General features: G+C 38.4%; 2 pseudogenes across 1 annotated transcript; both read right to left on the reverse strand.

The window, feature by feature from the left end:
- Positions 1 to 26,258: 26,258 nt before the first annotated feature.
- Positions 26,259 to 32,998, reverse strand: LOC123839128 (endonuclease III-like protein 1; annotated as a pseudogene).
- A 2,160-nt stretch (positions 32,999 to 35,158) lies between these two features.
- LOC123839127 (calcium uptake protein 2, mitochondrial-like) lies at positions 35,159 to 120,267 on the reverse strand (annotated as a pseudogene). The gene is made up of 3 exons (XR_010409854.1): positions 120,225 to 120,267; positions 119,368 to 119,525; positions 35,159 to 36,328 (listed from the first exon to the last, which is right to left on the reverse strand). The product of XR_010409854.1 is annotated as a calcium uptake protein 2, mitochondrial-like (transcript).
- Between the last annotated feature and the right edge of the window lie 23,912 nt (positions 120,268 to 144,179).

The following is a 144,179-nucleotide window of genomic DNA, read 5'->3' on the forward strand; positions in this document are numbered from 1 at the left end:
CTACATAATTTTTGATACCAAGTACAAAATGAAAATATGGGGTTCCTTGTTTAAAACCTTTATTAAGAATTTCAAGATGATGACAAAAGAGCATCAAACCAAGTATGGGGACCTTCTAAGTCAGGAACTTCTGCAACTGCATGTTACCTGATTATGAAGCCAGCTCGGCTTCCACCCCACCCCAATAGAATCTGGTGAGGTCAAGTACCCAAAAATGCCATTTCCAGCTATTACCTGGCGGGTCCTCCACATTCAGTTAAACGGGTTCTACACTGCACAACAAAAGGGCATTCACGTCAGAGGCTGGGGGAACTGCATTCTCTGGAATTGTGTGGCATACCATCTGCATATTCTCATGTGCCAGCCCTAAACACCAGTTACACAAACTATACTTTTCTCTATTTTAGCAAAAAAGGTCATAATACATAACTACTACCTTTTTCATCCCCCCCAAATGAGGAAGGATTCAGGTGATCTTTAAATTCAGTGACTCTTCAGTCTTTCCCCTTGTGATTAGTCACTACAGAGGGTGTTTTCCATTTATTAAACTGTAGTTCAAAGACCATAAGAAAATTCCTTGTATTTTTCTCATAAACAGGAATATAGTTGTTTTTCCGAAAGGTTTGAAACATTAATTTTATGGGATTTCCATGACACTATCACCCATTTATAGACTGTAGTTCTGTCATGATTTACATATTACTTGAGGAAGCACTAGGGTCAATGGAAGATTTCCCCATGTAGGTCAGAGGGAGTGCCCCATGAACACTGAGACAGCACAGATTTAGAGAAATAGTAGAGCTGAAAGTGATCTAAGAAATGATCTTTTCTCATCCTCTCCCTAGATAGATAAGGAACTGAAAACTGGGCTTGCCACGGGTCCCATAGGTAGATATTGGAAGGCTAAAGACTAGATCCCAGATCCCAGGGATCTTGATTTCCAGTATAATCAGACTATAATGTATATGCTTAAATCAGACCCATCCTGAGAGAAACATGATAAATGCTTCTGTCAACAAGAGAAAAATCAATGTCTTATGAATAATGTTAGCTGTGACTCAGATTTGACAGATGACATGTTAGCAGTTACCCTAGTCAGATCCTGGGAACTCATACTATCACTACAGCACCACTGCTAGGAATTGATGCCGTTTGTCACTGCAGTATATTAGCACCTTTGTTAAGATTCCTATGTGTTGTCACTGTAAACCCTCTCTCTTCAGGTGTTTACAACAAGCTCATAAGCATTCTGTTCACGTTCAGACATCTAAAGCATTAAAAACTCTCAACAATAAAAAGAATTCAGAAATATTTGCTAATGGTTCAAAAACATCTCAGGCACTTACAACATTTTATCAAACAAGAAAGGGAATGTTTACCGGTCTTAAATTATTTTGCAATATATTTAAATTTGAAAATCATCACTAAATCCTGAAAGAAACATTTTATTCTTTCTGCATATACAACAACCTGTCAGAATTACTGCCCTCTGAAGTGATTTCACTTTGTCATTGTCTTTCTTTGTCACTTGGAGTGAATATTCCTCTCTCCCATGGTAACAGAGGAGGATGCTTCTTATCACCAGAACCAGGCTGTGTGAGTTCTAAATATAAGGAGACAAAGCTTCCTTAGAAGCTCATGCTGCCCATCGCCTTAATAATACAGAGCTGATGGTTGTCCTGCCAATTCACTACTTCCTGATATTCTTTGCCCCAAATGAACTATAAGAGTCTTTCTTCTGTAAGTATTAAAACTGAATCTCTCACAAAATTTGGCCATCGAATCAATATCAGATACCAAGTAATCTGATACCTCCTAGTTCTAAGAAAGACATTCATGATTTCTATAAAGGCTAGTCCCTCTCTTAAGGTGACATAAATGTAACTTGGTGAGCCAACACTATTTTCAAAAAGCACTGCTAAAATAAATAAAATCTTTAAAAAAAAATCAAAAAGCACTGCTATAAGATAATATGCACAACAGAAACAGTTTCTAAAGCAGTATATCAGATATTTCCTCATGCTAGTATAGGCTGTATTATTGTTCCAATTCATCATCCCTCCTATATCCATACTCTGTCATGTAATTTTGCAATTCTGTCCCTTGACCTTGGACTTGACCATGTGACTTATTTTGGCCAAAGTGATATGAGTAGAGACAGTTTTCCAGTTGCTCTTTCCCACTTTTTCCATTGTCACGAGAAGGGCTTGCTCTGACTAGCCCATGTGAGGAAGATGAGGGACAGTTGGGAAGAACAGAACCTCCCCAGCTGACCCACAGAGGAATATTGAGAAGCAGTGTGGCCCCAGGCTCTGCTTCTGCAATCTGAACCTGAGCTGCCCAGCCAAGCCCAGCCTAGATCAGCCAAACTCCCAAAGTCCTAGAGACACATGAGTGATAATGATTCTTGTTTAAAGCCAATTTTGAAGTAGGTTCTTATTCAACAATAGTTAGCTGATTCATTGGCCTTTCATTGTGAAAACCAGGAACAAGACAAGCTTGTTTAAAGCCAATTTTGAAGTAGGTTCTTATTCAACAATAGTTAGCTGATTCATTGGCCTTTCATTGTGAAAACCAGGAACAAGACAAGCTAAAAGTATATGTGTTGGACTTCTCCTGGAGTCCAAAATAAGGCCAAAAAAAAAAAAAACCAAAAAAAAAACCCCTGTCTTAATTTACTATGTTTAGCATCCTCAGATGCAGAGGAAAAAGCTTCTGTTGGAACAGTAGATGAAAATGGTCCATATTTGTTGAGTTTGCTGAGAAAAACATGGCTTCCCATCTCTGCCGAAGTAGTAATTTCCAAACTTTAGATACTCTGGAAATGTTTTTCTAGAGACCAGAAGTTCCTTCCCATTCTGAAAATACCTCACTTTAGCTAATCTGCATTTGTCACTTAGAATCACAATGCTATTTCCCAAAAATAAGATGTTTGATTCTTATTTAACAAGATGGACAAGGCAGTCAATAGATAACTACTATACTTTCAATTTACTAAATAATGGATATTTTTTATTTTGTTTTGTTTTAATGCATAGAACAGAGGCTAGCAAATTCAAGTTGGGGAAACAGAGACCTTGGATGCTGAATAGTTCTCATGAATACTGTAAACTTTTGACTCAAATATCAAAGTAATTTCAATTGTACTAATATTTAAATGAATGAAAGAAAAATAAATGGGTTAGGACAATACATTCTTACATCATGTTTGTTGGTTTCCTAAAGCATTTTCTAACTAAAATATAGAAGCTTCCCCACAAGCATAATCTCCCTAATGATTTACAACAGAATCTTGGTCTGAGACTTGCTTTGAGAATGAACTCAGGATGTTTACTCAAAAAGGCAATGGTGCAGAGTAAACAAATAGTTAATGAAGATAGAAATATTATAAATAATTTTAAATATTAAATTAAGTATCTAAAATGGATTGTGCTCTTGGAAACAAATAACTATTTTTCATTTACTTCCCATACAGTAAGCAAAATGGCTGTAGAGGTTTAAAAAAAAAAATCAATGTTTCATTACCTGAAGACCTTGCTGAGGATTGAGAATATTTTTCTGCTGTTGACATCTCATTAAGATTATTTAACAACTAAGCAATCCATTTGCCTCCTTGGTGCTAAAATTGATATATTTTTCAAAATACAGTCCAGAGTTTTCAGAGAAAAACCCATAGATTTTTGACCCAATGTCAATATCTATCACTGAAAGGTGTGAATAAAATGAAACAATAAATGTGTTGAGTCAAGAAAATAGAAAATGTAGTAAGCAATAAATAAAGTTTTTCCTTAATGATGCTATTAGAAGTGGCAAAGATATAACATGAATACTCTTTTATAATGAGATTATTTTTTAAAACCCCACTTTGCATTAATTGGATATTGATAATATATGCATCTTATTTTATAAGCATGAATAGAAAGCATGAGTATTTTCTTTGTTGTTATCTTATTTTCACATACAGAGAATAGAGGTATTTCCCAGATTCTTTGAAACAGAAAACAAGATTTCTCTTTGTTCATTTTTGATATAAATTAAGGCTCACAGAAAAGTTGTTAAGAATAGTACCCAGGGGGCGCCTGGGTGGCTCAGTCGTTAAGCATCTGCCTTTGGCTCAGGTCATGATCCCAGGGTCCTGGGATCGAGCCCCGCATCGGGCTCCCTGCTCGGCGGGAGGCCTGCTTCTTCCTCTTCTACTACCCCTGCTTGTGTTCCCTCTCTCGCTGTGTCTCTCTCTGTCAAATAAATAAATAAAATCTTTAAAAAAAAAAAAAAAGAAGAAGAAGAGTACCCAGAATTAGAATTCCTATATACTCTTCATCCAGATAGTATAAATGTTAACATTTTACCATATCTGCTTTATCACCCCAACTCTTTTTTTTTTTTAAGATTTTGTTTATTTATTTGACAGAGAGATAGAGAGAGAGCACAAGTAGGCTTCTTTGATGGAGAGGGAGAAGCAGGCTCCCCGCAGAGCAGGGAGCCCGATGCGGGACTTGATCCCAGGACCCTGGGATCATGACCTGAGCCGAAGGCAGCCGCTTAACCGACTGAGCCACCCAGGCACCCTATCACCCCAACTCTTAATCTAGGTATTAGAACTGCTCCAGGGCAGACAAGATATTGTATATACCCTGAAATATTTCAATGTGTATGTCCTAAAACCAGACTGTTGTCTTACATTGTCACAGTACAATTATCAATGTCAGGACATTAACATCAATAAAATATTATCAGATAATCTATAGAACTCATTCAATTTCACCAATTATCTCAACAATGTTGCTTACAACAAAAGAAAATCTCAGTTTATGTGTTATATTTTGTTGTAATATTTATTTCATTTCATGGATATTTTTAAAAAGTACAGTCTCATGATTTTGTTGAATGCCCCTAAAATTGGGTTTGTCTAATGGTTCCCTATAATTAGATTCAAAACATGCATTTTGGGGCCAGAATATCATAGAAGTGATGTTTTGTTCTTTTAAGTACAACATATAAAGATGCACATGATGTCAACTTGTCTCACTGCTGGTGATGTTAATTTTGCTCATTTGCTTCAGGTAGTATCTGTTGAGTTCCTCACTGTAAAGTTACTATTTTTGGCCTTTTAATTAATAAGTATCTTGAGTGGGGGTGGTGCCTGGGTGGCTCAGTTGGTGAAGTGTCTGACTCTTGATTTCAGCTCAGGTCATGATCTCAGGGTCCTGAGATTGAGCCCCACTGAGTGTGGAGCCTGCTTGAGATACTTTTTCTCTCTCTCCCTCTGTCCCTTCCCTCTTGCTCACACAAATGCATGCGAGGTCTCTAAAAAAAACATAAAAAATAAGTATCTTGTGGGAACATAGGTTGAGGCTCGGTAAATATCCTAGTACTTTTCACACTTTTAACCACTAGTTAGTAACAATTGATTTTTTTTTAAGATTTTATTTATTTATTTTGAGAGGGAGAATGCTTGCAAGCAGGGGGAGGGGCAGAGGCAGAGGAAGAAAGAGAATCTCAAGCAGACTGCACTGAGTGCAGAGCCCCATGTGGGGCTCAATCTCACAACTCTGAGATCATGACCTGAGCTGAAACCAAGAGTTAGCTGCTCAATGACTGAACCACCCAGGGACCCTAGTATCAACTGATTTTTGACTGAATCAGATATTATTATGAAGATTGACAAATGGTGACTTTTGAAATTCCATCCCACTCATTGGCTGGCTTTCTACTGTTAGAAGATCTTTTCCTTCTTCTCCATGTATGTGTATGTATGTGTGTGTGTGTGTGTGTTTCTTTGTGGGAGTCATGAATTCTTATTTTATTCAGTGGGTTATAATGCTTACCTATCATTATTTAGATGACCAGATGGTCCCAGATTGGCCTTACTGAGCCACTTCGTGTTGGTTCCCCTATCCTTATTTCTCGAGAACTTTATTTTACGGCACACACACAAAAATGTCCCTTCCCTAGAACTAGCCATTTCTCTAAGGAGCCCTGATTCCTATCAGTGTAGTATTTAGAAAGCAAGATTTGGCCTTTAGGTGGGTCATTACTTTTAGGCACTCTCAGCAGACAGAGCTAAGAAAAAACTTAAACACCCATGCACACCCACATCCACATCTATTTCTCTATCCTTTTATCTCAGCATTTCTCATCCTCAAGATATTGACATTTTGAATCCGATAATTCTTTGCTGGGAGAAGTGGGGGGAGCCATGCTGTCCTCTGCATTGTAGGATGTTTAACAGCACCCCTAGCTCTTCACTAGATGCCAGTGGCATATCTCGCCTCCCAGATGTGAAAACCAAAATGGCTGGAGGTTGGTAGAGGGAATTGATTTCAAAGGACACAAGAGAAATTTTTAAGATTATATCTTGATTGTGGTGGTAGCTCTAAAGTTCTCAGAAGCTGACAAACTATACTTTTGGAGGGTAGACTTTTCCATCTCAAAATTATACAACCATAAACATGAGTTAAAACAAATCTCCGTAAGATAAAAAGAGCTACTGCTTTAATATCTAGACAAGTAAATTGAGGCTAAAAAAGTCTAAATGATCTGTTAGAAACCACCCCGGGGGGGAATGGCAGTGGCAAGGCTTCAGTCGAGATCACTGAACCCTCATCTGAAGCTTGTTCATGTTGTTACATGTTTTTAATCTGATACAAGCACATTTATGACCTTTCTTCACAAACAATGTAATATGAAGAGGATTTAGCCTTGAACGGTGTCCTTCCACTGGAGTCATATTAGGTTCATTAGACCAATAGGTAGAAGTTGTAGCAAATCAGACTTTTAGCTCAACATAAAAACTACTTGAACAATGAGGCCTTCCTGAAACAGGCTGCTTATTGGTAGTGACCAAGTAAAGGCCAACAGGCCAGAGAAAGTAGAACAGGGGAGGCGACGGAGGAGCTAGATTAGGCGTACAGTGGCAGAAGCTTGTCTCTAAGTGTCCAGCCATCACACCTGCTTTATAAAGAGGTAGAAGACATGTATTGCCCCTGATAATGTGAAGTACAGCCCTAAGGCCTGTGAATGTTGCAAAGATGAAAAAGACATAACCACCACCTTGAAGTTGATTATGATAAAATGTTAGAGTCTATACCTGCAGAAAGTGGTTGTACATGTGATGTTCTAAAAGCAAATACACAGCATAATAGAGTTAAATACACTTCTTTATATAGCCCAGATAAGGAAAAATTAAAGATTACTACCATCTTAATCAACAATATAAAACACTTGGTGCAAACTGTGATCGACATTAAGAAAAATCTACAAATAATGTGTACTGATTAAAATTAAGCTAATTTAATTAATCAGATGGAATATAAAGCTTTTTCTCACTATTTATGGATTTCAATTTAAATCATTATGTTAGGGTGGTGGGAGTAGATGGTTTGAGCCTTTTTGGTATGACAAGAAAGTATTTTAATTTTAAAGCCTTTTTGGTATGACAAGAAAGTATTTTAATTTTAAAGCCTGTAGGATAAAAATTAGCCTGCAGCTAATTACTGTATATACAAGGGTAGGCTAAACATCCACTGGGGACTCAATTAAAGCCCCTGAACTCAAGGACAGAATTTAGTCCAGATCATTTGAAAATAACAGCATCCTCCCTCATAATTATAAGATCAATGACTGACAAGATAATTAGTATATCTGGTAATCAAGGTAACAGCTTTTACAGACCTAATTAGAGTATATTCTGTTGCTTGGAATACATGCCAAAGGTGTTAAACTAATCTTCTGTACTTAAAGATGATAGCTGAGTCTTAGGAAACTAATATGTATAAGCTGTATTCCTCACTTCATAAACAGTAGTAGGCAATGAATAAATCAATACTAATTATGATTATAGTTTTAGAGCACGGTAAGGGCAAAGCAGCTATCCTTTCAGGAAGAGCATCAGTTTGAATACCTAAAACCCAATTAACTATCTGACTCTGTGTCACTAATATACTTTCTATGTAACTTTTAGATGTGTATTAGAGACAAGCTCAGGATACTTATAAATCACAAAGCTAGTCTGTCACCAACTGAAACATCTGTCTATGGCAGCTTGGTCTCAGAATTGTACAGGCCTAGTTTGAAGTCTGTGCTATGAGATGTAGACCTTTGACAACTTTTACAGTAAGTATCTTGCTTTGCCTGCACACCTTGTCTTTGGGTCATAGTGCCTTCCTTTTCTTTGGAGAGTCCTCCAACCCTGATAGCATACAGTCTGGGTGGGACTGTAGAATTTATATTCCAACCTTGCCTGTCACAGACTGAGTTCAAGGCCAAGATGGTCAATACCTATACGCCATTCCTTGCAAAGTAGTAACATGTCTAAGAATGAGAATGTGAGCCAGATAAGGACAAGAAGAGTACTCTCCATGGTTGATATAATTGCTAAGTCAATGGTGGTCATTTTTGTTACTGAGGCAGCCTACACATGAGAGTTAAGCCACCAAAAGAAAGCAGAGATGAGGCTCTACATGTAGAGAGATACATAGAGAGCTCTAATAACATTGCTTAAATTTTGAAACTGTGTGTGCCAAAAAAACAGATTCACCCATCAAAACTCCTAGTAAAAAAATCAAAATACTCATTTGCTTAAGTAAGCAACAAGAGAATCTTGACTGATACAACCTGCCTAGTATTTCTAGGCCTTGGTTTCCTAGTTTGTAAAAGTGAAAATGAAAGTCACTGTTTCACAGAATTATTGAAATTAAAACAATTGTTGTTTTACTGCTTTTAATATTTGTGGTGACCCTATGAGATAAGTATTAATTTTATCTCCATTTTACAGATGTGGAAAGTTAAGCTTGGAGAAGTTAAGGAATTTGCCCAAGGTCACTTATTAGGGTAATCAGCATTAATTAATGTAAAAATACCTCTAAACGTCCTATAATGAAGGTGCTTTTCTTTCCTATACAAGAAGAAATAGATAATCTAAACAGACCCACATTTATTAAAGAGATTTAATCAATAATTAATAACTTTCAACACATTAGAAATCATCAGAACCAAATGGTTTCAAAGGTGAATGCTACCAAACATTTAAGGAAGAAATTATATCTATTCCCTATAATCTCTTTGAAAAGATGGAAACAGAAAGAATATTTCCTAACTCATTCTATAAGGGCAGATTACCTTAATATCAAACCAGAAAAAAATTACAAGAAAACTCAGACCAATATTTCTCATGAAAACAGATGCAAAAATCCTCAATAAAATATTAGAAAACTGAATAAAAGAAGGTATAAAGAGAATTATACACCACGACCAATTGGGATTTATCCCAGGGATGCAGGCAGGTACAATGTTCAAAAATCAATTAACATAATCCATTATCTCAACAGCCTAAATAAGAAAAATCACATTATTATATCAACAGATGCAAAAACAGCATCTGACAAAATACAATACCTATTCATGATAAAAACACTTGGCACACTAGAATAGAAACTTGCTCAATTTGATAAAGAATATCTACAAAAAATCTACAGCTAACATTACACTTAATGGTGAGAACCTAGAAGTTTTCCTTCTATGACAGTTAGAAGAAAGGAAGGATGTTCTCTCTTGCCACTCTTTTTCAACATTGTGTTGGAAGTCCTAGCTAATGAAATAAGACAAGAAAGGGAAATAAAAGGTATACAGACTGGGAAAGAAGAAATAAAACTGTCTTTGTTCACAAATGACATGATTGCCTAAATAGAAAATCCAAAAGAATCAATAAAAAAGCCTCTTGGAACTAATAAGAAATTAGTTGCAAGGTTGCAGGATACAAAGTTAATATATAAAAATCAACTGCTTTCCTATATACCAGCAATGAACAAATGACATTTAAAATTTAAAACAATTCCATTTGCATTAGCACCCCCAAAAGAAAATACTTAGGTATAAGTCTAACAAAATACAAGATCTATATGAGGAAAACTACAAAACTCTGATAAATGAGAGAGGGGAGGAGAAAGATGGCGGAAGAGTAGGGGACCTCGTTTCATCTGGTCCCTTGAATTTAGCAAGATAACTATCAAATCATTCTGAACACCCATGAATTCAACCTGAGATGTAAGAAAAGAATATCTGGAACTTCACAAGTAGAAAAGCAAACACTTTCTGCAAGACAGGAGGTGCAGAGAAGTGAATCTGAGGGGATATGGGGGAGGGAGCCTAAGTAAGCAGTTACCTGAAAGTAATATAGCCCTAGAGGGCAAAATCAGAACTTTTAGAAATCTGCTCTAGTGAGAGAAATCCCTGCCTGAAAGGTGCTCAGGTGGTGAAAACGGGCAGAATTCTAGGTGGGACATTGTGATCCCCAGAGTCACAGAAATAATGGGGCTGACTGAGCCAATAAAGTTCCCAAGCATTGAAGTGGGGAAACTGGTTACAGTCAGCAAGCCCAGGAGGGGGCTCTCAGCTCGGTTTCCCATAAAACTTGATCAGGTGACTGTTCTCTGTGTGGGGACCATGCAAAGGACAGGAATGCAGGGCCTCTCCGCCTTCCCCTGGGAGGAACGGAGTGGGTACGAACAGGACCAGGAAACAGCTCTCAGGGCAGTAAAGGACAGTAATGGTTGATCCTCTGCCTTCCCCCAGGAGGGACGGAGTGGGTGCACGCACTGTTCCACCACCGCTCTTCCCACCAGGGCCCTACAAAGTGCAGTAACTCAGGACTTTCCGCCTTCTGCCAGGAAAATCAGTGAGGGTGCACACTGCAGGAGTCTGCAGAGTCTGGCACACACAAAAGCATAGACTGTTTATCCCTGAGGGTTTACCGAAGAGAGACAACCACAAACTTTTGGCTCTGGAGCTAGAGATCGAGGCATGGCCATTTTAATTTTGATCCTCTAAAAAGGGACAGAAAGCCTTCAGGGACAAAAGCCACACAGAGGACAACCTAACACTGAGCCCGGTCCTCGGGAAAGGGGCAGTGCAACTTTGCCCAGGCAAAGACACCTGAGAAGCAGTACAGCAGGCCCCTCCCCAAGAAGACCAACTGGAAGAATAGGTGCACAGCAAGTTTATGGACCATATAAGACTGTAAAACTCCAGCGCTGGGGGAAAATAGTATATAGAATTCATAGAATTCGAGTTTTTTTTCTCATGATTCGTTTATCTTTCAGTTTAAAATTGTCCATTTCTTTTTTCTTTTTTCCCTTTTCAACTAGTTTCTTATTTTATCAATTCTTTGTTTTTAAGTCTTTTTTTAACTTTCATTTTTTACATTTACATTTTATAGATATATTCTTCATTTTTGGCTTCCTTTCACTCTATTCAATTTTATATATATATATATATATATATATATATATATATATATATACACACACACACACACACAATATATTAATATGTATATATATAAGTATTCCTTTCTTTACAATTTTAGGATTTAGTGTCTTCTAATACAAAGACAAAAATACACTCAGGAACAAGTGGATCGCCCTGTTTTGTCCAGGGTGATCCACTTTTTTTCTTTTTTTCTTTTGCTTTTTCCTTTGCTTTTCTTTTTTGGTTTCTGACCTCTTTGGATTTATCTAGTGTGTATTTTGCTTGGGTTGTGGTTGATATTTTTGATTCTGTTCACTCATTCATCCATTCTTCTCTGGGCAAAATGACCAGAAGGAAGAATTCAGAACAAAAGAAAGAACCAGAGGTAATACTCTCTGCCACAGATCTAATCGATATGGATATAAGAAAAATGTTGGAGATAGAATTCAGGATAACAATTAAAGTTATTAGTTGGGCTTGAAAAAAGCATAAAAGACATTAGAGAATATCTTAGTACAGAAATGAGATCTAATCAGGCTGAAATTAAAAATGCTCTAACTGAGATGCAGTCTAAATTGGATGTTTTAATAATGAGGATAAATGAGGCAAAAGAGAGAGTGACACAGAAGACAAGATGATGGAAAGGAAGGAAGCTGAGAAAAAGAGAGAAAAAAAAAAACTAATAGACCATGAGGGGAGGCTTCAAGAAGTCAGCAATGCCATAAAATGAAACAATATCAGAATTATTGGGGTTCCCAAGGGATATGAAAAAGAGAGAGGGCCAGAAGGTATATTTGAGCAATCATAGCTAAGAACTTCCCTAATCTGGAGAAGGAAACAGGCATTCCTGTCCAAGAGGTAGAGACAACCCCTCCCCAAATCAATAAAAATAGATCAACACCCCGACATATAATAATGAAGCTTGCAAATTTCAGAGATAAAGAGAAAATCCTGAAAGCAGCTCGAGACAAGAGGTCCCTTACCTACAGGGTAAGAACACTGAATTGGCAGCAGACCTATCCAAAGAGACCTGGAAAGCCAGAAAGGGATGGCAGGATATATTCAGGGTACTAAATAAAAATATGCAGCCAAGAATACTTTATCCAGCAAGGCTGTCATTCAAAATGGAAGGAGAGATGAAGAGCTTCCAGGACGACAGAAATTGAAAGAATATGTGACCACCAAGCCAGCCCTGCAAGAAATATTAAGGGGGATCCTGTAAGTGAAGAGAAAGCCCAAGAGTAACATAGAACAGAAAGAAACAGAGACAATCTACAGAAACAGGGACTTTACAGGTAATACAATGGCACTAAATTTGTATCTTTCAATAGTTATTCTGAATGTAAATGGGCTAAATGCTCCAATCAAAAGACACTGGGTATCAGATTGGATAAAAAAGCAAAACCCATCCATAAGTTGTCTACAAGAGACGCATTTTAGACCTAAAGTCCCCTCCAGACTGAAAGTGAGGGGGTGGAGAATGATTTACCATGCTAATGGAACTCAAAAGAAAGCTGGGGTAGCAATCTTCATATCAGATAAATTAGATTTTAAACCAAAGACTGTAATAAGAGATGAAGAGGGACACTATATCATACTTAAAGGGTCTACCCAACAAGAAGATCTAACAATTATTAATATTTATGCTCCTAATTTGGGAGCAGCCAATTATATCAACCAATTAATAACTGAAGTAAAGAAACACATTGATAATAATACATTAATAGTAGAGGACTTCAACACCCCACTCACAGCAATGGACAGATAATCTAAGCAGAAGATCAACGAGGAAACAAGGGCTTTCCAACAAGGAAACACTGGACCAGATGGACTTCACAAATATATACAGAGAGCATTCCATCCTAAAGCAAGAGAATGCAAATTCTTCTGGAATGCACATGAAACTTTCTCCAGAATAGATTACATGCTGGGTCACAAATTAGGTCCCAACTGATACCAAAAAATTGGGATTATTCCTTGCATATTTTCAGACCGCAATGCTTTGAAACTTCAATCACAAGAGGAAATTTGGAAAGAACTCAAACACTTGGAGGTTAAAGTGCATCCTACTAAAGAATGAGTGGGGGGCGCCTGGGTGGCTCAGATGGTTAAGCGTCTGCCTTCAGCTCAGGTCATGATCCCAGGGTCCTGGGATCGAGCCCCACATCGGGCTCCTGGCTCAGCGGGGAGCCTGCTTCTCCCTCTCCCTCTGCCTCTCTCCCTGCTCATGCTGTCTCTCTCTCTCTCTCTCTCTCTGTATCTCTGTGTCTCAAATGAATAAATAAAATCTTTAAAAAAAAAAAAGAATGAGTGGGTCAATCAGGAAATTAAAGAAGAATTTTAAAAATTCATGGAAACTAATGAAACTGAAAACACAACTATTCAAAACCTTTGGAATACAGCAAAGGCGGTCCTAAGAGGGAAGTACATTGCAATATAAGCCTCTCTCAAAAAATTAGAAAAATCTCAAATACACAAGCTAACCTTACACCTAAAGGAACTGGAGAAAGAACAGCAAATAAAGCCTAAACCAAGCAGGAAAAGAGAAATAATAAAGGTTAGAGCAGAAATCAATGAACAATAAACCAGAAGAACAGTAGAACAGGTCAATGAAACTAGAAGCTGGTTCTTTGAAAGAATTAGTAAGATCAATAACCCTCTGGAGAGACTTATCCAAAAGAAAAGAGAAAAGACCCAAATTAATAAAATCATGAATGAAAGGGGAGAGATCATGACCAACATCAAGGAAATATAGACACTTTTAAGAACATATTATGAGCAACTATATGCCAACAAATTAGGCAATCTGGAAGAAATGAATGCATTCCTGGAAACTTATAAACTACCAAGACTGAAAAAGGAAGAGGTAGAAAATAGGAGCAGACCAATAACCAGCAAGGAAATTGAAGCAGCAATCAAAACCTCCCCAAAAAACGAGAGTCCAGGACCAGATGGCTTCCCAGATGAATGCTACCAAACATTTAAAGAAGAAGAAATAATACCTATTCTACTGAAGATGTTTCAAAAGTAGAAATGGAAGGAAAACTTTCAAACTCATTCCATGAGGTCAGCATTACCTTGATCCCAAAACCAAAGACTCCATCAAAAAGGACAATTATAGACCAATATCCCTGATGAGCATGGATGTCAAAATACAAGATACTAGCCAATAGGACTCAACAGTACATTAAAAGGATTATTCACCACGACCAAGTGGAATTTATTCCTGGGCTGCAAGGGTGGTTCAACATTCACAATCAATCAATGTGATAGATCCATTAATAAAAGAAAAGACAAGAACCATATGATCCTCTCAATTGATGCAGAAAAAACATTTGACAAAGTACAGCATCCTTTCTTGATTAAAACTCTCCACAGTGTAGGGATAGGGGGAACATACCTCAATATCATAAAACCCTACAAAAATAAATAAATAAAATCTACAAAAAGCCCACAGTGAATATCATTCTCAATGCGGAAAAACTGAGAGCTTTTCCCCTAAGTTCACACGACAGGGATGCCCACTCTCACTACTGTTGTTCAACATAGTACTAGAAGTCCTAGCACCAGCAATCAGACAGCAAAAAGAAATAAAAGGCATCCAAACTGGCAACAAGGTTGGAGAACTAACACTACCTGACTTTAAGACTTAGTATATAAGTTATAATAATCAGTACAAAACAGTATTAGTGAAAGAATAGACAAATAGATGAATGGAGAACAAATGATTCACATAAAGATAGTAAACTGAGGGGTTGCCTAGGTGGCTCAGTCGATAAGCGTCTGCCTTCGGCTCAGGTCATGATCCCAGGGTCCTGGGATGGAGCCCCACATCGGGCTCCCTGCTCCACAGGAAGCCTGCTTCTCCCTCTCCCACTCCCCCTGCTTGTGTTCCCTCTCTCACTGTGTCTCTCTCTCTGTTGAATAAATAAATAAAATCTTAAAAAAAAAGATAGTAAACTGACTTTGACAATAGAGCAAAGACAAGACAATGGAACAAAGATAATCTTTCCAACAAGTGGTGCTGGAACAACTGGACATGCACATACAAAAACAACAACAACAAGAACAACAACACAAACCTTAAACCTTTAACCAAAATTAGCTCAAAATGAATCACTTACCTAAATGTAGAACACAAAACTATAAAACTCCTAGAATATAACATAGGAGAAAATCTAGATGACTTGGGGTTTGACAATGACCTTATTACATATAACATCAAAGATATAATCCATGAACAAAAGAATTGATCAGCGGAACTTTATTAAAATTAAAAATTTCTTCTCTGTGAAAGGCACAGACATAAAGAAAACATGACCCAAAGATTGGGAAAATATTTGCAAAATACATACCTAATACATATCTAATAGCCAAAATACACAAAGAATTCTTAAAACTGAACAATAAGAAAACCAACAACCCGGGGTGCCTGGGTGGCTCAGTTGTTAAGCGTCTGCCTTCGGCTCAGATCATGATCCCAGGGTCCTGGGATCGAGCCCTGCATCGGGCTCCCTGCTCAGTGGGAAGCCTGCTTCTCCCTCTCCCACTCCCCCTGCTTGTATTCCCTCTCTCACTGTCTCTGTCAAGTAAATAAATAAAATCTTTTAAAAAAGAAAAAAGAAAAGAAAAGAAAACCAACAACCTGACTGAAAAATGAGCTAAAAACCTTAATAGATACTTCACCAAAGAATATATACAGATGGAAAACAAGATATTCTGTAACAAAGGTCATCAGGGAAATGCAAATTAAAACAACAATGAGATATCATTGCATATCTATGAGAATGACCAAAATCCATAACACTGACACTATCAAATTCTGGTGACGATGTAGTGCAACAGAAATTCTCATTCATTGCTGGTAGGGATGCAAAATGGTACAGCCACTTTAGAAGATAGTTTGGCAGTTTCTTACAAAACTAAACATATTCTTACCATATAATCCAGCAATCACACTTTTTGGTATTTACCCAAGGAGGTGAAAACTTACATTCAAACAAAAACATGCACATAGATGTTTATAACATCTTTATTCATAATTGCCAAAACCTGGAAGTAACCAAGATGTCCTTCAGTAGGTGAATGAATAAGCTGTAGTACATTCAGACAATGAGATATTATTCAATATGAAATGAGCCATCAAGCCTTGAAAAGATATGGTAGAATCTTAAATGCATATTATTAAATGAAAGACACCAATCTGAAAAGACTACATACTGTATGATTCCAATTATATTACAGCCTGAAAAGGGCAAAACTATGGAGATAATAAAAAGATCAGTGGTTGCCAGGGGTTCGAGGGAGGGATAGATGAACAGGCAGAGCATGGAGAAATTTTAGGGCAATAAAAATAATCTGTCTGATACTATAATGGTGGATACATATTATAATATATTTGTCCAAATCAATAAAATGTACTAAACCAAGAGCAGATCCTAATGTGTGAATTATGAACTTCAGGTGACAATGATATGTTAATGTAGATTCATCAACTGTAACAAAATGTATACTCCTGTGAGAGATGTTGATAATGGGGGAGACTATGCATGTGTGGGGGCAGGGAGAATATGAGAACTCTATACTTCCTGCCTAATTTTTTTATAAACTTAAAACTTCTCTAAAAAAAAATAAGTTCTTTCTTTTTTAAAAGGGACACAGTCAGATTATATTTATTTCAAGTTTTCTGCAATCCTTAAAATTCTCCAATTCTTCACAGAGACCTTGCTTGTTACTTTGAGTGTTACCATATTTTAGTAAAAAGTGAGCCAATGATGAGTGAACAGTCACATAAAAAGACTAGAAATTACTATACAACTCCAATATCTTACAAACCCAGTCCAAAAAAATCTTTTAATATCACCATTTTAGGATACCATTATAATCCTTCTTATATTCAATTTATTCCAAGTAAGGTATTCACATTTCTAATCCATGACATTCCTACAAATACACACACACACACACACACACACACGCTTCAACTTCCCAGTGCCTGCTCAATTTTTGCCACATTTTCCCACCAAAAGCAGTCCTTGAGGAGACATCCCATAGACCAAGAAGAGAAAACATTCCACGGATGTTTTTCTGCAATAAGTAACACTGACTTTCAAGTAAGTATTACTTGTGATTAATAAAAGTTCTTTTCTTTAAAAAAAAAAAAGATTTTATTTATTTTTGAGAGTGAGTGAAAGAGAGAGCATGAGCAGGGGGAGGGTCAGAAGGAGAGAGAGAAGCAGACTCCCCTGCTGAGCAGGGGGCCTGAAGCAGGGCTTGATCCCAGGACCCCAGGATCATGACCTGAGCTGAAGGCAGATGCTTAACCGACAGAGCCACCCAAGTGCCCCAATAAAAGTTATTTTCTTGACTGATGTTTCGAATCTAGAAATACAATTGATTTTTGGTCTGTAATTTTATTTTGTGGTTATGTCTTTTTCATAATGATTATATCAAGTTTATGCTGGTTTCCTAAAGTAAGTTAAAAAATATTTCCTCCTCCCATGGTTTCTGAGAGGATCTGGGTAAGATTTCTATTATTTCTTCCTTAAATGTTTGATAGAATTCTTATGAAGGCATCTGGGTCTGGAGGTTTCTTTGTGGGTAATTTTTAAATTATAAATTTCACCTCTTTAACAAATACAGGGCTGTCAATATTTTGTTTTCTTCTGTGTCAACTTTTAAGTTGTGGTTTTCAAGGAATTCAACATTTGCATAAACTTGTTCATAATATTTCATTATTAAGCTTTTCCTTCTTATAGGATTATTCATTTCTGATATTGTTAATTTGTCTCTGTCATCTTTCCTCTCCTCTACCTCGCCTTTCTCTTTTCTTCCTCTCTCTGATCACCTTTGCAAGGATTTATCAATTTCATTATTCTATTTAAATAATTAACTTGGCTTTATTGATTTTTCTTATTTTATCTTTTTCTTCCATTGGTTTCTTACTCACCTGTCCCTTCTTTTTACTTATTTGTGTTTAATTTACTCTTTTATTAATTAAGAAGCTAATAAAATTTTCTTTTATAATATAGGCATTTAAAGGTAGAAATTTCTTTCAAAGTTCTGTTTTAAATGTAGCCACTCTGCCAAACTGTGGAAAGAGCCAAGATGCCCTTCAACAGATGAATGAATAAAGAAGATGTGGTCCATACATACAATGGAATATTACTCAGCCATCAGAAAGGATGAATACCCAACTTTTACATCAACATGGATGGGACCGGAGATTATGCTAAGTGAAATAACAAGCAGAGAAAGTCAATTATCATATGGTTTCACTTATTTGTGGAACATAAGGAATAACATGGAGGACATTAGGAGAAGGAAGGGAAAAATGAAGGGAGAGAAATCAGAGGGAGAGATGAACCATGAAAGACTATGGACTCTGAGAAACAAACAGGGTTTTAGAAGGGAGGGGGGAGAGGGGATTGGTTAGTCCAGTGATGGGTATTAAGGAGGGCATGTACTGCATGGAGCACTGGGTGTTATACGAAAACAATGGATCGTGGATCACCACATCAAAAACTAATGATGTGTTGTATGGCGCCTAACATAATAAAATTAAAAATAAATAAATAAATAAATGTAGCCACTCTGGAAAACAGTATGGAGTTTCCTCAAAAAGTTAAAAATAGAACTACCTTATGACCCAGCAATTGCAATACTAGGTATCTACCAAAAGGACACAAAAATACTGATTTGAAGGGACACATGCACCCTGATGTGTACAGCAGCATTATCAACAATAGCCAAATTATGGAAAGAGCCCAAATGTCCATCAGTTGATGAATGGATAAAGAAGATGAGGTGTATATATATACAATGGAATATTACACGGCCATCAAAAAGAATGAAATCTTGCCATCTGTGATGATGTGGATAGAGCTAGAGTGTATTATGCTCAGCAAAATTAGTCAGTAGGAGAAAGACAAATACCATATGATTTCACTCATATGTGGAATTTAAGAAACAAAACAGATGAACATAGGGGAAGGGAAAAAAAGAGAGAGGGAAGCAAATCATAAGAGACTCCTAACTATAGAGAACTGAGGTTTTCTGGAGGGAAGGTGGGTGGGGCATGCACTAAATAGGTGATGGGTATTAAGGAGGGCACTTGTTGTGATGAGCGCTGGGTGTTATATGTGAGTGATGAATCACTAAATTCTACTCCTGAAACCAATATTACACTATATGTTAACCAACTAAAATTTAAATAAAAACTAGAAACAAAAAATAAATAAATAAATAAAATCTGATATATAATGAGTAGATAAAACTTATACCAATCAGTTCAAATAAATTGTAGCCTACACACACATATACAAAAAAGAATGACTTAACATTATTTGGGGGAATAATCCTACATAGGATAAAATTATGCATATTTTATCCAGTCTTGTATTTATACATAGTTTATATGAAAATTTGTAACAAAAAGTAAGGATAATTATATATAAGCAATTTATATTATTACTTATAAACAAAATCAAATGTAAAAAAATATACATCTCACACATTTTGATATTTTGTGTTTTTATTAACATGCCATTTAAAATATTTTCTTATTTCACTTGTAATTTTTTTTAAAGATTTTATTTATTTATTTGACAGAGAGAGACACGCGAGAGAGGGAACACAAGCAGAGGGAGTGGGAGAGGGAGAAGCAGGCTTCCTGTGGAGCACAGAGCCCGATGTGGGGCTCGATCCCAGGACCCTGGGATCATGACCTGAGCTGAAGACAGACGCTTAACGACTGAGCCACCCAGGCACCCCTTCACTTGTGATTTCTTCAATTCATGATTATTTTGCAGTGTTTTACTTAATTTGCAAATATTTTGGGACTTTCTAATATCTTAGTGTTAGTGATCTCAAATTTAATTCCTTCCTGGTCATAGAACATCTTTTGTATTATTTCAATTATTTTAATTATTAAGACTTACTATGTGGTTCAGTATATGGTCTGTATAGGTGAATATTCCACATGAACATACAAAAATATATATTCTGCAGTTGTTGGGAATAGTGTTCTATGAATAGCAATTATATTAAATTTGTTGAGTATATTGTTTAAATCTTCATTCTTACTGTGTTCTCATCTACTTGTCCCAATATTTGTTTATCCTTTCAATTCTGCCAATTTTAGCTTCATGTAGTTTAAAGCTCTGTTATTATTAGACAGACAATTAAGATTGTTATATCTTCTTGATGAATTGACTCTTTCATTATGCAATGTTCTACTTAATCTTTTGTAATGATCTTTGTAGTAATACCTAATTTGTCTGATATTGATACCCCCAAAAGCTTTCTTGTGACTAGTATACACATGAAATATGTTTTCTCCATCTTTTTAACTTACCTGCGTCTTTATATTTAAAGTGATCACTTGTAAGCAGCATATGATTGAGTTTTTCTTTTAATACTAATCATTTGTGCCTTTTAAGTTTTTAACATTTATATGGAATATGATTATTGATTCTTAGATTGTAAATTATTGGTTCTTAGTTGTAATATTTTAAGTTGTGCTTAAGACTACCATTATGATATTGGTTTTCTATACCTTCTAGTTTGTTCTTTCTTTTTCCTTTCTTTTACTTCTTTTGGATCAACTTTTTGTTAATCAGTTTTATCACCCCATTGGCTCTTTAGCTAGATCTCATTGTCTTAATTTTTTAATGGATGCTCTTATGATGACACTATGCATCCTTAACTCATAATAATCTAACTTTATTTAATATTATACCACTCAAAAAGTATGGTGTGAAAAACTTGCTATATTACAATTCAACTACCTCCTTCCTTTGGTGCTGTTGCTGCCATATATAGTACTTGTACATCAATCATATACCCCCCCAAATTATAATTATTTTTGCTTTAAGAAATTGCCTTAATTTTGAACTTTAAGTTTAATTTTTTAAAAAATATTTATGCACACATTTACCATTTCCACCACTCTATTCCTTCTACAGATCCAAGTTTCTTGATCTACAGGATCCTTTAGCCTGAAGAGCTTCCTTTAATATGTCTGTAGCGGTCTTTTACTGATGAGTTTCTCAAACTTTTGCTTATCTGAAAACATGCCTTCAAATTTCAACTATGCACATAATTATCATCACAACAACTTGATTTTTCATCAAATGCTTTAAAAATATCACTCCAGGGCGCCTGGGTGGCTCAGTTGGTTAAGCGACTGCCTTCGCCTCAGGTCATGATCCTGGAGTCCCGGGATCAAGTCCCACATCGGGCTCCCTGCTCAGCAGGGAGTCTGCTTCTCCCTCTAACCCTACCCCCTCTTGGGCTCTCTCTCTCTCTCAAATAAGTAAATTCTTAAAAAAAAAAAATCACTCCATTGTCTTCTGGCTTTCATTTTGTTTCTGATGAGAAATCAGACATAATTTGTATCCTTGCTCCCCTGTATTAATGTGTTCTCATTCTCTTGCTGATTTTAATATTTTTCTCTTTGGTTTGGATTTCAGCCAATTGATAATTATGTACCCCAGTGTGTGTGTGTGTGTGTGTGTGTGTGTGTGTGTGTGTGTGGTGTGATGTGGTATGGGAGTTCATTATATGAGAAGCATTCAATGAACTTCTGAGAACTATGGGTTCATTATTTTAATTAAATTTAGAAAAATTTGCAGGCACCTAGGTGGGTTGGTTGGTTGAGCGTCTGTTGATTTTAGCTCAGATTATGATTTCAGGGTCATGGGATCAAGCCCTGCATCATCAGGCTGCACACTCAGTGAGGAGTCTGCTTGAGATTCTCTCTCCCTCTCCCTTCTGCCCTTGCTCCCCTCTTTCTAAAATAAAAATAAATAAATTGTTAAACATTTAGAAAATTTTGGGCACCTGTGTGGCTCAGTCATTAAGCATTTGCCTTCAGCTCAGGTCATGATCCCAGGGTCCTGGGATCAAGTCCCACTTCGTGCTCCCTGCTCAGAGGGAAGCCCGCTTCTCCCTCTCCTACTCCCCCTGCTTGTGTTCCTGCTCTCATTATCTCTGTCTCTGTCAAATAAATAAATAAATAAATAAATAAATAAATAAATAACCTTAAAAAATAAAAAATAAAAATTTAGAAAATTTTTTATTTTTTTTGAAATATTCTTTACAGGACTTTTTTTTCTGGGACTCCAATTGTTCGTGAGTCTGCTCTTATTCACTACTTTTTCTTTTGATTATGGGTCATATTTTCCTGCTTTCTTGAATGTTTCATATGTTTTACTTGAGTTCCAGGCATTGTGTTTAAAGGAATAGAGGCTGAAAGATGATTATTTTTTGCTTTTATTTTCTAGATAATTTAAGCCTTTTTCTCTGCTTGGCAATTAGAACAAGTGGATAAGGATTTAGATTTTTTCAAAGTCTGGTTGAGCTGAGGCTGAGCCATATAGCATCAGCTAGATTGAGTTCACCTTTGGTTAACCCTTTCTGCACTCTCCTATTCCACTGTCATTAAGGCCTGACCATTTTGTTCCTGACAGCATTTGAGCTAGATGGGGTGGACCAAGCAGCTTTGGCCTATGTTTAGATTCAATATCCCATTGGTTCTATTTCTCTAGAGAACTCTAATACAATGGCAAAAGGGATTTTCGCAGATGTAATTAAGTTTATAATCAGTTGACTTTGGCTAATCAAAAGGGAAATCCACCTAGGTGAGCCTGACCTAATTACATGAGCCCTTTAAAAGCAGAGTTTTCTCTAGTGAGCAGTGGAGGAGGAAGTCAGATTTCTGGCATAAGAAGGAGTTGAAATAAGGTTCTTGGCTTGAAGATAGAAGGGGCCTCATGGAAAGGACCTGAGAGAAGCCTCTAGATGCTGTGAATAGTTCCCAGCTGACAATCAGCAAGGACATAGGGACCTCAGTCCAATAGCTGCAGGAAATGTAATCCTGCCAACAAGAATAAGCTTGGAAGCAGATTCTCCCCCCGTAGCTTCAGAACAAGAACTCAGCTCTGCCAACATTTTGATTTTGATCTTACAAGACCCTGGGCAGAGGATTCAGCCTTGCTGCCCTGGGCTACTCACATAAAAGACTGTAAGCTAATGAATGGATGTTGTTTTAAGCCACTAAGTGTGTGACAATTTGTTATACAGCAATAGAAAACTAATATAGCCAAGACATAAAAATGAACTACACTACCAAGGATAAAGGTGGTTTGGGTAACGGCCACCTGCTTGATCTGAATACATATAGTACTACAAATTCCACATTTCAAAAAATACTAATCTCTCTTGTTTACTATTCAAAAGTCACTTGATGGGATGATCTAAAAAGGTATCTTGACCACATGCAGTCTAAAAAATGCTCCTCACAAATCTCTACATGTCTTTTTTTATTCTCACACATATACATTTAAATTTATAATCAGCAGCATAAAATGTCAAGAATCTAGAGTGACAATGGCTGTCTAAGGGGTATTGAAACCAGGGTAGTGGGAATTGCCCCTCAGGAGCTGAAGATGAAAAAGTAAACCTGTTGGTACATGATGGTAACTTATTTGAAGTTCACTCACAGAAACTGTGAATCTCTTTTATAAAGATTAAAAGAATCTGGTTCTTCGGGACAAAGTATGACATCTGACATATGTATTTTGCACAGGCATCAGAGTATTGTAAATTCGACATCTGCCTTCACTTGTATTGAACAACCTGGTTTTAGCTAAATTGTTTTAGAAGAAGATCCTTATTGAAAACCCAGGAGCACAGAGTCATTTTTCTTTAACATTTTAAAAGCAGGTTTCCTTCTTAACATCAGGCTGTAGCTGTAAACAGCGGTCTAAAAAAAACAAATGCCCTCCTCAGAGCTCTTTTTCACATAACTCTGTTTACCTAACTGTTCTCAACCTGCCACCAAGACAGTCTGCTGATTATGGATGGGGACAAGAACAAAGATTTTGGAGTCTGCAACATATAAGTATAAATGCCACCTTTACCACTTATCAGTTGAATAAATAACACCTCTGCACCTCAGTTTTCTCATTTAAGAAGTTCCTTTTAGAGCCAAGATGAGGATTAAAATCAGTCCAGAGTTTCACTGTTCTAATCTAATTCTAGTACCTATTTTTGTTAGTATTTTTTTCCTGAAATCAAATTGTTTCTTTTTTTTTTAAGATTTTATTTATTTATTTTGACAGAGAGAGAGAGACAGCGAGAGAGGGAACACAAGTAGGAGGGAATGGAAGAGGGAGAAGCAGGCTTCCCTCCGAGCAGGGAACCCGATGCGGGGCTTGATCCCAGGACTCTGGCATCATGACCTGCGCCGAAGGCAGATGCCCAACGACTGAGCCACCCAGGCGCCCCTGAAATCAAATTGTTTTGATCTCTCCAGCTCATTCCAGGTTTCACCAAAAAATTCTTCAATTGCACTTACAAAATTTTTTCTCTTGCTGTTATTTATTCAGAACCTGTTGCTTTTGTCAATAGTTCTTTTTACTCATTATCAAGGAATGAATACTAAATTCACCAGTATGAGTTAAGGACACTTTCTATAAGGAAGACCTAGTAGCTTAAAGTAAATTTGAAAAGGTATTTTAAATTTAATCCTCTAGTTGTAATGGGGATATTTAGCATTTTCAGTAAAGGTTTTATTGGTCCAGACCAGAGGAACCATATTATAACTTTTCTGTATTTTAGTTGCTGTAACCATTCTATGCCAAATTCTGTTCAATGGTAATCACTATTATAATGATATGGTAGTATTTATTTTCCAGGTTTTACTATGTCCAGCAAATGTCCTTTTTACGCATGAAAACCATACTCACCAAGCTCTACTTAAATGAGTCTAAACTAGGCCATTCAGTATTTTATAAATTCAAGGCAAGACTCTATTATTTATTCCAAATGTGACAGCACAGCTTTAGAGGTGGGCAGCCTCCACACAAGTAATCTGCTGATTAGTAAGAGAATGCATATCAGAAGCCAGCAAACTCCAGTTTGCATTGAATGCCAGCCGCATAACAACTTATCAGAGAAGACCAGATAGAAGGGTAAAGAAATATCCCTCCCGTAATTATGAGCATGTGTATGCCAGTGCGAACCTGCATTACTATGACCGCGCATTCTAGGATAATAAGTTAATGCTATTAAGATTCATTACATATTCCTAATATGCATACCAATGCTTCTTAGCGGTAATATGTCAGATCCCAAGCTCCAAGTCTGTGCTGACGAACTCTGGTGAGAATGGAAAGAGGTCCAGCCGGGAATGCCAGTAGATGTCCTAATAAGGTTTTGCAACATTTTGGGAAAGATACTTTTGGTGATTGTACATACTACTAATTCAGTATTAACATCAGGTAATCTTAATTTTCATTAAAAAAAAATAACTTTCCTGTTTTGGATGTAGACATCTAAGTTATTTGTAAGAATATAAGGACAATTGATGTTAAGTGAAGAGCTAATTGGAGAGGGCCTCCTTTGGCTTCAGACCTATTTTATTTGGCTAAAATTTAAATTTGAATGACATTAGGTGGCACTTGCACTGCCCGAGGCCTATTGATTTTTTTAAAGATTTTATTTATTTATTTGAGAGAGAGAAACAGAAAGCGACAGAAATAGTGAGAGAGAGCACAAGTAGGGAGGAGGGGGAGAAGCAGACGCCCTGCTGAGCAGCGCCCTGCTGAGCAGAGAGCCCGATGCGGGGCTCGATCCCAGGGTCCTGGCATCATGACCAAAGCCAAAGGCAGACGCTTAATTGACTGAGCCACCCAGGCGCCCCTGGCCTATTGCTTTTATACCGGATTTATTCATTTACATTTTCTGACTGGTCGCTGAAGGCCGTTGAGCTTGATGCTCCAGTTCTAAATGAAGATCTATTTGAGAAGCCAAACGTTTTCTTAAGAGACAGACCAGGCAAGTAAATGGGACTCTGGATCTTTTGCTTACTTGTTTATGTCAGACTCTGAAAAAACACAAATATGGGATCCTTTTGACATGGGAAACTACAACAAAATGGGAAGTGTCTTGATTTGGGAGATAGGAAGTCGTGTTTCATTCATCTACTCATTTAATCATTCAGTAATTCAGATGACCAACATGTATGACCCCGCCCTTGTTTTTTGCAAACAACTCCCAAGCTTTATTATAAACAGGCTGTAGCTCCCCAGCAAAGGCACGCCACAGACGGGCGAGAGTGGTGGCTGGGCCGAAGCTTCACGCCCGCAGAGGCTCCGGGCGGCGGGGCACAGGCTTCGGCTGAGGCAGGCCTGGCATCATGGGTGGACGGGCAGACACGTCTGCTGGCCGAGACCCACCAACAGTCTGTTGATCCCCCTCCACAGCTCCCTGTGAAGGTGAGAGGTCAGAGGAGACAGCAGAAGCCCCGCCAGCCCCCACCCTGTCGCACCAGGGCAGCCACTCTTCCAGGGCAGCACGAGTCTTCTCCGGGCACTTGGTTGCTGTCTTGGTCCACCCGAGTCTGTCGGCAATTCTGTGCACGTGCGTGTCCACCGCGATGCCGCACACGGCGCCCCAGGCCACCGCCATGGCCAAGTGTGCCATCTTGGGCCCAACGCCCCTCCCTGCCATAGCGCTGCTGCAACATAGCACTGGTCTGCTTGATGTACTTTACCCTGTTCCTCCAGAAGCCTACGGGGTACATGAGCGTGCCCAGCGTGCTGTCATCTGCCTGCAGGATGCTGTCCACTGTCAGGACCCGAGCTGGTCTTCGGTTTGCCTGGAGAGTATCAGTGACAGCAGCACCTGGTACCTCCACACCTTTGGGGGGCGCACTGGGATCATAGCGGTGCTCAGTCCCCAGCTGGTCCACAGGTGCGTCCTTCCCACTCCTCATGGTGCGAGTGTTCACCCGCTGCTGCCGCCAGTCCAGGGTCCCCGGACTGCCCACAAGGTACCATTATTGGGATACAACAATGAACAGGATAATAATACTGATCTCCTAAGACTGTTATAAGGATTCAATGTGATAATGCGTCTGTACTGGGTGCAAATCTTTTCAGATGCCCTTGACTGCCTCCGTTTGTCTTTCTCTTGGTCAGCACCTCACTGAGCCGCACAGCCTCTTTATGGTTGGGTGAAATCCATACCCTAGGGATCTGGCTTGCTGAATGGACGCCAGACTGCTGGTTAAGCCCACCTGGAAGTGTGAGAACCTGAGCATCCTGTAGAGTAAATTTCACCACTGAGAAATGGTACGTGAAATGAGACGAGGCAGATAAATTCCCCCTCTTTCTCTCTTCATGGACTGCTTCTGGCCCCCAAAGCCTATTTTGTATCTCCACATTAAAAGGAATTGCAATAGGTAATTTCTATATGAGCCAAACATCTCTAAAATTCTATAATTTTATGATTCCATTTGGACAATCTCGTGTCTGAACAGGCTTCTTTAGAGGGGAGAAAGGAATTACCATTTGTTGTGTCAAAAGTATAGTGCCAGGCCCTGAGCAATTTACTCACTATACATTATTTAGTTTTTATAAATGCCCTGGAAGGCAGGAATTATTTTCTCTAAAACTGAAGAAATTAAGGCACAAGAGAGTAATAAATTGTCAAGTACGCACAGCTACTAGGAGGCAAGCAAAGGTGAAAAGCCATCTGCCCCGTCCAAAGCCCAAGATCTCCCACTGAGCATGTTGTTTCACTTTTTAAATTTTAATCTCCTTCCCCTACTCTTCTTTCCTCCAAAAAAAAAAAAAATCTATTATTCAGAAATCACCTGTTGACCCACAGCTACACAAATTTAATACCCTCTTAATTATTTACTTTTTGCCCCCATGGTAAAACATCTGGTAATTTAGAGCTATAATATCTTGTTTAAATAGTACGTGTATCTGTGTCAAGGGTAACTGACAAGTTTAAAAATTCTTTGACTTAGTACCTCACAATATGTACTACAGTTCACTTCCTGGATACATTTCAACTAGTTCAATATTTCATTCATTGTAGTAATAGCATCCAGCAGTGTTTATTAACCAGCATATCCGTGCTTTGCCAGTACGACTATAAAAGAGTTCACAAGGTAATTCTCACATTTAAGAAAGACAAAGGGTCTTTTTCCATTGTCAAAGAAGGCTTTGGTTATATTCAATTTTACTCTAAGCATAAGTTTATTTTATTATATTTAAATAATTTAAAACCGGTAATGCATACATGTACTAAGGTAAATCTATCTAACCAAAATATGAAATTATACCAGTATATCACTCACTAACTTTAGGAAGCATGACATGAAATAGAAAATTAAATCTAGTTTTTTCTGACACAAATTGAGCTCAGTTTTTTTAATCACTAAATTATCAGTATAATCAGACATTAAAAACTTCTCCATGATACGGCTAAACACATCAGTGAGAAAAAATGTTTACATTAAGTATTAAACATAATGAAATGCTATCCTCAGAGCATAGCTTAAATAAATGTCTCAAAAGTAAAATAATCTTATATATCTGTGCCTGGTTCCTCCACACTGATTTAATAATTAGGATTCTGATTTAAAACTTGATCTAAGTGTTGACTGGTTAGAATACTCTGAATATCCTAGTTAAAACATTTGGTTATTGGAAACCTTTATAGTGTTGCATTTTTTATTTATTCCAATCGTCTAAAAAATCTCAGAGTCAAAAACTGTAAGATGGCATGGAAGGACAGAATGTAGATAAGACAGAAACATGGGTAACACATCTACGGTGCTTCACTTGTAATATAAAGCAAGGAGCCTCATTACTAAACCAAAAAGCTTCCAAATGACCCCATGTGGTCCACAGAAGCTCAGCCAAGACTTCTGGCTCCATCACCTATGATGATAGAGTTTCTACGGAAAGGACTCCCAAATGGCTGGGTAGCCAGATACCAAGACTCCAGATCAAGACAGAACCCAAATTTAGTCTTTCAGGTGGTGGGGGAAATAACACAATTATTTTTAAAGTGTTTTGTTTTACCCAAGGCCTTCTCACTACTGTTCTAGCCATGGTGTAATAAATGTGTCAATCAACATTTGCAGATTTTTAGCAGCCAAAGTCAAAAACAAGAAGGAAAGTCCAAAGCAGATGAGGTTGTCATCAGGCTCACACCTCCCTCCTGCATATTCTCCCCAACCTCCCGCATTCCGGAGTCCTTTGGCTTCCTGCCAGCTTTATAAGAATGTCTTATTTCAGCCTTCAGCCTAAGTAGTCATTCCCAGATCAAGCTGTTGTATGACACATTATTAGAGGTTATTTATTCATACACAAATAGATATAATGATTCATTTATTCATTCAGTTATTCAACAAACATGTGCGGGGTGTCTCTTTAGCATCAGGCACCATGCTAGTCACTAGAAAAATACTACCATCACCAACTTGGTGAACACAGTAGTAAGAAAGAGCGATCCTTACTCTGTTATCCACAATCCCACTCTGCTGCATTTTTCAAGAAGTACTTTGTAGATTGTTAACCCAAAGACGTAGACACTGGCTAAAGAATTCTAAGCAGAAATATACATGTTTTACATAAAAATGACTCTCCTAGAATTCTCAAATCCCAGGGTATACATCCATTCTCTCTGTTTAGAAAATCATCCTTGAACTTAACATACAAATTGTTCAACAACATGTTAAATGGAACTTGTCCTGTTACCTTGGAATTTGAGATTAAGTCCTAAACAGGACAAAAACCAGTAAACTGCCTTATATTATAAAAAGCTGCCAAATAGGGGTGCCTAGGTGGCTCAGTCACTTAAGTGATTGACTCTTGATTTCGGTTCAGGTCATGATCTCAAGGTTGTGGGATCAAACCCCGTGTCGGCTCTGTGTTCAGTGTGGAGTCTCCTCGAGATTTTCTCACTCCCTCTCCCTCTGCCCTTCCCCGACTTGTGTGCACTTGCTAAATAAATAAATAAAATCTTACCCAAAAAAGCTGCCAAATACATCCATGTGAATTATTAAGAGTTGACAAAAATCAGTCCTCACCTCCAAACACCCCAAAGAGCCTATATAAATAACTGACTAGCAATTCCCTGGGGGAACCATAGAAATTAAGTAGTTACCAGGTCTTGGACACATTTTGACTTTTCTTTTCTCAATGTGATGAAGTAGAGAGGACTCTTCCCTTTTAAAGAAAGTAGGGAAGGTTCTGCAGACTACTCATGATAATTAGAAGGGCAAGGAAAAGAGATGCCCATTTCCCTTCACTGTGAGTAGTCATAAGCTGCAGTTCAAATCCACTGTGAAAATATTCTGGGGAGAGTTTGACATGCTTCCCTTGGGTTTGGGAGGCAACGGGGCACCTTGAAACTGGTGCCTGTCTCTGCCTTCAGGATTCTGAAGATGGAGATCGACCAGAGCCGTTGTACCGGGGTGAGGAGGGGGAGCAGCTGTGGGAGTAGTCTGTGCTCTGATCATTTGGCAAGGCCAGCTCAAAAGGACGTCATGCAAAACCCAAGCCATCTGGAAAGTACCTGTATTGGCTTCCCTTTACTACTGCAAGGAATTCCACCAATTTCATGGTATAAAACAATGCAAATTTATTCTCTTGGAGTTCTGCAGGTCAGAAGGCTAAAATGGGTCTGCAGGGCCACTTTCATTCTAGAGCTCTAGGGGAGAATCTGTGTCCTTGTCTTTTCCAACTCCTAGAAACTGCTTACATTCCTTGGCTCATGTTCCCTTCCTACATCTTCAAAGCCAGCAGCGTAGCATCTTCTGTCCTCTCTGACCTCTCCTTCTGTCTTTACATGTTCTCAATATGACTCCAACCCTCCACCCCCCTCTCACAAGGACCCTTGTAATTACATTGGATCCACCTGGAAAATCGAGGCGAATCTCCCCATCTCAAGATCCTTAACTTAATCACATCTACAAAATCCCATTTACCATTAACATTCAGATTCCAGGGATTAGGAAGTGGATATATCCTGCCCAAGGAAGCAGCTTGTTGGGTCGAAGGGACTCCAGCATTAAGAAGCTTAGAGGTGCATCTCAAATGATGAGGACAAATGGCCCAAGTCAGAGCTCTCAGAGGACTTCCAAAATACCACATAAATATGTCCCATGAAGGATCCAACATCTGAACCTCTGCCCTACAGAGACAACAACGTTGAATCCCAACAAGTCAAGGCTTCCTTCAGTCAGCCTTCTCCTTCCCCTTGGAAGACCCAGGGGTGATATTTGGGGTTGAAGTGAAGAATGAAGAGAAGTGAGAGAACACAAGCCCGGCCCTCTGGTCAGACCTAAGACAACAGGAAGTGAGAGGCTGTGAACTAAACGTGAGATTGATTTAGACAACACTGAAACTTTTACTACCCCAATATGAGTCCCTATTAATAAGATGTGACTCTGCTAATATTGGAAAAGCATGAATTATGCCAGCAAGGCAACCAAGGGATAGGGAAACAGAAATCCAACAGAGCGCGTTGGAAGAGTAAGGTTGGAAAATAATTAAGCCCTTTCCTATTTGTAGAAAACAGATTTCAGCCTATTCAACAGAGTGGTTCTAATGGGTTTTTTGCATATGTAGCCAAGTCTGTGGCTTTTGATTTTTTTTTTTTTTAATATTTTTCTGCCTCTGATTTCCTACATGCACCTGCCTAGAAGCGCTCTTTATGTTAGCTGCTGTGCAGTCTGCCACTCCCATACTTCGCAGCAACCTGCCCATTCTAGATCCGCCTATGCTCATAATTATTCAGAGCCTGCCTAATTCTCTAAATGTATTAACTGGCACTGGATTGACACCTTGTATGTTGTTCAGCAGTTGTTACACTGGCTTTGAAATTATTACAGCTTGGCATTACAGAGATAATCTGTCACCAATGCAAACTTGTGTATTTACAATATTAGAATCGCTGTCTTGTTATTTTTTCATTACTACTGTATTTTCTGAGTCTCCCTCATTACCATGTGTATTGTTTCATTATTTACATTTTGAATGCTATTATCTCTAAGGCTGTCAGCAGAAGCATTGAGATAATGATGCTGTGGGAAGAGAATTATCTAAATATGGATCTTCCTTCTTATGCTCAAATAAATTATTGTCTAACTCTTCAGATGCTTCTTCCCTGGGTCCTCATTAAGACACTCATGGCCTCGGGGAATTATGGAGCATCAGCTGCCTTTGTCTGAGGGTCTGAAGGTACAGAAACAAAACTAGAGATAGAGAAACCGATCAAGACTTGAAGTGAAGGACGTTCCTGATAGTAAGTCACAGGGAATGTGAAAACATCCAATGAAATATGTATTTAACAGCAACAGCCTTGAAAGAGAATGGTATTTGAAAGTCTGAAGGTAAAACAATGACCGAAATGAAACGTTGCAGGTGTTTTGTTTCATTTTGATTTAGATATTGCCTGTTAAAGAAAAAAAAAGCAGACAAATCTCCATGGGACTTTACCAAGTGCCATGGTTTTAAAAACCAACTACACATCCATGCCTCCCAAATTTCTATTTTTATCTCTGACCTCCCCACTGAGCTTCAAATTCAAATCTCTAATTGCAAATCTGACATTTACACTTGCCTGTCCACTGTCATCTCAAATGTAATATGGCTAATTCAAAACCTTTTCTCCCCCAAAAGTCTTTTTCTTCTTGTCCCCAGTCCTCAGTCTCAGTTCATGGCGTCACCATGTACTGTACAAAATCCAAGAGATTTCCTTCGACTCCCTTCTTCTCTTCCTACCTGCATGGAGTTGGTCGAGTCCTGTAGGTCCATCTGCAGGGTGCACCCTGAGCCCCCTGAGGGCTCTCTGCCTCCACGGAGACCACCCTTGCCCAAGACATCCTCATCTCTTAATGCACACGGCCTCTCACCGGAGGGGCCAGCATGCCTTCTTGCATCTCCGCCCACGGCAGCTAAAGTGAACTGTACAAGATGTGCATCATGTTATGTCTCCCTTCTGCTCCAAGCTCTGTGGCTTCTCATCCCACTTAGAATAAAATCTACACCCTGTGCCATGGCCTACAGAGCTCCAAGTGACCTGCTCCTGCCCATCTCTTAGATCACATCTCCTCTCATTCTCTCCATCAACAGTGGTGTTCTTCTAGGTCACTCCTGCTTCATACTCTCTGCACAAACTGACCCTTCTGTCTAGAATATTCTGCTCCAGATCTACACATGCATGGGTGACTGCTTCTCCTCATTTAAGTCTCTCCCAGATTCCTCAAGGAGAACTTTCAACTCCTCAGACACTCTCCCTCCTATCCGGTATGCCTTCATGGTACCTATCACTCTCTACAGCATCCAGTCCATTAGTTTGTTCTCTTATTACCTGTTTTATCCCACCAGAAGATAAGTTCCATGAGGGCAGCAATCTTGTCTCTTTTGTTCTCTCCACTGTATATCTAGGGTCAAGTTTGGTACCTAGCTTGTAGCAGTCCCTCAGTAAATATTCATGAATAAATGAATGACTGGAATCCAAATTACTTGTGACTCAGTGTCAGAGGCCCACACTGCCAGTCTTCTTAGTTATACTAAATAGGCTCATCTCTGACTATCTTCCTACATGTATGAAAGGATCCAAGTTGGAGACTCAGTTTCCAGGTATAGGGGTGGATGCTCACTGCCTTTTGCAAAGCCAGCACCTCAGGCTCTGCCCAGTCACTTCACCACTCCCCTGTTACCATCATAGTGAGAGACCTGTGTCCCATCTCCTGTTCTAGTGTGGGGAAGTCCTCTCCATTCTCTTGGCTACTAGAGCCCAGAACCTTCCTTTCTGGAATGCTTCTCTTTGGTAATATTATCTCTCCTGACCTCTTTCTTTACAGATTTCCCAGTCATAGACAAATTAGATTTACTCTCCTCAGGTCCCAATAAGAATGCCAGGTTTACTGGAAAGACAGAAATTTGTTTTAATACTATTGTTTCAATCCTTTCTGACATCCTGCTGTGGTGATTCAGCATAGAATTTAGCTATAGGTTTTTGTTTATTTTTGAGAGGGGTTATATAAAGGAAGGAGAGTGAGTGGCAGAATTTGTCTCAAAAAAATGTTTCTTGAACCCCTATATTCTTTACCATTTTAATGCCAAAAACAAACCAAAAAAGTGTGTCCTTAGTTCCTAAGACAAGTATCACCCACATACAACCCAACTGTTTCTCCACGGATAAAACAAAATGTAAAAAGTAAATAATCAATGCCACATTCTTTTTTTTTTAATCTGTGTAAATACTTTATTCTTTTTCTACATAGGATATTGAAATTTACACATTATTTTTAAGACAACTAATATACAACTAACTGAAATAAAATACACAAGAAGCTTATGAGTTACGAAATACAGATGAGAAAACCTGAGAAGTTTTTAATTTAATTTGCCCTACTGGGAACATCAGGACTCCTGGACTTGATATTGGCCTTGTGTATCAAACACTTTTTTCTGTAAGTACTAGCTGACACCCTTCCAAAGAGCACGTTGTACTACTGTGTCTAAGAAATCAATGAATAACTAGGTTTTCCATCTTATCAAAGTACAAAGCATTACTTCAATTCTAGGCCCTCTGACAGAATGTATCTATTTTTACTAAGTTCTTTTATGAAATTTTATTAAGAAATTATTGATTCAGAAAGTAAATACAAGGCATCTTTATATTACAAAGAAAATCAAGAAGACAAAAATCTAGTATTTTAAACAAATTCCAAATTCTGACATTTGGAGCTATGATTCCCAGATTATCTTTTTCTAAAAGAGATTTCTTCCAGCTTGTTTCCAGACTTCTTTTACTCCTTTAATGCTTTCTCTTTTCACACATTTCCAGTATTCCTCTACACTTTGTTGTTGTGGTACCCATAAACCTCGATGCATCCTGTTTTTTAAAATCCTGAGAGGGTGCCTGGGTGGCTCAGTTGGTTAGGCGACTGCCTTCGGCTCAGGTCATGATCCTGGAGTCCTGGGATCGAGTCCCGCATCGGGCTCCTTGCTCAGCGAGGAGTCTGCTTCTCCCTCTGACCCTCCCCACCTCATGCTTTCTCTCTCTCTCTCAAATAAATAAATAAAATCTTTTAAAAAAATAAAATAAAATAAAATAAAATCCTGAGAAACTCTCCATGACTAAGACATTCATCACCATACACATCAAAGATCTTGAAGACGGTGTCCAAAATATAGTTTGAGAGTTCCTGTCCTGTTGCTACTTTCACGGCCCTCTTAAGCTCCGCCAGTCTGACGATGAGCTAAACCTCACATTTGCATAGCAATAGCAAAGTCTCCCAAGTGGGTCGTAAAATGACAAAATGACTTGAACTCATCCAAACTAATGCTCTCTTCTGCTGACAACTTCTCTCTTACATTTTTCCAATAGATGTCTTTATTTTCAGTGTTAGTGAAGAAAAGTAGCCACTCTGCAAAGTCTTCTTTTCTCATGAAACTCAAACCTTTAGAAAACTGAAGGAATTCCATTTCTTGTACCCCCGTTTGTAAATTCTCCATAAATCTTCGAAATTCCCTATAATGAAGTTTTCTTTCTCCTCTTTTTCCAAAAATATGTATCTGAAGGGTTGTGGTAATTTCAGGTTCTTTCACTGTTGATTCCTGGCATTCTGTTTCATTAGCTATTGTTGTCTTCAAGTCATCTTGTTTACTTACGATCTTCTGTAGCTTAAAAAATTCCTTTTTCTCAACCATCTCATTACCATCTGCATCCAGCATTTTAAAAGCAACATGAAACCCAGTAAGAGGTTTAGTGAGCACTATAAGCAAGAAAAGATACTCAGTATATGAAATTAGGCCTTTATCGCCAAGGTCTCTAAAAAAGGTTGATCCACAATGAGCTGGTTGGATTCCTTTTTTGTCAGCTTCTTCACTGAAGTTTTACGTTCCATTTTATCAAACATTCCTGAAAAGTGTTAAGTCTCGTGGTGTCATACAATATTCTCCTTCATTTCCAGTGAAGAAAACTGCATGAAGCGCTGTTTACGAAGGGACAATTTTTCTCCCATCTCTCCAGAGTCAACATTTTCCTGTGCTAAGACGGTGAGGCTGCCCTCAGGTGCCACGACATTCATGCGGCCATGGTACCATGCCACTCCTGTGCCTGCCAGGGCCACACCGGCCACGCCGCGGTCAAGGGGCTGGGGACCGGCAAACCTCGCTGGCCGGCAGCGATCCCACGCCGCAGTCTCCCTTCCGCCCCAGGCCGCCAGCCGAGTGCCTCTTGCCGCAGCGGCCGCCGTCTTTGCAGAAGCGCCCCATCACCTCAATGCCACCTTCTACAACTCACCAAGATCCCCAGAGAGAGAAGATAATGAAGAGTTATTGAACCGTTTTCTTGAAAAAATGTAATGCAGATCATATTTCTGAAGGTCAAAAAGGTCAGTAAATGGTTCAGTGTTTTATGGTTAATGTTTGCAGAACAATTAATACAGAATAATATAGAATCTGACTATTCAAAAGATACAAATGAAATTAGTTTCACAACTTAGACATCTGTAAACTACCAAGACAATTATTTTATCTAAACGTGTCAATTTAATGGAAAAGTACGATAATTCTGTGCTTTGGGGGCAGATGTGAATTGTTTGCAATAGAATTACTGCTGTTAAGAGTTCATACTTGGTTTAGTGCTTACTATGGGCCAGACAGTATTGCATGTGCTTTCTGGATGCTCATGCCTGTACTCCTCACAAGCCCCTCTGACACGGCCAACAATGCATGTCTAGTTATAGCAAAGAAACTGAAGCATAGAAGGATAAGCCATTGCAGACTGGTAGATGGCTCTCAGTAACAAGCTGGGTTTCAAACCCAGCTATACTCGATTTAATGACCAAACTAAGCTACCTGTACCCTCCTACTGGGGTAGTAATTGGTGACATATACTGAGCCCTCCCACTTTGCCATGCACTACGGAGACCATGTTGCAGGTTTTCTATCACCCAATCTTCCCAACAATCCTGAGGTGGAGGAACTATTATTATAACCATGATTTAAAACGGATGATGGTACAATTTTGCAGAAAGTTTCTCCCATATTGCTCACTGCTAGAAACAACTTAAGTTTTATTCAATTTTGCAAAGCTGGCCACTTAGATCACCCTGTTTTCTTCAGTAGCCCCACACAAGGCCCAAGAATTGCCAAGTATGTGTCATTTCCACTTCTTTAATGTAACCTCTGTTTTTTGCATCTAGAAAAAAATCTTAACCGTTTTTTAATAAAGATTTTATTTATTTGGTTACTTGTCAGAGAGAGAAAGAGAGAGCACAAGCAGGGGGAGCGGCAGGCAGAGGGAGAGGGAGAAGCAGATTCCCCGCTGAGCAGGGTCTCTATCCCAGGACCCTGGGATCATGACCTGAGTCAAAGGCAGACACTTAAATGACTGAGCCACCCAGGAATCCCAAATCTTAACCCTTTTATTCTTAACTGAGGCAGGCATATTTTTAAGGTGATGCTTCTAAGTTTTCTAGCTGAACAGGCCTGTCTCATTCCAACCCAGCATTAGGGCTGAACACTCCAAGAGAAAGCTTATCCCCACCAAGGAGGCTCCATAATACCCCAGTCTAAGAGGGCTGCAAGTCATAAAATATGAGTCCTTTCTTCAGCTTAATTAATTGGACCATATAACAGAAACACTAACAAAGGACTTTTATAGACTCCAGCCAGTGAATCTTTTTCAAAGTGAAGCCTATAATATTATTTTATTAGTCCACAAGTAACAAATGTAATGCGGACATCAATCTCATTGGAATAGTAAAGAAATCTCTGGAGCCAACAGAAGAGAACTGGGAGCTCCATCAAACAGCGATAACAGGGTGATTTAGCAACAATCACCATTGATGGCAAAACATGCGTGCATAATAAGGGAGGTAAACTAATACTAAAATTGGGACTTATTACTTACAATCAAGAGTTAACAGGGACGCCTGGGTGGCTCAGTCGTTAAGCCTTCGGCTCAGGTCATGGTCCCAGGGTCCTGGGATCGAGCCCCGCATTGGGCTCCCTGCTCAGCGGGAAGCCTGCTTCTCCCTCTCCCACTCCCCCTGCTTGTGTTCCCTCTCTCCCTGTGTCTCTCTCTGTCAAATAAATAAATAAAAATCTTTAAAAAAAAAAAAGTTAACACCTATTCCTTATGATCTGACAGGCACTGTTCTGAACACTTCAAATGAATGATTTCAAAATAACACACATGGGGAGGTACAATTATCGTGTTACAGATTGGAAAACTGAGGCTTAGACAACTCAAGTAAATTGTGCAGGGTTATTCAGCCTGGAAGCAGCAGAGCCAAATCATGATCCCACATGCTGGACCTTACATATTTTTAGTTTGTTGTGTTTTGTCAGCCTTTAAGTGATTAGAGTTGTTAACAGCGTGGGCTGGCCACACTGAACTGCATGCAGTTCCCACAGCTCGGCAAGCACCTTTGCCCCTGCGGGTCTCCCTGCCCAGACCACCTACCTCAGCCAACTCACTTTCTTTTTTTAAGATTTATTTATTTTAGAGAGAGAACACGAGCGAGTGAGGGAGAAGGACAGAGGGAGAGGAAGAGAATCTCAAGCAGACTCCATGCTGAGCGCTAGACCGAGGGGGGGGGCTCCATCCCGTGAACTGGAAATCATGACCTGAGCCAAAACCAAGAGTTGGATGCTTAACAGACTGCGCCACCCAGGTGCCTCTCTGCCAACTCACTTTTTCCTAAGATTCAGCTTAAGTGTCACTTTGGAAAGATTTCTATTATGCCAACCACTCCTGTTCCAGTCTTCTGCCAGTGGCATGCTAAGACATCCTTTCTCTGGCTTAACATACATGATCCATTGTGTGCAAAAAAAGAAAAAATGGAATTAAATAGGCAACCTGGAGTGAGAAAGAAAACACTGATATCCAGAACTACCACGGTCTTATACAGAAAAAAAGAAAGCTACATTCACCTAACTGTGGCTAAATACCTTTGATTTTTTCAGTCACTGACTATCAGGTAATGTTTACACTATTTGTCTATTTTACAAATGCTTAGGGGTGAAGCTATAATGAAATATGCATCCATTATTTATTTGAGCCTTTTGACAGTCCATGGTTCTTCCTTATTTCAGTCCAATTTAATTTCAGTAAGCAAAAAATAAAAATCATATTATAAAGATAAGCTAAACGATTTTTTCCTTTCCTGGTGTAGGAGGAAATCAACTATATGGAGGTCTCTAGATGATAAATACTTCTCCACCTCTTGCTTTTCTTGGCAGGCTTGTGAAATATTTATTACATTTCTTTCTAACAGCTTAAAAGTATCTTTCTCCTCCAGAGAATATTATCCTATGACCCAACGCATGTCCCACTGTTGCCTGCTTCAGCCATGCTTGCATCTCCTGCCCCCTCGCCTGACCCCTGTCTTTCAATGCTGCCTTTGGGTTAACTTCTTCTGACAATTTCTGTTGCCTTTCGTTTAAGCTGTTACACTCCATATGGCTTCTCTTTCTTTGATGTGGCCCAAAACATATTATAAACCACAGAACACAAGCTCCACGATGTAACAGTTCACCTAAGAATCTGTGCAGTATTCTAACGAGGGCAGAGCTTAGAACAACTCTAAAGAAATGGAGAACACCTAGACAATGAGGGAGAAATCCCCATCTGTGTATCAACTCAATGTGTCAAGGAAACTATCCTTCAGAACCATATGGCTACTTTTTACCTGTGGGCAAATGTTAGCGCAAACCAACCACTGGGATATACCCAGCGATGAAAACCAGACAGGTTGACCACTGATAATCAGTTAGTGAGCCTGACTGGAGATTCAGATTTGAGATTCAATGGCAAATTGATCCAAAACAGATTTTTTTAAAAATCCCAGAACTAAAAGCAAACAGATTTAGAAAATGTTTTTAAAAATTATTCACCCATTCCCCCCAGCCAACAAATGTACAAAAGGAGTTAAGCAGCTTCAAGAGAAACTGTTTATTGAGTCAAGCTAATAGGACAATAGAGAAGAGAATAAAAAATTGTCTGTCTTTATGACAAATATTGGTGAATGTTGAAAATGAAATGGATTCCTCAACTGAAGATTAAAGATTCTCCCAGCATTTATAGACTTAGTTTTGTATATAGTTAAGTGAGATAGAAAGAAAGAGAGAGAGAAGGGGGAAACAGGGAGGGAGGAACTAAGCTATAGGGTATCAAGAGACTGTGTTCAATTCAGATTGTACAGCTGAGCTGCAGAATATCCTCGAGCAAGAGTCCCAACCCTTGTGACCAAATGGACTCATCAGCTGGGCAAGGCTAATTAGGACCATCCCCCTTCCCCACCTAAAAAGCAGAGTTCATGTTAATTAACTTGGACATTTTGAACAACCTGAGCTCCACACACAAAAGGTGAAAAGGGTATTTCATGGTTTTTAGCAATTACCTGTGAAATTATTTAAGTTGTCAGAAGGACAGAGACAGATCTGCCCCTGGGAGAGATCTCCCATGCCACCGCACTGACCACACATTATGTGTTTTTAAAGAAAAGTATCCCTCCCACTCCACTCTCATTTCTTCTTCTGTCCCTCTTTCTCTTGACTCTTTCACTTAAGTATTCTTATTCTCTAAGACTGTCACTATCTTTTACGATTTTATATTTTCTTCTAAAAGCTAAGAAGCCACTTATAGTAAAATTTGATGTACCTTCCTCCACATTTCCCCCATCCATCCAAAACCCCAACAGATACCTTATATTTCTTCTATTATATCAAACTGTATTCTCTAGTCATGTTATATCAGTAAACAAAATTATCTGCTCTTCTCTACTAATCCCATGAAACAGATTAATATGGATGCACTTTTACATAGCATTGGCATCCAATTCTGGACAACTGAAAAGAAGAAAACTTGAGGACTGACTTTAATGTCTTGTTTTGTGTTTTAATACCTACACACACACACACACACACACAGAGGATGCTAAAGAGTTAGCTTTATTCTAAAGTAAATACATCATGAACTATCTCACTGGATGTAAGTCCTTCTGTTGCCTCCGGACACTATTGCTTTCTTTCCCCTGAAGTGCTTGTGAAGAGCAGTTCCACTGTGATTTGCAAACACACTTCACCTTTTCTGACTTTTGGAAAGTTCCTAGAGTCTTGTGTTTTAAAAGGTTAGGTTATATATCAAAAGTGTACTGCAAAGTTATTAGCTTGATCTTTGAACCAGAATGGGTTATCTGGTATCCAATTCATAATTTGTCAGTAATATATAAAACAAGTCGAGGGGAAAAGGGAAAACAAGGAAGAAAAAAGAAAACTTTTTAGAGTACTATTTAAATAACTATTTTTTATATAAAACCTTTAAATATCACTAACTGAAGATGTTTTAGGATAGACCAAACTAGAAATCATAACTGTATCTACACCACAGCATGTGGCCTTAGAAATTAAGTTTGAGGAACTCTGAAAATTATCTTATAGGAATTCCTTTAAAATGTCACCATTATCCATTCACCAGGTTTATTCTGTTATAGAAATAATAATAAATTTACCTGTTAGTTAAACTTTAATTATGGATTTGGCTACTTTGTTCCAGGTACTATAGCAGCTTCTGGGAATAAATAGATGAAAATGTGGCCTTTTATCACAAGTCCTTATAGTTTAGCCAGGGTGAAAGACAAGTACGTGAACAATTTCAGTCATGTAGAAGGAGTACACAGGAAGCATGCTTATCTTTGTTGATCTATCCAAGCCACAATTAGAAAGGGTACAGGGGTAAGAAAGGGAAATGCAGGGGGGAAAAAGTCTGCGATGCCAAATGTCAATGAAACAATGAGTATTTTAGTACACTTAAAGCATGAGTGTGACAGCTCCCAAGCACAGAGCTGCAGAAGAAAGCACAGAACAGAACACAGGAGCCCTGAATGACATGAGAAGTAATTTTTACTGCAGATAATGGTAGGCTATGGTAATATCTAAGCAGTGAAATGATAAAATCTTGTTAGAGTTGCACTTTAGAAAGATCGCTCTGAAGACAGTATGAAAGATCTATGTGAGAGATTGTTCCTTGAACACAAAAGATCCAAATATATGGGTTTTTATTGACTCCTCCCTGAAACTGACAAAAAGGAAAAATGTAATAAAAATGGTGTGAAGCCAAGAGGACAAAAAAAAAAAAAAAAGAAGGAAATAGATTTTTGCATGAAGGCAAGTCAATGGAAGAGTATTTATGCAGTGCAGAGAAAACTGAAGTCTAAATGCCTACAGGGAGGGACAGGAATGAGCATCAGAATGATTCACAGGAGAAGGCTTGACTTAGCAAATAGAGACTCAAGGTGTCTGAGATGGAGGGGGGTGGAGAATGACATGGCTTAAAATAGGATTGATTTCAAGCTTTTATGAGGAATAACTAGATCTCAAGTCTCCACTCCAGCTCACAAAACTAGGCGACTCTGTTCCCAACCTGGAGGAAGAGCAGCTATTTATTCTGTAGAGAAATGGAAGTGGAAAAGCTCTAAAATCAGCACCGCAAGATTTAGTAAAGGGTAGGCATGAGATCCATTTAGAAAACAAGAAAAAAAAAATCAGTGAAATTCCACATCCTAAAGAGATGAGAATTCTCTTTGATTCACAGAATACTGACTTCTTTTGGGAGAAATTAGCTAGCCTAGAGAAAAGAAATACAGACATCGATAGTTAGGACTTTCCAATAAATTGGTCAAATTTCCTTTAATCATCCTACCATAAAGCCAACTCAATGACAGTCATCTCTCTCCATAAGACACACATACACACCACATAAACACACTCATGACACAGAGCTTCCATATAACTTTTACTGCTTCAATCTTATGTATGAACAGAGAGGCAAGAAAATTACACATCCAGACATATGACAGAACCCTTCTGCAAGAAAGGCAGAGGAAAAAAAAAGAAAGAAAAAGGAACAAAAGAAAACAGAATTAATGGAGGAAATATAAGAAAATACTTCGAAATGGGATTCTATAATTTATATTCTAAAATAAAAGGTGTTACATCCATGAAATAAGAACAAGAGGTTATAAAAATGGAACAGTATGAGAACATCAGATTAAAAAACCTGAGAATCAAATAGAATAGAAGTGTTTAAAGATAAAGCTAGAGAACTGTCCCAAATAAGAAAACAAGAATATAGACGGAAAAAAAGAGAAAAGAAGAGGATAAATCCAGTAGGTCCTACATTTGAATTATATGAGTACTGTGGAATACTGAGAGTTTTATATTAGAGATACAATAGCATTTCCCAGAACTGAAGAACATGCATTTCTCAACTAAAAGTACTGTTTGAATGCTCAGGAAAATATCTGAAAAAGACCCACACCAAGTTACACTATTGTAAAATTTCAAAATGCAAGGGATATAGAAAAAATATTTACAACTTTCAGAGGAGGAAAAATAAGTAACAGAGAATGAAGAAGAGCAATGCTGTGATCTCACTTATATGTAGAATCTAAAAAAGTTGAACACATAGAAACAGAGTAGAATGGTGGCTGCCAGGGACTGGGTGTGGAGAAAATGAGATGTTGTACAAAGGGTACAAAGCTGCAGTTATGCAGGATAAATAGGTTATGGGAATCTAATGTACAGCCTGATGACTATAGTTAATAATACTGTATTGTGTACTTGAAATTTGCTAAAAGAATAGATCTTTAAGTGTTCTCACAAGAAAAATAAGAGGTGATAGATACGTTAATTAGCTTGATCATTTCACAATATATACATATATCAAAAATGTCACTTCATTGTACATCTTAAAAGTATACCATTTTTATTTGACATTATATCTCAATAAAGCTGGAGTTGGGGGGAAAAAGAGCAATATTGAAAGCAGACGAAAAGGAATCAAGATTGGAGCCAAATTCAGTAAAGTTGAAAACAGAAAAATAATAGAGAATATCAATCAACTCAAAAAGAGATTCTCTAAAAGGATTAAACAATTGATAAAACTCTATCTATTTTGGTCAAGGAAAACAGAGAAGACACAAATTACCAATATCAGGAGTGACATCACTACAGATAATACAGATATTCAAAGAATAAGGGAATATTATGAACAGCTTTACCCTAATAAATTCAACGACATAGTTGACATGGACAAATTCCTTGAAAGATACAAATTACCAAAGCTCACTCAAGAAGAAATAGATAACCTGAAGAACCCCACATCTACTAAAAAAATTAGTAAATATCTTCTTACAAACAAAACTCCAGGCCCAGATGGCTATACTGGGGAATTCTACCAAACATTTAAGAAAGAAATAATATCAGTTCTGCAGAAACTCTACCAGACAACAGAAGAGAAAACAACTTTTAAACTCATTCTGTGAAGCCAGTGGTATTCTGATATCAAAACCACATAAATACATTTCAAGGAAAGAAAACTATCTACCAGTATCTCTCATGAACATAAATACGAAAAAAAATTTTTTTTAAGATTTTATTTATTTATTTGAGACAGAGAGAATGAGAGAGAGAGAGCACATGAGAGAGGGGAGGGTCAGACGGAGAAGCAGGCTCCCTGCCAAGCAGGGAGCCCGATGTGAGACTCGATCCAGGGACTCCAGGATCATGACCTGAGCTGAAAGCAGTCGCTTAACCAACAGAGCCACCCAGGCGCCCCATCCATAAATATGAAAAATTTTAACAAAAAATTTAGTAAACTGAATATTATATTAGCAATAATATATAAAAGGTATAACACATCACAACTGAGTGAGGTTTATCCCTGGGATGCAAAGCTGATTTAACATTCAAAAAAAAAATCAATGAAATTTACTATATTAATAAGCAAAAAAGAAAAAAAAAAGAAACATGATCATGTCAATAGATGCAACAAAAGCAATGGACAAAATCCAACACCTTTCTGATATAAATTCTCAGCAAATTAGAAATAAAAGAGAACTTCCTTGATCTGATAAAGAGCATCTATGAAAAATCTACAGCTAATATCATAAGTAGTAATGAAAGATTAAAACTTTCCTCATTAAGATTATAAACAAAGCAAGGAAGTCTGCTCTCCCTATTTCTATCCAACTTTGTTCTAGAGGTTGTAGCCAGTGCAGTAAGATAAGTAACAGAAATAAAAGACATCCAGATTAGAAAAGAGTAATAAAAGCTGTTTTTATTTAGAAATGGCATGGTCATATGTGGACCTACATAAAAGCTACTAGAATGAATAAATTAGTTTAGCAGGCTTTCATGACATGAAATCAAAATGTCAAAAAATCAACTGTATTTCTAACCACTAAAATACTCAGAAATTGAATTTTAAAAAATACTATTTATAAAATATCAAAAATATGAAATAATACAGATAAATATATTTAAATATGTGCAAGACCTTTACACTGAAAAGCATAAAACAATGCTGAGAGATATTAAGGAAAACTTAAATAAATGGAGAGGTAAACTGTGTTCATGGATCACATGACTCAGTATTGTTAAGTTGGCAAACTCTGAAAATTGATCTATAGATCCAATGCAATTCCATCAAAATTGCAAAGTGTATTTTTTTGTAGAAATGAAAAGCTGATTCAAAAATTTATAAGGAAATGCAAATGACTTAGTATAATCAAAGCAACTCTAAAAGGATGAACAAATTCTTAGGACCTGTACCACCTGAATTCAAGATTTATTGTAAAGCTACAGTCATAATTACAGTTTGGGCTTGGCATAAAGATAGAACAGAATAGAGTTCAGAAATACAACCACAGATATGGACAACTGATATGAAACAAAGGTTCAAAGGAAATTTAGTGGAGAAAGAATAGTCTTTTCAACAAATGATTCTAGAGAAAACTGGTTTTTGACAATGTTCAAAGGATAAAGGAGAAATAGACAAAGGACAGTGTTTTCAATAAATAGTGTTGGACAATAGCCAAACTGTGGAAAGAGCCAAGATGTCCACTGACAAATGAATGGATAAAGAAGATGTGGTATATAGATACAATGGAATATTATGCAGCCATCAAAAGGAATGAGATCTTGCAATTTGCAACGACATGGATGGAACAGGAGGGTGTTATGCTGAGCGAAATAAGTCAATCAGAGAAAGACATGTATCATATGACCTCACTGATATGAGGAATTCTTAATCTCAGGAAACAAACTGAGGGTTGCTGGAGTGGGGGTTGGGTGAGAGGGATGGGATGGCTGAGTGATAGACACTGGGGAGGGTATGTGCTATGGTGAGTGCTGTGAATTGTGCAAGACTGTTGAATCACAGATCTGTACGTCTGAAACAAATAATACAATATATGTTAAAAAAAAAAAGAAGAAGATAGCAGGAGGGGAAGAATGAAGGGGGGTAAATCGGAGGGGGAGACGAACCATGAGAGACAATGGACTCTGAAAAACAAACTGAGGGTTCTAGAGGGGAGGGGGGTGGGAGAATGGATTAGCCTGGTGATGGGTATTAAAGAGGGCACATTCTGCATGAAGCACTGGGTGTTATACGCAAACAGTGAATCATGGAAGATTACATCAAAACTAATGATGTATGGTGATTAACGTAACAATAAAAAGTTAAAAAATAAATAGTGTTGGAAAATTAGATATTCATATGCAAATAAAAATGAACTTAATCCATAGTTTGCAACATATTTAACAATAAAGTCAAAGTGGACCACTAATTTCAATATAACACAAAACTATAAGCCTTCTAGAAGACATAGAAAAGTTTTGCGACTTTATGTTAGGCAAAGTGTTCTTATATACTACACAAAACATGATTCATTAAAATATACACACACACATATATTCCTCATCAAAACAGACCTCTGCTCTTCGAGAGAAACTGTTAGTAAAATGGTAACGCAATGCACCAAATTAAAAAAAATATTTGAAAATTAAATATCTCCTGAAGCATTTATATCCAGAATATATAAATAACTTTCAACACTCAATAAGAAAGCAAACAAAAAAACTAATAGAAAGTGGACAAAAAATCTAGAGACACTTCACCAAAGAATGTACCACTGATAAGCACATAAAAAAGCATTCAACAGCAATAGCCATCAAGGAAATACAATCTAAAACCACAATGTGATAACACTAATACCTAAAATTAAAAGAACTTCCCATGCCAAGTGTTGGTGAGAATATGAATTGACTGCTAAGAAGCAATTTCGCAGTTTCATAACAAATTAAATATATATTTACCTTATGACCCAGTAATCCTATTCCTAGGTATTTACCCAAGAGAGATGAAAGCAAATACCCCAAGACTTGTATGTGAATGTTCACAGCAGCTTTTTTTGGTAATAGTATAAAACTAGAAACAACCAAAATGTTCATCAATAGGTGAATAGCTAAACTGTAGTATATCCTTACAATGGAATATTGCTCAGCAACAAAAAAGAACGAGTTACTGACACAACAACATAGATGAATCTCAAAATAACTAGGACTGAAAAAGAACCCAGAGCATTTATAGTGTATGATTTCATGTATATAAAATTCTAGAAAATGCAAACTAATCTATAGTAACCTAGGCAGATCAGTGGTTGCCTGGGTACTGGTAAGGTAGATGGGGCAGAAGGGAGGGATTAAGAAGGAACTCAGGAAAAGTTTTGTGGATAATTAATATATTTACTTTCTTGATTGTAGTGATGGTTTCACAGGTGTATAAATATGTCAAAATTTATCAAGCTGTATACTCCAAAACTCTGCATTTTACTGTATCTCAATTTATCTTTAAAAAGTTTTAAAAGACCTTAAAAGTAGAAAAAGAAAATTGAGTGAAAAAAATTTTATTTTTATTTATTTTATTTTATTTTATTATGTTATGTTAGTCACCATACAATACATCATTACTTTTGTTTTTTTTTATTTTATTTTATTATGTTATGTTAATCACCATACATTACATCATTAGTTTTTGATGTAGTCTTCCATGATTCATTGTTTGCGTATAACACCCAGTGCTCCATTCACTATGTGCCCTCTTTAATATCCATCACAGGGCCAACCCATCGCCCCACCCGCCTCTAGAACCCTCATTTTGTTTCTCAGAGTCCATCCATAGTCTCTCATGGTTTGTCTCCCCCTCCGATTTCCCCCCCTTCATTTCTTCCTTCCTACAAGCTCCCTTTTTCTTTTTTAAAAACATATATTGTATTATTTGTTTCAGAGGTACAGGTCTGTGATTCATCAGTCTTACACAATTCACAGAGCTCACCATAGCACATACCTCCCCAATGTCTATCACCCAGCCACCCCATCCCTCCCACCCCCCCACCACTCCAGCAACCCTCAGTTTGTTTCCTGAGATTAAGAATTCCTCATATCAGTGAGACCATATGATACATATCTTTCTCTGATTGACTTATTTCGCTTAGCATAATACCCTCTACTTCCATCCACATGGTTGCAAATGGCAAGATACCAGGGGTTTTTTGATGGCTGCATAATATTCCATTGTATCTATATACCACATCTTCTTTATCCATTCATCTGTTGATGTACACCTTGGCTCTTTCCATAGTTTGGCTATTGTGGACACTGCTGCTATAAACATCGGGGTGCACATACCCCTTCAGATCACTACATTTGTATCTTTGGGGTAAATACCCAAGTGCAATTGCTGGGTTGAACAGTAGCTCTATTTTCAACTTTTTGAGGAACCTCCATACTGTTTTCCAGGGTGGCTACACCAGCTTGCATTCCCACCAAGAGTGTAGGAGGGTTCCCCTTTCTCTGCATCCCCGCCAACATCTGTCATTTCCTGACTTGTTAATTTTAGCCATTCTGACTGGTGTGAGGTGGTATCTCATTGAGGTTTTGACTTGCATCTCCCTGATGCCGAGTGATCTTGAGCACTTTTTCATGTGTCTGTTGGCCATTTGGATGTCTTCTTTGGAAAAATGTCTGTTCATGTCTTCTGCCCATTTCTTGCTCAGATTATTTGTTCTTTGGGCATTGAGTTTAAGAACTTCTTTATAGATATTGGATACTAGCCCTTTATCTGATATGTCATTTGCAAATATCTTCTCCCATTCTGTCAGTTTTCTTTTGGTTTTATTGACTATTTCCTTTGCTGTGCAAAAACTTATCTTTTTTTTTTTTTATTCATGAGAGACAGAGAGTGAGAGAGGGGCAGAGGGAGAAGCAGGCTCCCAAGGAGCAAGGAGCCCGATGCGGGACTCGATCCCAGGACCCTGAGATCATGACCTGAGCCGAAGGCAGTCGCTTAACCAACTGAGCCACCCAGGTGCCCCAAAAACTTTTTATCTTGATGAGGTCTGAATAGTTCATTTTTGCCCTTGCTTCCCTTGCCTTTGGCGATGTTTCTAGGAAGAAGTTGCTGTGCCTGAGGTTGAAGAGGTTGCTGCCTGTGTTCTCCTCTAGAATTTTGATGTACTCCTGTCTCACATTTAGGTCTTTCAGCCATTTTGAGTCTACTCTTGTGTGTGGTGTAAGGAAATGGTCCAGTTTCATTCTTCTGCATATAGCTGTCCAATTTTCCCAACACCATTTGTTGAAAAGACTGGTTTTTTTCCATTGGACATTCTTCCCTGCTTTGTCGAAGATTAGTTGACCATACAGTTGAGGATCCATTTCTGGGCTCTCTATTCTGTTCCACTGATCTATGTGTCTGTTTTTGTGCCAGTACCATACTGTCTTGATGATGACAGCTTTGTAATAGAGCTTGAAGTCCAGAATTGTGATGCCACCAACTTTGCTTTTCTTTTTCAACATTCTTCTGGCTATTCGGGGTCTTTTCTTGTTCCATACAAATTTTAGGATTACTTACTCCATTTCTTTGAAAAAAGTGGATGGTATTTTGATAGGGATTGCATTAAATGTGTAGATTGCTCTAGGTAGCATTGACATCTTCACAATATTCTTCCAATCCATGAGCATGGAACGTTTTTCCATTTCTTTGTGTCTTCCTCAATTTCTTTCATGAGTATTTTATAGTTTTCTGAGTACAGATTCTTTGCCTCTTTGGTTAGATTTATGCCTAGGTATCTTATGGTTTTGGGTGCAATTGTAAATGGGATCGACTCCTTAATTTCTCTTTCTTCTGTCTTGTTGGTGTATGTAAATGCCACTGATTTCTGTGCATTGATTTTATATCCTGCCACTTTACTGAATTGCTGTATGAGTTCTAGCAGTTTTGGGGTGGAGTCTTTTGGGTTTTCCACATAAAGTATCATATCATCTGCAAAGCGTAAGAGATTGACTTCTTCTTTGCTGATTTGGATGCCTTTTATTTCTTTTTGTTGTCTGATTGCAATCGCATCCCTGTGTGTTCCTGACCTTAGGGGAAAGCTCTCAGTTTTTCCCCATTGAGAATGATATTTCCTGTGGGTTTTTCATAGATGGCTTTTAGGATATTGAGGTATGTACCCTCCATCCATACACTGTGAAGAGTTTTAATCAAGAAAGGATGTTGTACTTTGTCAAATGTTTTTTCTGCATCTATTTAGAGGATCATATGGTTCTTTTCCTTTCTTTTATTAATGTAGTGTATCACATTGATTGATTTGCAGATGTTGGACCAACCTTACAGCCCAGGAATAAATCCCACTTGGTCATGGTGAATAATCCTTTTAATGTACTGTTGGATTCTATTGGCTGGTATTTTGGTGAGAATTTTTGCATCCATGTTAATCAGGGATATTGGTCTGTAATTCTTTTTTAATGGGGTCTTTGTCTGATTTGGGGATCAAGGTAATGCTGGCCTCATAAAATGAGTTTGGAAGTTTTCCTTCCATTTCTATTTTTTGGAACAGTTTCAGAAGAATAGGTATTAGTTCTTCTTTAAATGTTTGGCAGAATTCCCCCGGGAAGCCATCTGGCCCTGGGCTCTTGTTCGTTGGCAGATTTTTGATGACTGCTTCAATTTCCTTAGTGGTTATAGGACTGTTCAGGTTTTCTATTTCTTCCTGGTTCAGTTTTGGTAGTTGACACATCTCTAAGAATGCATCCATTTCTTCCAGATTATCTAATTTGCTGGCATAGAGTTGCTCATAATATGTTCTTATAATTGTATTTTTTTGGTGTTGGTTGTGATCTCTCCTCTTTCATTCATGATTTTGTTGATTTGGGTCATTTCTCTTTTCTTTTTGGTAAGTCTGGCCAGGGGTTTATCAATCTTGTTAATTCTTTCAAAGAACCAGCTCCTAGTTTCATTGATCTGTTCTACTGTACTTTTGGTCCCTATTTCATTGATTTCTGCTCTGATCTTTATTATTTCTCTTCTCCTGCTGGGTTTAGGCTTTATTTGCTGTTCTTTCTCCAGCTCCTTTAGGTGTAGGGTTAGGTTGTGTATTTGAGACCTTTCTTGCTTCTTGAGAAAGGCTTGTATTGCTATATACTTTCCTCTTAGGACTGCCTTTGCTGCATCCCAAAGATTTTGAACAGTTGTGTTTTCATTTTCATTTGTTTCCATGAATTTTTAAAATTCTTTAATTTCCTGGTTGACCCATTCATTCTTTAGTAGGACACTCTTTAGCCTCCATGTATTTGAGTTCTTTCTGACTTTCTTCTTGTGATTGAGTTCTAGTTTCAAAGCATTGTGGTCTGAAAATATGCAGGGAATGATCCCAATCTTTGGTACTGGTTGAGACCTGATTTGTGACCTAGGATGTGATCTATTCTGGAGAATGTTCCATGGGCACTAGAGAAGAATGTATTCTGTTGCTTTGGGATGGAATGTTCTGAATATATCTGTGAAGTCCATTTGGTCCAGTGTGTCATTTAAAGTCTTTATTTCTTTGTTGATCTTTTGCTTAGATGATCTGTCCATTTCAGCAACAGGGGTGTTAAAGTCCCCTACTATTACTGTATTGTTGTCGATGTGTTTCTTTGATTTTGTTATTAATTGCCTTATATAATTGGCTCCTCCCATGTTAGGGACATAAATATTTACAATTGTTAGATCTTCTTGTTGGATCGACCCTTTAAGTAGGATATAGTGTCCTTCCTCATCTCTTATTATAGTCTTTGGTTTAAAATCTAATTTGTCTGGTATAAGGATTGCCACCCCAGCTTTCTTTTGATGTTCATTAGCATGGTAAATGGTTTTCCACCCCCTCACTTTCAGTCTGGGGGTGTCTTTGGGTCTAAAATGAGTCCCTTGTAGACAGCATATTGATGGGTCTTGTTTTTTTATCCAATCTGATAGCTTGTCTTTTGATTGGGGCATTTAGCCCATTTACATTCAGAGTAACTATTTAAAGATATGAATTTAGTGTCATTGTATTGCCTATAAGGTGACTGTTACTGTATATTGTCTCTGTTCCTTTCTGGTCTATGTTACTTTTAGGCTCTCTCTTTGCTTAGAGGACCCCTTTCAATATTTCTTGTAGGGCTGGTTTTGTGTTTGCAAGTTCTTTTATTTTTTGTTTGTCCTGGAAGGTTTTTATCTCTCCTTCTATTTTCAATGACAACCTAGCTGGATATAGTATTCTTGGCTGCATATTTTTCTCGTGTAGTGCTCTGAATATATCATGCCAGTCCTTTCTGGCCTGCCAGGTCTCTGTGGATAGGTCTGTTGCCAATCTAATGTTTCTACCATTGTAGGTTACAGACCTCTTGTCCTGAGCTGCTTTCAGCATTTTCTCTTTATCTCTGAGACTCATAAGTTTTACTATTAGACATCGGGGTGTTGACCTATTTTTATTGATTTTGAGGGGGGTTCTCTGTACCTCCTGGATTTTGATGCCTATTTCCTTCCCCAAATTAGGGAAGTTCTCTGCTATAATTTGCTCCAATATACCTTCTGTCCCTCTTTCTTTTTCTTCTGGGATCCCAATTATTCTAATAATATCTAACAATATCCAATATTGTTTTGTCTTATGGTATCACTTATCTCTCAAATTCTGCTCTCATGATCCAGTAGTTTTTTATCTCTCTTTTTCTCAGCTTCTTTATTCTCCATCATTTGGTCTTCTATATCACTAATTCTCTCTTCTGCCTCATTTATCCTAGCAGTTAGCACCCCCATTTTTGATTGCACCTCATTAATAGCCTTTTTGATTTTGACTTGGTTAGATTTTAGTTCTTTTATTTCTCCAGAAAGGGTTTCTCTAATAACTTCCGTGCTTTTTTCAAGCCCAGCTAGTATCTTTATAATCGTCATTCTGAACTCTAGTTCCGATATCTTACTAATGTCTGTATTGATTAAGTCCCTGGCCGTCAGTACTGCCTCTTGTTCTTTTTGTTGAGGTGATTTTTTCCATCTTGCCATTTTGTCCTGAGGAGAATAGATGAATGAGAGGACAAAATGCTAACAGGGTAACAACGTCCCCAGAAAATATACACTAAACAAATCAGAAGAGACCTTCCAGAAAGTGGTCACTTTTCTGTTCAGAGGGTTGCTGCTATTCTTTTCTTCGATCTCCTGTTTATTTCGTAGGTGTTCAGAATGGTTTGATACCTATCTAGCTGAATTCCTGGGACCAGATGAAATTTAGGACTCCTATTCCTCCTCCATCTTGCTCCTCCCCCCACCTACATCATTAGTTTTTGATGTAGTGATCCACGATTCATTAGAAAAATAGAAGTCTCAAAATGAAGAGAACAGGAAGCTGTGACAATATTCAAATTAAAGGTAATGTCCTGTACTAAGGATTTAGCAAATGGAATGGAGAGCAGTAGACAAATTTTCAAACATTTATTGAATTTTAGTAATCAGGACTTGGTATTTTCTTGGTAAGGTGGTAGTGTGAAAAGATCAGTAAAGAATGATTTCAGATTTGGGACCTGGATTCTAATTGGCTGGAACACCAGTGTAGGGGCAAGACTTGGCATGAAAACATTAGGAGTTTAATTTTCAATGTATTGAATTTGAAATACACATATAAAAGAAATGCCCAAAAGGTAGTTGTGTAATGGGTCTGAAACTCCAAAGGGTGAGGTAGGATTTTAAGTCCTCACCAGGCAGTTGATAACTGAAGCAAAGTATTAATTGGTGAGATCACCTAAGAAAAGTTAAGATATGATTTAAGTGCTGAGGCTAAAACCCTGAGAAGTACTAATATTTATGGTTGGGCAGAGCAGAGGATCTCACTATGTCAACAGAAATTTATTTTGGCAATTCAACTTTCAAAACATGTACTTAGACATTAAAATTCATCAAAGTCAGAGGACTTTCAAATCCAAAAAAATGTCTACAGTGGCTCGCTATGAACTGGTAGACATTATCAACTGAATAGGCATTCTTCTATTAGTTGGGAGAAGCAATAGTTCTTAGTTATTATTTGGGAAAACTCTATGATGGACATTTGGTCATGCATACAATTCAACAACCCCCCCCAACACACACAAAATAACATCTGTACTTAGAATAATTCTCACAAAATGGCTCTCATTTAGACTTTTCACTAATTATGGCAGTTACAATCATGTGATTAAGAAGAAAAATTAGCAGAATTCCACACGGCATTTTTAGTCTCATAAATTTGAAATGAGAGAATTTTTCAACCACATTGCTGCTAATATTTAACCTGCCCACACCTGGTATAATATTCCACGTTAAGTAACGTACTTGGAGTTATTAATACCAGCTTTGACTGGACCAATATAATGACTTAAGATTGTTCATATTTGCTGAAATAGAAAAAAAATTAAAGTGACAGACATATAAGTGTGCTATTATGTTTCCATGAAAGATATTTCCATGGATATTATAAATATTGAATAGAAAAGCTATTCTTTTGGGCTTATGTCTAAAGCTAAATATGAAATCCTAAGTAAAAATGCAAATAAATGATTAGTGATCCATTATATATTAACTTCCAAGAAATACATCCATTAAAGCTCATACATTTCATTCCTAGGAAAGTCCTAATCAGATTTAATTAACTCCTATTTTAGAAATTTCTAACAAGCTTGGTTAACTGGTTTACTGCCTAAAAGTAAATTAGAAGTAATAAGCTGGTTGCAGACAGGACCTCATTTTGAGACATGAACATTAACGGCAGCAAGCTGTGATGACAGATAAAAAAGAATGTGAAAGAAAAAAGGCTTTAGAAAGCAGAAATCAGAGCTCCAAAAGTAGACCAGTCTGTGGCCATTTAGTGTGGAGTAAGCAACCTTCTATAGTTCACTAGCCTCTGATGGTAGCACTAGCCTCTGATGATTATAATAGTCACCAAAAGGTTAAATATAGTAATATTATATGAAATTCATTTAAAAGATATTTTAATAGAGTTAAAATTGGTTAATAGTTACGATCCATTGTTTACAAATCTTGCTTATGCAGTTTGTTTTCTAATAATGAATGTTCTCCCTTAAAAATAAAACCCATTCATAAGTAATAATGTATCTCTTTAAAGACTATTCATGATTTCAAATACAAAGTACTTGTTAACTGACCCTCAGATGATCTCTTTGTGTTATTCAGAACTCCTTAACTTCTACCTAGCAGCACAGTTATTTGTGTAGAATTGTTTTAGCTTGTTAGATTATTAGCTACTTGAAATTAGAGAATAAAAATCAGACAGTCTAGGGGCACCTGGGTGACAGTCAGTAAAGCAACCGACTCTTAAATTCAGCTCTCGTCATGATCTCAGGGTGGTGGGGTCCAGCCCCACACCCGGTTCCGTGCTCATTGCAAGTCTATTTGAGATTCTCTCTCTCTCTCTCTCAAATAAATAAATAAATCTTAAAAAAATCAGACCCTCTAATTAATCTTTGTATCATGTGTCCCCCAACACATTCTGCAGTGCCTAAGATGCAGAAAGTGCTCAATAAAAAAAAAGACACACTTACATCCCTTATTCTTTTAGTGACAATAGATAGTGTCAAAACCTACATTTGGATAACACTGTAAAAAGTAAATTCACGTAAAGAAATTAATATATGTAATCTCGAATTCAAGTTAACTGGGAGAAAAGTCAGTTCAAATGGGTGAATGAAGAACAATATAAATTATTGAACATCCTTAAGGACTTATAGTGTAGACAGTGCTGTTGTTGCTTATTAATAAATTTTCAGAATGTACAGATTGAAATTTTTTGTTAATATCATACATCATAGTAATTTTACGGTCTCATGTAGATTGCAGTTTGCATCTCATGTTGAGAAAAGGCTTTAAAACAAAGTTTTATGGTAATATGCTCTCTTATTAAATATTTTTAAATTTCTAATTAATGGGGTTCAAAATAAATGATTTTGCCCTATATATATCAAAAAGTCATGAGTCTTTGTTCTCTAAGGCAATTTCTATTTAATTTATTTTATATTCAAGAAATTGTTAAACAGAATATTTAAACCTTTGAGAGACATTTATACAAATGTGTTCATAACTCCTATCTTACAACATTTTTATTTTGAAGAATATTTTCATTATCTCTATGTTATATTCATGCTCATGTTTAAGGCTCAATCACAATATATTTGGTACAACTTAGGATTTATTCAGAAATAAATTAACAGTTAAACATCCTAAATTTCATAAAGATAACATTTCTGATAAATTATCAAGCATTTTTTGATGCTTATAGTAAAATGCTAAAAAGAGGGAGAGACTAGATTTTAGTTAATAAGAGAATGCCATTTGACTGTAGTGTGCAACTTTGCTATCTAGGTTTGGGTTACAGAAAACGAGATGATTTCTGAACAACAGACAAATCCTCAGGATTCAATCACACTAGAAGATTAGAGGTTTCCTGTGTATAACAGAAAGTTTTCTCATATCTGAAGCAGGGACAATTGGTAAACATAATAAACATTCTAGTGTAACTCATGGAGGAAAGTAGATAGCAAGCTGTACAAATGTCAGAGCTGAATCAGCTTGATAAGCAAATAGCCAATCACTTGTTATTACTCTTTTTGCTTGTTAAATCCATTAAGCTCTTTTATTAATATAACAATGTAGGTGATCCTGTTTTGAAAAGATAACTATTTGAACAAGGCATTCACTCACTCATTCAATACTCAGTGCCTAAAATGTGCCAGTCAACTGTGCCAGAAGCAGAAGATATAAATACGAATATGACATTTTTCCCTTACAAACTGAATTGTCATCCATGAAAAAAATAGTTGAAAAGCTGGACTTTATTAAAATTCGCAGTTTCTGCTCTGCAAAAGATAATGTCAAGAGAAGGAGAATACAAGCCACAGACTTGGAGAAAATATTTGCAAAAGATACATCTGATAAGGGATTATTATCTAAAATATACAAAGAATTCTTAAAAGTCAACAATAAAAAAATGAACAATCTGATTAAAAAATGAACAGAAGACTGAACAGATACCTCACCAAAGAAATATGCAGATGGCAAATAAACATATGAAAAGATGCTCAACATAATATGTCATTAGGAAGATGCAAATTTAAACAACACTGAACTACCACCACATACCTATTAAAATGGCTGCAATCCAAAACACTGACAACACCAAATGCTAGCGAGGATGTGGAGCAATAGCGTTACCCAAACCCAAGTCGGCTGCCTGTCACTCGAAAGGCCAATCCTCAAAAGATGAGTTTTGACTGGAAAGGAAAAGGAGCTTTATTCAGGAGGCCGGCCACCTGTGGAGGAGACAGACTTGTCCAAAGGCCAACTCCAAGGTTTCTGCCTGGTGCAGAGATTTTTAAAGAGGTTTAATCAGTTAAGGAGTGCAGTGGTCTGTGACATTTCTTGATTATGTGCAGACTTGATGATGCCAGCTCCAGATTTATCTCAGTGCTTGGAAGTTGTGTAAGAAGTTCTAGTTCCTTGGTACCCAAGGGCTGTGCAAGAGTACTCTGCTATTTCTGCAAAGGAGAGAAAGGTCTACAGATGCGCAAAGGGAGGTCAGTAAAGTCACTTGTGTGACCTTAAAAAAGAAAAACATTTTGCTAAAAGATTGCTGGGCTAATCAGAAAGCTAAAGGGGCTTCTAACAGACCTACTGGCCTCTGTGGCCTAGAAATGTTCTAGTCCTTCATTCCCCAAGGCCAGTTGTCTACAAATCTCAAAGAAAGTAAATTAGTTCTGTTACAGATCAAGGGCCTTAAGTCAGCAAGCAAGGAGTGTGTTAACTTGAAGCAAGTTAACCCTTAAGACCAGTTGGAGTGCTCTTACAAAAAGAATTCTCATTCATTGCAGGTAGAAATGCAAAATGGTACAGACTGTTTGGCAATTTCTTGCAAAACTGAGCATATTCTTACCATGTGACCCAGCAATTATACTCCTTGGTCTTTATGCAGATGAATTGAAAACTCACGTCCGCACAAAAACCTGCACACAGATTTAGAGAGTTTTATTCATAATTGCCAACACTTGAAAGCAACTGAGCTATCCTTCAGTAGGTAAATGGATAAATTGTGATACATCCAGACAATAGAATATTATTCAATACTAAAAATAAAGGAGGTACCAAGCCATGAAAAGACATAGAGGAAACTTAAATGCATATTACTAAGTGAAAGATTCAAACTGGAAATCTATATACTGCATGATTCCAACTCTGTGACATTCTGGAAAAGGCAAAACCATGGAGACCGTGAAAAGATCAGTGGTCGCCAAGGGCTGGGTGGGAGAGAAGGATGAACAGGCAGAGCAGACCTTTAGGGCAGTAAACCTATCCTGTATATTACAGTGCTGGATATTTGACACTATAGACCTGTCAAGACACATAGAATATACAACACCAAGAGTGAACTCTAAGATAAACCATGGACATTGGGGATAATAATCTGTTAGTCTAGATTTATGGATTATAAGAAATGTGCCCCTCTGGTGGGGGGAGGGGTGTTGACAGTGATGGAGTTCAAGGTTTTAAAAATATCATGCTTACACTAATCAAAAGAAAGATGGAGTGACAATATTAGAATTAGACAAGATAGGATTTTAGAGAAAAGGAGTTTAGCAGGGCTAAAGAAAAAGTCATTTCATAATGATAAAGGGGCCAATTAATCAAAAGGAGGTAAGAATGTTAAACATTTGTACACCTAGAAGCAGAGCCTCAAAATATATGAGGCAAAAACTGATAGAACCACAAAAAGAAACAAATCCAACATTTTAGTTAGACATCTTACCACCCCTCTTCAATCACTAACTGAACAAGTAAACCAAAAAAGGGTAAAGACGTAGATTTGAACAATACTGTTAAACTTGATCTCATTGCCATATATAAAGCACTCCATTCAACATCGACAGAATATATGCTCTTTTCAAGTGTATACAGTATATGGGCCAAGAGAAAATACACTCAAGTTTGAGGAGCGTTGCACTTTTCTGCATGTGAAAGTGAGATGGTTGTTTGTGCCGTTGGGACAGAAGGTGAGGTAAAGAGAGGGTTACAGCAGAGAGAAGTCAGAGGTCAGAGCTTGATTTGGAAACAATGGCCAAGGAACTTTATGAGGCCAGCAAAATTTAATATCCAATTTCAAGTTATCTGTGTTGTATATGCCCCTTCCCTACACTATAAAACCCCAAATCTCAGTGAATTTTTTGTATTCACAGCTGCCTCTTGTGAGCAGTAGGAGGACAAGCAGGACATAAAATAGAGGAGAAGGAAATGCTCCCACATCTGACTTGAAACCAGGGCAAAGATAAAGCAGCCTCAAGACTCAGAGTAATGAGAATTCAACAAAAGCAGGAAACTGGAGTCAGAAGTGACTAGCACAAATAGATGTGCAGAAATCCTGAAGGCATTGGACTTGCCATAAAACATAGTTGCAGAGTTTGACCTGACCCTATCCTATCCTGACACTGAGGAGTGGGGTGACCCCAATGAACATCTGTGCTACATTTTTTTCTCCCCCCACTGGTCATCATAAGAGAAAAGAAACAGTATAAATTTAACTTCTGTTATGAATGATTCCAAAGCCCTCCACCTAGAAGGCAAAAGTGGCTACGAATAGTTTTTAAATAACCATTCCATTATATACCCACCATCCAGTTTAATTTGAGCATAGTATCTCAAGAACTACAGCAACAAGTTGGCGCCAGCAGTAAGATAAGATAAACAACGTAGGATGTGTGCAGGGAGGGAAGCAGAGATGTAGACAAGGACTTACTTTTCAAGAGTGTGCCTGAAAGCTAAACCCCAGGTGTTTATGTCTCTCTGCCCCCACATATTTAACATGTTTCAAATGATAGTATATAGGAGCAGAGAAATGCTAATCAAACTTTTTGGCTGATATAGGGAGGAGATAAAAGAAAAGATGAGTTTTAGGATAGTCAGAGCGAATTCGAACTGTTTTAAAACATCTTCAACATGGGCTTGGGGGCTCAGTCACCTAGAGAGTTCAAGGAGGATTTTTGACCAAAATTCTCTACATTTGAATTTTTGAGAAACACCAAATCTTAGTAACACTTGTCACTTCTTACGAATAAATTTTCTTGGTGCAAACTAAAAAGTTCCATGGCCCCATTACTTGGACCATAAGGCTGCCATGCAAAGAACATCTGCATCATCCAAGACCTCCATGATCAGCAGCTCTGTGGGACAGAGGTGATAGTGAACCCAGTTCCCAGAGCAGGAAGGATCTTTCAACAGTCTGAAATCAGCATGTGACACTCTTATGTGGCTGTCTTTTTACTCGTCTGTGTTGCCCAGATATTACTCCATAAAGTGGTGACATTGTCTAGATTACTCACATTTGTCCCTCCAGTACTGGGCATAGTGCCTACAGAGTGCAAGAAGGTGCTTAATAAATAGTTGTACGATTGGACTGCGGCCACATTCAAAGAGTATGAACAAGTCTGAAATACAACAACAGCAACAACAAATGTTTATGATTCTGGTCATGACTGAAGCTTCAACCACCGCCAGTGGTAATAAATCAGGTGTCCCTCTGAGAGATGGAGTTGTGATTTTTCCCAGCTATCAAAGCAGGACAATTCCTTAAGCTCCAGAGACGTATTGTCAGCAAGGGTAGTTAATGTTACAGAGATTTAGGAAAAGCATTTGTGGGTTGTTTTTTTTTTTTCTCAGCATAGTATGTAACAAAGTTCAAATTGTAGGCCAACCTGTGAGGTAAGCAGACAGTTTTACAGATGACCTCCTTTCTCTTTCTGTGCCTTTTTATCATCCTTTCCCAGCACTGACCTCCTATTCTCCTATTTCGCTACAGCCCTCCTCCTCCCCATTCCTCTGCCTTCACCTAAATAATCCAGATCCACATAGCCAGCAGCCAGATAATACTAAATTTTCTTATATTAAAAGAGAGCAGTTTGGTGAGCACATTTTTAGCAAGATGTTACGACTGCTAAGAACTTCATGTGTTACCCTCTCAAGTGTCTGCTTTTGCAGTGGAAGAAACCATTTTTATCTTAACTCAAGAGAATGCATGAAAATGGGGATATTTGAGCAATCAATAAATCTGGATAAAAAAATTTAAAGAAGAAGGCCATATAGTAAGGATTTTAATTCAACATAAAAAAATATTGTTTTCATTGAAACTAAGTAGGAGGAAAAGAAAAGCAATTTGTTCGATGTGGTACTTTCTACTGGCCTTAAGACATTTGATCCAGAAGAGCATTTTCAGTAGAACAGTAAGAAATCTAAATCAAATGTCTAGTAATATCACTATGGGGTTTTACTCCATCTCTATGAATACTGTACAGAAGCTTGCTTATGTGTGCTTCCTTACTCAACATTCACAGAAAATATAAAACACAGTATGTCTTGTAAAAAAAAAAAAAAAAAAAACTAAAGCAGACATGCTAGAGGATTCTCAATTTCCCCTTTGCCTTCAATTGTGGCTTTATCTCCCATTTTTTCTCTCCCACCCACGCTTTATTTTTTTATTTTTTATTATTTTTTTGCACTACCTCACCTACCCCCCTGAACCTTGACTAACCAACAAACCACAAGGCTTGCAAAAACACAGCTCTTGGGAAGTATGACTCTGACTGTTATCAGACAGGATGGCACCACCAATCCTGAGCCAGAAACATGAAAAACAGAACAATCTCTAACAGCAAGTTTCACGGCAATTTAAGATAAAATTGCTACCTGAGCCAAACCACAAAAATACATATTTCCCTCACCCCTTACCCTGTAAAAGTTCAACCCTGATTCAACTCTGTCACCTGGTCATCAGGTTTTTACCACCGTACATCAATTGAAGAAAGCTTTTAAAGTCTATTTGAATTACTTAATGTGTCTTCTTTTGAATGTCTTCATGTGAATGTCGATATTTAAACATAAGCTTCTGTGCATTGAGTAATATAAAGTCATATATATAGCAGATTCTCTCAAGGACGCTTGAGACCCCACTTCATTACTCCCCGGGGTCAAGATGTCAGGTAGGGCAGCATAAGGGTTTGACTGAGGTGTGGCTGCTCATAAGCAGGTAGATTCATTTCTCTCTTTCATCTGACTCCTCTTTCCCCAGTTTCCTTATCTTTGCAGCCTAAGATTATATCAAAAGATAATTTGCCATGGATTCTTTGAGATCATTTATTAACCACTTGCAGACATAACAGATCTACAAAATCTTCTGCTTAAAACAGAGCAATCAATCTGCTTATTCTTAAGCTATGACCAGTTGCTGAATCTGCATGCATGACATAATTTTTTGCTTGTTAAAATTCCCTACTTTATTTTGATGGATTCACAGATTCATTGAGTTGAAAAGGAGACTATGAAAGTCATCATTCATTTCTGCAGTGATACTTCATACTCAAAATATACATAGCAATAATAACATCTTTACGTTGCCGAGTATGTTTTACAATTTACAAAATATATACAAATGCACTCTTTCCGGTGTATGAACCCAGACATACAGAGACATCCTGTCTTTCCTTAAATACTACTTATAATGGTGGGCTCATTACATTTAAAGCTGTTTACTTCTCTGAATGGAAATTGTGCCAGCCAGGGAGAGTAAATGTCATTCCTTCTACTGATAGCTGAGCGTCAGGGGTTCCAATCTGTCACCCACACAACTGCAGGAAGTCCAGTTTTCCCAGAAAATTCCTGGGACTATGTACTGTGGTCCTTGCTCACCACTCTACCCAGTGTACCTGGGATTTTTCCATAGCAATTCCAGACACTTCTACCAACACTCTACTCCAACCTCAAACTCTGCCCTATCACTGTCACCACTGGGACTGGATGCCCTCCCTAGAAGCCCAGCCTAGAAACATGTGCTTGCTTACAAAGAACACGCCTTCTGTATTATTCCCAGTCTCTCAGAGAACTTGTGGCAAGATTGCTTAGACACATAAATGTTAAGGCAGAATGGTTTTTTCGATTCACAGACACATCCCCTTTTCCCTTAAGGCATGCACAAACAGCCAGAATGGTGGGTCAAACAAAATACAAGATTAGCCACCAATGGAGAAACTAGAATTGTCATTGCTTTCCAGCACGCAGACCCAGTTATTGCACCTGGGCCACACTTTTTTTTAATGAGCTGTTCTCTCGAGGGGCCAACTTTGTCTTTTCTTGCAATCCGACTTCCATAGAGCCACTTCTATCAGTAATATTTTTAAAATATGCTTGAACTCTGGTATTAGACAGGCTTAAACTGATGAGTACAACTGAATACTCAGCAGTAGAACTGCTGTTTGAATTCATCACGAGAAATCCCAGTTTCTGCCAGGCCAAGACTCCTTTTTACATTTCTTCTAAAAACAAAAAATTCTAAAAAATTAAATTAAACTAAACTTTAAGAAATTCTACATCTTATTACCTCCTCCCTTTTCATTCAAGTTTGGCCCTCTGGAGAAGACTTCCTGCTTTTGAAAGTCTATTCAGAGCTTAGATACCTAAGACCATTTACTCCTTTCCAGCCTGAAGATACCAATTCCTTCCCATTTCTCATAGGCAATAGTGGTGGATCATTTATCAGGCTACATCAGCTCTAGTTTGCTAAGGTGACTTTTAAAATGCAGAGCTCCAGGGGGCAGTCAGTTAAGCATCTGACTCTTGATTTTGGCTCAGGTCATGATATCAGGGTCATGAGATCAGAGCCCCACGTTGAGCTCCATCCATGCTGATTGTAGAGCCTGCTTGGGATTCTCTCTCTCCCTATCCCTCTGCCCCTCCCTCCACCTCTCTCAGTCTCTCTCTCTCTCTCTCTTTGTCTCTTTAAAAAGATAAAATAAAAATTAAAATGCAGAAGCTCCAGCTAAAGTCCAACTCCAATAGGGTAGATTTGGATGTGTCCCTCCCTTAATTTGGGTACCATATTTCTATCAAAATGTCCTAAGATTGGTTTTTTCTGCTTATCTTTCAATAATAGACAGATACTGAACTAGTACTTTTAAACTTTACTAAGGTTAAACTCACCCTAATCAGACCATACCACTCTTTTTTTTTTTTTTAAAGGTTTTATTTATTTGTCAGAGAGAGAGACAGCGAGAGCAGGAACACAAGCAGGGAGAGTGCAAGAGGGAGAAGCAGTCTTCCAGCTGAACAGGGAGCCCAATGTAGGGCTCAATCCCAGGACCCTGAGATCATGACCTGAACCGAAGGCAGATGCTTAACGACTGAGCCACTGAGGCGCCCCCAGACCATACCACTCTTAACATAATTCTAGTCAAAGTCACCAATGACATTCATTTGCTGAATCTAATGACTCTCCTATATCCAACGGCTCACTGGCCAACCCCATACCGGGTACCTCAGACTTAACATATTCAAAATATGGAATTTAAGAAACAAAACAGATGAACATAGGGGAAGGGCAAAAAAAAAAAAAAAAGGAAAAAGGAAAGAGAGAGGAAGTCAAACCATAAGAGGCTCTTAACTATAGAGAACAAACTGAGGGTTGCTGGAGGGGAGTTGGGTGGGGGATGGGCTAAATGGGTGATGGGGATTAAGGAAGGTACTTATTGTGATGAGCACTGGCTGTTAATATGTGATGAATCACTAAATTCTACATCTGAACCCAAGTTTAGCGTTTATTAATAACTAGAATTTAAATAAAAAACTTGAAATAAAAAGTGCAACTATCATTCCCTCTGCCAATGTGCCTCACCCACACTCTTCCTCACTGGATGGAGTCTCTCAGTTACTGATAACGTCCTGCTTCCAGTTGCTCAGGCCAAACACCTTAGTGTTATTCTTGAATGTTTTTTTTCCACACCCCTTGTCGAAGTCAACAGCAAATCTGGTCAGTCCTTCTTTTTAAATATATCTAGAATTTCTGCAAGCACATCTCATATCCCCCCTAGTACTGCCCTGATTCACACCATCTCTCTCACCTGGCTTTGTACAGTGGCATCCTAACTGGTCTCCCTGCTTGTCAACACAGTAGCCAAATTGATCCTGTTAAAATACAAGCCAGCTCATAGCACTCTTTTCAATATCCTGTGACAGCTTGGCATCTCTTTCCGAGTAAAAGCCAAAAAGATTTTACAATTGCCTACCAAACCTGGCAAGCCCTGCCTGCCCCTTAACTTCTCACTGCTCTTCCCTCACTCTCTCTGCTCTAGCCACCCTGGCCTCCTTGCATCCCTGAACACACCAGGTACACTCCAGGCTCAGGCCTCCTGGAACATTCCTTCCACAGATAGCCACAGACCCTGCTTCTTCACCTCCCTTAAGTTTCCATTCAAATATCATCTTGTTGAAAAAAGAAAGAAAAAGAAATGGAGTTCTAAAGGACCATTACTAAAAATTATTTCCCAAAACAGACAAAACTCAATTGTTTTTCTACCATAATACCCATGAGAATGTTTTGGTATTTCAGGATGAGAACTGTTTTTTAGAATTTTTTAGAATTCTAATTAAAAATAGCCCAAAGCATGTTTGATTTTAATCTTTTTATTTTTGTGATGGCATTCCTGTAAATCTAAAGTTTATCTTTTCTAAAGTATTCTTTCAGGTGATTTGATTGGCCAAGATCCCCTCATTAGATGCGCACTCTGCACCCTTGGAGGTTACCCCCTTGCCCAGTGGATGTCCAGCACTTCCTACCTCCATACCTTTATGCACACTAGTCCCTCCACTGAAATCATCCCTAGCCATACTCACATTGTTGTAATTCTCCATATACTCTGCCCCAGATCTGATGCTACTTCCTCCATCAAGCAAGCTTTCTCTGATCTCTGCTGCAAAAAAGGCACCTCTTCTTCCCGAAAACTCAGAGCACTAATTTGTACTTCTTAATGTATCTGTTCTTGTATGTGTTCTTTTATGAGACCTATGTGCCCTAAATGGGTATTATGTATTTCTTGACAGTATAAGCTATATTTTATTTGCTATTTTATTCCCTGTAAGACTTAGAAGTACCTCACATAAAGTGTAATTTCAATAAAATGTTCATTGAATAGTTAGCTAAAAATGGGATGAATAATAAGTACATTAAGATACATTCTTAAATTGCCCCTTTTCCAATTATTGTTTTTAAGTAGACTTATTTAAATAAAGGTATCATTGTTATCTTAAATTAATAATATTAATGACAATAGTACTGGAATTGCCTCCAATCATTTCGAGGTCATTATTTAAAACACGTTTTCATTATTAAAAAAATATCTACTACTAATATTTTCTTGGGATTTTTATTTTCAGGTGTGGTTGTATTATATAAAACACATATATAATGCATCATATGTCTGTATATATTGGATATGGATTTTATATGCATAAATATTCAACAATGTTCATCCTCTGCGAAGAACATGTACATATGCACAAGTTATATTTTCTATGTAGGCTTGTGTTTGTGTGTTTGTGTAAGCATCACATATCTTTTCAAGTAGGACTATTGATCAAAAATAGGAGTAACTAATATAAAAACCCCTAGGCATTTCCAAGGACCAGAACACTTTGAAGTATTTCAGCAAGAATATATTGACCTCTTTTGGGAAAAGGATTGTGTGCAGCAATCAGACATGACTACCTAATGTTGAAGATCAAAGGGTATTGACTGAAATCTGTAGTTGCCATAGCTACTGAGCCCTGTGAATGTACTATAGTTCTCTTATTACAAGCACAAGATTTATAGTTAAGACCTGCTTTACTGACTGGAGAGGTTATCTGTTCACTAAATCTGGGAGTTTACTGTAATGATTTTCAGCCCACATTGTTTTGCTAAATTGAATCTGATCAGTGAAATTAAAATTAAAATACAGTGTTCTCAAGGCACACATTCATAATCTACTCAAACTCCATCAATCTTTTTAGAATGTGCAAAATATTCTAAGAGCCACTCCAATCTTAGAGGATAAGATGTTTATGAAATATTTTTTACATGCGGCCAAGTTCTCAATTGACTATAGCACCTGAAACAGACATTCAGTGGTGAGGTTGACAAGGAGAACCAAGCCAGCACATCTCAAATTGCCTCCCATGAAACAACTTAATGCCTTTTCCCTGGTGACACCAAGTGGATTTCTGAAGCTAGGTTTTGAATCCCAAAATCTCAATCATCAAAGCATGTCTGGTTATCTGAAGCTACTTTCTGAAACCTTCCTTCAAATGAGGATTTTTAACATAATTCTACGTTTGTCTGCCTTCTCTATGATTGACGTGGTTCTCAAATTATTTGGTCTATTCTTCTAAAAACGATTTAATATATTCATCTGATTTCTGAATAGATATTTGCCTGTTCCCAGTGAGGTATTTTCATAACTAACTGGGAGTGGTTGACAGAGAGAGGACAAATGGAGAAGCCAGCCAGTAACTCTCCAGCTACTTGTTGTGGGAGTAACTGAATTCCCTCCAGTTGTCAGTTGCCTTTATAGTCATCAATGTGCCCTTGTGTTGACCTCCTAGGGCCTTAGGGGAAAGAATCTCCAAAACTTTTCCTGTTTATTATTCTGGAAATAAAATGCGCAATAAGAAGAGCACCTACATGGAAGTCCAAAAGTGTGATCCTAGCAACTAGGCCAGGTTTGAATTCTTGGTCAAATTGGTGAGTTTCAGTTTCTTCCACTAGGAAACAGAAAAATGAATAGTTTCTACCTTGCGGTGTTTTGTAAAGGTAGAATAAATTATATGAGGTGTGTAGCTGAGTGACAGATGCATAAGTGCTCAGCAAACTTAGGTTATTTTTAGGACATACTACTCTGCTAAAACGTTTTTAAAACTAAGAAGAGAGGGGCGCCTGGGTGGCTCAGTTGTTAAGTGTCTGCCTTTAGCTCAGGTCGTGATCCCAGGGTCCTAGAATCGAGCCCCACATCGGGCTCCCTGCTCAACAGGAGGCCTGCTTCTCCCTCTCCCACTCCCTCTGCTTGTGTTCTCTCTTGCTGTGTCTCTCTCTGTCAAATAAGTAAATAAATAAATCTTTAAAAAAAAAATAAAACTAAGAAGAGAAAGGAAATATGAAAAAAAATTCTTGTGATTCCAAATATCATTTTTAGAAGGTACAAGGAGGTCACTTCTAAGTTTATTGTACAATCCCCTCTTTCCCTCTGATCAAGCAACACATTTCAAATTTGTTCTTAGGAAACATTAATCTCTTGAGAAATGCCACAGTTAATACTGTAGAACTTAACAGAAATACTTCATAGTAGTTAGAAACAGTGACTACTTATCCAAATTCAGATTCTTTAGGATAAAATGAAATAGTGGAGCAGTTTTTGGCAACTCATTACAACTAAAGTTTTGCTGCCCAGTTGGAAAAAAACCAGCAACAACAAACAAACAAATTAACAACAACAAAACCCAGAGCTTTCTGCTCTATTTTAAGCTTTTTCCTGGGGTGCCATCAGCAGCCCTAAAAAGATTTAAAAGGGCGGGGGGGGGGGCAGTAAAATACACTGGAACTCCAAGGCTAGGGATCATGAACATGGTTTTTTTTTTTACTAATACTGGCCTAAGTCCACATGGTCTCAGCTAGATAAACATATAAATGTAGGCAGTATGTTGGTCAGGAATAAAGTTTTTTGTTTAACATACAACAGCGTCACACCTTCATTTCCTTTCCTCCAAGCATTCTTTCTGTTCATCGGCAAAGAAGAGCATAAGATGTTGTGTAGCCATGTGATTAAAAAAATCAGAATCTGTTTAATATCCATTTGGAGCATAACTCAGTATCTCTATCTGTTTAAAATACTGCAGGATATGATGATCAAATAGAAATCACGCCAGGAAAGTAGTGCATGGAAAATTTCCATTTTCTTAGGCTAAGTGGATTCACCCAATTGCTTACTCATCCTTAAGTCAATAATTCTTTTCTCTTGCTCAGGTGATTTACAGTCTTCAGGTAATGCATTCTAGAACATTGTGAGCAGATCCCTTGTGTCCCTTCCCAAGACTTTCTATTTAGGTTTTTATCAGCACCAAGTTACCCCTGCATCAAACCTAAGGAAAAGCAAAACTGGACTTTTCATACCAAGTGTACCTATAGGAATCAAGAAAACACATGAAAAAACAAAGTTGCTATTGTAATATGTAGAAGTGAGAGCATGCATTCTGTCCTACTGAGCATTAATATGTTTCTCAGTTGTTCTTATTCTGAAACAGCTTTGTTGTAATTTGGCAAGATTGATGTATGTGGGAGTTTTTTTCTGGTTGGCCCATGGACAATTTTTATATGAGATAGAACAATAATTGCTGGCCAGAGTATTAAGGCCCAGAAGATAATTAAATAATGCAACAGGAACAAAGTGGAATTTGCAAGCTGTCTTACTACTTCCCAGTATCTTACTCTGCAGAGAACTCAGATTGCTACTCAATGGTTTTATTGTGTAATCTTGCTGTGAACAACATATAAACTATAATTTAACTGGCGTTTTTAATCTAAACAAATAAAAAATTTTAAAAGAAGACATTTTTTAAAAATTTAAAAAAAATTTAGAAGAATAGCTAACTATTCAATGAACATTTTATTGAAATTACACTTTATGTGAGGTACTTCTAAGTCCTACAGGGAATAAAATAGCAAATAAAATATAGCTTGAAGTGTCAAGAAATACATAATACCCATTTAGGGCACGTAGGTCTCATACAAAGAACACATACAAGAACAGATACATTAAGAAGTACAAATTAGGGCGCCTGGGTGGCTCAGATGGTTAAGCGTCTGCCTTCGGCTCAGGTCATGATCCCAGGGTCCTGGGATCGAGTCCTGCATCGGGCTTCCTGCTCCTTGGGAGCCTGCTTCTCCCTCTGTTTCTCTCTGTCTCTCATGAATAAATAAAATCTTAAAAAAAAAAAGAAGTACAAATTAGTGCTCTGAATTTTCAGGAAGAAGAGGTTGTAGCTTCCAAATCTTCCAAATTAGCTATACTGGAGTAAATGTATCTTCTCTGAAGTGCAGTAACTTCTCTGAAGTGGGTCTGGGAGTCTAAGCCATGAAGAGGGTCAGGTTTTTATGTACTCGCCCCTTACAGTAAAATGGAATGTATCGGGGACCTGGAGGTTGTGGGCACAGACACAAACTTATCAGCAAATGCATTTTAAGTAAGTTCAGACGTTTCCTAAGTCACCTTGTAAGGTTATCAGTGATTTCAAATATTAGGACTTCCCTAAATTTGTTCTCTTTTTAATTCTAATTTTATACATTTCAGTTACGCTTGAAACATACAGTCAGATTTAAATTCTTTTTCTTCCCTGAAAACAGATTTGAAACTGTGGCATAGAGATTCCAATGATCAATAAATACCCCTGGAGCAACCAAAGCAGAAAGAATTGAAAGTGAACACTTCCAGCAAATACCTTCTTTGAAATCCATAGTTTAAAAATACAACCAGAAGTACTTGTTTCAGCTTATTTAGATAATCAAATAAGGCCTTACAAAGAAAAATGAAAATGAGATGGGCACACTCCCACAGATGGCTCAAATGGACCCAAAACGAGAAAGATTGAAAATACTTCATTAATGGGGCATCTGGGTGGCTCAGTCGGCTAAGTGTCTGCCTTCGGTTCTGATCCCAGGGTCCTGGGGTTGAGCCCCACATCGGGCTCCCTGCTCAGTGGGGAGCCTTCTTCTCTCTCTCTGCCTGCCTCTCTGCCTGCTTGTGTGCTCTCTTTCTCTCTGTCAAATGAATAAATAAAATCTATTTTAAAAAAAAGGAAAGAATATAGTTCATTAATATATTGTTTTAGAGTAGTCATTATTCTACTGAAACTGAATTCAAGGATATAAAGAGTAACAACAGACTGTTGATAAATATACATACATACACATACGCATATGTACACATATATTAAACCACCAGTAAGCTATATACTCAAAGGAACTGAATTATAAAGAGGGATGAGCTCTTCCTAGTTGATCTGAGGTTAGTTACCACTTTCATCCATAGGTGGAACTGTCACGTCTGGGCATATTTAAACAGAGTATCTTGCCTCCCAAAGGCCAGGGAGAGGAAAGGGTTGGTATGCTGGGGAAGGAGAAGTCAACAAAACTTTTAGAAATTTCATGAACCTGCTTGAAGGACTGGAATCTAGAGCAGTTTCAAATGCAGAAATAGTTCCTCCCAGTTGCCACTGATTCTATCCCACAAGTTCGTAGGGGTTCAGGATGCTCAGTGCTGGGCTGGAAAACAAGGAAAGATCTCTTCCAGTCCTAATGGTGCTTAGATCCCAAAGTCTCACTAGAGAGAGATGCCTGTAATACACATAGAACAGATTTTGCCCTGAGGATATTTGACACAAGAGGTGAACTGAACTTAATAAAGTTGTAACCTAGCCTCAGATCTAGCTCAACTCCTGACTGTATCAAAAAAACCATTCTCTTTCTCTAAGTATCTGACAAAGGAAAAAGCAGGACCTCTATGGAGAAAAGATTTATTCTAGTATCTATGGACCTTTTAAACACAGTAATCTGCCATACCGTTTAAAATTTATGATATAGTTTTTAGAAGAATATGACCCATAATTGAGATTATTTTAAAAAGCTTATAGAAGCAAAACCACAGATGATCTGCATGTAAAAATTAATATACAAGGACTTTTTTTTAAAGATTTTATTTATTTATTTATTTATTTATTTATTTATTTATTTATTTATTTATTTATTTGACAGAGAGAGAGAGACAGCAAGAGAGGGAACACAAGCAGGGGGAGTGGGAGAGGGAGAAGCAGGGTTCCCGCGGAGCAGGGAGCCCAATGCGGGGCTCAACCCCAGGACCCTGGGATTATGACCTGAGCCGAAGGCAGATACCTAACGACAGAGCCACCCAGGTGCCCCAACATACAAGGACTTTTAAATAAAACAAAGTTTTAAAGAATTTAGAGGAAAAGATGGGGAATTTCAGCAGAAAAACGAAGACTCCATAAGGAAACAAATGGAAATTCTAGAAGTAAAAATACAGTATCTGAATTAATAATTTGTTGGATGGGCTTAACAGTCTAGATTCAGTAAAAGAAACAATTAGATAACTCACAGACAGGTCAATAGAAATAATAGTAACTGAACCACAGAGTTGAAAAAAGAACTTCAGAGACCTGTCTGGGGACAATAACAAATGGTCTTATATATGTGTAATTAGAATACCAGATAGAGAAAAGAGAAAATCAGGCTAAAGAACTATTTGAAGAGATTATAGCTGAGATTTTTTTCAAAATCAATGTAAGACCTCAAACCACTGATTGTAGAAGTGAAGAAAAACTTAAGATAAATGCTACGAAAATCATTCTTAGGCATATAACAGCCACAGTCCCTAAAACAAAAAACAGAAAATCTTACAAAAAAAAAAAAAAGTGAGATCAAAATATCACATTACATTTGGAGAAAAAATGATAAGAATTAGAGCTGACTTCTCTCAGAAATAATGGAAGCTGGAAGAAACTGGTTTGATATCATAAAGCACTGTAAGGGGGGTAAAACATCAATCTAAAATTCCATACTTTGCAAAAACGTCCTTCAAAATTGAAAGTAAAATAAAGATATTTTCAGTTGAACAAAATCTGAGGCAATTTGTCACCAGCACATGTGCACCACAAGAAATACTGAAGGAATTTCAGGGTAAAGGGAATTATTCTAGATGGAAGCCTTGACCTTCAGAAAGGAAGAAAGAGCCCCAGAAATCTACAATGCCATTTTTAATTTAAAATAATCATTTTTTGGTTAAAGCAATAGCAGTTATATATTATGGGGTTTTTAAGATATACAGAAGTATATGAAATGAAATTATTTGCCGACACAAGTAACAGATAAACAAACTCAATTATGGTGATTCATAGCTAGACATAATTGTGTTTTTAGTTATTGTGTTGACAAATTGATTTTTTGACCATATAGGAATTCATACACCAAAATTTTGCCACATAGATAATACAGGATTTGAACTGTCTTTGGATTAAAAAACCGTACCCCAGTCTGTTGTTACACAAATGGTTGTTACGTCTTCCAAATGGTTCATAGGTTTGGTAGGGGGAAAGACTTAAATGAGGCTACAGGTGAGAAAGGGGTGAAACATGGAAGACCTCAACAGTAGGCTTTGGCAGTTGAGGGCTCTTGAGAGCCCTGGATGTGGGATGTGGCAAGACCAGACATGTGTTTTCTGAAGCTGATGAAATTTATGATCAACTCTTGAGTGTGGAGGAAGGCCACCACATTCCTTAAGAGCTTCCCCCCACATTCCAATTCCTTGAATGATAGACATTCATTTCTATAAACCCAATTTCCCTTCATTTATTCATAATTATCATGCACTGGCTCACCCAAACCTCACAAACCTTCTTTAAAAATCCCACATAGGGGCGCCTGGGTGGCTCAGTTGGTTAAGCAACTGCCTTCGGCTAGTTGGTTAAGCAACTGCCTTCGGCTCAGGTCATGATCCTGGAGTCCCAGGATCGAGTCCCGCATCGGGCTCCCTGCTCGGCAGGGAGTCTGCTTTGCCCTCTGACCCTCCTCCCTCTCATGCTCTGTCTCTCATTCTTTCTCTCACAAATAAATAAATAAAATCTTAAAAAAAAAAAAAACCCACACAGTTGTTCTTGTACCAAAAATTTTCATTTGTATGGCTTTCCTCTCTGACTATCCCAGGGACCTCAGATTGAGTTTCCAAGCCGAATGTCTTTTTCTCTTTACATCACCTACTTCTATAAATAGTTATACAGAGTTCCTTTTCTTTCAGAGACCTATTTAGTCATTTAACCTTTTGAGTTTTATATGTCTTTGATATCACCAATGTTTATTATGATTTATTCATATGTGTGATGATCTTCTTAGTGATTTGAGGTCTCCTTTGTGCCTTCCCTCTCCACCTTACCCCTACCTCTCCCTCCTTCCTGTTTACCTTGGGCTGTTGAGTACTCTTTTGTAGGTTTCTGTGGATCTTCCTGTATCACCCTGTGCTTATTCTTTTCTTCTTTCTTTCTCAGTTTCCCTTGGTTACAATACCCTTTCTCAACCATTAAAGCTTTCCTATTATACAGATTCTAAGGAGGTCTGTTTCTTCTGAGACAGGTATATCTAATCTCTTTTCCTTATCAAGAACTTCATAATATTTTATTAAACATTCCAAAAACATAACTTTCCTGTATACCTCAGATCCCTCTCAGCTTGCTCCTCTGACAAGACCACAAGTCCCTGGCAAAGGCCACATGTCCCTTTTTTATTACCATAGCACTTTATGCTTGGTCGGGTTTATCAGAGTGGCAGATTTGAATTTAGCTATATGACTTTGACCCAGTTTACCATTCTTAAGTTGTAGTTCTGGAATGCCTAAAAGCCCCCAGTATCTCTGAGGCCAAAATTGCTTCACAATACTACAATATTACTTGCCTTCACATTCTTCTTCTCCCATGAATGTACACTTGACATGTGGTGACATCATTTCCCTACTGGCTAATGGACTGTGTACTTGTGTGTTCTTGTTTATTCTCTAAAATTTTCAAAGATAGTAGGTTTAGGGTATAAACACATGTGTTTTCAGATATTTATTGACCTTTTCCTCAGTATTTCCACTACTCTCTTACTAGCTATCTTCCATTAGAGCTGTTAGGATTTTATAACCACTTTATTCAGTAAATTATCATGTTTGGAATTCTAAAGTGTTTCCTGCCCCATGTGGAAACACAATAACAAGTACATACACTTTATGGTCTTGTTTTGCAATGGTATTTCAAAATTGCTTTTAAAAACTTTCTAGGGCGCCTGGGTGGCTCAGTTGGTTGAGCGACTGCCTTCGTCTCAGGTCATGATCCTGGAGTCCCGGGATCGAGTCCCGCATCGGGCTCCCTGCTCGGCGGGGAGTCTGCTTCTCCCTCTGACCCTCCTCCCTCTCGTGCTCTCTGTCTCTCATTCTCTCTTTCTCAAATAAATAAAAAATAAAATCTTAAAAAATAAATAAAAAATAAATAAAAACTTTCTAAACTTTTAAGTTTATTTATATATTTATTTACTTTTTAAAGATTTTACTTATTTATTTGACAGAGAGAGACAGAGCAAGAGAGGGAACACAAGCAGGGGGAGTGGGAGAGGGAGAAGCAGGCTTCCCGCCGAGCAGGGAGCCCGATGCGGGACTCGATCCCAGGACCCTGGGATCATGACCGGAGCTGAAGGCAGATGCTTAATGACTAAGCCACCCAGGTGCCCCTAAACTTTTAAGTTTATTTAAAGTTATTTTATGATTCAAAAGTATTTTATTCTAAGATAAAAATATTCTATTTTTCTTATATTTCAGAATGGATCAGTGGCTTAGAACGGGGGGAGATTAAAAGATAAAGTTTCTCAAGCCACAGCAGTATTGCCTATGATTAAATTATGAAACTGACATTAGAGAGTTAGTTCCAGACTCACAAAAGGGAAGAAAACACTCCAGAGAGGTTTAGAACACTCCAGAAAACTGTTATTAGGAAACAAAAACATGACAAAAGCTATCTTTATTTCAGCTCTGTAGCTGTTGATAATTTACCTTTATGTGACCTTTGCAACACTGCATTTTTAAAAAAACATTTTGAGAGAGAGAAAGAGAAAGCACGGGTGCACGTGAGCATGGGAGGGGCAGAGGGAGAGAGAGAATCTTCAAGCGGACTCCACGCTGAGCGTGGAGCCCGACACAGAAGTGGATCTCATGACCCTGAGATCACAGCCTGAGCCAAAATCAAGAGTCGGACGCTCAACTGATTGAGCCACCCAGGTGCCCCAACACTGCATTTTCCAACTAAATATTTGGAGTTTAAAGAAAAAGCAATTACGTATCTTAAATGCCAAAACCCGGGATCAATACATTTGTAAAATACTGTAGAAATGAATTACTGGAGAGATCAAATGCATCTGAGAGCAGTAGCTCTCAAACTTGTGGGCATTTCAAACACTTGGACGGCTCTTTGGAACGCAGGTTGCTGGGCTCTACTGCTAGAGTTTCTTTTTTATTATTATTATTATGTTCTGTTAATCACCATACATTACATCATTAGTTTTTGATGCAGTGTTCCATGATTCATTGTTTGCGTATAACACCCAGTGCTCCATTCAATATGTGCCCTCTTTAATACCCATCAACAGGCCAACCCATCTCCCCCCTTCCCTCCAGAACCCCCAGTTTGTTCCTCAGAGTCCATAGTCTCTCATGGTTCGTCTCCCCCTCCAATTTCCCCCCCTTCATTTTTCCCTTCCTACTATCTTCTTTTTTTTTTTTTTAAATATAATGTATTATTTGTTTCAGAGGTACAGGTCTGTGATTCAAGTTTTACACAATTCACAGTGCTCACCATAGCACATACCCTCCCCAATGTCCATCACCCAGCCACCCCATGCCTCCCACCCGCCACCACTTCAGCAACCCTCAGTTTGTTTCCTGAGATTAATAATTCCTCATATTAGTGAGGTCATATGATACATGTCTTTCTCTGATTGACTTATTTCACTCAGCATAACTGCTAGAGTTTCTGATTCAGTATGTCTGAGGTGGGACTTGAGAATTTGCTTTACTAACTGGTTCCCAATTGAAGCTGAAGCTGCTGGTCTGAGAATCACAATTTGGGAGTCACCAATCTAGAGCAATGATTCTCAAATCTCAATGTGCAAAAAAAAAAAATCCTTGGGGAATTTAACTCCAAAAGTCCTGGTTCCCGCCACCCCCTCCCCCCACCCCACGCTAGAGAGTGATTGAATGGGTCTGAGTAGATCTGAAAAGATTACCAATTTCAGAAGCTCCCCAGGTGATTCTGATGACAACAGACAAAGGACTTTGCTTTAGGTTTTTAAAAAGCTCTCCAGGTGATTTAAGCATTCAGTCAGGGCTAAGAACCAGTGCTTTGGCGCTCTCTTTAAATCATCTGGCAGTACTTCTAACCATTCCACATTTTTTCTATCCTTCCCCTCTGCATTTGGAGGAGTTGGTCTGAGGCCCTCCACAGACTACAGCCTTACAGTGTTATCTGCCCAACAACCTCCTCCTCCCACCCCCACCTCATCTACCACATCCATCTCCCTGCTTCACTATTGGTTTGTAGGCATCTGATCCATGCTAAGCCATAAAGCTTAGGAGTTATTAGCAGCTCTTGCCTACCTTGCGAACAAGATAAGCAAAAAACAAAAAACAAAACAACAACCAAAAAAATCAAAGGTAAGGAACAGAAGAATAAAGATGTCCCACAAGAAAGTAAAAGTAGGAGTATTAGAATCCCTGGATACAGTTGTTACTGAGGCATGGGTATAATCTAGTCTATTTCTGTTGAGACGTCACATATCCTCCAAAAAAATTCTATGCTTTTTGCTTTTGTTTTTATTTTTGTTATGCTCATTTGACTTAGATATCTATTACTTTCAGTCAAGAATTTAATGACATTATAGAAACACATGTACCCCTCATTGACAAGACCCAATCCCCAGGACAGCCTTTGAAGGAGGGCAGATATTTGTGGATAAGGAAAACAAGGCTCTGAAGGATTAAGAAACTTGCCTGAGGTCACACAGAAAGATAGGGCCAAAAGCAGAAATGAAAATTATTTAATTGCTATCTTTTTTTCACACTCCACAGCCTCTCCAAGCATGAATTTGATTTACCTAAAACACCCAAAGGCAACATAGTAGTTTCTTCTAAAGTGGTGTGCATGGAAATCCTAAACCAAACATTGTGAGAAGAAATGGGAATTTCCAATGATTATTTAGCTATTGCCAATCTAATGAATTAAATAATATGTTTGGGCTTGGCAGACAGACATCTCCAGGATCTGTCCTTCATGATTTCCACCCCTCCTTGGGAAAGGTCAAGTACACTAATGACTTTCTGGAGAAAGAGTCCCTGACCTATTGAATAGTGCACCCAAGAGTATTGTTAATGTCTGTGGAATCCACAAGCTGGTCACAATCCTTCCTGAACCACAGCCGAGGCACATGCCTTGGCTTTTATAGCACTTGAATAATGATTTTGTACTTTAAAGAGTGTGAGGTGCTTTAAAAATTCTGGTCTTATACCAAGTTTTTCCACTTCATGTAAAAGGAATTCTTTCTCCCTAGCTATATGAAAGGGTCCAGAAACCATAAAGACAAAAGAAGTTCTTCTTGTCTAAACTTTTTCTACCTTCAAACATATCTTACTGTGTGAGATGTTGGACGTACTCAAATGACCCCATCAGAATTTTTAATTTCCAAAGCTGTCTTCTGAAAGCTGGACTTTTGTAAAAGAGATGTCTGGAAAAGTGAATGGATTCTGTAAAGTTACTAGTCATTTTCATTAATCTAAGTTTTCCAGATAAAATTTCAAAAACACTTAGAAAAATGTGCTGTAACAAAATCCCACAGTGATTTTAAAATGAATACAGCGGTGCCTGGGTGGCTCAGTGGCTCAGTGGGTTCAGCATCTGCCTTCTGTTCAGGTCATGATCTCAGGGTCCTAGAATCGAGCCCCACATCTGACTCTCTGCTCAGCAGGGAACCTGCTTCTCCCTCCCTCCCCACTCTCTCTCTAAAATAAATAAAATCTTTAAAAATCAATCAATCAATAAAGTGAATACAAAGCACAAATTTCCACAGTCGTGTACCCCACATACAGAAAGAGAAGTAGTGACTTTTTTCCTCCAGGATGATAAACTTTAGTGTAGGCAACTCAAAATATTGGGTGGCTATGTGTGAACTGAGGGTTGTGGGTTATATAGATAACTAGATGCTTTCCTGGGGTGGGGGGGAAGGTGTTCTGAATAATTTGATCCAGGATGATATTGTGAAATTAGTCACAGAAGTTTTTCCCTCTTATAGAAAGGAAAATGTAAGGAGGCTTTAGTAGTAACGAATATGACTTATAAACAGACTTTATAAAAATAAAAAAAGAGCAGTTAAATATGAAAAACAGTTACCCTAATTGAACAGGCTTTGCTTAATTAGCTTTCTTCTGTTCTAAAAATATTAAAACTAAGAAGTTTTCATTTTTATCTAAGTCTGTTTGGGCTGCTATAACAATATCGCCCAGACTGGGTGGCTTATAAACAATAGAGACTTATTTCTCACAGTTCTGGAGGCTGGAAGTCTGAGATCAGGGTGCCAGCATGGTCAGGTGGGGGCCCTCTTCTGGTCTACGGACATTTTCTGTATCCTCACGTGGTGAAAGAGCTATGGAGCTCTGTCAGTCCTCTTTTATAAGGGCACTAATCCTAATCACCTCCCAAAGGTCCCACTTCCTAATACATCACCTTAAGGGGCAGGTTTCCAACCATGAATGTGGGGACACCAACATTCAGATCATAACAATTCCCTTTCAATGCAAGGAATAACAGCTGTCATTTACAGTGATGGTGCTGTTCATAAATTAGCACACTTAATCATCACCACCATCCTATAAGGTGATTATTATCCTAGTTTGTTTTAGTACCTATTGCTGTGTAACTAATCCCCAATTTCATAGCTTAAAACAATAACCATTATTATCTCCCTGGAGACACCAGCTCCTTGCCACACGGGCCCCTTAATTGGGTTGCTCACAACTGGCAACTTGCTCTCCTCAGGGCAAAAGGTTTATTAGGAAAGAACAAGAATGCACCCCCAAGCAGGAAGCTACAATCTTTGTGTAACCCAACGTTGGGAACAAAGTCCTATCACATCTGCCATATTCTCCTCATTAGAAGAGAGTCACCACATGCAACCTACATTCCAGAAGAGAGAATTACACAAGTATACAAACACCAGGAGGTAGGGATCATTGAGGCTCTCTTAGAAGCGGCCAATCATAGAGTTCTTATTATTTTAATAGTTGAGGAAACCAAGGTGTAGAGGAGATAAAGAACTTTCCCAAGGTCATTTGATTGTTCTATGATGTAACAGACATTCATTTCTAGGCTACTGGAACTCAGAGATCAAGTTCTTAATCAATATGCAATAGAAAATAAATAAATTTTAAGAAATTAACCTATTTCATGCTAAATAGGTTTGGATGACCATTTCCCCTTCTACAGGAAAAGCTTAAGACCAATGAATGGCAGTAACAGATTTATCAAATGCATTGCACTATTAGACATACAGACCTACACTGCTGGACTTTCAATATATTTTTTTACATTTCAGTATCTAGCAACTTTCTCAAGCTCATCGCTCCTTCAGGTTTGTATATTAGTTGATAAAACAATAAATGATTGACACACGTTTTTGTATGTTTTCATGAACTGGGATGTTTAGAAGTGTGTATTTGGATTAGGGTTATTGCAAAAGAAGAATATAGGATTTTGCACAGGGTTAGCTTTATTAGAGAATGATTACAAACATCCCGCCTCAACCTAGGTGTTGCACTACAGTTGAAGAGCCAAAGTTTCTATTTATTTTTTTTATCTCAAAAAGAAAGCAAATGCAGAACTCTTAAGAGGCTATGACACCATAGTCATTTATATAGGGGATACTGATATCCTGATATTTCTTACTCAGGTCAAAATGCTTGCCACGAGTAAAATGAGTCCAGAGAGCAAGTAAAGAAAGGATTTTCTTGGTGCACGTTTTATCACAATACAGGAATTAGCAACAGCAGAACCAGAGAGGCTTTCAGACAACTGTGTTATCAGTTCAATCAAGCCCTCTATGCACACCCAGTGGCCTGCATCCCAGTCAGCACAGAGGAATTATCCAGCTGTCACCTCTCTCCCACCTGAATGTGTCACAGCTGAACCACTATATCAGGGCTTTCATTTTTATGTATTGCTCCTGTGGAGAAAACTTTGGCATTGCCTCCAGTCTTAAGATACTCACCTGCATTTCTTTAACACCTAACACATTGCGAGCTCTTAAATGTTTAAGAACTGCCCTGCAATTTTATGAACACATGGATAGTTTGAGCTTTGGATTTTTCATCTTTATATTGATTGCAACCAGCTGGTAACATAAGTGACAAAATTCTGAGAGACAGGTTGCTTGTTCACAATATATTTCATTCAGCAAAAAAAGGAAAGGGTATAAATTTTTCATGATGAGTATTCCCTATGGGATTTCCAGGTCACTAGCATCTAAACTTTGAGGATTATTCTTTAAATCACACTTCTGTTTTTCACTTATCCGTCAGGCTGAAAATCCAATTTGTGCTGGAGAACATTCTCATCATAGAAATTAGATAAAAATAGTTTTCATGCTTGCGAAGCTAGGCATCTGTATTTAATAGCCCCTCATGGACCATTAATAAGGTGAAGGAGGAGAAGTATTTCTCTTTAGAGAATGATATTAATCTTAGTAAAGAATTTGATGCGATTGTACCTCTTGTTACAATCTACATTTCTGTAACAAGAACATTTCCAATACACTGCTATATCTAATGCACCAAGTACTATTATTTGGAAAACTGTGTTATTTATTCTCAGTAAATTTCAGAGTAACCACTTGTCATCATTCCATGTGAAAATTAAAAATGACAGTATCTATGAATTGCATAGCAAATCTTTACCATATAAAAATAAACATGAAAAATTAGTTTAATTAGCTATAAACATTTTTAACATAAATAGCCAAATGACATATCTTCATATAATTATTTAATTTTAAATTTTAAAAAATCATATTGAATTTGTACAACACAATTAAGTAGACCTGACATGACCAGGGCTTGGGGCCAAAGTTTTCTCTTCTCAGTCCATCTTGTTCTATTCTTGTTTTGTCTGTTTTGAACTTTTTGGAAAAGAGCAAATTGGGACTACTGAGTTTGAACTGGCAGAAAAGAAAGAAGGGGGATTTGTGTGGTGAGAGAAGCCAGAAGTCAGTTTTGTTCACCCTTGACCTTGACCCTGCCTCTACTTATTGGTTTGCTCTCAATCAAGTGTGAGGACATTGTCAATGATTCCATCCAGCAGTGCATCCCCCGTAGTTACTTTGCTTTTAATCATTCAGCCTTATGTTCACCATGAAGAAGAATAACATTTATTGAGTGCTGAGTGCTTGGCGCATTCTCTAATTTTTACTACTACAATCTCAGGAGGTAGATGGTAGTATTCGCCTCACTTATAGAGGAGAAAAGTGAGGCTTCAGAATCAAGTAACTGGCCCAATTTCATAGACGTAGTGACTTGGCTGGAGCTCAGGTCTTCCTAACTCTGAACCTATGCTCTAAACTTGCTCACGTATTTTTGAGATGGTCACTGGGGACTAGGGATACCATCCATGGGTCACAGTGAATGTTATCAAAAGGGAAACAAAGCTTTGATTTTCGGTTAATTAACAAGCTATTTTACCCAAATCTTAAATTCTAACATACCTACTCATACATTGCAAAAAGGTGAGTAGTATTCAGCTGAATTACACAGTCAGCAAGATGATATCCTACCTACAGGATTGTTTATGTGTTCTTTAAGAGTAAAGTAAAGCAGAAAAAAAAAAAGTTTCTCTATCATACTTTAAGTTTACCCATGAATCTCTACAATGAGATTCTTTGTGGTTTGAATATACACAATAAGGTAAAAAGTTTCTCTTTATCATATTTTAAGTTTACCCATGAATCTCTACAATGAGAATGTACACAATAAGGTATTTTTTAATCGCATCATTGTGTTTTCTCAACCAAATATCTAAATAAAATGGCATCTCTATTATGACTAAATCCTAACTTCACCCTCTCCACCAAATTTTTAAAAGATATGCCATACTTAAAACTATTCAGAAAACCTAAATGTTTTTTTGCTTTGGGGGTGAATTAGATCAGGTAACATTTCCATAAATATGAGTGTTTTTGCTTTCCTTTGTTTTGCTCTTTGTCAGCATTTGGTCCACCTGCTCGATCAGTAAGCTGTGAATGAAGGCAGAAACCTTGCCTTATGGTTTTAGTTATGGTTGAAAATGCAACAATATTTTCTATTTTACAAAACCTGTCACATGGTCAAACACATGCAGCCAAACTGCTAGGACTTAGCACCGCAACGTGGCAGGTTCCTCTCATTCATTAAAATGATTTCCCACTGTTTTAAGAGCCTAGACATTAAAGACAAATGTTCTATTTCTATATGTAGACATTTTTTTTAACCCGCTGTTGTTTACAGCCAAGATTCACGTTCTTGGCTCTGGAGTCCAGACTACTCACTCTCACATTAAGTTGTTTCAAGACATGTGCTCTACATTTGTTTCCTAGGATGCAAATAGCTTGAGCATGTGCTGACTGAAACTCATAACACCAAGGGGATTTAGTTAGACTCATACAGCTTGGCAAATGTTTTGCTACAGAATTTGGGTAAAGATCACAAAATAATGCTTTCTTCTTCTTCTTCTTCACCTCTTACCATTAGACTGCTTTTCAGATTGTTTCCAGCCAACTTTATTAAGAAATTGAATCAGCCTTCACACCAGAATAAATATATAAAAAATTGAGGTCAGAGAATATCTTTCAGATGAATCTGAGAATACATCTTCACATCCATTTAAATGCATTAATTGATGAAGATGAGCCTTCTGACTCAGAATAAGAGAAACTCTGACACCAGAGGGCACAGCCACTCATATAATCAAACTAGGAGGATGGAAGACTTTCTTTCAGGAACACTGGATCTGGGGAAACGTGGAGGGACAAAGCCATAATATTGCTTTACATTCACATCCCAGTTACTACTTTACAAAGTGTTTTCGCTCAGCTTTGGCAGGCTTGTGTCAGAAATCCAAAGAGAAATGGGAAATGGTGATTACTTCATTTTGCTTACAGATTAGTTGTCAAAATTTCTTTTTTTCTGAGGTTGTTCAGTGGGCCACGAGAGTAAAATAATGTTTACAGTGCCCAAATATTAGAATCTTAAGGACAATCAGCCAGAGTCACATTAAAATGAAAGGTGTTTGGAAAGTACATTGCAATTCTAAAGAAAAGGCCAATGCTTCAACTCTGATCTTAAATAAAGTTCTGAGAATGGAATAGAGATTCTCTTTTCCTTGCATTTTTAAGTGAGATTTTTCATTGTGTACGTGTTTTCATTAGAATTTTTGAGTCACCTCTGCTTCGTTTTTTTTCGCCTTTTGTAAATTTTTGTGCTTACTTAAATTTGCTTTGAGTTCTTATTTATGTACCTATGTACATTTACATACATATTTATCTACATATATGGGATATATATATACATATATCATATGTACCGTTTATATACACAAATACCTAGTAATGTATTTGTAAGAAATGGTTCCCCTGCCACCTCCCCACCAGCAAATGAAAACATTATTTTCAAGATTGCCTCTGTAACCTGTGAGCACTTTCAGATAGTGCTTTATTTGCTCATTATAAATTCATTCAACAAATGATTTTATTTGACCATGTGTCAACACTAATGAAAACTTGATAAAACTCAATAGTATCTACCCTGCAAGCTGTGAATTAATGGTGCTTTTCTTGAAGATGACAAGGAGAATACTCATTGTAATTTAAGCCTGGATATATAAAAGTCAACAGGACTATGGGACACAGTTCCATTAAAAACAAATTTTTGTAAAGGATTGGGTAAAAGGGAGAAAATTTCCTTGCAAAAGATCTTACCATTTATCTAAATAAAATGATAATACCAGAATCAGACTCATCCTGGAATCTTCCCATCTCTCTCTTTTTTTATGATCTAATGAAATACTTATCTTCAGTAATTCTCCAGCCATGGAGAGCACACATAACCTTGCTCTTCTCCCTCTCCTTTCTTCACACTCACTTTGAGTACTGAGTTTGTTTATTTATTGAAATAAACATTACAGACTATATCTTTTTTGAGGTTTATTGAGATAATTGACATATAACAGAAGAATGCACCCCCAAGCAGGAAGCTACAGTCTTTGTGTAACCCAACGCTGGGAACGAAGTCCTATCACATCTGCCATATTCTCCTCATTAGAAGAGAGTCACTCCATGCAACCTACATTCCAGAAGAGAGAACCACACAAGTATGCAAACACCAGGAGGCTTCCTCAACTATTAAAATAATAAGAACTCTATGATAAGTGACCTCTAAGAGTGCCTCAATGACCCCTACCTCCTGGTATTGTATTTCAATAAATAAACAAACTCAGTACCCAAAGTGAGCATGAAAAAAGGAGACGGAGAAGAACAAGTTTATGTGTGTACAGTGTGATGATTTAATATGCATATATATTGTGAAATGATTACAGTAAGATTAGTTAACACATCCATCACTCCCTGCACTTATATTTGTGTGTGTGTGTGTGGTAAGAAGTTTTAAGATGTGCTCTCCTGGCAACTTTCAAATATACAACACCATATTGTTAACTACAGTCATCATGTAATACATTACATCCCCAGACCTTTTCAAAATCTTATAACTTGAAATATATAGCCTTTGACCACCCTCACCCATTTTCCCCATCTTCAGTGCCCCACCCCCACCCCTGGCAATCAACAATCAACAAATTGCTCTCTTTCCTATGAAATCAGTTGTTTCACATTCCACATGTAAGTGAAATTATACAGTATTTGTCTTTCTCTCTGATTTAGGTCACTTAGTATAATGCCTTCAAGGTTTATCCATGTTGTTGTAAATGGCAGAATTTTTTTCTTTTTGGTGGCTGAATATTCCATCACATATATATTTTAATATAATTCATTAATTAGTTATTAATTATTTATTTATTTGTATCAGGCCTGATTCTCTGGTCAGACTTACTGGTTGGGAGGGACTGGAAGCTGTACTCAGCAGTTAAGCAGGGCTACAGATTTGCTTTCTTACTCTGGCAGGGCTGGAGGAGAGACTTCACAGCTGGTTAGACAAGCTGGCTAAAGATCCAAACCAAGCTGAACCGCCAGCTGAACTCCCTGGTCAGAGGGGGCCACATCTGCAGAGCCACTAGCCGGCGTCTCTGCTCAGGCACGCTGCAAGGAAGAATGCAATCCACCCAGACCTGAGTGCTGGCTGCTGTAAGCCCCACCACCTTCTCCCTATCTCTCTCATCCCCAGTGGTCTCCAGAAGGCAAGATCTGAGTGCGCCTCTTGAGAAGCATCCCACAATGCCAGGAGAGCTTGCTGTTCACCTTAGACTCTTCCCCCACTGGAGAAACTGTAGGCCCAGGGGGATCCTGATGTGGCTCTTTGCTGGCCTGGGGGAGGGGCAATGTCATCGGAGTGTAGCAGCTCCTCTCACCTGTCTAGTGCTGTTCCTCTTGGTCTCTGTTGTCTAGGGACTACTTCAGCCTCACCTCTGGATCTGAGGATTTTTCTCAATGTTGTGCTGTCTATGAATTGTCTATGGTCTTCTTGTGAGGGGCACTGAAGTTAGGAACAACGTATGATGCCATCTTAATGGTGTCATCATGTTTATTCTTTTTTAAAAAAGATTAATCCATTCATTTTAGAGGTGGGGGGGAGGGGGCAGAGGGAGAGGGAGAGAGAGTCCCAAGCATACCCTGCATTGATCATGGAGCCCCACACAGGGCTCATCCCACAACCCCAAGATCACGACCCCAGCCAAAACCAAGAGTCAGAGTCTCAACCAACCGTGCCACCCAGACGCCCCTTCACTCTCTCTTGCTGTAATCCATTGGTCTGTGGATGCCTGGATGCCCAGCTAGATCTGTCCCTTTCTGTTTATTGTGTGCACAAAATTATCAAAGGTAAATAGAGAGGGAAGGCAAGCTGAGCTCTAGGACCACAAAAGGACAAAATCACACCTTCTCTGAACACTTGGACTCAAGCTGAGGTACAGCCTCAGGCCCCACCCCAAAGCCAATGAGAAGGCAGGAACTTGGAAAGGCCAGAAGTCAAGCAGGCTAGGAGGGCAAGCAAGGATGAAGACCACTTTAAGGGGAATAGGAAGTTGGTAATAAGACACATCCTAAGGCATTTTTCCTTCACCACAGACACATACCCCACCTTCTGACATCAGCCACATGGCTTCACTCCTCTTAGCACTTCTGAACATACCACACATATAGAGTGCAGACAGGGGAATAGAACACACTTCTTATGATTCTAAGCTATTTTGAATAATAAGTAAGTTACCTTATATTTATTTATTTTTTTAAGATTTTATTTATTTGAGAGAGAAAGAGAGAGCACTAGAGAGAGAGAGCATGCATGAGTGAGGGTCAGAGGAAGAGGGAGAAGCAGGCTCCCCACTGAGCAGGGAGCCTGATGTGCGGTTTAGTCCCAGGACCCCGGGATCATGACCTGAGCTGAAGGCAGACGCTTAACTGACTGAGCCACCCAGGCACCCCTATATTTACTATTTTTAAGGTGAATTTAGCATTGAAATTCTGGAAAGATTAAGAAAAAGCAGTTTTGATAATCTCATGGTTTTGGATATTAACTTGAATTATTTGAACATATAATAGGTATTCAATAAGTTTATTAATTCCTTTCTTTAAATACAGCAGGTGAAATCATATATCTATGTATCTATTAACTACTAATGGTAAATACCCAATATAAAATAGTTTATAAAGTAGGAGGTTTTCCAATCTTTCAAAGCAAGCATTATAAAAGGAGTCTATTACATTAAATAATCTCCATTAGTTTTATCAAAAGAAATTAAAAAAATATTTGTCAGATGGATGCTTTCTACGCTTTGTTTTATTAGAAATCCTGGCTCATGAGAGACTATGGACTCTGAGAAACAAACTGAGAGTTCTAGAGGGGAGGGGGGGTGGGGGGATGGGTTAGCCTGGTGGTGGGTATTAAAGAGGGCACGTACTAAATGGAGCACTAGGTGTTATACACAAACAATGAATCATGGAACACTACATCAAAAACTAATGATGTAATGTATGGTGATTAACAGAACATAATAAAATAAAATTTAAAAAAATAAATAAAACAAATTTCATTTTCTCTGCCAAAAAAAAAGAAATCCTGCCTCAGAGAGCTGGGGGTCACAGATCACCATCCAGCTCAGTTAAATGTTTAAGAAATAAGGCCTGAATCTAGTCACTCTGAACCTAGCAGTGCTGAGATTCTTCATGGAACAATTTTATTGTTTCTCCTTAACATCATGGAAAAATTTTACTAAATGATACATAGTATGTTTTTCTCAAGATTTTAAACATTTTGAATAATCACGTTGTTCTTTGCCCTATCAGATTTTTGATGTGAATCTAGCCAAAATTTCATGACTAACACATAGTTCTAAGCCAGCATCTAATTAGTATTATGTAAGCTATAATACAACTCAACTCAAACTAGAATATTTTTAAACCAAAATATGTATCTTCCCAAAGTCTTATCTGTTAGGAAAACCAATGTGTATATTTAGTTGAATCCATTCTTTACACCAGATGTGTATATTTATTTCAAAGTCAATGTATTTTAAGTCAACCTTCAAAATGCTTCTCTTAACCACTTTGTTGTGTTCTCACCACAGTATATTATTTAAATGATACTCCATTACTAACTTTGTGGGTACAAGAGGATTACAGAAGAAAATAGAGTCTTTCAAAATTAAAGGTATTTAGAATCAACCAGGATCAGCACTTTATAGAAATAGAACTACATGCACCCACACAAGAAAAACAATTACCCACACATCCCATTTTCTCCTGCAATAAAATATATAAACAATGAATCTATTTATCACTAAGCAAATGGGAAGAGACACAAAATAGCTCCTTATGCTTCCCAGGAAAGTCATGGATTCTGTAACCTTGTCTCTCTTTCCCTCTTTTTAATCACAAGTTCTTATCATTTGAGTAGTTCTCAAAAGACTAGGAAAGGAGAAAAGATGAAGTATTTTTATAGTTTATATTTTTATTTCTTAAGACAGTAGGTATACTTGTCTTATTGTGGAGCAATTAAAGTAAAACCAAGAGAAATAATAATGCCTGGCATTTACTGAGCATCTATTACATGCCAGACACTATCTTAGACTCTTTACATCTGTTTCATTTGAATCTCCCCACAACCTTACAAGAAAAATGCAGCTTCAATTTTTACGGAAAATCAAACTATCTGAAGTTAAGGAAATGTTGGAGGTGGACTCTTAACTTGGGCCACCTGTCCAACCTCAGAGACCATACTTCCTCTTCACTTTGTAATCTTGACCATAATTTCTGTACTTCTCTTTAAAATATGGACCATTAGGGCTAGCTTTGTAGAATGCCACAATTTGGGGTCCAGGATATTTTCATATCCTCTTAAGATATTCAAACAACAAAAGCCAAAAGAATTCCTATTCCCTGTTCCTGTTTTCCCCATATCCTAAGTTTCTATTGTTCACAGTGCCAAAGTCTCACCTGCTATACAGGACTAGCATTATCACATTCTCTAAAGTTCAAAACTCCTGCCAATCATTCTCATACCTGCCATTCACTCCTGGGAACACTTTCCTTGATCCCTCATTCCTGGGGTAGACATCTATGCATTTTTGCTACAATTTTCTTGCTACCTTTTTAGTTAAGGAACGCCTCACTTGAATTGCCGCACAGTTAGCAGTCTTGTGGGTCTTTCCCAACAAGTTCAGGGGCAGAATTAGTCCCCTCGGGAGCTGCTTTGAGTAATCATATTTCTCAATTCCCAAAAGGGGAGTGTATGGCTAATACCACTCTAGGTGCAAGAGAGATGAAATAATTTATTACATTTGATGGATGTCTTTTTTTTTTTTTTTTTCCCTGATGGATGTCTTGGGACATTAGGATCTAATGCCCTCTCAGAACCCTATTGACAAGGCTGGTAGAGTGTCTTCTATTTAGTCTGTGTCCACTCTGCATACTCTCCTAGGATCATAACATTTTCACAAAGGTCAGGAAAATATTTCAAGATACCTCTGGGCTTTGATTCCTCCTTTTATTCCTGTGTCTTTTTCCTTCACTCAGGTACCCTGGACTCGTAGCCTTGGCATAGTCTTGTGACAAGATGTAAAAGAGAGGAAATTTATGAGTCCCAGAGCTGGAGAGGATTTTCTGGTAGAGATAACATGTCTTGGCAAAGGGGGTGAGGGATGGGGAGCAGGGACAATAAAGCTTTCCCTACCCTTTCCCCAGAAAAGGAAGTGACTCTGCTGGGTTCTGAGAAGAAGGGAGGTCAGCTTCTGATTCTGAAAGCAGAGGAGTTTCCCAGCCCAAGTTCTAGACCCTGCAACTATGTGTGAGGAAGAACTGAGAGAGAAATGGTGGCTTGCAAAGGCAGGTCTACTGGAAGATTTGCAAAATACCTGGTACTCCAAATGTTATCCGGAAGTAGAAGAGAGCCCCTCTAGGCCAGTGGAATGGACATCCCATCGGCTATGGTTGTGGACTCCCAACCAGTGACTGCCTCACTGTTCCCAGCAAACCCCAAGCCTTAACACCATGTAAGATGCTTGAACTCAAGTAAAACTTGGGGGGGGGGGCGGGGAGCGGGGGGCAAGGATATGAAACTCCAGGAAAAGCCAGGATTAAGTTTCCTATTGATGGAACAGAATGAGGGCTGAAAGTAAAAATTAAAACAAACAAAAGTAATGCCTGAGTTTTACACCAAGGTCATACCCATGCTGGTCTTCAAAGCAATACCAGAGTGTTAAAAGGGCAGATCTATTTGATTTGTTTTCTCACATAAGATTAAATTTCAACTTAGATAAGTTGTTTGCCACAGGACTAAGGAGCAGGACTGGGACCTGAGGCTTCCTGGTTCAATTTGTATCCTACTTACATTTTTTTTTTCTTTGTGCCTTTATTATTAGTGATTGCTTGTTTTACTTGATTATTTTTTAAATTCCAGTATAGTTAACATACAGTGTTCTATTAGTTTTAGGTGTACAATGTAGTGATTCAATAATTATATACATTACTCAGTGCTCATCATAAGGGTACTTTTTTTTTTAATAACACCCAGTGCTCCATCAATACGTGCCCTCTTTAATACCCATCACCAGGCAAACCCATCCCCCCACCCCCTCCCCTCTGGAACCCTCAGTTTGTTTCTCAGAGTCCATAGTCTCTCATGGTTCGTCTCCCCCTCCGATTTCCACCCCCTTCATTTTTCCCTTCCTACTATCTTCTTTTTTTTTGTATTTTTTTATTTTATTATGTTATGTTAATCACCATACATTGCATCATTAGTTTTTGATGTAGTGTTCCATGATTCATTGTTTGCATATAACACCCAGTGCTCCATTCAATACGTGCCCTCTTTAATACCCACCACCAGGCTAACCCATCCCCCGACCCCCCTCCCCTCTAGAACCCTCAGTTTGTTTCTCAGAGTCCACAGTCTCTCATGGTTCGTCTCCCCCTCCGATTTCCCCCCCTTCATTTTTCCCTTCCTACTACCTTCTTCTTTTTTTTAACATATAATGTATTATTTCTTTCAGAGGTACAGGTCTGTGATTCAAGTCTTACACAATTCACAGCGCTCACCATAGCACATACCCTACCCCTCCCCAATGTCTATCACCCAGCCATCCCATCCCTCCCACCCCCCCACCACTCCAGCAACCCTCAGTTGTTTCCTGAGATTAAGAATTCCTCATATTAGTGAGGTCATATGATACATGTCTTTCTCTGATTGACTTATTTCACTCAGCATAATACCCTCCAGTTCCAACCACGTCATTGCAAATGGCAAGATTTCATTCCCTTTGATGGCTGCATTATATTCCATTGTATATATATATATACCACATCTTCTTTATCCATTCATCTGTCGATGGACATCTTGGCTCTTTCCATAGTTTGGCTATTGTGGACATTGCTGCTATAAACATTGGGGTGCACGTACCCCTTTGGATCCCTACATTTCTATCTTTGGGGTAAATACCCAGTAATGCAATTGCTCGGTCATATGGTAGCTCTATTTTCAACCTTTTGAGGAATCTCCATACTGTTTTCCAGAGTAGCTGCACCAGATTGCATTCCCATCAACAGTGTAGGAGGGTTCCCCTTTCTCCGCATCTTTGCCAACATCTGTCATTTCCTCACTTCTTAATTTTAGCCATTCTGACAGGTGTGAGGTGGTATCTCATTGAGGTTTTGATTTGGATTTCCCTGATGCCGAGCAATGTTGAGCACTTTTTCATGTGTCTGTTGGCCATTTGGATGTCTTCTTTGGAAAAATGTCTGTTCATGTCTTCTGCCCATTTCTTGATTGGATTATTTGTTCTTTGGGTGCTGAGTTTGATAAATTCTTTATAGATTTTGGATACCAGCCCTTTATCTGATATGTCATTTGCAAATATCTTCTCCCATTCTGTCAGTTGTCTTTTGGTTTTGTTGATTGTTTTCTTTTGCTGTGCAAAAGCTTTTTATCTTTTTTTTAAATTTTTAATTGTTATGTTAATCACCATACATTACATCATTAGTTTTTGATGTAGTGTTCCATGATTCATTGTTTGTGTATAACACCCAGTGCTCCAGGCAGAACGTGCCCTCTTTAATACGCATCACCAGGCTAACCCATCCTCCCACTCCCCCTCCACTCTAGAACCCTCAGTTTGTTTTTCAGAAAAGCTTTTTATCTTGATGAAGTCTGAATAGTTCATTTTTGCCCTTGCTTCCCTTGTCTTTGGCAATGTTTCTAGGAAGAAGTTGCTGTGGCTGAGGTCAAAGAGGTTGCTGCCTGTGTTCTCCTTTAGGATTTGATGGATTCCTGTCTCACATTTAGGTCTTTCAACCATTTTGAGTCTATTTTTGTGTGTGGTGTAAGGAAATGGTTGTTTCATTCTTCTGCATGAGGCTGTCCAATTTTCCCAACACCATTTATTGAATAGACTGTCTTTTTTCCATTGGACATTCTTTCTTGCTTTGTCGAAGATTAGTTGACCATAGAGTTGAGGTCCTACTTACATTTTGAAAACAGTTTCACTGTTATAAAGTTAACCTGAGCTCACCATGAAAAGATTCAGACAATGTGAAAAAATACAGAGATCTCATGAAAATCATCTAAAAATCTCATCTTACTGAATATCCTTGAAGACCTATCTCTGTAATCAGAACAGTGTAACCCCTGAATATAATAGGTGTACAAAATATGGCCTGCTGGATAATCTGCACTTTTATTTGTATACATGAATTGATGTTTCTTTCTACTTCTCTAGTTCCCATTACTGCAGTTTCTATGCAGATTTTGCATACTGAGAGTCCTGTGTCCTCCTTGAGTGCTTCTGACTTAGCTTTTAATTTGTAATAATTCTCAATCAAATAATTCATTTGTTAGATGTTTATAAAAATATGAATAAGTGGGCACCAAATGTGTAAAATTCAATTATCATAATGAAGAAACAATACCTTTCATAACTAAATGACTAGAACACTTCCGTTAGCCACTTCACTTTTGCCACAACAGACAAAATTAGAATGGTAACAACATATTGCTTGATGCATTATCTTTGGAGTGTTATTTCAACATTTCTAAGGTCACTAATTCATGAAATTCTGTTTTATGTAACCCAGAACAGTGACATTGATGAAAATTTCTGCCTATCAGATCACAGAGGTAGCAGATCTATGATATTAATTTATGATATTTGCATATTCAGATGTATTTTATAGTTCATGTCTTCTGCCCATTTCTTGATTGGATTATTTGTTCTTTGGGTGCTGAGTTTGATAAATAAATAATAAAGGAGACATGTAAAATGTCTCCTTATATTTGAGGATAGAAAACTTACATACATATTGTGACCTAGGAATACTTACAGAAGAGAATTTATTAAGTAAAGTTTAAATTCGTACAAATTGAATACATAATTGATGCACTTAGAATATGCAAAATAACTGTTTAGTTTAGACTAGATTAATTGGAAAAAGATTTCTGGAGGAAATGAATTGCCAGTTGCATTTTGAAGTAATTGATAGATATAAGCAAAGAGGAAAATACACATACAGAGGAATGGAATTTAAGACATGCAATTTATGGCATATTGGATAGGTAAACTACTCTTCTGAGAAGTATCCATCCATTCTTTTATTCAATGGACATGCAATGAGCACAGTTTATAACAGAAACAGTGTTAGTCATGTAATACAGCATTCCTGTCTTCAAGCTTACGGCTTTATGGAGGAGATAGACAAGTACAAATATACTAGGACACAGTAGGGTAAAAAAAAAATTCATTTCCCAAAACTGTAGGATACTGGTAGGAAACAGAGAAATGAAGTTACAAAAATCAGCTTTGGAGTGCCTACTAAGCATCAGCTAATAATAACAGACCCCATCCCTCTCCTTCCTTCTACATCAAGCTTCTCTAAAAAGAGGTCCACATTTGTTGCTCCAAAACCACTCATGCTGTAACTCCTTGCAATCAGGCTTTTGGGCCTGTAGCTCTATTATTCTATATAATCAGAAGTCCTCAAGGACTCCTTGGTTGCCCAGCGCCTAGGTCTTTGCTCACTCCCTGGAGTGACCCCTTCTTTAACCTCTACCTCCCTTCCAGAACACTTTCTCTGCATGCTTCCCTGTCACTGCAGAGACCTCTGGGGTCTCTTTTCACTCCACTTCCTTTTTCCACCTCCTCAATGCAGGCATTCCTTGAGATCTATATTTGGTCATCCTCCTTTCTCTTTTTTTTTTTTTTAATTTTTATTCTTATGTTAATCCCCATACATTACATCATTAGTTTTAGATGAAGTGTTCCATGATTCATTGTGCATAACACCCAGTGCTCCATGCAGAATGTGCCCTCCTCAATACCCACCACCAGGCTAACCCATCCTCCCACCCCCCTCCCCTCCAGAACCCTGTTTGTTTTTCAGAGTCCATCGTCTCTCATGGTTCGTCTACCCCTTCGATTTCCCCTGCTTCATTCTTCCCCTCCCACTACCTTCTTCTTCTTTTTTTTTTTCTTAACATATATTGCATTATTTGTTTCAGAGGTACAGATCTGAGATTCAACAGTCTTGTACAATTCACAGCGCTTACCAGAGCACATACCCTCCCCAGCCTCTATCACCCAGTCAACCCATCTCTCCCACCCCACCCCCCACTCCAGCAACCCTCAGTTTGTTTCCTGCAATTAAGAATTCCTCATATCAGTGAGATCATATGATACATGTCTTTCTCTGTTTGACTTATTTCACTCAACATAATACCCTCCAGTTCCATCCACGTCGTTGCAAATGGCAAGATCTCATTCCTTTTGATGGCTGCATAATATTCCATTATCCAAAATCTATAAAGAACTTATCAAACTCAACACCCAAAGAACAAAGAATCCAATCAAGAAATGGGCAGAAGACATGAACAGACATTTTTCCAAAGAAGACATCCAAATGGCCAACAGACACATGAAAAAGTGCTCAATATCTGGAAAACTGTAACCAGAGTGTAAAACAGTGTAAAACACTCTGGAAAACTGTATGGAGGTTCCTCAAAAAGTTGAAAATAGAGCTACCATATGATCCAGCAATTGCACTACTGGGTATTTACCCCAAAGATACAAAAGTAGGGATCCGAAGGGGTACGTGCACCCCGATGTTTATAGCAGCAATGTCCTCCTTTCTCTTTTACATGTTCTCTCTCTCCTGACAGTGTCATCCACTTATATGAGCCCCATTCTATATAGGTGATTGCAAAATTCTGTTTTTAGAATCCTAACTTTTCTTCAGATCCTCCAGTATCCAGCTTTTGAGGAGTAAGCTCTACCTTGACCTATTACCTAGGCAACTTCTATTAATCATGTTTTTTGTTTTCTGTATTTTATGATGCTCTGACACCTGGGGTCTTGCTGACTGGGAGAGACTGCCCCTCCCAGGGCTACTAGCTAATTCCTAGAGATAGCAAATAACTTGCCTTCCAGCACACCTTTGATAGACAAAACAACCAATTCCAAGTTTCTACTCCAACCTGCCTCATATCAGGCTCCTGAAGCCTGGGACACTATTCCCTTGCCCTAATCATCCCAGGGCCAGGTACTAGAAACCTAGAAACCACTACTATATTCAAACTATCCAATCCTAAGCTTACTTAGCTGCCTACCCTGCCTTGCCCATTCCTTCCCTTGAAAATAATAATAAAGGCTTTTGCCCGTGCTTTTCCCTTGTTCCTTCTGCCTCCTGACCAGTCCTGGTGCTTTCCCATATAGTTCTGTATGGCATGCCATGCTTTCTATTGCTAGAGATCTATGAATATAAAAAATTCTTCTTCTGTGATACTCATTCTCATGTCTATGTGTATTAACACACCTGATTAAAACAAACCCAAGGTACATTTTAAAACACAACTGAACCTATACCATTGAAAATAAACTTCTCCTCCTCCTATATTCCCCATGTTTGTATTAGTAGCATGATTCTTGAAATCAACAAGACCGAAACCTTCAAAGTCACTTTTGGTATCTCCTTCTATCTTGCCGCATACGTGTTATTGCTTACACAACATCAACTGTTATCTCTACACAATTACATTTTCCTCTTTCCATTGACATGGCCCTGATGTGATCTTCCTGAGATTATGACAGTCTCCCAATCCAGCTTCCTATTTCCCACTTCTCCCAGGTCGAATCCATTCTACAAAATGGGACCAGATTAATTTTCCATGAGCCATCCCCAGTCATACAGCCTGCCTGTTCAAAAACCTTCAGTGCCCCCTCATTCATCATCTACTGAACAAAAATCATATTCTTACGCCAGTTCAAAAGATAAAGTATAGTCCAAGACATAGAATAAGAGTCAAGAGGGGCCAATGTCTTAAAAGCTAAAAGGAAAGCAAATTAACTGGATGATTATTATAAGCATCCATTTCCATGTTCCATTTAGTTAAAATATTGCATTAAAATGAAACACAAATAATCATACATACCAGTAATCATATATTTGCAATCACATTGGAGACAGAGGTAGAGACACTGCAGGATTAGATAGTGGTTTGGTAAGGAAAATCCAAAGGTGAAGCACATTAGGGGTAGAAGGTCAAAGCCCCTCCTGCCTTTACTGATTCTGAAGCCCTCAGGGTGATTTGCAGGCTTTGCCTGTGTTCACTGATTCCATGTTTATGGGAACATCATCACTCTTCTCCAGTAGAGACCTCTTTATCCCAAAAGTCTAGAAATAATTTTGTGTTCAAACTGGAATACTATATACCTAGTCCAAAATTTTTAGTGTAATCTCAAAACAGAGGAGCATCTGTTCACATGCAGAATAAATAATGGTCCATGATATGGTTTTCCACAGGAGCGTAGCTTGACAACAGATTGTGGTCTAACAATTTGTATGTGTTGTCACAACAATAAAACTATATTGAGTAATACAGGAATGCTTAAGTTCATTAAAGCAGGAAACATGCATACCATTATATAGTATATGCTAGAAAAAAAAAAAAATCCCTAGAACCAAGCATTTGTTTTCCTTCCTTCGTTGATATTCACTTTTTTCCCCTTAGCCAGACATAGGATATTATTGGTTATAAATAATTTGTGGTCAAGTTTTGGCTTTTATAACAGAATGAGAAATACGTGATAAACTATGTGGATGCTGAGATAAACACTGAGCACATCCTGGGCTGAAAACAAAACAAAACATGTCCCACCCCCTCTCCCATCTCAAACTCAAAGACTTGCGCTTTGCTGTGGCAAACCACTGTTGCACGGCATCGTGGCATTATATGACGGGGCAAGAGAGAGCCACACGGAGAGGTGACAAGGTAGAAATCTGTGATGTGTGACTGTCCTGAAGGCTAGCGATGCCTGCAGTCTGTCCTGAGCAATTTGATACTCCCCGTACTTTCACAGGAGCCCACAGCGTCAGTACCGGTTCCTGCCTGCCATTTCAGGATTCAGGGATCACTTCCCGGAGTGTGCTAAGGAATTTCATAGTCAAAACAATTGTTTGAACATATGGTTACCCCCTCTGAAAATGCAGCCTAAAAATTCAGGATGAACTTAAGTGAGAAGATTTAAAGCAGCAGGCAAAGTGTAGGGTTTTTTTTAAATGTAGGTTTACAATGATCTCATAGTATCAGAGCAGACCTCATTCGAGTAAAGAAAAAAATGAGACTTTTCTCACGATTATTGGATGTACTATTGATGATTTTATTTAACATAGGGATTTCTCTGATCCCAGGAAGCTGTCTTACCATATTTACAAAGCCAGATGTATGTTGATTCATGTTTTTAAAAAGAAAGGAGGAGAGAGAATACTATGCCAAAGGGATAAAATCAAGTTTTTCTCTTTGTAGATTTTAATTAACATCAATCCATTTAATTTCACTGAGCACCTAGTGTTGTGAAAATTACATTCAATAAGGGTAAACAAAGCAAAAAGTAAAATCATCACCCCCGCCTTTAGAGTTTAGCAACTCAGTAGGAGAGACCTGTAGAAAAGCGGAAAGAAACTCTACCAAAAGGGGTAATCAGCACTACAATAAAGGACAACAGAGGGTCCCCTAGAGCACAGAAGAGGAGCATCTAAGGATTTCTGGGGGAGGAGCTCCCTGAGCTTAATGTCTAAGGATATAAAAGAGTTAAGCTGGTGAGCAGAGGAGATGAGCTTTCCAGACAGGGGAGGAGCAAGTGCAAAGCCTGAAACTGTACATGACAGAGCTTGCACTTGGAGGCAAAGGGGGTAGGTGGTAAGTGTTTGAGCAAGGTTCAGGTCTCATCCCCAAAGCACTCTCAAAGTGCATGAGACTTGACTGGGACATGTTTCTCAATGCCTACCCCACGGCCACAAACACTTTTAAAATCAAATGTGCAGGGGATATGAGCCTTCCATGGTATTAAGATCATTGGAGGAGCTTTTTAAAAACTGTTTCCTCAGTCCCAGCCTCAAGATTTTGTCTCAATAGGTCTGAGGTAGGATCCGGGCACAGTATCTCCCCAAGTGATTCTAATGTTCAACCAGGGTCAAGAATCAACAGCGGGGCCGCTGAATTTTAACAAGCTCCCAGGTGATTATGATGTTCATTACCTTTCTAGAATTGCTGCCCTGAGGCTTGTTGAGCACAAGTTCAACACCTGTCTTCACCAAAGCAATTGTCTTCCAAGTGTGGTCCCTGGACTAGCAGTATCAGCATGACCTGGGTACTTAAAAATGCCAATTCCTGGGTCCCACCTAGACTTACTGGATCAGAAACTCCCCAGGTGAGCACGGGTTGTGCTCTAACAACCCGCCAGGTGATTCTGATATATTTAAGTTTGAGAATCACTCAGTAAAGAGAAATTGGTGTATTGGGTGTGTGTGCTGGGTGGCAGGGGGAAAGAAGGAAAGGTGATATAACACACACTTCTCTCCCTACGTTGCTATTCAAGGTAGAACATTTTCTTTAAAGATTTTATTTATTTATTTGACAGAGAGATTGAGAGTACATATAAGCAGAGCGGCAGGCAGAGGGAGAGGGAGAAGCAGGCTTCCCGCCAAGCAGGGAGCTCAATGCGGGGCTCAATCCGAGGACCCTGGGATCATGACCTGAGCCAAAGGCAGATGCTAAACCGACTGAGCCACCCAGGCGCCCCAAGGTAGAACATTTTTATAATTTTTTTTCTTGGAATGAGGCACATTTCTCCATGAACTGCAAAGCAATAAAAATAAAACATAACAAATGATGCTTTTAACTTGCCTTTTGCTGGCATTTGACTCTCCACTGGTCATCCCATCTTCTTAAGGCACCTATAGCTTGATTATTATTTAACAAGGGCCAGGAAATGGTAAGAGTTTAAAATGCAAACTCTTAATGAGACCCTAGGCATGTGTTTTCCACATTCTTACTTTTTCAAAATGCATTTGACTTGGCACATCACATTTTGCCTCCCCAGGATTTCAGTTTAAAGGCAGGGAAGGAGTGTCTGATATTCTTGAGATAGAGGTATGGAGGTTCACTGTAGCCACAGGTTGGGTCAATGCTTTAGGTATTCTCAAATGTCTGCATTTTTTGGCCAGTTTTTAGAAACTTACATTATTGGCAAAGCAAGAAATAGCAATTAAGTTTTAGGGAAAAGCACTTTGAATTTTGATGTCATCTATTATTTCTGGCTTTAGCTTCTCCTTTTTCCCTAGGGAGGCTGCATGCACTTTGGCATTGTAGAGACATGGTTTCAAGTAAGGACACTGTAGCTTCTGGCTCCAGACCTCCGTCGAGGTATTTAATATTCCTGCACCTCCATTTCCTTTAGATGTAAAACAGGGATAATAATTCCCCCCTTTTTTAACATGATTACTGTTAGGAGTAGATAAAATGAAGCATAAGTCACAGTGGAGATGTTCAGTTATGTTCTCTTATTAGCCACCCTTTAGCTGAACTGTCGTAGAAGTTCTAGGTTAGTCTGGAATATTCTGAATTTTTTTCTTCTCTTCCCAGTGATAAGCTTGGCATAAGAAAAAGCACTGCAGTGGATGGGTTATCTCATGGGGGCTAGCAAACTCTATTTACAATTGAGGCAGAGTTACTCGAGTTAATTATAAACATTAATTCAGTTAATTCAGTTCAGAAGCCAGTGAACTTTAGACATGGCTTTGATTCCATCCTTTATCTTCTTGTTTGGACAGCTTCAAAAATATTTATGGAACAGATTTCATGGCTCAGCCATGGATGCACCATTCCCTCAGTACACAGAAAACTGCAAGAAAATGATGTAGAATGGGGCAGTCAGCTCTGGCCTGAGTGCATATTCAGACTCAGCCCCATGTCATATACATTTGGAAACTGCATGCATAATTCTTTATCTGATAAGACACCTTAAAATAAAACTAATGGTCATACAGGGCAACAATCTGACAACTTGTGCATGGAAACCGATGTGTTTTAAAATGCATTTTTTGGGCGCCTGGGTGGCTCAGTTGGTTAAGCGACTGCCTTCGGCTCAGGTCATGATCCTGGAGTCCCTGGATCGAGTCCCGCATCGGGCTCCCTGCTTGGCGGGGAGTCTGCTTCTCCCTCTGACCCTCCCCCCTCTCATGTGCTTGCTCTCTCTCTCATTCTCTCTCTCTCTCAAATAAATAAATAAATAAATAAAATCTTTAAAATGCATTTTTTTTCTAATTTTATAAAGGTGATGTTGCTCATTTACCTTATATTAAGTAACCTCTGGCAGGTCTGGGACAACACCTGTAATCAAACCTAATGCTATTTCTGCAACATAATATGTAAGTATTCACATTAGTAAAATAAATAATGACCAAAAGAACCTCACATTCAGTTCATGTTTTGCCACAAAATCAGTTCAGATCAAGTCAAGATTCACAACCAAATTAGGAAAAATTTTATAGTTTTCAGAACTTTTTGACTTTCAGAATTACGGATAAATTACTAAGGACCTGTACTATATCTTCCTTTGGGGAGTTTTCAATCCTATTAGTTTGCTGTATTCAAAAATCTACACGTCTCATGGGCCAGATCCAAAATAGCATTTAAAACCACTTGCTCAAATCATAAAAAGGCATAAGTTATTTCAAATTCAGCTACCATCCTTAAACTTGTGTTGATAATACAAGAAATGTGCACAAGTTATGGCTTTTAGTTTAACTGTGATGGTTTTAAGTTATTGGTGGGAAAAGATAATTACCAAGTTAGAATAAAATGTAGTCTGCCAACTTATTTAATAAATGTTTTCCAGGGTTGATAGAAAGGAAATTTAAGGGAAATTATTTGTCAATTAAAGAAAATAAGACTTCAAAACAATCACTGACATTTTAGCTCCTAAAAACTGTTGAGCAAGTGATCATTGAGCTTGATTCTTGTAGCGCATTCACCCCTCTATTTTAGATGGTTTGCCAAGTCTTAGAGGATGGAATAGCTTGCTGAACAGTAGAGCAGTCAAATGGATAGATGCAAAGGTTCCATGTGACCAAAATGAAAAAGAAACCGTGTGCTAGGATTTCCTGGGCATTATTATGAAAAACACTTCTGGCTGGGTCTATTTTGGATTTTCCCAGCTCTAGCTATGCTCAGAATATCTTTGCATGTGATACTGTATAGTGATCTCGTAGGCATTTATTTACTCAGTCTGTCTCCCAATGAAGGGTAACGGAATATGCTACCCAAAATACACCACTTTGGCATAAGATCTGTCTTGAGATGAAGCTGACAAAAAAAAAAAAAAACATCTCCCCTGCCCAACTCCTACTTGTATAAAAGCAGGACACAAATTTTCAAAGGTGTCCCTCCCTACCTCTCTACCAAGAAGGACAAATGTTAATCACCTGAAGACAACTTAAGACCCTATCAGCCTGGAAACAGTACCAGAGGACGCTACATGACAAACTTTTCTAACTAGCCTTTATCTTTGCCCTTGGAAACCTAAAACTGCTTTGTCCTGCTAGTTTTTTTTCCAGAAATGTATTTTTCTTTGTTGATGATGCCATATAAGTCAAAGTTCGAAGCCACCTCAAGTGACTCATTTTTCCCTGGGTAACTCCCATGTGTACATAAGGTAAACATGTTAATAAACTTCTGCTTGCTTTTCTCTTATTCATCTTCTATTATAGGGTCTTAGCCAAGAACTCAGAAGGACAGGGAGAAATTATTTTTTCTCCCCTACACAGAAAAAGAAGGTAACTTTTGTTGACCTTAGTAAGTCAGCTCCCAACTTATATGATGTACAAATGGATGCTCAGTTAATACTACTTTATTATACTAGTTGGAGGAAATAAGACCATATTTAAATTAAAAATGACATCAAAACTACTAATCCCAAAAAATTAGTAAATTACTTCTTATTAGTACATCATTTTGTATTATTCCACTACAAGAATATAGTAATACTTAAATGTTCTAGTCAGCTTTACTGAATATACTAGATCTGCATAATCTGTGATAATTGTCTGATCAACATCATGTAAGTAATGTATTTTGAAGAGAGCTTCTTAGCCTCACCTGCCCTTATATGAAGATATGCAGCTGTTAATAAAAGGAAAATGAAGAAGCATTCCAGCCTACAAAAGACTTACTTGCTTCATTGCCCTACCCTTCTTTGAATAATTCTGCTCTATCAAATGCTTAGTCTTTCATTTTAATGAATGTGATCTATTTATTTTTGGTAATAGCATCTCAGGAGCACTTAACCATGCTTGAGCTTGACAGTCTAGGAAGACATTTGACTATTTAGAAGGAGTGTATATGTGTCTCTAAAAAAGCCGAAGTATACAGAGAAGACCAATAAAGGAACTGATTAAAAGAAACACACATCAATCCTTTGGGCAAATGGGAGCATGGAGTGAAAGCGATGTTTTATCTACACATCTGGTTTGCTAATATATGCGAGTAAAGATTGTCTGAAACATCTTCTCTGTAATTATTCCACTCTAGGTAAAGAATGTCCTCAGTTCATCCAATGTTGGATGGGGGGAGGGGTGTTGTGGGGGAATGGCAGCAAATGTTTATTGAGTGCCTATTACAGACCAGGCACTGGGTAAGAAAGGCCCCCACATAAAACATGTGAATAAATTCCCCACCCACAATGTTCTTAGTGTATGATTGATTGTATATTCCTTTCATAAATGTCATGAACTCCTAGAAATAAGGGGAAGTGATTTTGAGTGTGTTAGGTTCCAGCTCTTTAAAGCTATTAATATATGTTCGTGTTTTAACATGTTTTTCCTATAAGTTCATCGTGCTTCCAATTTTAGCAATATCCACAACAACACATTGACTTCAGGACACATGGATTTTTTTTTTTTTTTTAAGATTTTATTTATTTATTTGAGAGAGAAAATGACATAGAGATAGCATGAGAGGGGGGAGGGCCAGAGGGAGAAGCAGACTCCCTGCTGAGCAGGGAGCCCGACGTGGGACTCGATCCCGGGACTCCAGGATCACGACCTGAGCCAAAGGCAGTCGCTTAACCGACTGAGCCACCCAGGCGCCCGAGGACACATGGCTTTAAATCATGACTATACAACAGGATTTGGCGCTACCCCAAAGGACCAGGATATTTGGTGCCGAAGCCTTTTTTTTAAGCACTTCTTTATGAAGAGGAAGGAGGGGGCCAGTTCTTTGATGGACTCATTCTTTCCCACAAACCCTAGCCGCATGTTTATACAGAGAACATAATGGAACACCTCCATCGTGAAGCTCTACCATCACCAAAAACAAAAATTCCTACCTCTTGAGTTCCTATCACTTAACAAAATTGAAACAAATCTAAGGGGTGAACATACTGGATCAACCATTATTCAGCAGGCACATGTCTTGCAAGGAAAGAGTCACAGTTAACTATCCAAACACTTGGGACCCAGAAGGTTTAGAGATTAGCTAAGTGATGACAGAACATAGCCATCAGTGTTCACATTTAATATTTAAAAGCTGTTAATCAGAGACTTCAGGGCCCTTGAGATAAGAATCTTTTTTGAACATGTTTATAGTGTTCATATTCAGTGTAATTTTTAGACCTATGAACAGAAAAAAATTTTCCTCCTATGTTTCTCAAAAGGAGCTTTAAGAAATCTACCAAATTTTAAGCAAACCACGAAACTTTTATAAATCTGTTTCCTGCCCCTGCTGGATATATAGAATAATATTCCCATGCAGGGAAAGAACTGTTGGTATACTTGAGATTCATCCACAGTGCAGGGCAGGTTATTTACGGCAAAACAAGTCAGCCATTAGTCCTGTCCATTAACAAGTTCTGGTCACTGGCCAGGCAAAGAGATATGTATATAACTGGGGCCTGGACCAAAATGTAAGTCCAGTTCTCAGACCCCATTAAAAAACTAACAGCTGTAGAGATGCCTGGGTGGTGCAGTCAGTTGGGTGGACAACTCTTGATTTCAGCTCAGGTTGTGATCTCGGGTTGTGGAATCGAGCCCCACATTGGGCCCAGTACTTGGCATGGAGTCTCCTTGAGACTCTCTCTCCCTCTGCCCCTCCTCCACAGAATAAGTGGATAGATTTTTTTTTTTTAAGATTTTATTTATTTATTTGACAGAGAGAGGCACAGCGAGAGAGGGAACACAAGCAGGGGGAGTGGGAGAGGGAGAAGCAGGCTTCCTGTGGAGCAGGGAGCCCGATGTAGGGCTCGATCCCAGGACGCTGGGATCATGACCTGAGCCGAAGGCAGACGCTCAACGACTGAGCCACCCAGGCACCTCAATGTGGATAGATATTTAAAAAAAAAAAACTAGCAGTTGTGTTACAAGGAGAGTTATGATGTGCAGAACAAAAGGGTAACTGCATTTCAGCACTAAGTGTTTGCTTCCTAGTCAAATAAATTAGGAGAAAATGATAGATAAGAGTCAATAAAGGTATCCAGCTTACCTTGGGTAAGTCACCTAACTCTCAGTGTTATTGCATCATCTATAAAATTGGGACATCAGTAGCACCTATCTCATAGTGTTCATGGTAGACAGTAATCATTATCTAAGAGAGAGCTTATTATTAGGAAGTCACACCACAAAAGTAGCCTACATTCAAGTATATAGCATCTGGAACATTCACATTACTTCTATCAGTAAGGCCTTGTCCCCTAGGATAAAAATGCAAATGTGAAACTTTGAAAAGAAACTTACTTCAGGTACTAGTACCTATCTTCAAGTTGGTGAAGTCTTCCATCAAAATGAAGGCCAGAGAGTTAAAAGCAAATGTATGTGGGTCGGGGGGTGTAAGAAGTTCAGAATGAGAGTGGAACAAGGGAAAGTTAGTCTGATTAGTGAATTCTGCCTAAATCTTGGAAAGAGTAAATAGGCCCTCATTTGCAGGAAAGAACACGCCCCCTGAAAAGGGGAAAAATTATGATCACAGCCTCACTGAGTATCCCGGATTTGCACATCACCAGCCTTGAGCCCAGAATCCTAGATTTGTGCAGACAGACTTAATGAAAATAAGTCAGTAGGTCTAATTAGAAATATGTCATTTTCTTCCCCCACTCTTTCTCTTCCATCCTTTCCTTCCTCCCTCCCTCCCTCCCTCTTTTCCTTCCTTCCCTCCCTCCCTCCCTATATGTTCATTGGAGTTCAGAGGATGCATATATTTGCTTCAGGCAACTGTCTGAGTCCTATCAGTTTTCCAACAGAAAATGTTTTGAAGGCTGGTTTAGAGGTGTGCCTAACAGCATGTTGGTGAATATCTAAAATTTTATAAACTAAAATGAAATGAAAGACTGTGTGAAGCCATCCACCTAAATATTGAAAATAAGCCTTAAACGCCTCAATGCAGGTAAAGGGAAGTGACATGCATTTAAAGCAGTTCAAGAGATGATATGGGCAGAAACAGCACACAGAAATGAATTTAGAGCTCATTTCAAAAATTGGGGAGACTTTACTGCATCAATGCTTGTAGTGAGCTTATCTCCTTTTTACAGATGTGGAACCTAAAAGAATTTGATAAATTTTCTTTCTGAGGTCTATATTAAGAAGGGATATTTCTTTCACTATAGGTGAAGCATGAAAAAATATTTAAAGGTTATATGCATAAATATGGATATGTGTGTGTGTGTGTTGTGAATACATCCATATCCCTGTTCTGAGTTGATCTTAGGAGAGATAGCTGCCCAACAGCCTTAGCTATGCCTAACAAACTTGGTTATATCATCATTGTCTTCATAAATATTCACCTCTACTTAAAGAAGTGAATATTCATATGTATATACTACAGACAAGAGGGAGCCAATGGGTGAGTGTCAGTGTCCAAATGAGTCTCACCAGCACTGCAGAAAGACTTTTCAACCCAGAATTGTTTAACTACCTTTACAGTATCTGAACTGCAGATGAGTTCACATTTATTAGTGAGCTGATAGGGTTCAGAGCATGCCACCCCAACGTATGCCACACCAGCATAGGACTATTTTGAGCTGAAGGTTGAGCTTTCTACCCTCACCTTATCTACCTGTAATTCCCCCTTGTGAAGGTGTGTCCTCTTCCCATACCTGCAAGAGGATAACAACCTTATCATCAGAGACAGACAGCACCAAGAGTCTACATGAACAAACCTTATTAACTAGCCCTTATCTTGCATTAGGTTCCCCATATATTTGCCTTCCCATAATTTGCCACCCTAGAAGCTCAAAGTCCTTTTCTTTTTTTTCTTTTTTTGTCACTTCTCTACAAAATTATTGTTCTTTCCTAAGATGCTATATAAGCCCAAGTTCTAACCACTGCTTTGAGTTACTCATCACTTAGTATTCCCATCTGTGTGCATTATACACATGTTAATAAGCTTTGGTTTGTTTTCTCTTGTTAATCTGTCTTTCACCATCTAATTTGCATGGCCTCAGTCACTGAACCTAAGACGGGTAGAGGAAAATGATTTATTTCTCTCCTACAGAATTGAACTTAAGAGTTTATGATATATGCCCTTGGGCATGTGGTGCAGCTCTACCACAAACAGTCCCATGCTTAACTGCTGATGTATCTGAGACATCTTCCCAGTTACCAAGAATTTATGACAGGCAGAATGAGAGAGGCAGAGGGGAGTGAACCATGTACATCCCACTGAGTCCCAGCTCTTTTATTTATCAAAACCTTAAAACTACAAAACACCTCTTACTGGGAAGGAAAGCTGAAGGTAAGAGGGGAGATTGGAAGCTTCAGCTTCTCTCAAGTGCCCACACCAAGTATGTCTGTCTAGATGTCTAACTTCATCCAGGGCAGAAATTCATCTCTCTAGCGGCCAGAAACAATCCCACACACTACACACACAACACACACACACATACACACACACACAGTTTCCTCTGGGCATTTGATGACTACCTCAAGAGATGATAAAGCAGGCCCCTCCGCAGGGGATATGTATCAGATATATCAGGAGTTTAGCATACATTGCTTTCTTAATATCCTCAGGTCAACAGCATAAGACATTATAATCACTCCCATTTTACAGATAGGAAACCTGAGGCTTAAAGCCAAAATCACATGGCTAGCAAATGGTAGAACTAATGGTAAAACCAGGTCTGTATGACACATGCTTCCAACCACTGCCCTCTTCATGTTGCCTACAATGCATGACAAGGATGCCTATAATTTTGCCAAAGAAGATATAAGCATAATTTCCATGTAAAATCCTTCCCACCTGTCTACATCCAGTTTAGTGGATTAATCAAACTGAAAGAAAAGTAAAGCTAAGAAAAATGTTTTATAGAAACCCTAAAAATTGAGATTCTTTTCAAATATTTCACGAAGATGACTCATCCCACACTCTTCCTGTAACAAGTTCTCTGGCTCTTTATTGAGCCTAGTTTCCCCTTGCTGAGGTTACATTTCATTACTGCAGAATTCCTTAAAAATAAAAACATCAAACATCAAAGCAGAAGTTGTCTGACCTACTTTTGATGATCATTGGAAACAATGAGGTTTCTATGCATTTCCCTCGCCTTTATGCTCTTTCTTTGTGATTACTACCATCTTTTGTAATTCATTATACCCCAAGGCAATTACTGCATTTTGGGAAATGCACAGCATTAAAAGGAATTTCCATGCAGGGTTACAGAAACTGAATGCCACATTTCTGAGTAAAGAACCCTTCCTTAGGGCATTGTGGATTAGCCTTTCCATGCCAATAGGGTGGGATGGAGACAGTTTCTTTAGCAGTCCCACAGTGTATTGAAAAGTCCATGAACATAATTTTTCTTTTTGGACAAGTCCATTGGTGACTGCCCAGGACAAGTTACATCCTATGGATCTCTCTCCCTAAACCCAGCTATTGCTCATTTAGTCACTTAGCTGAGGATGCCAGCCTTTCATGGAGATAGAAATTAAACATGTATCAATCTGAAATCTTTCTGTGATTATGGGTTGTACCCACCTTTAACCAGGACATATCAGAGCTCTGGTCTGACACCTTGGACTTTCAAGTGTAGGCATTTGAGCCAACTGCCACCATCTAAAACCTGCATGATCCAACGTAACCCAGACCCTTCTCAACCAATGTTGTACTTCAGCATACATAGCCTGAAATTTCATGAGCTTTGTTGAAATAGTGAAAATTAGAGATTTTTTGTCTTATTTTATTTAACTTAATTAATACTTCCAACAATTGGATCATAATGAGATTTCTACAGCTTCTTTTTTTTTTTTTTAAGATTTTATTTATTTATTTGACAGACAGAGACATAGCGAGAGAGGGAACACAAGCAGGGGAGTGGGAGAGGGAGAAGCAGGCTTCCCACAGAGCAGGGAGCCCAATGCAGGGCTCGATCCCAGGACGCTGGGTTCATGACCTGAGCCAAAGGCAGATGCTTAATGACTGAGCCTCCCAGGCACCCTCTACAGCTTTTTTTTTAACCAAATTCTTAATTAGCTGAAGAGCCAAGATGTGTGGCATTTATTTCAATATTATGTTAAATCTATAATAAATGCTTAATATAAAAGAAGACAAAAGGGATCTTTAACACCATTCAAAGCTTTTCTAAAGAGAAATAAGAAAGTGTGTGGTAGAGGAGAAAAGCAGGCAGGCCTGGAAGATACTCACCCCAGAGGAGAACTCTTCAAATTCAGCAGTGTAAGAGCAGATATGTTGAAGTCACAAACAAGTACTAAATAAGTAAGGAGCCTAACTAATTCCCCCTGTCTGGCAATAAACAAGTTGCCAAATCTTCCAGAACCTTAATTTTCTCATCTTGTTAAGATAAAGTTTACAGTGTCTTCTTCAGAGAGCTGTTGAGATGGATACATGAGGTCACATAGGTCAAAGTGCTCTGTGAACTGAAGGGTCCCTACAAGAGAAGTACCACAATGTTAGGAGGACAGAACATAATGCAACTCTGTTCTTAATCCTGCTCAGCAAACTGGTTAGAGAAAACCATGTCATTCTTTCCCCTTTCTTCAGCTTCTTGTCTCCCTCTAAACCCTTACCATATGTGTGTGTGTGTTGGGGGGGAGGGATGTTGCTCTGCTTCTCAACAGTATTTGTCTCATAACTCAGCTACTGACACTATTGTTTGCATGATAACACTCAATTTTGACTATTCTGAACTAGTGTATCTACTACCATCAGTGACCTGTACTCTTCTGTGAACTTCCACCAAAGTTCAAAGAAGTGAATTGGCTTTTTTAAAAGAAGCTCTACAGTACAGTTATCTCTAACTAGGGAGCTAATAGCAGTTTCTCCTTTGTGGCAGAGAAAATCTTTATCAATTTACCAAAAGATTTGAGTCTCCTTTTCTATATGAGTGAAAGAAAAGTCTACATGTTATACTAGGTACTGAAAATAAACTCCTCAACAGAAACAGTCACGGTCCCTACCCTTGTGAGGCTTGCAGCCAAGTAGTAAATAATAAGAGTAATGAGAATATTAAAAGCAACAGCTAACACTGATTGAAAGCATACTGTGTGCCAGGGATTGTTCCAAGCAGTTTAAATGTATTATCTTATTTAATCCTCGAATAAGTTGTCTTTACTCACTGTCTCTGCATCTTCACCTCCTCTTCTTTCTTGAAATGACACAATTTAGACTTTTGTTCCCACAATTCATTGAAATCACTGTGCTCAGGGTCACTAACTTTCACCAAGTTGCCAAATCCAATTGAGCCCTTCTCAGTCCTCATCTTGTTCAACCTCTTGGATAGATCTGACAAAGTTGACCTCTCCCTCTGTCTTGAAATACTTCCTATACTTGCCTTCTTGAATACCACTCTCCTGCTTTCCTCTTATCTTATAGGGCAGCTCCTCTTCCATCCCCTTTGCTAGTTCTTCTTCATCGCCCTGATGTCTTGATGTGGGAGTGTATCAGGCCTCAGCTTTCAGACCTTTTCTTACTTCTGGCCTCATACCTTCCTAGGTGATCTATTTGCCTTTGGTAATTTTAAACACCTTCCACATGCCAATCACTCCAGCTTCATTTGTGTCCCCTGAACAGTAGACTGCCTATGTAGCTATTCAACTCGTATCAGTTTGCTAGGGCTGCCATAACAAGATAGCATAGACTGGGTGGTTTCAACAACAGAAATTTATTTTCTCAGACAGTTATGGAGGCTAGAAGTCCAAGGGGTCAGCAGTATTGGTTTCTTCTAAGGCCTTGCTCCTTGGCTCCCCCCTTCTTCCCATTGCCTTCCCTCTGTGCATGTCTGTGTCCTAATCTCCTCTTCTTATAAGAAACTGCTTGTATTGGATTAGGACCCACCCATTTTACCTTAATTACCTCTTTAAAGACCCTGTCTCCAAATAAAGTCACATTTTGAGGAACTGGGGTAGGGACTTTACCATATGAATTTGGGAGGATATAATTCAGCTCATAACAAAACCAGGTACTCAACTTCTCCACTCCAGTGAATAATGGGAATCTCAGACTTAACATGGCCAAGACTGATCTTTATATCCCATTCCACCCTCACCCCACTGCACCTTCCAAAAACCTGGCTTTTCTCTCAGTGCTCTCCATCTTCATTCAGTTTCTATTCAATGTCCCCTCCTATCTAATGTATACTCTTAATTACTCTCTAGGCCCACATCATGCTACATCTTTATATATTTATTGTCTCTCTCCTACTAAAATGTAAGCAAGACAGGGATTTTGTTCTGTCCCTTGCCTTATATCAGCATTAGGAATGGTGGACTGATACACAGTAGTTCCTTAATAACTATGTGCTGAATGAGTAAACATAATTACCACAACTCTATTATATAGGTAGGTTATCGTTTCCATTTAATAGGTAAAGAAATAAAAACTCAGAGAAAATATGTAACGTTCCTTGGGTCATAGAGCTAGTAAGGAATACAGCTAGGGTTTGGAACCAGTTAATCTGAATCCAGATCGCTGATAAGCAGTAACATTCCAGTGTGGCAAATGCTATTTCTAGAGAAGCAAGAGTGTACTGGAGCCTTAGGAGGGGTACCTAACTCAGGAGTTTATAAAAGGAGACAACTGGTATAAAAGCAATATGGAAGAAAGTCCCACATATGCAGGTTAGGTAAGATCCTAAACCAGGTTGGTGCTCAGTAATTAGTCAAGTGAATGAGTAAAATAAATAAATAATTATTATATAAACCCAGACAAATCAGAGCATACAATCATGGAAGAAGACTATAGTACTCAGCACTCTATTTATTCATGAAACCATTAAATTTAAAGAGAAGAAGGAAGAAATGACTACCACAACAACCAGCCACAGCTCCCAAGCCTATAATGAAGCTGTCAGAATGGACCATACGAGGCCAAATATATTATGATACCAGTATTGGTCAACAAGGTCACAACAATAATTAAGATCTCGTTCTAACTTCGTCAGGGCCTTGGGGAAATGGTAAACTTAGCAGAAACTTGAAATGTGTAGCAGACCTCAAAGATTCTGCAAGGAAGTTTATAGCTCCCTAGTGGACACAATCAAAGCCAAGTCTTTGATAATCCACAACAGAAAAGCAACAGGAATATTCAACTGCATGCATAGAGAGATGGTTCTCTAAAACCAAAATGAAAACTTTAAATAACCGTGTTACTTAAACTTAAACCACTTTTATTTCACCAAGGAGAGCCCATTTTAGTATTCATCATGCTAATGTGACAATAAAAACCCATCTCTGACATTAAATATAATATTTAGTAAAATTCCAAGAGTTAATGAAGATATGGATGGCTAGGAAAGTTGAGAAATTAACTTCTGAGGTGTGCTTCTTTCTGAAATAATGCTATCTAGAATCTGGATTCTTATTTAGGGCACTGATTGCCCCTAGAGTTTAAGTTACCTAGCCTTTGGATCCTATCACCAGTCCATGCTGAAGTGTTAAAATGTTATTTATAGGCATTGTAGCCTATAGGAGCTGGAAAGGCTGCAAGTGTTATGGCCAAGTCCATATAAGTACTTTAAGAAAAAGAAAGCATGGCACCAACTGTGCCAAATGATACCACCCCAAATCCAGTCTGAGAAAAATTCTTAATTGAAAAACATGCTATTGGAAGATAATCAGACTCCCTTTGTATGTTCCAAATTTATGAATTTGAGCCATTAGCAGTGTGCATTAGACCCACTGATAGTGCTGGGAAGACTAAAAAATATACTTATAGAACATGTTTGTCAAATTCTATGTAAAACCCTATGGGAATATTGACTAGAACTAGACTGAATTTATAGATTAATTTGAGAGGAACTATTACCTTTAGGCTACTGAATCCAACATCCATGATCACAGTATGTCTCTCTATTTACTTTTTCTAGTTACATATCCTAGAGCAGAATTTCTCAACCTTAGCAATATTGACATTTAGGGCCAGATAATTCTTTGTTGCCCTGTGCAGTGTAGGGTCTTTAGCAGTGTCCCTGGCCTCTATCCATCTGATGACAATAGCATCCCCTGCCCAGATGTGACAATCCAAAATGTCTCCAGACAGGGGAACCTGAGTGGCTCAGTGGGTTAAACGTCTGCCTTCGGCTTAGGTTGTGATCCCAGAGTCCTGGGATTGAACCCCACATCGAGCCCACATTGGGCTCCCTGCTCAACGGGGAGTCTGCTTCTCCCTCTGCCTGCTGATCCCCCGGTTCATGCTCTATCTGTCTCACGTTCTCTCAAATAAATCAAAAAAATCTTTAATAAATAAATAAATAAAATGTCTCTAGACATTGCCAAATGTCCCCTAGGGGCAAAATCATCTTCTGTTGGGAACCACTGTCCTAAAGAAACCTTTAAACATATTATCAAGCAGGCATGGGCAAATGTATTTATTGCAGCACTGTTTGTAATAGCAAAACATTAGAAATAACTTAGTTGTCCATTAGTAAGGGTATGGATCAATAAAATTTGGTTTATCCCTGCAATAATATTTTATTAAGCAGCAAAACATAAAATAGAAGAACTAGATCTATCTATAATGTGAATAATCTAAAAAAATAAAGGTGAATAAAAAAAGGTACATAAGACTAATAAAATATAATAGCATTTATACACACTTTAAGTACTTAAAACAATTCAGTACTTAAAATCACTCTAAATATCCAAACAATACTTTAAATTGGTAAAAATTTAAAAATTCACATGGGAATGATTTCCATAAATTTCAGGACAGTTGAAGAGACAAAGAATGGAAATGCGGTAGGGCTTTAGCTTTAGTTTTCTCAATTTTATTTCTTTAAAAACGAAAGTAATATGAAAAAACTATGGCAAATATATATGCTTTGGGTCTGGATGGTAGACTTATGAGTGAGTATCTGTTATATTATTCTCTGTACAATTCTACACACCTGAACTATTTCACATTAAAAATATAAAATTTATAAATCTATGAGCTATCTTTTGAAGGACTGCCTAAATTGGAAAGCTTATACTTTCTCAAGAGTAATTTGTTTTCAAGTATCTCATTAGGCTTTTTAAACAGTTTCTGAATTTCCCTCAACACTCATTTGTAAATGAGAGCTAAATATTTGTTTCAAGTCAGTATTATTCATCAGTCACTAATGCAAATCCCGCAAGATTCCCTCATAGATTAGATCTAGATCTCCCAAAGGAGCCTTTAAACTATCCAAATATAAAACACTCGTAATTGAACTTACTAACATTAGAAGGTACAAACTTTGACAGAGTATTTAGTATTTAAATTATACCAGGTAGTGTGCTGGATCCTTATTTTGGAATGCTTCCGTTGGCAGTGAAGACCATCTCTATCCCTGGAATTAAGGGAACTGGAGACACTGGCTAATTTACAAATCAGTTTTGCAATTCCTTTTTATAGAGTGCTACAGTTTTACAAATGCCCTTTTCTAACTTCAACAAACACAATGAATTCACAGCTATAATTAGAACTTGGTCCTTCATCTTTTCATAGGACCTATGAATTTTCTTTTTTTTTTTTTATGAAATAGCTTTCTAAAGAAAAGTTTTAAAAGGAAAAAACCGTATTGTCACACACTGAGATTGACAATCCCTAAAAAGTCTGCAGCTATATTTAAGTCAAAGGTCAGTTCAGATGGAAGTTTCAACTTATTTTTCAATTCCTGCTCTTTTAAAAGGCCATGTGACTTAAAAAGCTATTCCTTTCATACAGGAAGAAAATGGATGGTCCCAAATGATGAGAGTAGGTGATAATAATCATAATTATGATAAAAGCACCATCAATGTGCTCTCCAGGAAGATATTTTATATGACATCAAGAGCTTGGTACAAGAAATGAAAAGAGAAAAAAATGTGCTGGTACTGCCAGTGTTCAGGCATTTAAAGCCAATCATATGTCACTGATACAAAATAGCATGTTAACAGGTGTCAAATTCAGAAATCAGTAAGAATCTCCCCCCCTTCACTTTAATGGTACAAATTGAATACGTGTACCAAATTCTAGCAACAAGAGTTATATTCCTTTCTAATCAATAGGTGCTTTAGTTAGTAATGTTGGTTTTTTTTTTTTTCAAGATATGTAAATTATTTTCCAATTTGAGTTGTTTACTTATCTGTGCTTGGGTGAATCTTCTCTATTTAACATCCAGAGAACACAATGTAGAATGTTTTTGAATTTATGACTCATAATAAATATAAAAGAGACATTTTTAACAACCATATTTAAGAGATTTTGAAGAAATTACCACAGGGAGCAATTCCTTCACGGCCAAAGACCCTGTGGAGTGGCTCTCACTATAGGTCATCTGAAACACATGAACACCTTGAACGTGGCCTCAAACTGATCCCACTGGAGAGAGTCAAACAGTGTCTCTGGCTGAGGACTCTCCATGCTCATTGTGCTTTACTGAAAACAGGGAGATTAAATAGAAGCTTACCAACTGAATGTTGAGAACTCCAGCCATTTTCCTTTGCTTGGTTCCCAAAATGCTAATATTCAGGCTAATATTCCCTGAATTTGATTCTCTGAGGAGTCTAAACTGCCCAAGGGAAGAGACCAGAAAATACCAACAGTGGAGATAAGAAGAAGAAGCTTACCAGCTTCAAATAATGATTATGCTCATGGATATGTATGTTCCTCTTTTCCAAAACATATAATCACAGTGGAGACATAGAGTGAAACATGAACAAATAAAACGCAATGCTCAATAGTAAATGAAGTCAATTGGCTGATAAAGTCAACTGTTAATTACATAAGTTTGGAGAAAGGAGAGAGATGACGTCCAGAGCAGCTTCATGGAAGGCTTCACAGATGAGTGGAATTGGATCAGACCTTCTAAGAGGAGTAGGAGTTTAGCAGGTAACAAGAGGAGCAGGCACACCAGGTGGGGATAAAAAGTGAGCAAAAATTACAGGTCAAAAACTTAACAGGTGTGTTCAGGACAGAGCGAGCAGACAAATTGCTTGGAAAATGTAGAAGATAGAACTGAAAACAAAAATGGGAGCAATGTTTCAGGGTCTAGAACTATCACTTGCATACTGTAGATACTCAAAGAGTTTCTAAATGAAAGGCGTGAATGCCAAATCTGAGCAGGAAAGTGATTTGATCAGTTGCAGTTGTAGAATGACTTAAACCAGTCCTTTGGTGAAGAAAGAGAGACCAGGAGTAGTTCCCCAGTTTTCCAGGCATAAGAATTTAGTACCTGAAGTGAAATGGCAGCAGTGTGACATGGACAGAAAGAAACAGAAGAGAGAGTTAATTCTAAGAAATAAATTTATAGAATTTGGTTAAATAAAAAAGAATAAGAAAAATGTTCATTAAAATTAATGTCAAGGATAAGAAGAGAGGTTCTCATTCCCAGATGTTTTGCCTCTCCCATCTCCTTCCCATCTCACAGACTGTTGATAAAAAAGGAATGGATTTAGACAAATAAAGACAATATTATACTTTGTAATTTGGGGTTGGCTGGGGGAAGCTTTGAGCTCTGTCTGCACAGAGCTGCACTTATTATTAATGCATTTTAAGAGACAAAAGGCATCCTACGCATCTCTGAAAATTCTTCCCTTCCTGATTTCTGGGCAAAGGAATTTATATGCGGATGATTTCCCTTGAGCATTCTTTCTTTCTAGTGACGAAAATACAGTCAGTGGTCTCAGTCAAAGCAGACTTTCCCCAAGGCCACACACATCCAGCCTGCCAGTCTGAACTGCCACCAACCATTCTCTCCCTACCTCCTAGTTATTTCCTCTAAATAAATTACAACAGGAAGGGAGAGAACAGTACTTGGGCAGAAAGCTTCACAATGTAAATACCACTTACAGCTGACAATGTTGTTTTGCATATGTGCATCTGCCCCAAATTAGAAATACTTGTGAATGGAATACCACAAATGTCTTTGAAGTTCATTACCATTGAGAGTTAGGCACTGAGGGGGCCTTTTCCTTGTTTACATAGCATGTTAAGGTCTCACAGAGACTAAGGGAAGTGGAGTAACCACTCTGGTTTACATTATAAGACGGTTCACAGAGATGAAAAGACTGTGTGCAGAGAGTCATACTGCCTCTGTTATTACCACCAGGACAGATACGGCAAACAGAAAATCAAGTTTATCTGTCAGAACCATGGGTTATGTATATAAAGATAACTTCAAGTTCTTGGGAAGGTTCAAATTCGCTAAGGACGTGATGACCCCCTATTCCAAATCTATGGTCTATTCCAAATCTATGGCTTTTATAAGGTTTTATAAGGTTTTGCCACATTTTCCTCTCTCTTGCTCTCCTTGTAAGAGTGTAATAATGCCTATGTTTATTTAATGAACCATTTTCTTATATGTAGTATAAAACCTGAACCTATAATTGGGAGAATCTCAAAGGAGAAGGAGTCTAGGAGAGAATGACCAACTCATGTGTCAGATAAGGTGGCAAATAACAAATTAAAAGACACTCAAAAATGACTTGTTTTAAATGGCACCCAGATCAAAGAAAACAGTGTACGGGTGACATTGTGTTTAATGTGTTAATAAGTGTACAAACCACAGAACCACAGCAGAGAGCACATGGAGAAAAAGTCATGAGATCAACATAGGTGGATGCAAAGGGATTTTGTACATGCTCCTGCCTGTGTTTAGATCCGCCATCTTTCTTCTGTTTACAGTGGGGCTTGGAGACAACACATTTTGAAATGAATTTGTAGTAATGACTGACTTTTAGGTTTCTTCAGTCCAATATCATCTTTAAGACCTTTCACTCTAGTTTTTATGCTCTGCCTTTTAAATCTGTGTGGCTCCCTACTGAGCCCCTTTAGTGACCAATTTTATCTGAGCAAATAGAAAATTCTGTAATTTAGTAGAAAGTCTCCTCCACTTGAAAGCATAGCAAAATTGTTCCTCAGAACTCCCAGGTACATTTTCCTAGCCCAGAAAGTTGCCTTAAATACAGTTGTGGGGGCATCTGCGTGGTTCAGTTGGTTAAGCGTCTACCTTAGCTCCAGGTCATGACCCCAGGGTCCTGGGATCAAGACCCACATTGGGCTCCCTGCTCAGCAGGGAGTTTACTTCTCCCTCTACCCCTTCACCCCTGCTTGTACTCTCTCTCTCTCTGTGTCAAATAAATAAATAAAATCTTTAAAAAATAATAAAAAATAAAAATAAATTTTAAAAAATACAATGTGTGTTTCCCTTGAGGGTTTGGCAGAAGTTGACAAAGAAAGTCTTCTTAGGACTCCTTTTCTGTCTTAAACTTTTTTCCACCAAGCTACCCAGAAAGGCAGGTAAAAACTAATAAGCATCCTTAAGGTATTTATATGAAGCTCCAAGCAGAGCATAATTAAAAACCTTTGAGGTTTATTCTTATTTTATCATACAAATTCACCTCAGTTTTTCTCTCTAGTCATTAATGTGTTTTCATCACCGATATTCTCAATTGGTAGATGTGAGGATTGGCATAGACCTCTAGAGAGACAAAGCAAAACTGGATGTCTGTGGTGGCATGGTGGCAGCAGAGAGGGGCAAGAAGCGGGAACAGAAAGAAATGAATGGCATGAGAATCCATCCAGAGACAACCATGGGGAGAAGTGGATAATATTCAGGTAACTCATACCTGTATGAAAAGTTTATAATAAAGCCCGATTTATGGTAGCCTATTGATGTGGGAAACAAAGGCCAAAGTAAAATTATTAAATTTCCTTACTACTTGCAGCCCATTGTCCTTGAAACAGGCAGAGTGACATTCCTCTAGGAACTCAGCTGCCTCGATGTTAATACTTTGTTAAGGGCAAAAGGCAATCTTAGCCTGAACCCCAGGATCCTGTAAGTGTACTTTAACATATAAAAATTCCTTTGGAAGCTTCCTTTATCTCTATCCCCCAAGATACATGTTGGCAATCATCCCCCAAGCATATGACCCACCAATATATATTTGAAGTGTCTCATGACTAAAGTTTTATTAGAAAGTAATAAAGGACATTTTCCTAACAATAGCTAGCCCCCTCAAGGTCCTGGAAACCTTGCTTCCAAAATTCCTTTGAGATTTATGCTATCCCTAACCCTCTCCCAACTTCAAAGTATATCATGGGCCACTTGTCATGACCCCAGCGCAGCTCTTCCTGCCCACAGGTCCTGTCCCCAGGCTTTAATAAAACCACCTTTTTGCACCAAAGATGTCTCAAGAATTCTTTCTTGGCTGTCGGCGTTGAGTGCTAACAACTTTCCTACATCACTATTGTCCAAAAAAGGTCCAAACAGATCCAGTCCCACATGCTGACCTTTAATGATGATAATAATCTGCAATTGCTTCACCTGCACTGCATTCCCTTTAATAAGTCAAAGTACCTCTTACTTAAGTTACATTATGTCAAAATACAATTTTCATGAAGTTAAAGACGGTTCCCAAATATATAGTGAGCACTTGTCACAAATGTATTTACTTCATTAATAAGGAAATCAGCAGGATGACAAAGCTGGTTCAAAGACAGGGGAAACTGCTATATAGTCAATGAAAAATAGAATGCTGAAATACAATTTCTAGGAAAAGAAGCAAAAATCACAGCCTTTGCTGCCATCTTGTCTACAAAGCAGAAATTATTTACATCTCCACCAAACAAGAATCATTTGCAACTTTTCAATCTCCCACAAGGTAATATCTAACTTTACTGAGTTTAGATCCTAACCAGTAATAAGTGTTGCATCATCTATCAGTGCTTCACCAACTTGGGTGAACGTTAGAATCACACTAAGGGCTCGTTAAGCCAGATTTCTAGGCCCTGCTCCCAGAGTTTCCAGTCTGGGATGGGTCCTAAGAATTGGTGTGTCTAACAAGTTTCATGTGCTACTTCTGTTGCTGGTCCAGGGACCACACTTTGAGAACCACAGCTCTAGCTGGATATTGAAAAGTCTCATGGTAATATTTCTGCCATATTTTCAAGTGTCACATACGTCAGGATACATTGTGAAAGACTTTAAAATAGACCAACAAGATTACTGGATATCTTTAATGGAAAACTAGGACTTACCTAATTCCAGATATTCTGAATCCTTGGGGTTTGCATCTTTCATTGTCTTTGAGCTATTCTAGAACTCTGTAATTTGTAGATAACTAATAGCAATGCAAAGGATTCTTGTCCACAGACATGCAAATTAATTATGTCTAGGTGGAAATACAAATGATTCCCCCCCAACCCTCCACACTCACTCTCTGCAAAAAGCCACTTTTGCATTTATTTGTAAATTTAATTTCAATATTCTTTGTGTGTGTGTGTGTATGTGTGTGTTATTATATGGTTCTTCGAATTTTCCTTTGAATTGCTTGTTACATTTTATTGGTTTCCTCAATTAATGAGTTAACTGAAATCTTCAGCACATGTTTATTTTATATTTGCATGAGTCATAATTATACCCTTTAAAATTATCTTTTAACAGTTATTTTTCCTTAAAAATAATCCCCAAGTTCAGAATTTCACGTTTTGTTGATACTGTTTCCACTGCAAACAAGTGAATGTCTTCTTCTAGTAGAGCTGGTTTGTGATTTTTTATTTCCTAACACTTAACGATCAGTTTTAAAATTTAGTCTACTGGGCCACTGACCCAGACTGGGATCCTATAGATTCCAGCTGCCTCTTTTCTTTAAGAATAACACAGCTGCTCTTACTTCTTAAATCCTTCTTTCTCATAATTTATCTAACCCAGTGAATTCATATTTGTTCCTTTCAACTTGTATTATTTTGGGGTGTAGTTTGGCTATTTCTATTATTCAAGGTGTTGAACTCAGCCATTAATTAACAACAGCAAAATCACAAAACATTTGCTACCTGTTTCCAAGCCTGGAAACTCTTAGACATCTGGATTATGAAGAGGAGGCTAATTTTTGTGCCAACTTAGAATCCTTTGAATTTCTAAGGTCAGCAGGAAATCTTAACTGGCTGGTGGGGTCATGGACAGATATTTTAAACTCTAAGTTCATGACCCTGGATGCTGCCCAGCTTTTACTCTGAGCTGCTTCCTTCCAATAGAGCATCTGTGTTCTATAAGAGGAGCTCAGATTCTCTGCACACACACCCCAGCCGGAAGAAGCCCTTCCTGGGCCCCTGGCTCTGGAATCCCTAACAGACTCCAGTCCCACTGTCAGAGCTCAGCTCCTCCTCCATCCCCTCTCTCGGCAAGTTCATTTGGGAGACCATAACACCCAGTTTTACCCAGAAACCATTGTCTGTGGTTTTGCTGTTTCCCTGACCACTGCAAAATGCTATAGGGTGTACTGGGAGGAATACAGAGGTCAGGCGGGGTCCACTCCAGGCAATAACTCTGTACCAAAGAAGAAATAATACCACTCATTTTTCCTGGGTTTAGAAAAATAAGACCCTGAATTTTTTGGTTAATTGTCTTCTCAAATAGTTGCTATATATGCAAGGTCTTCCAAATTAACATTTAGCCTTTTTATCCCAAGTACTTACATTTGCATAGAAAATACTTTTAGGGGGTGCCTGAGTGGCTCAGTCAGTTAAGCAGCTGCCTTCAGCTCAGGTCATGATCTCGGGGTCCTAGGATTGACCCCCACATCGGGGCTCAATGGAGAGTGGGGAGTCTGCTTCTCCCTCTCCTTCTGCCCCTCCCCCTGCTCCTGCTCACTCTCTCTCTCAAATAAATAAATAAACTCTAAAAAAAAAAGAGAAAATACTCTTAGGATGCCATATTTTAACTACTATCTTGACATATTTTTCAAAAAGAGGGCATGGGTCACCTTAAAATGTCCTTTATGCAAAACTCTTCCCTCAACATTTCCCTAGTGTCCAAAAGTTCCTAACTATAGGCAGGAGGCCCATGTTCTGATGCGTCTTCTCAATCTCCCTTTGTCATTTTGTTCTATGTAGACAACAGAAGGAAAATACAATGAAAAAGAAATCTCGCACTAAGTTCCCCAATCGAAATGAGAATCTCCAGTGGAGGTATGACTTAAATCTCAGAACATACCTCTAATCTTTTAGTGACCTAGGATCACCTTGACCTTTTAGATCTACAAAAATATCATTTCAAACACCACAGATGTAGGACCAGGAGGGAAAAGAGTTGCCAGATAAAATGCAGGATTGTCCTAAGTCTTGCCTGAGAAAATACTTATTACTAAAACATTGCTCATTGTTTATATGAAATCCAAATTTAATTGGACATCCCATATTTTGTTTACTAAATCTGGAAACCCTAGGAAGGGGTAACTCATTCCCTCCAAATCTAGAGATCCTTGAGGGGAGAGAGGGCACATGGATTGCAGGTCCCCTTAGGCTTGAATCTTCTGATTTGGCTGCATTGTTAGGCTTCCTCATCACTCTCCTTTTTCATTGACCCCAGCACTAGACACAGCCTCTTTTCCTTGATTTTTCCAAATTACCACTAAATGCAAATTAAGTTTCTACTGAATATTCAGAGCTGCACAGGGAGGTAGCTTTTACCTTAGAAAACCCACAGAAGTTTTTCAGTCACCCTCACCACCGTTTATCTCCTTTTTGTGGATCCAGCACTCCGATGATTTTCTGGACCCCATCTGTGCCCCTCGATCCTAGCTCATCTGTCCCACGTCCCCAGATTCCTATACTTTTCTTACTGCAGAACAGTTTGGAATGAAGCTAATTGCAGGCTTATTAAGTTTGCTCAAAGGCTCTCAAGTACAATGTAAACGTGTGTCTACATGAAGAGTAGTCATTCCTGAAGTTCAAGTTTGTTATCAGCACTTAGTATTCTGTACTCCCTTCTATATAAGGGAAGCAATAACATTTTTGTAAAGTTCAGGAAAACAAGGCTCAGGAGAAAAGAGAAAGTTAGGATTAAGCATCCCCAAAAAGAAGTGTCTAAGGCAGTCTTCAGATGTGTGAAATGTTACAATAAATGTTAGCAACTAGTTCTCTATCTCCACTAAGCCTGTAGCTAGAGGGAAATAGTCAAAAAACTGCAGGTAGGATGTTGGTCATCTGTACAAATGAGCCCACTGAGCCTGCATGTACCAAAGGGATCAGATTAAGAGCAATAACTCAGATATCATAAACATGTGCCTCCCCTCAATATAAACCTTCCAGTGAGTAGTCAGAGCATTGTAGTCCTCCTTCTGAGACTCTCTTGGGATGCCTCATGATTACATACACTGCCACGAAAGACAATTGAGAGTGGCATCTCCCCAGGGCCACTGATGCCAAGGCCTTTCATGAGAACTTAGACGTATTAATTATATTTTCAAATTTTTTCTATATTTTTATGGTGCTTTAATATCTTGGGATTTTGTGGTACTTGAAAAGGACTGCCCCTCTCAGACTTAGCTATTCCCTAGAGGGAGGAAACAACGTGCTTGTGACCAAACCAATCAATCCAGAATCCATGCCCACATCTACCTCCTTTTATCAGACTACTCCCTGTGATCCAGGACACTATGCCTCCTGCCCCAAATCACCCTGGAACCAGATACTGACAAGTAGAGGCTACCTACCCTTATATCCCAGAGACCAACAAAACTGTTCAAACTATCCAGTCCTAAAGGCTTAGATGTTTACCTTGTCTCACCTATCCCTGCCTACAAAAATCACAATGAAGCTTTTGTCCATGCTCCCCTTGCTCCTTTCTGCCCCTAACTAACCCTGGAGCTTCCAATGTAGCTCTGTGTGGCATGGTATTCCCCTCCTTTTAGGAACTATGAGCAACAAGCTATCTTTTCAAAGGCAATCATCTCCTAATCTGCTGGCTTCACCATACCTGAATAAAAACAAAATCTCAGATACATTTTAAAACCAATGTCTGGGCCAGAGATGTTCTCTATCAGGATTCCCAGACTGATCTACTCTCAAGGTGCACTGGCTAGAAGGAGAGGATCTGAATTAAGATACATTCTCAGGAAACTTGCAGGAATTATGATTACTTCCCTCTCTTGGGACATCCAGCCTGACTCTACCCCAGAGGTAACCCTCTTAAGGCAGAGCCACAGGCAAGCCCTTTCCAAATGTCCTTCTCCAAAAGAAACTGTCCAACAGTGGGGTGCCTGGGTGGCTCAATCAGTTGAGCGTCTGACTCTTGGTTTCAGTTCAGGTCATGATCTCAGGGTGGTGAGATTGAGCCCCGTGTCAGGCTCTGTGCTGGGTGTGGAGTCTGCTTGAGATTCTCTGTCCCTTTCCCTTTGCTCCTCCACCCACTCACATGCTCTCTCTATATAAACAAGTAAATAAGTACATAAATACATAAAATCTTAAAAAAAAGAAATTGTCCAACAGGAATCATACTTAGGTATCAGGGCAATGTTTAGCTATTCAACAAATTTCTATTTTCTTACACTTCAGACTCCGGCACAGTTATATTTCCCAGCTTCCCATGAGTCAGGTGTGCCCCTGTGACTGAATTCTAATCAGTGGAATGTAAGCAGAAATGATGTGTACCACTTACTGCCTAACTCTTGTAACAAGTGCAGCTGCAGGCTGGATGCTAAAGGTGACAATGATGGTGAAGCCATAGACAGAATGTGCCTAGGTCCTAATGACACTACCTGGATAACAGCCAACCTCTACCCAGAAATACCTGCTAGAGTTTCAGTGAGTAAGAACTAAAATTCTACTATATCTGAGCCATTTTTAAAGTGGGGATCTACTTGTTACCACAGCTCAGACTTCCCAACTAAGACAGATATCAACAGTTTCAGCAGCTTGAACCATACCTGGTATTTTTAGCAAACACCAAAAGTCAGTTTCTGTTTCCTCTGACTCTCCTGCATTGAAATGGCTGAAATCCCATAGGCTATAGAAGTTGCTGAGGATCAAAGATGTTCCATGCCAGGTAATGCTTCTGCAAACCAATGTTTAAAGAGTCTACTTCAGGGATTATGGAAAGAATATGCTTTGTGACTGCTTTTAATTGGTGCCTGTCATGTGCTTGATAGAATTTTATTAACAGAAGTGTAAACACACAATGCAATCTGCAGAACACAAGAATCTTAAGAAGCTTATGAAATTCAATCAAAGTTCTTTTTATCTTTGGTGTTTGCTGATAACTCATTAAATGTTTCCCAGTGTTACAAGTTGTGCAGCAGAGATTTTCTTGCAAATAAAAGTGATGATGTAGAGGGGCGCCTGGGTGGCTTCAGTCGTTAAGCGCCTGCCTTCGGCTCAGTTCATGGTCCCAGGGTCCTGGGATCGAGCCCCACATCGGGCTCCCTGCTTGGCGGGAAACCTGCTTCTCCCTCTCCCACTCCCCCTGCTTGTGTTCCCTCTCTCACTGTGTCTCTGTCAAATAAAATCTTTAAAAAAAAAGTGATGATGTAGAGACATTAACACAGCAAAAAGGCTGAGGGTTGCTCAACATGGAGCAAAATAGGAACAATCTTCCACTACCAAAGACTTTACTACAGACAAGAGAATAAATAGTCCTTAGATGTTACTACTTTTTTAAATGAATAGAATCTGCCAAATAATTCTTCTTGCCCACCATCCCAATGTTATCAAAGCCACGTACCCTTCCCAGACACAAGCTCACACATATTTTCACACATGGACAAACACGGACACACACATACACTTTTATAGACTTTAAGTCTTGTATATAATTCTAGGGGATTTTACACTTAATCTAAATTCAACTAGATATGGAAGTATTCTCAAGGTCTGTAGTCCATCTGATTCCCTGCAATGCAGTTGCATTGTAACATCCTCATGCTAGCAGATCTGCCCCAAATATGGCAGTAACACAGATCTCATTATTTGTATACCTTCAGCAGCTTAGGCACTGATGTTTTAAGTGACAATATGGTCAGTAAACCTCAGTTTCTTCCTTGGTTAATGTGTGTCCATAAAAGAGAGTCAAGGGAATAGGCTGTGTCTATATTAAAAACAAAGTTGAATTAGGCTGATAGAGTGGAAATCCTCACACCTAGGCCAATTTTGCACTGCCCACACTGCCCTGTATGCATGTTTCCCATTTAACTGGGAGACGGCTTCCCTAAGCAAACAACCGGAAGACATCAGAAGTCGTCCTGGAGGCAGGTGACCCGGTTTCACTTCTGCCAGTTTGGCAGATATGTAGCGTAGGAGGTGACCTACTCTGCAAGAAATCTCTGCTACACAGCCCCTAATGGACACCAAGGGAGTCTGTCCCTAAGAAATTAGTCACAGCAACTTTCCAACTACTGGAAAAATTCCTTTACTCAATGTATCAGAAGTCAATGTTACCAGAGACCAACAAAATGGCACGGAGATTCTATAGCTCTCCACGTGATTAAGTTTTCATATCTAGCCACATTAAAATCTGAATAAATTGTCCTGCTAATATAATATTCATCACATTGGAATGGAAGAGCAAATTGGCATGTCTGGTATGTGTCTGTTAAAGCCAGAGATAGACACCACCGATGGGTCCTTCTGGGTTCATTACTATGCTGTTCTCTTATATTTTCTGGGATAGTCGTAGTAAGGAAAATCCCAATTTCTGCAATTCAGGGCGGGATATTCTCCCCTGAAGCCCCTTCTTCACCCACCACTATAAACGTCATCCATCCTGTCAATTTTCTATTACCATGGGAACTAAGATTTTATTGCCAAGTGCTGTAGAGTTCAACTCTGGAACACAAAAGGACTCTTCCACCTTTCCAGGAGCTAAAACTGAGCCCTTAGAAATCCAACAGTTCATGTCCCATTCCCCATGCCTGTTTCTTCAAAGCAACCGTTAGTCGTGTTTTTATGTCCCACTACATAAAATTCTCAAAAACTCACTCTGCTCAAATAGGTAATGTAGCTTTTCATTTTTAAGGGCTCCACAACTAGATTGATGGTACCTCTCACTGGTGAATATAATTCACCTTTTCTTCTCCAGCACATGATAAGCAGTGTCTGCCACAGATTAGGTACCCCGTAAATGCTCTAAGAGTGACTTTTAAAAATCATTTTAGAAGGACACATTCTTAAGCACAACACCACAAATATAACCTCTTGCCTTCATATCACGTTCTCCTTTTCCTTCCTGCACTTCAGAAGAGCAACCACACTGAAAACTGACACCCTCTTTCACCTGTAATAAATTTCATTCTAATCTGACTTGCCAGCGAAATGACTTGGGGCTGGAACACAACCCCATAATCTAATGGGTAATGTGCATTTAGCAGGTAAAAGATGCTTCAAAAATCCACTTTAGCTTCCTTTAGCGTTGGTCACATCAAAATAAATAAGAGCCTTTGGCTACTCTTCCTTCTCAAATAAATACAATGTGAATCTAGAAGACAGTAAATTAAGTTTCAAAACCAGCTGGTTGACCTTATATCTCCTATCAGGCAAGTGGTCACCAAAGTAAATAACACTCATTTCTCTCCGTGTCAAGACTTGGTAAGTTTAGACTGCTTGAGTGTGGCTGTGTGTTCTCTCTTCCTCTTGTGCCGGGGACCTCACTGACAGCTTGGGCTCCAGGTCTCTGGAAACAGGCCTCATCTGGTTTACATTTCCTTTGAGCCCCACTCTGAAAGCTAATGGGGAGATTTCAGATTTCTTTGCTAACACTATGGACTAAGTGATGAAAATCCCAATGGAATTCAGACTTCCTCAGTATTTATATATGTCTGTAGGGCAATTGTGAGTTAATAATCTTTTCCTGAAACCACTTTATATTTAACAATTATTTCTGGCATTATTCCCTCTTTCCCAAAGGAAATTTCCTTAAGTTTTTTGCTAGCCAATATATAAAATGGTCTTTGAAAAATGCTACAGTATTGTTTGACTTTTGAGTTAATTTAAACTAATTTTAAAACAGTAAGGTCTTCCTCTGACCATTTATTATATTCTAATATAAAAATATCTGTAAAGAACGGTTAGGAAATAGGGAATTTTTCAGAAATACTTAGCATTAACTATCAGATTCCTTAATGAAAAAGATATAGATCTCTCTGTTTCTCTTTCTCCTTTCAGTTTCAACAATAAATATATTTATTTGATGGGATTGAATATAGTTCAGTGTAGAACCATTTTCTGCCACACAACTGTCAAATTCTGCAAGATATATACAACTTTAGATACCTCAGGTATTCTACATTACTTAGAAATTAGGACTGCAAAAGCTTTCTAAATAATCCATTGCATTTACATAATTTTTTTCTACTGCAGTTTGACATAGTTGTAAATTATGACCTAGACCTCTTCCATTTTTGTTTCTTTGGCTTTGGAATTTTATCTGAGTAGCTCACATACGACACTACAAAGTATAAACGTTAACACAGACCAAGGAGATGCCTAGTTTATCAGATGCAGTTTGAGGGGCTGATTTCTTCGATTCTCTTTTCAAGTCTCCTGTCCCTTCTGATGCTTCACGGCTGCTCAGTAAACTGCATCTCTAGGAACTGAGCCACATTTCATTTGAAGTCACCCATATCGTCTTACCTTGTTTTATGGGATACTCTTCATGTTCAATTACTGCTATTGCTAATGAGTGTGCTGGTCACCCAGGGTAGTTGAGAGAAGGCAGGGCAAAAGGGGAAGCAAAAGAAGTGGATAAGACCAGGATTCTGTGATTGCCTCTACCATTAGCTTGTTAGAAGAACGCTGTTTCTCTATATTTCCAATAAAAGCAGTAAAATTTATCTTCACCATTCCAGACAGTCATTATAAGCTTAAAAAGGATTTGATAGATTTTTCAAAATGCATTCAGTATGCTATTATTTGAAGATACTATAAACCTAAGGGGAAAATAGACATTAAAAAAAAAAAGCAATTCAAAAAAAAAAATACTAACAGCCAATAAACACAGATAAATATTAACTTCTTTAGCGATTAAAGAAATGCAAATGAAAACTGGTGAAGTTCTAAAAAAATTACCTCAGAGGCTGATGAGGGTGGTGGGAAATGGGTTTTCTTACACATCTTAAGTGGAAGCATAATTTGATCCAAAATTTTTTTCAAATTAATATTATTTAATATGTGTAACTTTCACCGAGGAATCTTACCTATAAAAACGTGTTGTAAGAAAGATCATCAGAAAAGTTCACAAATATATATATATATATATATATATATATATATATATATATATATATATGAGGATGTCTGGTACAATATTATTTTACAGTAGTTAAAGTATAGTAAAAAAACACAGTAGTGTAAAGTTATTATCCTTTTGACCAGATACAAATGCTATGATGCTCAGAATCCATTTTTAGTGCATTTAAAGCAAACTGGGAAAACACAACATTGCCAAATGGACTTATATTTTTTTCTGAAAGTAATATGTGAGAGGTAAATATAGACTGCCTAACCGAACACAGGAAATAGATTAGTTTGGACCACATTTTCAAGACACACCTCCTCCTAGTCATTCCATCTCATTCTATAATCCCCTCCATTGTTAAACTAAGATCACAGCTCTTAGCCTGTTCCAAATACACTCACACTACCCCTTCCCCACTGCTGACATGTATATGCACATACATTGCCCCAATATTTTAACTATGAATACAAAATTCCAAAGACCATGATTTAACTATAAATATAAAACCCAAGGAAAAATGTCAAAGAAGATTTTCTTACTTTGGGTTAATAGCAAAACAACTCTTGCTGAAGACTGAGTCTCACTCAGGAGGAATCATCATGTACAGTGATCTTTCCTCTACATGTGAGCTTTGGGCACTAGACCTGTTCTTATTTTCTTTCTTAGTTATTTTTCCTTTTTCATTTCAATTATTCATAAGTGAGGCAGAAGAGACTGGTTTGTGGGGAAAACATCAGAAATAAAAGAGAATGGAATTATCTTTCAGTACATCAATATACTTCAGTATTTTTAGGAGTACCTAAACATAGTAGATGCTCAAGAAATATTTGCTGAGTGAGTAAATATTCTATTCCATGCTAGAGATTCAAATCATGAACATGGACCTTGCTGAGAGCCCCATATATCCAACAAGACTGATTCAGAGCTGAATACATAATGGCAAGAAAATGGCAGAGGGTGGCTGGCTTTGTTTGTTTGTTTGTTTCTTTCTTTCTTTTTGCAAGAAATTCCTCCTACTTCTTAATAACTGAATGAGGACTTGAAGCCTTCCAGAATCTCTACTCTGTGTAGAGTTCCACATTGTGGCTCAGATGCACCAAAGATAGATTGTTAAACAAATCTTTCCTTTTCCTGAGAAACACTGATTAAAATGGAAGAATATTAGTATTGTTTCTATCAGTACTTTGTTCCCTTGACATTGAAACACTGTCTGGTCATAAAGGGCTGCAGGGTATGTTAGTTACCTTAAAAGGAGAGAAGAGGAAGTCTGTGATGGTTCATGCATCACAAAATGTGGGGTCTTTTTCTCACCTCTTCCTCACTCTTGGTTAACTCTTACGATTCTCCCAAGAAGTCAGTGTAACTAAACCTATCATGATTCATGGAGGTGATAACTTTGTTCCTCAGTTTATGAAGCTATTTTCCTCAGTGATAGTTGGTGGCAGCAGGAAAAACCCAGTAATTTATGTGTCTGCCCCTGCTACTTTCCACTGAGCCTTATTTCTTCTAAATATAAGGAGTAATGAGATTTTCACAAACCAGCCACCAAACACCACTTTGTACATCTAAGGGACCTTAGATGAGTTCTTCTCACCCAAACAAAACACAATATTGAGTTAATTATGAGGTTATTCTAAAATGGTTGTATTTTAATATGATGTGTTTATTATATATATTTTCCTTCAATTCACCAGTTCTATAGTTAATCTGTAAATGAGAAAATCTGCATGTGGTAGGTTTGTCAGCATCATAGTCTATATAATAATCTATATTCTTACAACTGCTGTGATCTTCCTCATGCACTATCACCCCGGGCAACAGGGAGACCTAACCTGGTTTACTAACGATAACTCAGTTTACAACTGTCTTTTTCAGATAACTCTTGGATCCTCCACATTTGTCCTCCCTATTCCTTCTCCTTTTTGCCAACTTCAGTGGTTATATTCTTCTGTTGTGTCATGTGTTTGCTTGCCATGTTGACATTTGTAGCTGGTGAACTTGAGGTCTGTTTCCCTAAATCTGGGCATCTCTGCCATCATGTTCTACCCTCAGTTCTTAGTGCCATTCTTATCCACCCTGCAGACTAGTGGTGACTCCCTGTCTTGTCCCAGAAGGTTTTCCATCAGATGAAAGGCAATTTGATGCCCATATTATAAATTGCACCTCCTCTTGCTCAAATTCAACCATCAGTGCCATTAGCTATTTTCTGCATCTACCAATTTTACCTTGATATGGCTTCCCATAGTGGTGTCAAGACCACCCTTCAAGGTGAGTCCCAAATGGAAAATGAAGCAAACTCTTCTCTGATTTTTTTTTTAAGATTTTATTTATTTATTTGAGAGAGAGAGAATGAGATAGAGAGAGCATGAGAGGGGGGAGGGTCAGAGGGAGAAGCAGACTCCCTGCCAAGCAGGGAGCCCGATGTGGGACTCGATCCCGGGACTCCAGGATCATGACCTGAGCCGAAGGCAGTCGCTTAACCAACTGAGCCACCCAGGCGCCCTCTTCTCTGATTTCAATTTCCCCTTCAACTCATCCAATACACCCTTCACCCTGGCATCATGGCCTGGAATAGGGGCTGGGTAAGGAAAGCATACTTGCCTCACTGTCTGCCTCCCGAGCTTCTATGCTCTCTTTCTCCTCATCACCCACCAGGGTTATCTCCATGCCCTCTTAGAATCATAAATGATGGATGAAGTTCTGGGAATAAGAAGCTGAGAAGACGATATGAATCAAGACCTTTTGAAATGTACTTAATAAATTAAAAATAAAGTTACAATTGATCCAGCAATTCCACTTCTAGATATATATTCCAAAGAATTGAAAGCAAGGACTCAAAGAGATGTTTGCATGCCCATGTTCATAGCCGCATTATTCACAGTAGCCAAATGATGAGAGCAATCCAGTGTCCATCAACAGATCAAAGGACAAACAAAATGTGGTGGATAAATATTGTATACATACAATGAAATATTATTCAGCCTTAAAATGGAAGGAAATTCTGACACATGAAACAACATGGATGAACCCTGAGGACATTAGGCTAAGTGAAATAAGGCAGTCATGATTCCACTAAGGCAGTGCATGATTCCACTTATATGAGGTAGCTAAAGTAGTCATATTCACAGGTGCAGAAAGTAGAATGGTTGTTACCAGAGACTAAGGAGAAGGTAGGATAGGGAATTATTGTTTAATGGGTATAGTGTTTGTTTTGCAGATGAAAAGAGTTCTGGAGACAGATGATGGTGATGGTTGCACAATAATGTAAATGTACTTAATGCCCCTGAATTCTACCCTTAAAAGTGGTTAAGATGGTAAATTTTATGTTATATATATTCTATCACAATAAAAAATTATAATATATTTATTATGCCTGTTTACATCAGCACAAAGAATTGAACAGAAAACACCTTGTGAAGTGGCATGTTAAGGAAACAAATATGTATTTCATTATAAGAGAAGGAAAATAAGCATGGAGAAGAAATACCTTTAGCAAGGGAGAGTTTTCTGAAAAGTCCTCAAACCAGAAGATATTCAGGTTCGTTTCACAAAACTAAAACACTGCTACTAGTGAAGAAGAACTGTTCTGCAGAAGTTATTTGCTGAGATCACTTATAACCAAAGAAAAGCATAATATTCACTGTTCCTGAAATTTCTGCTTTGCATTTGTTGCCCAAAGCTTGGCTCAGAAAGATTTTCCGATTGCTTCATTCAAGTTTTAGTCTCTATAAAAGATCCTTCCTGGAGTTGTGGAATTTTCCACTGTATCCTCAGTTCTAGGATCGCACATGGTACATAAGATACCATGTATCATACTGTACAGATACTTAGAAGGAAGAAGGGAAGGAAGGAAGGGAGAGAAGAATTCCTTTCATCACATGCGTATTTTTTTCAGCCAATAGAGCTTGTGATGGTTGATTTTATGTGTCAACTTGGCTAGGCTATGGTACCCAGAAATTTGGTCAAATATCAGTCTAGATATTGCTGTAAAGGTGTATTTTACATGTGATGAACATCAAAGTTGGTAGACTTTGAATAAATCAGATCACCCTACAAAATGAGGGTTGACATCATCCAATCAATTGCAGGCATTAAGAGAAAAGACAGGACTCCTTAGGAAGAAGGAATTCTACCTCCAGACTGAACTTGAGACTGCAACATCAACTCTGCTCTGGGTGTCCAGCTGCCAGCCTGCCCCACATATTTCAGACTTGGAAGCCCTTATAATCACATGAGCCAATTTCTTGAAATAAATCTTTCTCTTTCTTTCTGAATATATATATAATATATATATACACATTATATATGTACACGTTATATATATACACAAATATATTTTACATGGATATATTTATTATATACACACATAAATACGTGTATATACACACATACATATACACATGTATATGCGTGCATGTTTGCGTGTGCATGTGTGTACACACACACATCCTAGTTCTGTTTCTCTGGGGAACCCTGACAAATACAAATTTTTTTTTTTAAAGATTTTATTTATTTATTTGACAGACAGACACACTGAGAGAAGGAACACAAGCAGGGGGAGAAAGCAGGCTTTCCGCGGAGCGGGGAGCCCGACACAGGGCTCGATCCCAGGACACTGGGATCATCACCTGAGCCGAAGGCAGATGCTTAATGACTGAGCCACCCAGGCTCCCCACAAATACAAATTTTGATACTGGGAGTAGGGTCCATAAATCCTCATGTGCCCTCCTTGTCCCCCTAACCATGGTCATGAAATTAAGGAGAGGTGCCACAATTAGGATAACCCAACCAATGGATAGATAGATATATATACCCATTAGAAAAAGAATTGATTGCCAGATTGATTTTACCTTATTCGGCAACTCTAATATATTATTGAGAATAATTCTGAGGCCCAATCCAGGCTCAGAAGGAAAATATATTGTGATGGAGGACTGAGATCTGTCCAACCAGGGCCATGGGTTTATCATTCTTGCTTTCAATAATGGAACTCAAAATACTTTTTTATAGATAGAAATAAGCATAGAATGATACCTCAAAGACATTACACTCATCTTTAATAGGACTCAAATATTTTCACTTCTTGGGGATATATAACTAGTTTTATTTGAAGTTGAACATGGAATTCCTTCTTCTTACTTACCCTACTGTGTTCATGTTCTCTTTCCTCTTCTCAAAGAAGCTCCAACTCAAGGCCCTTTGTTTTAGAGAAGACATAGAGGGGGGAATTGACTTTCACCCTGCCTTTCACACCAATATACTCCCCCCACTCCAAGGAAACTGCACTCTTGCCCCGGTCCAGCCAGCCAATGGGAAATATCCCCTCAAAGCTGAAATTTGCCATTTGTAGATTTAGAAATTATACTTTATAGAATTTGTTTAAACATAACAATCTATTTTCTTTTCCATGCCTGAATTTCATAATTCTGTAACAACTTTGATTTACAATATTATATTGTTGACTTGGTCCAGAAGGATTTTTATTTGAGTCCTTTCAAGGAACTGCCAAACCCGGTTAGCATGCCAAATAAGAGCCTGTTAGAGGAACATGTAAGTTCTAATTCTTGACATTTTAGAAATTCTCATAAATAATGACATATCTTTTGGTCCATTCCATTAACTGACCCATTTGCTTATTCATTCACTTATTAAGCTACGAGCATCACGTATCAAATACCAAAAATGTATGGGTCCTTTCTCAAGGTGGTCGAGCCCAGTGGCAGAAGACCAATAAGGAAACATGTATCATACTCAGCAGTAAGTGCTATGACAGAGTGCTGCATCATTCCAGTTTTCTCTGGAAGCACAGAAGAGGGGTACCTGACTAACTAGGAGTGAGGAGTCACATTTCATCTAAGCCCTTAAAAAAGCAAGTAGAGGTGATCCAGTTGAAGAAGACAGCGTAAGTAGCTTTAAATAAAGGAAATGGGCACAAATCTCTAGTTCAGACAGAACGTGACTTTTTCCTGGAACTGTTAGAGCTGAGGGTATGCGTGCAGAAGTGATGAGAGATGAGACGGGGGAAGAAGGCAAAGGCATCTTCAATGTCTCTCTGAAGGATCTTTGCGTCACGAGGAGAGGGACCTTGTTTTTAAAAAGAAAGGAAGCCATTGAACTGAATAAAGTATGAAGGTGGCAAAATCAGTCCTGCTCATTAGTTTATCTTTGACTTGCATTTTAGAAAGATTACCCTGGTTTCAGGGAGGACTATGTATCAGATGGGGACTAATCTGACACAAGTTAACAGTAACTCGAATGAGAGAAGTGTGGAGGGACTGAAGTAAGGGGGTGGAAAGGCTATGGGCCAGCAGAGGAATCAGGAAATAGGAAGTAAAAGGACTTAGCATACAATCAAGGGAAAAGGTAGCATGGCTTAAATGAAAGACAAAGGTATGCCTGCTGCTGAAAATTATGCATCCCCAAATCGGAAAACCACATAGGGTATGTTTCTTGAAAGATGGCAATAGCAAGACTGTTATTTATACTTTCAAATGAATAAAAAATCTGGCGCCTTTTAGTTTGCTGCATATTAGCCATACCACAAGTAGGCAGACGGGAAGGATGTCTGGGAGAAAGAGGATGCATCTTCATGCCAGGGTGCTGGGGAGCCCTGTCTCCAGTTACTCTGGCTCTTGTACAACAGGTTGGCCATCAAGCTGTGATTATCTGAGCTTATGGAGAAGCAAGAGTAAAGAATCAACAACTTCGAAAAGCATCAGCATTTGACTTTGGAAAGCATTTTTCAAATGGTGCGATTACTAGTCTATCTCTATTCAGGGAATTCATGTTATAAACCCCATAATTAAGCCTGATGCAAAGATGTGACTTGAAAGTTGGAAAACTACTTCCAAGTCTTGCTCCCCTGCTCCACTCTCACTAATCATTTCTCTTGTGTCTGTGTCTGCTCACAGCATGCAAGTCTCTGGGATTATGAAACTGCCAACTTCTACTCTCACTCTCTCCAACCATTTCCTTTTGGTGATTTGAAAGTAGATAATCCAGGCAACTTCAGCTACATAATTTGCAAGGCCCTGCACAAAATAAAAATGCTGGGCCCCTTGTCAGAGAATTCTTAAGTGTCAAGACGGCAACCACAGAGCATTAAACCAAGTATGGGGTTCTGAATATGGGTCCCAGTGGGACTGCACAGATCACACATCCATAAGGCTCACCTTGAACCTAAAACCTTGTTTTATTAATGTAAAGCAGCTGAGCCAAGATGTTTTGAAGGTGGTGCAGAGGTTGGGAAAGAAGAACGCGGAGACTTAATACTTTGTATCACTTCTTAAAATAAGGGGAATACCTCTTTCATTGTCTGATAAAATCATCCTACCTAAATCCACCCATTTGTGCCATCACTAGCAGTCTACCCGTTAAGCAGGTGAGTTAACCATGAGTAACCAAAAGGGAACAGCTGCAAATACCATTAGCTAGAGTGAATAACAATTCCTGTTTGAAATTGAAATGATCAGTGGATATATCCGCTGTCTACAAGACAAATTAATTACAGTAAACATGCTCTCAACATGCATCCCATTGTATGGGATGCTCAGAAGAGGGAAATCAGGACATTAGCTTTGAACTACATTCTCCATGGAGCTGGGGGTAAGGATCAGTAATGAACCAGAATCTTGACTTCTGAGAGGCATCTCCTCCACTTCAGTTCCCAAACTGACATCTCTGACATTGCAAAGTACGAAAGACAGAAAAGAGACACAAGGAAGGCTCTAACCCTAACCTGAACACCAACTTACCTACAAATTGGCTGGCCTGGGAAATTCCCCCTAAGAAGGCAGAAGCTGCAAGAATCCAGATCTTCAATCACTACTCAATGCATTTCATGCCATCCACTAATTTACTCATTAAGTGTAAAACACGCAGACTCATATTTTGGGGTGCTCCTTCTGGACCTGGAGCAAACTGAGAGCTTGTGATCTACACTACAAAACCAAATTACCCTAGATAGAAAAATTCTAACAGTATGGTTGTAACATGGGGTAAGATACGTAAAGTCATAGGCAACTGGGATTACACTTACTATTCCGGTCATCCCTTCAGCTCCTGAGCAGTCTGCTCAGCCACCCAAGGGGTTCTTTGCCTGCTTGATACAAATTAGTGTAAACCCAGAATGCCACAGTGAAAGAGAAGCAACTGGTCTGTTCAGATTTAATATTAATTTAATACTACTCTGAAACTGTATTTTGTATATTCACATTGCAAATGTTCATGATCCAAACAGCTAATCTATTGCAATATGTCTATGAACTGGTTTTCCCGTCCTGGGACTTTAAGGCAGATAAGAGAAATGGTCTGGAGGGATTTGATGCTAACCAGTCCTTATTCCCATTCCTGAGAGTTAAATCCCTAGAGATGGCATTTAGAAGCATTATCACCCTTTTACAGACTGACTCAAAGTGAAAGAAAATGAAGTAGGAACTGGTCAGAGTTGGGAAGGAAATATTTGGAACTGGTAGATTAGGTTGTGTGTCTAGCACATTTTTCACACTAAGAGCTAGTTGTAGTGTTTTGGGGGATAGTTTATCAGTTATAGAGGGCAGAATGGGCAACAAGCACAGACTCCGAGATTAGCAAGATCTGACCTTCCAATTCACTACTATATGACCTTGGAAAATGCACTTAATCTCTCTAAAGTTCAGCTTTCCTACCTATAAAATTGGAATATAAATACCTGCTTGTGGGACTGTTCTCTGGATTTAGTGAGTTAATAATTCAAGAGCCCAACACAGTTCCCAGCATACAGCTGACAATAAATTTTATTACCCTTCTCCATTCTTCTTCCTTTGGTCTTTGTCCTCCATGCTTCCTGGGATTACCAACAAGATGTAATTTCTCCTCCCCAGAAAGTCATTACAATCTTTTTCAGAATAAAGCAAGGATGAGATGTGAAGTATGCTGTCTTCCATACCCCAAGCTCCTGAATTTAAGCCTGCTAACCCTCACCATGTGTTCCTGGAGCTGAAAGTTTATGTCCACTGATTTTCACTTCTTACCCTGCTGAATCATGTGCCATCTTTAGCAGGAAACAAATCAACAGAAAACTTCTTGATATCCTGAGGGGCTTTACCTTAATACATTCTTTCACTTCAGTAACATGAAGACATTCCATACTGGAGCACATACTGTTCTAACAACAGTACTCATTAACCCCATTTCATGGCTAGGGCCAGAGACATCCTGTGAAAAGGAAGTGAGTCACAGTGTAAAGTGCTCATTATCTTTGTACTGTTAAATTACTTTTTAGAAAAATGCATAGAAATACAGCCCTATGTACAAGCACACGTGCACACACAGAGTAGATGATCGATAGCCTATTCTTTGAAAGAGTTGCTATGGGCAGTGGTGCTTCTAGAAACCAGAAACCAAATGGGATTACCCTAAGTAGATAAAGACAACTATAAAGTAAGGTTTTAACTATTTTTTCTATGTATGGTACTACATTCCCACCCCTACGGCAGTTCCCCAAATAATCTGTACCTGTGTATGTACAGCTAGAGTGAACAGAAATTTTCTGGGGATTACTCAGAAAGTTTTGCTCTCCTGATAGAGGTGCTGTCATGTTTCCCCTGCAGTTTTCTCCTTCCACTACCTCGACAGCTGAAGCCACAGCGGCCATCTTGTCACCATGAGGGAAATCAGAAGGCCAGGGACTGCAGCCCCTTGTCCTTGAGCCACTGCATCCTTGAAGGCTGCCCTAACTCGTTTAAGTCTTTTGTGTTCCTCTGAAAGCATTCCCAAGCTGATGTAGTGATCTTCTTACTTGGCCAGAAATTTCCATTAGATTACTTTCTTTGAAGTACCTATGCATTATAATATTTGCCATATTCTGACTATCACACTTATTAAAAAGACCAAAAGAGAGTCTGTATGTTTTGAAAACTGTCCAGCACTTAGGGACGCCTGAGTGGCTCAGTCATTAAGCGTCTGCCTTCAGCTCGGGTCATGACCTCAGGGTCCTGGGATCCAGCCCCACATCGGGCTCCCTGCTCAGCGGGAAGCCTGCTTCTCCCTCTCCCACTCCCCCTGCTTGTATTCCCTCTCTCACTTTGTCTCTCTCTGTCAAATAAATAAAATCTTAAAAAAAAGAAAACTGTCAAGCACTTAAAAATGTGCCTTAGATAGTCACTACAAATCCAACAATGTCTTAAAAAACAAGTGATTATTGGGGTGCCTGGGTGGTTCAGTCAGTTAAGCAGCTGCCTTCGGCTCAGGTCATGATCCCAGGGTCCTGGGATTGAGCCCCATGTTGGGCTCCTTGCTCAGTGGGGAGTCTCCTTCTCCCTCTGCCCCTCCCCACCCCACAGGTGTTCTCTCTCAATATCTCTCTCTCAAATAAATAAATAAAATCTTAAAACAACAACAACAGATTATTTTATAACCCACAAGAAAAAGGCAGGTGCTGTAATAATAGGTCAAGTTCAGCCAGGACTGAGCATGAAATCATTAAAGGCAGCACCATAATGGAAAGAACAAAGTGAAGTATCAGGTCCCTTATGAAGGAGAAATGACAGAAAGCACCATCCAGGAACATAGCATCAGGACTGGTGCTCATGTCAGGCAGTGGATGGAGGATGGCTGAGGTCCAGCAACAAGGAAACACCTAGCCAGCCAGAAGGTAACTGAGTAGCTTTATTTCTACATGTCTGCCATCTATTACCACCACTTCACACCCTTGTTCTACCCTGTTTGTATGCAGGCATTCTTGTCACTATTACTTATTTTATTTTCTTCATCACTTTATAATTCTCTCCAATGAGGGGTAACATGACCCAGTAGAAATGCTTTACAACCAGACAGATCTGGATTCAAATACTAGTTCTTACAAGCAGGGGGAAAGTTGAGTGAGTTGCTAAATCTCTCCATCTCCATGTCTGACCAAGGAAGATAATAGTAGAACTTCATAGGCTTGTGGTGAGCATGGAACATGCTTATCTATATAAAGTACTTAACACAATGTCAGGCTTATTTTAACAGCTTTTCCTCAGCTGGAGTAAGAGTCCACGTGTCTTCCCAGATCCTGGACACACTGCCATCTCTCAGGAATAAAGAAGTTTTTAAACATTCATTTTGATTCCAGACATTTTATAAGGACTCAGTGAATATTCTAAACCATGAAGGAAGAGAGGCCTGCTTTGAACAAGTCAAGTCATGGGTTTAGGTTTGAACAAGGTACTTTGAATAAATACCCACAATGGTAATTTCACCCTATTCTCAGATAAGCAATGGCCATCAGACATGTTATAGTTTAATAAACTTTTTAATGAAAACACCCCCAAATTCCACTTATATTTTCCAGTGAAATTCTATCTACTCCAATAATTTTTAAACATATGGAATTTATTTTCCCTCACACCTGGCTATACTTAATTTGTTATGAGAGGTTCCTGGCTGTGTTATGTGACTTATTCCCATGATACTTAAGAGTTAAATGTGTTTCCTGCTTTTCCAAATTCCAAATAAACTGAATAAAATAACCAACGCTTGGATACACAAATGTAATATCCTGAGCCTGCAAACACACACACACACTCATACACACCCGTGTTCCTGTTTTCTATTAACTTGAAGTTTGTGGGTATGGAGGACAGGAGAAGTAATAAGGACAAGGAAATTATGAACCACTTAAAGAGAATTACTTGAATTTTTCATATTGTAGTTATTCTTAAATGCTCTCATCCATCCTAATAATTTAGTATGTTACTGACACCTTAATAACTTATTCATTTGATTTGTCTGTTTTTTTTTTCTTTATGAGCTAAATACCATGCATATTTAGAAGAGCATTGCAAATTTGAAAAGGAGAAATAGTTTTTAAGATATTAACAGTAATAATATAATACCCTATTCAAATATAACAGTATATTATGGAAACTCTTAGATCTATCTGAAAAATAAAGGCTCAAGTGTAGCTATTCAATAACCTTTTTTTTTTAATCATGACTATTCTGCATTCATTATTATGATATATCAATTCCATCTCATGAAGACAGTCTTATATTCTATTTCAGCTATTAAATTGTATTTTGTAATACTGGATAAACATACAAATTGTGTTTCATATCTAGTTTTGCAGGCAGTACAGAACAATGAAAAAGCACCATCTGAGAAGCCAGGCATATGAAATGTGGTTTCTGCTACCACTTACATATTTTAGACAAGCTATGTTGTCTCTTTGGGCCCCACCTAGTTCACATAAAAAATGGGGTTAATATTTTACCCCCCTCAAACCAAGTAGCTGCACTACATGATCCAGTGAAGAGCTTAAGTGTATGATCTTTGTAGTGTCAATTATTGGCTGTGTAGCCTTAGGCAAGTCACTTAATCTCTAGAACTCTTATCTTCACTGAGAGGTGAAGGTCAAATTCAGTAATGCCTATAAGCAGTTGATATGGTTTCTAGCATGCATAACAGGAGTATGGTATGTGGGTCAAGTACCCTGGTTTTGTTCATTGACACACCCTTGAGGACCTAAAAGACCATCTGACACATAGAAGGTGCTTAGTAAATACTGTTGAATTAATTTTAATCCACATAACATCTGGGGTCACTCTGATCCTTAAAATCTAAAATTGACTGAAAATCCCATCTCACATACTTTAGAAAGTTCAATGCCTTCATTCAAGACTTTTACAAACGTATGGAGTCTCACTCTTTTCTCTGTCATATCTGGTTCAGATTTTCATCTTCTGCTGTTGTGCCTTGTTTTATTCTCAAATATAAGGCTTGGTTCTATTTCTTGATTTCATGGTGACTTTCCTTTGATTAGCTCCAACATAAATATACCCACACTCCTCAATACAAATAAGCAGATTCCACTCTCATGATGAAGTTGCGTGTATCTGACTCATAGGGAGGGTTTAGGAAATGGTAAGATGGGCTCAGTCACAGAGCTATATACAAGACAATTTGCATTTGAATGTTAAGCTTTCATTTAAGGAAGTCCCTGGGCGGGGACGCCTGGGTGGCTCAGTTAGTTAAGCGTCTGCCTTCAGCTCAGGTCATGATTCCAGGGTCCTGGGACTGAGTCCCACATCGGGCTCCCTGCTCAGCAGGGAGGCTGCTTCTCCCTCTCCCTTTGTCTGCCGCTCCCCCTGCTTGTGCTCTCTCTCTGACAAATAAATAAAACCTTAAAAAAAAAAGTTTAAAAAGAAAGAAAGAAAGAAAGTCCCTGGGCCAAAGAACTTTGCTGCCCTAAAACAACAGCAACAAAAAGCTATTCACAAGAAATAATTATGAAACCCCCTATAGCAACTGTTCTTCTGATACAAAATTCTGCTATCAGAATCCTTCTCAGATGTATGATATTTGTTTGTTTACAAATGTTTATTTATTTTCCATGATTGGGGATAAAAACAACAACAACAACAAAGCTTCAATATTTTCCAACTCTCCTTTAGTTGATCTCACAAGCACACATTCTTCCGTCAGCCAGGGCATATCAGAACCCATCTGACGATGAGTATTGGAATCTCTTTTATGTGTATTCTGTACAACCTGTGCTAGACATCACAGGTTTCATTTTTGAGGCATTCAGCAGTTTGTTTAGGAAAATCCATTCAGAGAACCAAAAGACTGTCTGGATCCAAAATTAGTCTCTTCTCTCCATATGTATTGCCACCAGGAAGACAGTCTGGAGGAATGTAGCAGAGTATTTGTCAAAGTCTTCTTTCATAATTTAGAAACTGTTAAGTCTTAAAATGGGACTGTAAGGATATGGAAATGAAGTATTATAGTAAATGTTCTTTTCATCGAAATGGATCATTTACTATAAGAGACATATTCTATTTCATGTTATTTCCCCTACTCTCAGGAATATTAATGATATGTCAGGAGTTCTTACTCCATGTGATGAATAAGAACAATCTCCTTGCCAAGAAGATTACCTACAAGGGGAGTTTTTTGGGGCTAGAGCCTGAGGAGGCTATGTCAGGAGTTTTTCCAAGCTCACAGAAGCAGGTTCAGTACTGGATGTTCCCTCTTTCTATTAGAAAGATCCAGAGACCCAGAGCAGCATTGCTGGGGATAGAAGGACCAAAAAGATGTGACACACCTCCAGAGATGTAAGAACTGGAAGATTCCTGGAAAACGTCTGCCCCGTTTCCCAAGAAAGAGTTTTTGTTCACAAGAATACCATCTTATGTGTATATACCATCTTTGCGAGTGAAGTGATTCATTCAACAAACCATGTCTATGGTGCCATGCTAGCTGTTCACAAGAGAGGCTACAGAGTGTGGTTAAGATTATGGGCTCTGGAGCGAAACTGCCCAGGCTCCCATCTTGGCTCTGTGCCAGCCAGCTCTGCAACCTTGGATACATAGACTCCTCTGTGTTTCAGTTTCCACTTGTGTCAATTGGGAGTGATAACTTATTCCATGAGGCAAATAAATAAATAAATAAACAAATAAAAACAAAAATTAAAAAAAAAAAAAAAACAGGAACAAAAACAAAAACAGAGAGCCTAAAGGGACTTACAGTCTAGCAGAGAAAACAGACAAGTATACAGCCGATCCAAGTAACATCCAAACAATGATATGTTAAAATAGATGTACAAAAGCAAGTACCTACAAATCCCAAGAAGGTGGAGGTTAAGGTACATCGCATCTAGAACACCAGAGTGATGGTAGTAAACCATCCTATGATAATATAGCAAAATGATCATCTAAAATTACACAGGGAAGAGAAAAACAGGAATATTTATAAGTCCATACAAAGATTCTACTATGCTTATCTTCTGAGCTATCTCCAGAAATTTTAAATGCACACTATATAAAATCAACTTATTACATACTATTGGATCCAGAACCCCAGGTAAGCTTACTTCACTAAACTTCATTCGTCAGTCAGTCAGTCCATACCACCAGAGAAAAGATCCAAACCACTAGCAAAATAATCATTATTTGCAAAGTACATACTCTTCCTCAAGTATCATACAAATCACCTTGAAAAAAACTTGTATTCAAAGTCCCCCC

This window comes from Mirounga angustirostris, unplaced genomic scaffold, assembly GCF_029215605.1.
Source record: "Mirounga angustirostris isolate CCGP_5_RB_7025 unplaced genomic scaffold, mMirAng1.0.hap1 SCAF_3, whole genome shotgun sequence".
NCBI lineage: Eukaryota > Metazoa > Chordata > Mammalia > Carnivora > Phocidae > Mirounga > Mirounga angustirostris.